This window comes from Gracilinanus agilis, chromosome 2 (genome assembly GCF_016433145.1).
Source record: "Gracilinanus agilis isolate LMUSP501 chromosome 2, AgileGrace, whole genome shotgun sequence".
In the NCBI taxonomy this organism is placed as follows: Eukaryota; Metazoa; Chordata; class Mammalia; order Didelphimorphia; family Didelphidae; genus Gracilinanus; species Gracilinanus agilis.
The window spans coordinates 612,618,326-612,762,504 of record NC_058131.1 but is presented as its reverse complement, the minus strand read 5'-3'; the positions used below and the strand labels follow the sequence as shown (position 1 = coordinate 612,762,504).

Sequence of the window (144,179 nt, the reverse complement as noted above, 5' to 3'; positions counted from 1 at the left end):
AAATCATTTGGCTGCTGTTGGACAAATTACACATTATACCTTTTAACTGGCTATTTAATTTATTTATTTAATAGTGTTAATAGTCTGGTTTTATGTAGGCTTGCAGAAAGGTATAAGCTACTGCTATTGCCTCAGCAACAGCTCAGCTATCACCTGGGACACATACCAAGTGTATAGCTCATCCACACCATTGTCACATAATCAAGTATACGCCATCTATAATGCAGTGAGTATTCTTTTGGGTCATGTGAGTTTGGGAAAAGGAATAAAGGATTAAAGAATAAAAAGGATATGGAAAGGCAATGGAAGACCGACTAGAAATTTGGTTACTTGATTGAACCTTTGTAGACTCTTCAAGGAACATAGCCCAAAATACCAATAATATAATTCTTTGGTGTTTTTATTTCCAATAACTAATTTTAACTCTTTTAACATCTTACAGTCCAAAGACCCAAAAGAAGGCAAAAGGGTCTCCAACTGGTGACATCATCATCTTTTTTTGCCTTAATATTATTTCATTTTTTATATCAACCCTTCATATTCAACTCACACCCTTGCTCTCTGTCTATATATACTCCTTCTAACTGCCCTAATAATGACAAAGTTCTTTGGTGTTACAAGAATCATCTCCCCATATAGAGATGTACACAATGTAACCTTACTGAAGTCTTTTTATTTCTCTTTCCTGTTTGCCTTTTTATAATTCTCTTGAGTTTTGTATTTGAGAGTCAGATTTTCCATTCAGCTCTGATCTTGTCATCAGTAATGTTTGAAAGTCCTCTATTTCAATACCCATTTTCCCCCCAAAAGATAACGCTTAGTTTTGCCGGGTAAGTGATTCCTAGTTGAAGTCCTAGCTCCTTTGCCCTCTGGAATATCATATTCCAGGCCCTCCAGTCCTTTAATGTAGTAACTGCTAAGTCGTGTGTTATCCTGACTGTGGCTCCACAATATTTGAATTATTTCTTCATGGCTGCTTGTAATATTTTCTCCTTGACCTCAGAATTTGGGAATTTGACTATAATATTCCTGGGAGACATCCTTTAGGGCTCTCTTTCAGGAAATGATCAGTGGATTCTTTCAATTTCTATTTTGTCCTCTGATTCTAGAATATCCGAGCAGTTTTCCTTGATGATTTCTTGAAATAATGACTAAGCTTTTTTTAATCATGACTTTCAGGTCGTCCAATAATTCTTAGATTATCTCTCCTGGATTTATTTTCTAGGTCAGTTGTTTTTCCATGAAGTGTTTCAAATTTTCTTCTTTTTTTCATTCTTTTGATTTTGTTTGATTGCTTCTTGATGTTGATAGAATCATTAGCTTCCACTTACCCAATTCTAATTTTTTTTTCTTTTCTTTTTTTTTTTTTTAAACCCTTGTACTTCGGTGTATTGTCTCATAGGTGGAAGATTGGTAAGGGTAGGCAATGGGGGTCAAGTGACTTGCCCAGGGTCACACAGCTGGGAAGTGGCTGAGGCCAGATTTGAACCTAGGACCTCCAGTCTCTAGGCCTGACTCTCACTCCACTGAGCTACCCAGCTGCCCCCCCAATTCTAATTTTTAAAATATGATTTTCATGAGTAACCTTTTATATCTTCTTTTCCTTTTGGCCAATTCTACTTTATAAAGAGTTATTTTCCTTAGTGAATTTTCATATCTCTTTTCCTCTTATGTGACCAGAAAAAAAATAACTTAGAAAAAGGCAAGAAAGAGGATGAATTCAGCCTGTTTTATATCTTCTAGGTCTGTAGCCAATTCTTGGCTCCACTTAAAAGAGGCTGATTTGCAAGTGATTCAGTAAATATGGGCATCAGATGGATACCCAGGTGGGGAATGTGGATTCCCTAAAATCTAGAGGGTCCTATGAGTCTCTGGGCTTCTTTCGTAGATTGTGGAATTAGGGACCTTGTTACACACATTTAAGGAAACCTATACATAAGCCTCAATATATTAAGAAAATTTCCTTGAGTAATTCAGTGCAGACAATGAAAAACAATAAAATAATAATAGCTAACACCTCTATAATACTTACTACATACCAGGCACTGTACTAAAGCTTTACAAATATCTATTTTGTCCTATAGAAATTAAAATTATTTTATATCATTTAATAATTGATTCTATTCTGTAATCTACCCTAATCCTCATTTTGTCAAGCCCCATTTCTCAATTAAACTCAAGAATGTGTTCTCCCCTAAGGCTGAATGAGCTAAAAGGTAGGGTTAAAAGGAAATAACATTGGGGAAAGCTAGATTGCTCAGTGGATTGAGACCCTGGCCTAGAGATGACAGGTCTTGGGTTCAAATTTAGCCTCAGATACTTCCTAGCTGTGTAACCCTGGGCAAGTTACTTATTCCCCATTGCATACTCCTTACTGCTCTTTTGCCTTAGAACTAATACACAGTATTGATTCCAAGAGAGAAAGTAAGAGTTTAAAAAAAGAAAAAGGAAATTATATCATCACACATATAGTTAGTTTGTGGAATATCTGCTTTTTAACCAATTTGTCCTGTGATCATCCAGACCTAAAGGACAACATAACTTTCCAAGCTGTAGTAATGATGACATTCTCCAGTCACCCAGAATTCTTCCTTTCCTGCATCTTAAAAAAAGAGGATTTCCCCTTTCTCATCAAGATTGTTGACCTGACTAAGGGAGCCAGTCTGACCCACTTTATTAACAGTTAAATGCGTCACTGTTATCTTGCTTAGAAACTGTAGAAATAATAAACTATTATCTTGCTTAGAAAAAACATACCTCAGTTTGTTTCATTATACTCTACAATTTTGGAGGTCCCACCAATGTGGAGGAGGGGACCTCATCCTGAGACTCCCTTAGTAGAACTTCTCCCTCTTCTTTTGAGCCCCTGGTCCAACTCAATTCCTTTTGAGTAAATACATGCTTACCATTGTTATATAGCAATGGTTTCACTTTTTACCCAAAGGCAAGGCTTCTTTTAGGAACCTGTGGGTGTAAACTGACTATCTCTTCATACCTGAATCTTCCCTGGCCAAGAAGGTGAGTACCCAGGGGCAGATAATTTTATCTGTCTTATGTTGAAATTGCAACTTTGTCCATCTATACTTGTCTTGAAGTGGATATCTTTGAATTAGATATGTGTTAACCATAATTGGCAATATCCCATAACTCTCACCTGTGGCTCCAAGAATCTATAGCATGCATAGTGGTCACACTTCACTAAAACCTTCTCAGTACTCAGGATAAACCAAGTTGAGGGTAACCAAGAGACCTCAGACTTGTAGATGAGTTAGGGGGATGTTTACTCCAAGCCTGTAAAGAAGACTTCCCCTGGTGGAATGGGCAGATGAGAATAATTTATCCCATTAGCCACAAAGGTAGCTGAGGCAGGTTTCTGTGGAATGCTTAGAGCTTGATCAGATATGAAAGATGCCAAGGTCATCCACTGTATCTTTGACCATCACTAGTTGTCTTGAATTTTGTCTTGCCAGTGGATTTGGATGGCTAGAAGAGAGACTGAGACTGATGGCTTTGTGAAACTCTGCCTAATTTAAATCCAACTCACAGAGAGTCAACATCACTCTGCAATGTCATTAGTCCTCTTCAAAAGGAAGGATGAAGAGCAATTGATAATAAACAAAACAGGTACATTCCCTGAAGACTATACTTTGAAGGAAGTTTCCCCAAAATCAGACTGAAGAGATAATATATAATCCCCTTGAAGGAATTTTATAATTTGGTTCTTTTCCCTCAAGGAAGACTCCCCCCCACAAAAAAAAATCAGGGAGTAATGATGAGCACATACTATTTTTTCAGTGTCCTTCAGAGACTGAGAAATAAAAGGAATCCTATATTTCTAGCCAGAGAAGTGGGCATAATGTGCCACCATTGGTGTTCTTCAGAATCTGGAGAAGTAAAGGGGCCTAGTCTCCCCTTTGTTGGATGGGGAATAACTAAAATATAGAGCAAATTAATTTGTATCTCATATCTGGCTTAAAAGGGAATTTTCTTTTTATGTGTGTGTGCCCCCCACTGGAATTCTGAAGACATCTAGACTAGCCACATGCTTTTTTTTTTTTTTTTTTAAGATGTAAATGGTGTTAGTCTCTTTAATTCATTTAGGGAGACAAGCTTTTGATTTGGCCCTAATACTGTCCCCATTAGTCCATAAACTAGGTTCCCAGAAAAAGGATTGAACCTATTGTCAGCCTCATCTATACTGGGGGAGTATGGCACTGTGAACTCAGTTGTATAATGAAAGCGCCAATGGTAATAAGTATTATAAAAATAAATCCTGACTCTTCTGAATACTGCTACTATGCTCCTAGGGGATATTGGTTTGGGAAGCTGTGCCTTATATTCCCCTAGGTAGCTGGTGACTGAGGACTTTAACTCAGTCACCTTTGCTAGATGATATAAGCCCCTTTCTAAATATAACAGTGCCCAGACAGGACCTTTGTGGTCTGGTGGATGGGTAACCCTTTCAGGTCCTACCTGGGGTTGGATTAATTATTAAAATTGGGCTCTAATTAGCCTTGGATCACGTTTCATCTGACTGCATTGCTCCCTCCCCAAGGATCCTGATATAATGACCATTCAGGAAGGTACTTAATAAAACTTTATCTATTGATGTTAAATAGGGAAAGGAATAATCAGGAATGGATTGGGGATAGGAAACTCTGTCACTAATAGCTATGATCAATAATCCCTCAGGACTATAGGCTGTTGTTTCAATAAGCTAGAGCTAGGGTTTCACATTCCTCTGGTCCAGCTTGGCCACTGCCAAACCAGAGGGCAATCTGTTCAGTTGGTACAGATATCGATGACCTCTCTCAGCTTTCTTAGTATCAATTTGTGATGTCAACCTGCACCGCCTTTAGGAAGTAATCACCCTTCAGGAAATCCACCCTCTTCTTCTTCTACTTCCTTCTTCCCTTCACCTCCCAGGCCAGATACCTAATAGCTAATGATGATTCAAATGCCTAAATATCTAGGGAGATTCAGAGAGGATGGATGACGCACAGAGGCCCACAGATCACTGCTTCAAGATCAAAGATCAAAGAAGATAGCTCAATGGTCAAGCTCAAAGACCAAAAACCCCTCCCAGATGACTGTTAGGGTATTTATATCCTCAGGCCAACTGCCTTTCTTCCTGTCCTCACGGTATCCGGGAACATTCCAATGTCTTCCAACTGTCTCCCTTGTCAATCAAGGTGAGACTCAGAGTTTGAATATAACATACGTGATCTCCCCAGGAGGTTTCACTTGTACCAAAAGCACCAATATTTGCAAATAACCCATGGATTTTTCTATTTCCATTTTTGTAAAGATATTTTATTTTACCAATTACATGTGCTAACAATTTTCCACATAAGTTTTCTGAAGTTATATGATCCAAATTGTCTCCCTTTCTTCCTTCCCAAACCTAGTAAGTAATTTGATCTAGGTTATACACGTATTATCATGCAAACCATTTTTCCATATTGTTCATTTTTGTAAGAGAATAATCATATAAAATCAAAACCTGAAAATAAAACCCCAAATAAACGAAAGTGAAAATTTGTATGTTTGATATGCTTTCCAGCTCCAAAAGTTCTTTCTCTGGAGATGGATAGCATTCTTTGTCACAAATTCCTCAGAATTGTTCTGGATCATTGTATTACTGAAAACAGCTAAGTCTATCACAGTTGATCATCCCACAGTATTGCTGCTATTGAGTACAATATTCTCCTGGTTCTACTTGATTCACTCTGCAGCAATTCATAGTCTTTCCAGATCTTTCTGAAATTATCCTGTTCATCATTTCTTACAGCACAATAATACTCTTTCACCATCATATACCACAATTTGTTCAGTCATTCCCCAATTGAGAGGTATCTCCTTAATTTCTAATTCTTTGCTACCACAAATAGAGGAGATATAAACATTTGTATACAAGTAGGTCCTTTCCCTTTTTAAAAATTTCTTTGGGACATAGACCCAATAGTGGTATTATAGGTATGTTCAATTTATAACTATAAGGGTATGCTCAATTTTTTGGCCCTTTGGGCATACGGTTGTCCCTCACTATATCATGGTTCACTTATCACGGCTTCACTATATCATGCGGTTTTTAAAACTATATAATTCTGTATCGTGTAATTTTCACTATATCACAGGATTTTGAAGATGAATATCATAGTATACACAATGGAAATGTAGTATGCCACTATTGCTTGTTTAAGTTTGCCAAGGTGATATTGTACATGGCACATGACTGGTCAAGGAATGAAAGATGACCAACCTCAGCACTGTGTTCTGTATCCTGGGCGTTGATTGGCTCAGTGTTTATAAGGATGTGGAAAAGGTTTATAGGAGAGTGGGAAGTGTTTATAAAGTCTTAAATATATATATAAATAATAAAGTAAATATAACACCACTACTTCGTGGATTTTCACCTATCACAGGGGTCTCTGGAATGTAACTACCGAGATAGGTGAGGGATCACTATGGTTCCAGTATGGGTGGATTAGTTCACAACTCCACCAGCAATGCACTAGTGTTCCAATTTTTCCACATCACCTCCAACATTTATCACTTTTCTTTACTATTGTATTGGTTAATCTGATAGATATGAGGTGGTACCTCAAAGTTGTTTTAATTTGAGTTTCTCTAATAGAGTTATTTAGAACATTTTTCCATATGATTGTTGATGGATTTGATTTCTTCATCTGAAAACGGCTTATTCATATCCTTTGACCATTTGTCAATTGGGGAATGGCATGTTTTTTATAAATTAGACACAATTCTCTATATGTTTGAGAAATGAAACTTTTATCAGAGAAACTTCTTATAAAATTTTTTTCCCAGTTTGTTGTTTCCCTCCCAATCTTGATTACATTGGTTTTGTTTGTACAACCCCTTTTTAATTTAATGTAGTCAAAATTATTCATTTATATCTTATAATGCTCTCTATCTCTTGTTTGGTCATAAATTCTTTCCTTCTCCATAGATCTGGCAGGTAAACTATTCTATGTCCTCCTAATTTACTTATAATATCACTCTTTATGTATAAATCATATACCCATTTTGATCTTATCTTGGTATAGAGTGTGAGATATTGGCTAATATCTAGTTTCTGCCATGCCGTTTTCCAGTTTCCCAGGGGATTTTTGTCAAATAGTGAGTTCTTTTTTTTTTTTTTAAACCCTTACCTTCCATCTTAGGATCAATACTGTGTATTGGTTCTAAAGCAGAAGAGCAGTAAGGGCTAAGTAATGGGGGTTAAGTGACTTGCCCAGGATCACACAGCTAGGAAGTGTCTAAGGCCAGATTTGAACCTAGTACCTCCCATCTCTAGGCCTGGCTCTCAATCCACTGAGCTACCCAGCTGCCCCCCAAATAGTAAGTTCTTATCCTAAAAGCTGGGATCTTTGGGTTTATCAGACACTAGATTGCTGAGGTCATTTACCTCTAATCTATTCCATTGCCTCCTTCTGAGTCTGTTCCTTGCTCTTCTTTGTTTCCATAATAATTTTCTATGGTTAAATATTTTGTTTTGCTGTTGACTCATTTTCTCAGGCTTTTTTTTTTTTTTTTTAACTTTTATCTTAAAGGTGGGCTCTTTTCTCAGGTTACAGAGTGCCCTCTCTTAAACTTTAGTTTTTCCTTGCTACTATCCTCAGCTCTAGTTCTGGGTTTCTGCAAGTTTCAGTTCTTCCGAAGTGGTATGATAGCCTGTGGGTTGCTGATTCAGTCTCTTCTAGGAACTATTGCTTTTAGGGCTCAGAGCACTGTGAGCTACCTTGTGGAAAGACTCTAGGGATCACCTTAAGCCTAACCAGGGACTTTGGACCTCCTGGGCCTCCATAGGCCAGGTACAGGACAGACTACTTTGTGCTAGGGTAGCTCTGGGGTTCAGGTTTTCCCTACAGGCTTTGGCAGAGGCTCAGAGCTTCACTCTGGGCTTATACCAGCCCAGTACACTGTGGATTGCCTTGTGCTAGGCCTTGGGGCTTCACTATAGGCTTGTGCTAGGGCTTGGGATTTCAAGGTGAGGTGCTCTGCTGTTGGCTTAGGCAGGGTCTCAAGATCTAGAAGTAGGCTTGGGCCCAGGTTCAGAACCTTGAACATTAGGTGGAGGGTGAATGGCTTGTCCCTCTTGGATGTACTCCCCTCTCACCCTCTCTGCCTACCATCCGAGTTGTTTTCTACGGGAAAATTAATTCACTCCACTCCCTTGTAGGTTCTGTCACTCTAGTATTCATTTTTTTTTTAAACCCTTGTACTTCAGTGTATTGGCTCCTAGGTGGAAGAGTGGTAAGGGTGGGCAATGGGGGTCAAGTGACTTGCTCAAGGTCACACAACTGGGAAGTGGCTGAGGCCGGGTTTGAACCTAGGACCTCCCGTCTCTAGGCCTGACTCTCACTCCACTGAGCTACCCAGTTGCCCCTCTAGTATTCATTTTAATTATTTTAATTTATTCATTTGGAATGGATGATAGGAGCATGTGTTAACATCCAGCCCCCCCACCCCAAGTTCCTGCTCAAACTATATAAACTGGCTAGACCCCTCATTCAAACGTTCCATTGTGGGACCCAAGCTTGAGCGTGCAATAAAACAGTACCTCTTGCTTTTACATTATTTGGTGTGCCTCCTAATTTGGGAAATCAGAACCGGGCTGAACAATACTCATTCTCATTTCGAGATAGACATAATTTAGAAAATCCAATTGAGAAATTAAGCATTTCTCTCTTTTCCAAATGAATAAATTACCAATCATTTTATGTTTGTCCTTCATTTCCAGTCTTTTTTAATGTGGCTACCAATGAAAAAAAGAAAAAAGGGGACATGCAGATACTTTTACTTCCATTATTAAATGTTTCCATTTTGGCTGATCAGACCAAAATAGGATAAGACTAATGAATAAGACAAATACAATAAATCAAGCTGTCCAACCACATACACATGCACGAGAGGCATGAAAGAGTTAACATATACATGAAACAGTTATGATGCCAAGTCCTGTTGGGGTCCGAGTCGTAGCCCACCACCAAGGAAGACCAACAGACAACGCAATTAAGCAAGAAGGCTCGTTTATTGATCTGGAGCTCAGCCCAAGAGCTCCACCTGTGGCTGGTGAGTACAGGAGTTTTATGCCCGCCCCTAATCAGCCTACCGGGTTCGCAGGCATCTCTTGCAGTTAGGGCATTGACACATCTATGTACTAGTCAGAGGTCTGCAGTTAGGGCGTTAGCACATCTATGCACTTTGTCAGGGGCCTGCTTGCCATGTCTTGCAATGATATGTTTTGCAAGGGTCAAGCGGCTCCCTGCCTTGGCCTCCCTCAGTCCTACTTGCCTGATTTATTACCTCTTAGAAAAAAAATTCACTGGCTATTCTCACAGACTGAAATGAACTTACACACAGAGACATATTGCAATAAAATCATCTTCAAGTCAGACAGATCTAATTTGTCCTAATGTCTTAAAAGAGTATCCAATGGTGAATCTTTGGGAATAGATGCTTCTTGCCCCATAATCCCCTCCCCTGAGTGCACTCTCCCCACCCCCAACAAAAGTCTGACTGCACCATCCCCCTGCGGTTGGGGAGGGATGCAGCAAAAATCTGACCACCCTTCCCTGGGAAGCACAACAAAAAGTCTGACCCCTCTCCCAGATAATGGCAAAAAAAAGTCTAGCCATACCTCTCCTCGCCATGTAGCAAAGGGGTAGGACCTAAACAGGGCATCCCCCATAAACTTATCCAACTTGTCTGACCCTAGGGCCTTGTCCAGCTCTTAACCATAACCAGCCACTAAGAGTGGACCAGAGGAGTAGGGGTTAACAAGGAGATCATTTTTATTATCTCAGGACCAAGGGGAGCTAAAGCACTATGTTTCCTGGCCAATGCACCAAAATATGTTGTGGGGAAAAACACACCCAAGTTTGTAGCAGGATCTTACCCCAAGAATGGGAGACTCAAACTCTATTCAATCCAGAAGAAAAGAATCATATTTGAAAAAGAAGTTTTTAAGATAGTATAATAGCCTGATAGCTGGTGGAATAGCTTGGGGGCTGATCAGATAGTCTCAGGGTTAATGGGTTAGCCCAGGGGCTTAGCCTCCCCAGAGCTGTTGGAATAGCAGTTCTTTGGGTGATGGAGTAGCCTTGGGGCTGAGAGAATAGCCCCAGAGGTAATGGAGTAGCCACTCTACCTGTAGAGTCAAAATGGAGGCATGGCCCAGGTTTTGCATATTTATTAAAGGTATGGGAACTTCCAGAGAAATCTCCACCTTTTCTCATTGTGTAGCCCCAAAACCCTGGGAAATGGGCATATTCAGGTGGAGGTATAGTTTTGAGTACATGTTATAGGTGAACTTAGGGACACCAGAAAGGGATAAGGAGCACGAGCAGATTTGGGGGATTCTTCTGGAATGCCAGAGCTCTTAGTGCACATGTCCCATGCTCCCCCCATTGTCCACCTTGTCATCATTTGTAAATATGGGAGAGGTCTCCCCACCCTTCTGTAATGTTTTCTTCAATGATGAGAGTGAGGTGGGGGATACAGTAGAGAGGAGGACCACTACAGGTAATTAATAATGCATGACAGTTCAGAACTAAAGTAAATGTACAATAGCATAATTAAAAATAAATTATTAATAAAATTAATTCATAAGACCAAACAGCACAAAGCTGATGCCCAGCATAGAACACTATAGATCCAGTACAGATGATTGATGATACAGAATGGGTAACTGATCAACAATACAGATTCTACAATTCATGCTTGACTCATGCTGAAACTACGGATTTTGCAGTTGATATTTAATGAGTGCTGACAGGTAAGAAATACAAGACTTCAGAGTTTGAGGCTCCTAGTTCTATTACTTCACTACCCACTGCCTGTCTCCATCAGGGACCTTAGGAATTGAACAAGTAAAAGAAAGTTTAGGAAAAAAATATGAAGGAAATTTGAAGGCATATTTTCAAGAAAAGAAGAAAGGCCTACAATTTAGTTGAAAAGAAAGGTTTGAGAAAGGTTTTTGGCTTTGTAGAAATAAGGAGGATATGGGAAACTTAATGGGTTTCTTCTTTTTAATAAGGAAATATAGTAATAAGATTTTCAGCTTGAAATTTCTGGGTTCCAAAGCAGGAGAATTTGAAGCTACTTCCTGAGGTTTCCCCAATAACTATCACCCTTGGGGTAAGTAAGAGGGTGGGAACGAAGGCTTTCTCAGGCTTTCTGAGTAATTTGAAAATAAGTAGAGGAAAGGTCATAAGGAGCTGGGAGAGTCAGTCTTTCAAAATGAACTGAGTGATAAGAATAAATTCTCAATCTTGAAGTGCTGCCAGAAAATCCTGAGATTTTAAATGTTGCCATTAGTGTTTATAAAGACCAGATTTGATTTGCTTGAAATATGTCCTGAAACTAAATCAGAATGTAGCCTAAGTATATTCTTCAGGGCAATTTTGGTAGATTAGAACCTAATACAAACTGTAATTACTACTTGGTATCAATGAAATTATTGGTTGCTTGGTCTCTACTTTATCTCAGTTTCCTAATCTATTAAGTGAATAAAGATAGTGCCTAACATAAATCTAGTAATTCATTGAGGTACAAATATTGTTAGAAAGGTAAATTCTCTTTTAATCTGAATTTTAATCTGGACTAATCTTAGGTTATAGATTCAATTTTAAAAGATGTAAATATGTTTGAAAATTATAATAGATAAAGGTAATATAATGAAGTTCTCTTAGGATGTCCTGAAAGAGGCATGAAAGAAAGATTATGGAATACAGGCAGAGAATACCTAAACTCTCCCAAATTCTTTCAGAAATGAATTCTAGAGTAGCAGAAACAACAAAGGGATGAAGTGAAGAAATTTTCTCTCAAGATGATTTGGAAGGTTGGTAGCAAAGGCCTGATTCCTTAGAATGGGCAGGAAATGCAGTCTAGCACATGTTGTACCTGAACGCCCACAGCAAGACCCCCAAGCCCTGTCACAAGTCAATATTGGGGACCCCTTCCTCCTCCCACCCATTGTCCCCACCCCTCAAGGTCCAGAGCCCAGGCACAAGACAGCAGTGAGGCTTCAATCCCCAGCACAAAGAAGCCCACAAAAGCCTTGTATAGACTAGATAATTATATGAGAGGGTTTAGAAGTAGCTACTATATTATACCTTAAGTATTTCCTTTTAGCATGCAAATTGGAAATCATTATATTAGATCTTTTTAAGTTTCCTGGGCATAGCCATGAACCCTGTGAAAATTCTCATGGACTTTGATCTGAGGAAGGAGGGCCATGCCCAATCAGGGTGAGAACAGACTCCTGAGAATCTTTTGCTTGAGCCAAAAATCCTAATGTCCTACCAGCCTTCTACTCAGAATATGTGGAGTAAGAATTTTAACAATGGCTTACAACATTTGGCTCAGCACACGCTGAGCAGACCTAACAACAACAATTGTAAATTTAAAGTGGTAGGTAGAGACTTATATGAATTTCCAAGTAATATCACATTAAATTCATTTGTGTTATGAATTTCATTTACATTGAGATAACATCTTCCTATTAGAATACTTAATCAGAACTTTACCACTTCCTGTCACTGCTAATTCTTAACCTAGAAGGCAAGTTGCATCTTTAATGAAATGTATTTTACTCTAGCACCTCTCCAAAAGACTGCAAGGTTATGTTTGTTTGTTTATTTTTAAATATTTTCCATGATTACATGATTTGTGTTTTTTTCCCTCCCCTCTCCCAGAACTGACAATTGCACTGGGTTATATATATGTTATCATTTGATACATATTTTCATATTATTCATTTTTGTAATAATCTTTTAAAACCCAAACCCCAAATCATATACCCATATAAATAAGTGATAAATCATATGCTTTTCTTCTGTATTTCTAACCCCACAGTTATTTCTCTCAATGTGGTTAGCATTCTTTCTCATAAGTCCCTCAGGGATATCCTAGATCATTGCATTGCTATTAGTAGCAAAGTTGATTACATTTGATCATTCCACAATGTTTCAGTTTCGGTGTACAATGTTCTCCTGGTTCTGCTCATTTCATTTCATATCAGTTCATGGAGGTCTTTCCAGTTCATATGGAAATCCTCCAGTTTATCATTCCTTATAGCACAATAATATTCCTTCACCATCAGATACCACAATTTGTTCAGCCATTCCCCAAATGACAGGCAGCCCATAATTTCCAATTTTTTGCACCACAAAGAGAATGGCTATGAATATTTTTTGTACAACCCTTGTTTATTATCTCTTTGGAGTGCAACCCTAGTAGTGGTATTGCTGGATCAAAGGACATGCATTCTTTTTTTTTTTCCTCTTTTTATTTAGAATATTTTTTCCATGATTCCATGATTCATGATCCCCCTGCCTTCTGCTCTTTCCTTCCCCTTCCCAAATCTGAAAAGCAGTTCCACTGGGTTTTATATATATATACATATATATATATATCATTGTTCAAAACCTATATCCGTGTTATTTGTATCTGTAGTAGCGCGATCCTTTAACATCAAAACCCCAATAATATCCCTATATATCACATTACATGATTGATCCCATACTTTTCTAATGCATTTCCGTTTCCACAGTTCTTTCTCTGGATGTAGATAGCATTCTTTCTCACAAGTCCCTCAGAATTGTCCTAGGTCATTGCATTGCAGCTAGCAGAGAAGTAATTTATATTCAATTGTACCAGTATATCCATCTCTGTGTATAATGTTTTCCTGGTTCTGCTCCTTTCATTCTTTATCAATTCCCAGATGTTGTTCCAGTTCACATGGAATTCCTCCGGTTCATTATTCCTTTCAGCACAATAGTTTTCTATCACCAACAGATACCACAATTTGTTCAGCCATTCCCCAATCAATGGACATGCCCTCATTCTCCAGCTTTTTGCTACCACAAAGAGCGCAGCTATAAATATTTTTGTACAATTTTTTTTCCTTATTATCTCTTTGGGGTTCAACCCTAGTAGTATTATTGCTGGATCAAAGAGCAGGCATTCTTTTAAAGCCCTTTGGGCATAGTTCCAAATTGCCTTCCAAAATGGTTGGATCAATTCATAACTCCACCAACAATGCATTAGTGTTCCAATTTTGCCACATCCCCTCCAACATTTATCACTTTCATTTGCTGTCACATTAGCCAACCTGTTAGATGTGAGGTGGTACCTCAGAGTTGTTTTGATTTGCATTTCTCTAATTATAAGAGATTTACAACATTTTTTCTTGTGCTTATTGATAATCTCTATTACTTTATCTGGAAACTGTCTATTCATGTACCTTGACCATTTATCAATTGGGGAATGGCTTTATTTCTTGTACATTTGACTTAGTTCCTTATAAATTTGAGAAATTAGACCTTTGTCATAGATTTTTGTTATAAACATTTTCCCTCCAATTTGTTGCTTTCCATCTAATTTTGGTTACTTTGGTTTTGTTTGTACAAAAACCTTTTAAATTTAATATAATCTAAATTATTCATTTTACATCTTATAATGTTCTCTATCTCTTGCTTGGTCTTAAATTTACTTTCCCATAAATCTGAGAAGTATACTAATCTATGTTCATCCAGTTTACTTATAATTTCCCTTTTTATATTTAAGTCATTTACCTGTTTTGAATTTATCTTGGTATAGGGTGTAAGATATTGATCTAAACCTAATTTTTCCCATACTGTTTTAAAAATTTCCTAGCAGTTTTTGTCAAATAGTGGGTTCTTGTCCCAAAAGTTAGGACCTTTAGGTTTATTGAACACTAGCTTGCTGAGGTCATTTACCCCAAGTCTATTCCATTGATTTATCCTTTTATCTCTCTTAGCCAGTACTATGTTGTTTTGATAACCACTGCTTTGTAGAACAGTTTAAGATCTGTTATTGCTAGGCCCCCATCCTTCACATTTTTTTTTCATTAGTTCCCTTGATATTCTTGATCTTTTATTCTTCCAGATGAACTTTGTTGTAACTTTTTCTGATTCCATAAAAAAAGGTTTTTGGTAGTTTCATAGGTATGGCACTGAATAAATAAACTAATTTAGGTAGGATCGTCATTCTTACTATATTAGTTCATCCTATCCATGAGCAATTAATGTTTTTCCAATTATTTTGATCTAGTTTTATTTGTGTGAAAAGTGTTTTGTAGTTGTGTTCATATAATTCCTGAGTTTGTCTTGGCAAATAGGTTCCCAAATATTTTATGTTGTCTAAAGTGATTTTAAATGGAGTTTTACTTTCTGATTCTTGCTACTAAGTTTTGTTGGAAATATAGAGAAATGCTGATGATTTTTGTGGCTTTATTTTGTATCCTGCAATTTTGCTAAAGTTATTCATTATTTCCACTAGCTTTTTAGTTGATTTTCTTGGATTCTCTAAGTATACCATCATATCATCTGCAAAGAGTGATAGTTTAGTTTCCTCACTGCCTATTTTGATCCTTTCAATTTCTTTTTCTTCTCTAATTTATGCTACTACTAGCACTGCTAGTAGAATATTAAATAGTAGTGGTGATAATGGGCATCCTTGCTTCAATCCTGATCTTTTTGGGAAGGATTCTAACTTATCCCCATTGCAGATGATACTTGCTGATTGTTTTATTTTTTTTAAACCCTTACCTTCCATCTTAGAGTCAATACTATGTGTTGGCTCCAAGGCACAAGAGTAGTAAGGGTAGGCAATGGGGGTCAAGTGATTTGCCCAGGGTCACACAGCTAGGAAGTGTCTGAGGCCAGATTTGAATCTAGGACCTCCTGTCTCTAGGCCTGTTTCTCAATCTACTGAGCTATCCAGTTGCCCCCTTGCTGATTGTTTTAAATAAATACTGCTTATTATTTTGAGGAAAGATCCTTTTTTCCTATGCTTCCTAGTGTTTTCAATAGGAATGGGTATTGATTTTGTCAAAGGCTTTTTCTGCATTTATTGAGATAATCATGTAATTTCTATTAGTTTGGTTGTTGATATGGTTATTTATGCAGATGATTTTCCTAATATTGAGCTAGCTTTGCATTACTGGCATAAATCCCATCTGGTCATTACTGTAGTCTTTTAGCTAGTATTTTATTTAATAATTTTGCATCTATGTTGATTAAGAAGATTGGTCTATAGTTTTCTTTCTCTGTTTTTGGTCTTCCTGACTTGGGAATCAGTATCATATTTGTGTCATAAAAAGAATTTGGCAAGATTCCTTCTTTGCTTATTTTGTCAAATAGTTTGCAGAGTATTGGGATTAGTTGTTCTTTAAATGTTTGATAGAATTCACTTGTGAATCCATCTGACTGGGGATTTTTCTTAGGGAGTTCCTTGATGGCTTGTTCAATTTCTTTTTCTGATATAGGATTATTTAAGTAATCTATTTCCTCTTTTATTAAGCTAGGCAATTTATATTTTTGTAAATATTCATCCATTTCACCTAGATTGCCATATTTATTGTCATATAATTGGGCAAAATATCTCTTAATAATTGCCTTAATTTCCTCTTCATTAGAGGTAAGATTGCCCTTTTTATTCATGATACTGTTAATTTGATTCTCTTCTTTTTAAAAAAAAAACCTTATCTTCTGTCTTAGAGTCAATACTGTGTATTGGTTCTAAGGCAGAAGAGTGGTAAGGACTAGGCAATGGGGGTTAAGTGACTTGCCCAGGGTCTCATAGCTGAGAAGTGTCTGAGGCCAGTTTTGAACCTTGGACCTCCCATCTATAGGCCTGGTTTTCAATCCACTGAGCCACCCAGCTGCCCCTTGTCTTTCTTTTTTAAAATTAGGTTAACCAATACTTAATTATTTTGTTGTCGTTTTTTAATACCAGCTCCTATTCTTATTTATTAGTTCTTTTACTTTCAACTTTATTAATTTCTCCTTTAATTTTTAGGATTTCCAATTTGGTCTTTATCTGAAGGTTTTTAATTTCTTCTTTTTCTGGTTTTTTTAGTTGCATGCCCAATTTGTTGGTCTCCTCTTTCTCTTTTTTGTTAATATAGGCTCACCGATATACATTTTCCCTTGCATACCGCTTTGGTTGTATCCCATCAATTTTGATATGTTGTCTCATCATTGTCATCCTCTTCAATGAAATCAGTAATTCTTTCTATGATTTGTTCTTTAACCCACCAGTTTTGGATAATGAGATCATTTTATTTCATTTTTAATTTGCCTCTCCATGAACCCTTGCCAATTATAATGTTTATCACATTATGATTTGAAAAAGTTGCATTTATTTTTTCTGCTTTTCTGCATTTGTTTGAGATGTTTTTATACCTAATACATGGTCAATCTTTGTGTCTTTACATGTACTACTGAAAAAAAAGTGTGTTCCTTTTTATTACTATTCACTTTTCTCTAGATATCTATTAGCTCTAATTTTTCTAAAATTTCATTCATTTCTCTTACTTCTTTCTTATTTATTTTGTGGATCAATTCATCTAGATCTGATAGGGAAAGAATGAGATACCCCACTCATATAGTTTTACTCTTTCCTTCTTAAGCTTCAATAGTTTCTCCTTTAAAAATCTGGATGCTATACCATTTTATACATATAGGACTGCAAGTATAAAAGCCTCCTGTGAAAGAACAATTTTCTATTTGAATTTGAAAATGCTTTTGACTAATTTAATGCCATCTAACTGTTAACAAGTTTGTTCATTTTTTCAGTGTATGCCTATAATATGAGATTTGATAACATCAACACTGTTATGAAAATGACTTCTCTTGTGATTCAGATACTCTTAGGTTATAAATTCAGTTATTGAAAAGTTGTTTAAAAGATGCTAACTATTTTATTGGTTATAGTCTGTTCCATTAGAATTAAAATAATAGTGTCAAAGATCTTTTAAGCTGTTTTATCTGATGAATTGAGATTTGCCATTTGGTTAAGATTACAAGGTCTTATTAGTTCCAGTTGGTAATGTGGTATAATATTCTATAATGCTTAAGCCTGAGAAATAGTAAAGGGACAGGAAGGTTGCCAGGCTTTAGAATTTGAAGAACTAGCTCCACACTCACCTAGAATGGGAAAGTTTACAAGTTAATTACATTAAAAAGCAAGTCCCTCTTAAACTTATTTAGCTGTATTAAAGTTCATTGGGTTGTTTGTTTGTTTAAACTAAGTTAAGTAGCAAAGTAGCAAAAAACCCAATGAACTTTTGGAGTACAATCATTACTGGAATTTTAAAAGTGCCCTGTGGTACCAAGATGTGAGCTGGTTAACTATAGTAAACCTTTCATTTTTAAGAACAAAGGGGTGGGGAGAAGCTAGGTGACTCAGTGGATTGAGAGCTGGGAATGGGTTCAAATCTAGCCTCAGACACTTCCTAGCTGTATGATCCTGGGCAAGTCACTTAACCACATTGCCTAGCCCTTATCATTCTTCTGCCTGGTGTTGTGAGGAAGATTAGATTAGCTAGTGATTAGGAATTAAATTGTACATAGCAGGAAGGAGCTGGAGCTGGGAATTCCAGGACGGAATGAGGGAGCAGGAAGAAGTGACTTGGCTCTGAGAAGGGACTCCATTAGGGGTTAACACAAACTGTGGTGAGCCCTGGGAGAACTCAGAGTAAAAGGACACTTTGCATCCTGATTTCCGCTGGGATCTTGTGTGGTGTGGCATCTAGCAAAGAGGACAAGATCTACAGTGCCAAAGGAAGAAGGAGAAGTTTGAGATCTGGTGGACAGCGTTTCAAGCACTCCCTCACAACCTGGTACCTGAGACCACCTTGACTCCTGGCATCCAGAGATCATCAGTGGATTGCAGTGAGCATCCCAAAGCCACAAAGCCCTTAGCTGCTCAAGCCTGGCAGGTTCCAGGTCTGAGGCAGTCACCCAGTGACTCCATTTATAGCTCCTTGGGCCCAGTTAGTTTAGATAACTAAGTTAGTGTAGTAATAAGTCCTTCCCTTTCCCTGTGGGGTTTTGTCATTTAGGTGTTAAGGTTTTAGAGTAGACATTCCTATTCCCTTTTAATTGTTCATTATTAAACCAGTTATATCTTGTTACCTTGCCTGTGGGACTCAAAGTCTCTGGCTCAGGAAGGCAGTTGGTCAAGGGTCCCTTTTTGACAGTTAGGAGCTGCTTGGCTGTTCAAGTCCTCATGTCCAGGTCTAGTCTCTCATAAATCCCAGTGTGTGTGTTCCCACAAACCACTTAGTTTATTTATAATATCCCTGGTGACCCCATTACCTTACTTATATTTTCCACACTTGGAACCAATACATAATATTAATTCTAAGATGGAAGGTGAGGGCTTTATTTTTTTTAAAGGAACAAAGGGTAATCAGGTATTTTGTCTCAGTCCCTTAGTCCCTCTACCTATTCCTTGGCTTACTATTCAGCCTGGAGTGACTCTGCTGCTACAGGGGGTTCCCCATAAGTTGTGAAACTACAGAATGTGTTTACTGAGAAAGTTAGATCCCCTCATATTGCTGACATTTCTTGACAAAGTTTATAGTATAATAGCAATTTATGGGATGATTTATGATTGTGAAAATTATATGCATATGATATATATGGTATATAATGGTTTATATTAAAGTTACAATCTAATCTTATTTTATTTTATTTTTCCCAATTACATGTAAAACCAGTTTTCAACATTTTAAAAAGAATTTTGAGTCTCAAATTCTCTCCTTCCTTCCCCTCCCTCTGCTGAGATTATAAGCAATCTAAAGATTTTACATGTGCAATCATATAAAAAATTTTTCCAGGGGGCAGCTGGGTAGCTCAGTGGATTGAGAGTCAGGCCTAGAGGCAGGAGATCCTAGGTTCAAATCCGGCCTCAGACACTTCCCAGCTGTGTGACCCTGGGCAAGTCACTTGACCTCCATTGCCCACCCTTACCACTCTTCCACCTATGAGTCAATACACAGAAGTTAAGGGTTTAAATTTTTTTTTCCATATTAATCCATTTATAGAAGGAACCTCATATTTAAAAAAGTGAAAAAAAGTTTGCTTTTATCTAGATTCAGATTCCATTGTTTCCTTTTCTCTGAAAGCAGATGGTATTTTTTATCATGAGCCTTTGGAATTATTTTGAATCATTGTATTACTTAGAATAGCTAAGTTATTCACAGTTGTTCATCACATAGTATTGCTGTCATTATGTACAATATACTTCTGGTTCTACTTACTTCACTCTGCTTCAGTTCATGTAAGTCTTTCCAGGTTTTTCTGAGCTCCTCCTGCTTATCATTTCTTACAGCACAATATATACAAATAGTATAATCATATACTAATAACTTCCTCTTAGCCATTCCCTAATTGATGGATATCCTCTCACTTTCCAAAAAAGAGCTGCTTTAAATATTTTTGTACATCTTAGTCCTTTCCCTTTTTGTTTTTTAATCTCTTTGGGATACAAACCTACTAATGGTATGCATTGTTTTATAACCCTTTGGAGATAGGTCCAAATCGCTCTCCACAATGATTGAATCAGTTCACCAAAAGTGTATTAGTGTCTCAATTTTCCCACATCCCCTCCAACCTTTGTCATTTTCCTTTTCTGTCATAATAGCCAAATTTGATAGGTGTGGGGAGATACCTCAGAGTTGTTTTAAATTGCATTTTCCTAATCGAGTGATTTAGAGTATTTTTTCATTTCAGTTTGCCATCTGCCTAGTAGTAGTTATATATTCATGTGTCAGGTTAGACTCTTGGAATAAACCTATATATAAAGCATGCTCTGAAGTGCAAACAATCAACACAAGAATTGCCTTAAGTATGTCTCCTTGGATTAGAGAATATTTAAGCACAATGGTCTATGTGTATGTGATATCTGTTCCATTTGAACATTTTATTATAGAGACATACTGTTCTCCGTGTGCAGTTTGGAATTAATTACTATATTTATAGGTCCTGTCCCAGATCTTTTTGCAACATTTGGAGTAAAATAAACATCTTAGGAAAATTCAATTGTATAGCCATTGGGTATGGAAGTCTCCTACTTACAAAGAGTGTTATTCATCCCTCTGATGGGGAAATTAACCTGAGAAAGGAATTAATTGGAGTGGAAATTTTTGAGAAAGCAACAAGATCAGATGATTATATATATCAAACATAAATTATTCTAATAATATATAAAAATTATTGAGCATGTTCTAATAACAGATTCTAAAGTTCAGATTCTGAATTTTATACAAATACTTATACTGTTCATCCTCTACACAAACCAGGCAGTTTAAAAGGATTCATTAGGTTCTGATTTCTCAGTTATTTGAATTTCCTAAATATATCAACATAACAATTTGCTGGCATATATCAGGCCATTTATAGGTAGTAAAACTGAAGTTTTTCCTTTGTGGGGCTTGAATCTAAAGTAAAGAATGAAATAAATAAACACCAGTCTTAAGTTAAATGATAATGGAGTAAATGATAATTTTTAAAAGCATTCTTAACCTTAGCTTACAGGTCTAATTTGATAAATATTCATCTTTAACCAGAAGGATAAACTTTACAAGTCAGCTCCTCAGAGAATTTTAAGATTCTTCCTTCAGTCTATTCAGTCTAAATCAAGCAAAAGGTTTAGGTAAAAATAGAAACATCAAGGAATGTGCAAAATCCTAAGTTCTCTAGTGTTTAGAGTGAACTATGAGTTAATAGGACTAGAGTCATACAGTTTCAGCTAGTTTTCACCATATGACCTAGTTATTGGCAAAGTAGAATTTAAGTGGCTTCATTAAATTGTATTGAGGTCTATTTTGCAAAAAGTTTTAACAGAAATATATAAGAATCTTTACAAGTAACCTAATTCAGAGAAGCAGATCTGCTAAAAGAAGTAGATGTCCTAGGAGAAACTGCTCTGGGAACCCACCCATTCCAGAATATGCAAGAGCAGAGGCCTTCAGAAATGAGATGACTGTATCAAAGGAGATGTTTTCAGTTGAATGAGACTTGCCAGCCCTAAGCTATAATGTGCTTATTGTAAAAGTGAGGCACGAGGGATGTTAATTATTATTAAAATATAACCTAAATGGTTTGTGGGTACACACTGGGTTGAAGGAGAGACAGGACCAACCAGTACAGATAAAGGGCAATTGGGGTCTCACAGTAATCCAAGGATGGACACTGGATGCCAAGAGCCAACTCCGCCAAGTGATCCAAGGTACCCAGGCAGGGAGAGTTTGAAATGCTGTCCACCAGATCCCAAACCACTTCCCCACTTGGTGCAGCTCTGCAGGTCATTTGTCCATTTGATGAAAGCCTTCACCTCTCAGGATCCCAGGGAATCTGGATGCAGTTTTTCCCTAACTCTCAGATCTCCTAGGGTTAGCAACAGTTATGTACAACCACAAATGGAGTCTCTCTCAGAGCACAAGCCCACTTCCTGCTCCTTCATTCCATCTTGGAATCCTCTAGCCCTTCCTGCTAGGTCCAACACTATTACTTAATAAATTGCTAAATAAACCCTCACAACATTATGAAATGAATATCAGGAATGGACTACTGAAAAAGAGACTGAATATTCACTCTTCCCTCTCATTCCCACTGTATTACCTAGTTAATCCAACAGTGTCATTGTATAATTTTCATAGGGATTGTATAATTGTCATAAAACTAAAAAATCTTTTAAGAAAGAAACATTTCAGGAAAAGGAGCTCAATAACTCTTTGAATCTAGAAAGTGAATTGTTTGAAGAAGGTACCAAGAAGATGCCCTAAGAAAACCTCCACAGCATCAGAAAATCCAGCATGAACTTAGGAGTATAACTTATTGAACTGTGTGGGGTTGAACACAAGCATTTTGAATGTAAACTTGAATGCCAAAGGGGATTGTCCCCTAATTGGCTTATTGCCAATGCACCTAACAAACATTGGTTTGCGCTCTCTCACACACACTCTCTCTCTCTCTCTCTCTCTCTCTCTCTCTCTCTCTCTCTCTCTTCCTATGTCTTTCATTTCCCTCTTATCTCTAACTATTATAGTTTCTGATTATGTAAAATGATTCATTGAGGAGACTAGTCTCCCAAGATATCACAGGGGGGGATTGTAAAAGGGAATTCTTTGTTCTCTCTGAGTTTACATTTGTGAAAGGGAATCCTTTATTCCCTTTGTCTATTTTGATTTGGCAGTTTGGTTAACAATAACTTAAGTACCCCTACTTAGTACATCACCAGATTGTGAAGACAGGATTAACTCTCCTTTGTCTACTTTTGAATTGAATCAACAAAAGCTTGTACACCCTATTTAGCACTAGGTAGAGGAACTCTCTACCTTTTCAACTCAACCAGGAAATGAGAATTCACACCTCAATCAGCCAGGAATCTGTGAACTCTTTAGATGAATATTCACCTCTCCAGAAGGTGAGAAATGGTTCCCACAAACACTGCCCCCTGGGAAGTGCTGGGCAATTTGGAAGCTGTGATTGGCCCTTATGAAAAGGGGAAGGTCAAGAAGTCAAAATAAAAGGCCCTGAATTTCTGGGGCTGGAAAAAGTCAACTCCAAGAAGGAAGGTGGCTTGAAGAAGGAATTGTACTTCAAGAAGGAAGTCAGCTTCAAAAAGAAGGTTGGCTCAAGGAAGAAAGTTGGCCTCAGGAGTCACCTTCAGCTTGAGTCATTGTCTTGACCTGCCTCTTGGAGGGAACTTGGGTGAGTGGATAGCTGGCTTTCCCTTCCTGTCTTCTGGAGAGAGTTTAATTCTGGCTGAAGGTCAACAAGTCCTGGCTGAGTCGAGCACTAGAGCAATATTTAGTTAGATAGGCTAATGTCTTTTTTACCCTTTCTGTATTTTGCTACTTTCACTCTTTCTACTTCTTTTGTAAATAAAAACTATTAAAAGTAATTTCAACTTTGAGCAATAATATTTCAATTGGTGACTACCATATTATTTATAATTTTCATATATTTTAGTCAAACCATTAAAATTTAATTCCTACATTGTTTCCATTGCACCATTCTACTATTTATTAAAGTACACTTTTTTCAGCACCCAAGTATGAGGTACTAGGGATATAAAAGTAAAATAAGTTTTCCTCTCAGTGAGCTTATATTCTACTCTTGGATTACATTCTACTTTTAACATGTACATGAATAAGTATACTATAAGGAGGGAAGAGGAACTAACAACCAGAGAATACAGGAGAATCTGGAAAGATTTTTCAGAGGAAGTTACACTAGAATTGAATTTTGAAAAACAAAACTTCTGCACAGTAAAAATGGAGATAGATTGTACTATAAGAATGGAGAATTGCTACTCCAAATGCACAGAGATAAAGATGTAGCACTGAATTCAGGTAATAATTATTGGTGAAATCTGGCTAGAATGTTTGTGGAAAAGAATAATGTGAAATAAAGCCAGGAAGCAGGAGCTTTCTCTGGCCATAGTTAAATTTTCAATGTGAGCATTTATCCCTCAGAAATCAGTGAATCTACAAAATCAGGACTTGATTTATTGTTTTGCTGGTTGTTTAAACTTGATAGAAAGTTAATAGTGCAGATTAAATTTTAAAAGTGTTTGTGTCTACATTTTTCCCCCAGAGAACCCAGTTGTCAAACACTGACCAGCATGCCTCTATTTTATTCTATAATAATTGCTTAAGGTCATTTTGTCTGAGGTCAATGACCTGAGACGTAGTCACACATCTCTCTCAGTAAATCTGGGAACATTGTCTTAGGTCCATGATGTGAGACATTCATTGTTCCACATTTCTTTCTTAATAAACATATTCCATTTTTTTTAAATGCTTAAGATCAGTGGAAGTTCAGTGGAAGACAAAGAAAATGAAGTCATCACCAAACTGGAGGCCAAGTGACTCTAGGCTAATAATAATAATATCTGGCATTTATATAATATTTAAAGGTTTACAAAGTGCTTTATATCTATTATCTTGTTTGAGTTTGATAACACCCCTATTAGAAAAGTAGACTGGAACCAGACTGCAAAAAGCCAGTTTAAATGTTATCCTTTACCCATTAGGGAAATCCTTCGAGAAGGAGGCTGACAATGACCTGGTTCCTTTCCCTCCCAAATGTTGCTGTGAGAAATGCATCAACAAGGCCATGAGAAAGGCATATATTTCTTTACATGCTTGAATTTTGAGGATCTCTTCCTATAACCCTTAAAAAGATTTCTAGTCTACCATTCTCTCAGAGAGTAGGAAAGAGGAGAGAGATGATAAGCAGGGAAATTTCTGATTCAGAAAATTTACCCCTTTAAATTCCATGGAATCTAGACCTGCTTGGGAAAAATATGCTGTGATTCTGACAAATTAGTGTCTCTCTTTTTTCTTGCAGGGCCCTCATGGCCCTCACATCTGCATCAATCACTGTGACTATACCTCTGATCCCAGAGTTTGGGCCTAGTTCAAGATAGTTGAGATATTTTTAGACACTAATGTTAGGTCTCTAACATTCTCTTTCAATTCATCAGACCTATCCTCTCAGAGTCATTTCCCATTACCCTTTTAGTGCCTTTTAACCTTCCTTCCTAAGGGACAAGTTAGGTCCACTGCTGCCAATTGAAGGAATTCCATTCTCTACCCATAAGGACCTAGTCAATCTTCTGCCTGACTATCTTATGTCCTGAGAAGTGGCCCCTTCTCCCAAGAGACTGGAAATATAAGACCTAATTTTCAGGGCCTCAACTACTATCATTCTGACACAATTGTCCACAGCTATAATTAAGTCCTTTTTTCTTTGAGTCCTTGTGCCTTGTGATTTTGTCTGTGTGTATGTTTTCAAAATCAAGTGTTCCATTAACCCAATTCTGGATCTCAAAGAAAACAAATATAGTCACACCTACTTTTATGCTAACTACAGGATTTTTTAAAGTAAGAATAAAAAACTTTTAGTCATTTATAGTTAAAGAACAATTTCACCATCTATTTGTCACTTAATCATAAAATTGTAATCTACTTTCCTAAATAGAGGGCACCTATTACCTTTGACAACACAAATCCAAACTATCTCCTCAAATTTCCAATGGTTGCACGTGAATGAATATAGAGAAACAACTCCTTGTTTCCAGTCCCAGCACTCAATTTCTATGGGAGGCCAATTTAGAAATGGCAGCATAGGGATAAATCAAAGTCATAACTGCAGGATTTAATGATAGCATGAAAACTCCACAATGGGAAACTTATTGACACATAGATAACAGATAGCTTTAAATACACCAGTCAGAAGTAGGTCAGATATAGGGATTGGTATATTCTTTTTGCAAAGCATATTTCATACCTTATACCATTTGAGACTCATAACAACCCTTTAAGGCAAGTAGTAGCAATATTATTTTCTTCATTTTACAGATGAGAAAACTGAGACATAGAATTTATGTGGCTTGCCCCTGGTGAAATAGATAACAGGTACCAGAGACTGGATTTGAACCCAAAGTTTCCTGATTATAAATAAAAAACTAATCACTATACTTCATTTCCCATAGTTTTCTAGTCTCTAGTAAGGGGACCAGCCTAACTCACCAGTTTCCATCTTTCTGTCCTTTGACTGATGAAACATACACAAGTGTAATCGTGATGCTCCTTTGAGGGACATTGTGTCATATATTACATAATCTATTCAACCCATAAGCATAAAACAAGAAATCCTAGAAAACTACAAAATGAAGGAATAGACTGGAGACATGTCTTAGAGAAATTCCAACCATAAGCAAGAGATCTATGCTGTTGTTTAGCCCAGTCCTGGCTGTCTGTTTTCATTGGTTATACTCCTCAATTTCTGCCATTGTCTATAGCAACTACCCCAAATTGTCTATAATCAGATGGTGATAGAATCCAGAGAGAGGGGAAACATCCTAAAGGTTACCTTTTCAGAGAATGGCTGATGGTTGTCTAATTACTAGTTTGTTTTTGCATTCTGAATCATGAACACAAATGAAAATCTATCCCATAAAGGGCTAGGGAAGAATCCAAACAGAAGCCAGAAAAGGCACGAATTTAATGGCTGCCTCATTGGTCAGAGATATGAATTATGTTGTTACTCAGATGCCTAAACCTCTTTTTCTCTCCTGGCTCTAGAAGTAGAGGTGTTTCATGGGTTCCTTATTTCTAGGCATGTTTGCCTGAGGTAGCTAAGTAGCAGAATGGATAGAGTACTGGACCTGGAGTCAGGAAGACTTCAGTTCAAATTCAGCCTCAGGAACTTAAGAGCTGTGTGACCCTGGGCAAGTAACAACTTCTATGTGCCTCAATTTCCACATCTATAAAATGGGGTTAAAGGAGAACTTTATACACAGTAACTGAAACATTGTGGGACAATCAAATGTAATAGGCTTTGCTACTAAAAGCAATGCAATGATCCAGGACAATGCTGAGGGACTTATGAGAAAGAATGCTATCCACATCAAGAGAAAGAACTGTGGGAGTAGAAATCCAGAAGAAAACATGATTTATCACTAGTTTATATGGGTATAGGATTTAGGATTTGGGTTTTAAAAGATTACTCTATTACAAAAATGAATAATATGGAAATGGGATTTGAGTGATAATATATGTATAACCAGAGAAATTGTTTGTCAGCTTTGGGGGGGGGGAGGGAAGAGGAGAGGAAGACAACGAGAATCATGTAACCATGGAAAAAAATTAAAAATTAAATATAAAATGGGGTCAATAAAGCACCTACCTCTTAGAGTTGTTGTGAGGAGAAAATGAGATCTTTGTAAAATGTTTTGCAAGTGCTATATAAATGCTAGTTGTTGTCATATAAGAATACAACCCTTTTATAAGAAGCACAATCCATTTATGCTTTTAGAGGCAGTGAATGTCGTATTGGATCTGGAATCAGGAAAACCTAAGTTCAAAAGGTGCCTCAGATTCTTTGCTATGTGATCATGGACAAGTAGAAATATCTATGAAGTTTAATTTCCTCATCTATCAAGTGGAACTGCTTTATAAGGTTGTATAGAGGCTCTAATGAGATAATTATACAAAATACTATGTAAATAACAGTTATTATCATCATAGATAATGGGACCTATGGATAATATTGAGATCATGCAACTTTGTCTATCTTTTCCTTCTGAATCATGTCCCCAAAACTTTAGCCTTCCTATAGGTCATCAACCAATTGATGAACAATTAATAATAGCAGCAGGGTGGCACAGAGGACAGAGTACAAGGTCTAGAGACAGGAAGACCTGCTTTCATATCCAGCCTCAGATATTTATTGCATAGTGCTTGGTAGATAGTAGGCACTTATAGAATAGAATCTACCATATATCAAGTACTAGGCTAGACACTGGGGATACAAAGACAAAAATGAACAGAGAGCAGAAACAATATATATATAAAGTATATACAAAACAAACACAAGGTAATTTGAGGGAGTGGGAAGGTAAAGAAACAAGTATTTATTAAGTGCCTTCTATGTGCCAGACATTGTGCTAAATGCTTTACAAATATTATCTCATTTGATCTTTACAACAATCTATGAGGTAGATTTATTATTTGCATTTTCCAGTTGAGAAAACTAAAGCAGACAAAGATTCAGTGTATTTGCTCACAGTTACCCAGCTAGTCACTAGAAAAGTCTCATGTAATAGATGTCACTTGATTTGAACTTTTGAGGAAATTAGAGATCCTAAAATGCAGGAGGAAGGAAGGATCACATTCCAGGCATGGAGGTATCCCCTGTAAAAGCATGGAAGTGGGAGTGATGTGCGTAATGCTCATTGGGGTCTCATTCAAGGAATTGATTGAAGGTTCAAACTGACTCCATTTTGAGAAAACAAACTTTATTCTAAGAGAATATCATAACAGTAATATAGCTAGTAAAATGAGCAAGGTAAGGTAGGTAAGTAAAGTAAAGGTAGCAAGCAAAGTTAAAAGTGGTAAACAAAGTGGGTAGGGGTTTTCAAGAATACTGTTTATCTTGATTAGTTACTAATGAAGGGGTCATTTGTTTGTTCAGTTGTTGCCCTGTGTTTCCAAGGAACTGATGTCATTATACCCATGCCCTGGCCTTACCCCAAATTTACTCTGTTTGTTCACTGAGGGAAGGGGGGGAGCAAACTACAATGCAAATGGGGTGCTAACGATATGTTAAATAATACCCTGAGGCAAATTTAGGACCAACTTTGCTCTTTTCTGTACAGGCTCTAAGAAGGCAGTTAGTATGGAAAATGAGCATTTTTTAACCTAGTCCTGGAAAACTGGGAAACTGAACTACCTGTACTTGGCTTTCCAGTGTGGGAAGGGAATTTCCCTCCCTATCATGTTGCTTTGTTTGATGTCATCAATCAGTGACCTGGAGGTCATTTACCATTGAGATGTGCAAGCATAGACAAACCCTCAGAGAAAGGAAGTTGAAACCAATGAGATGGGAAACTGAAATTAAGGAATTATGATTGGTTCTTGAGATGTGAAGCGGAAGAGCTAGTGGGCAGAGAAAACTGCTTATAAGCAAGACCAGGAGTCTGGTCTCTTGCTCTTCTGGCTGGAGCCCTGAAGGAACCTCTGTCAGTGGTGAGCTTCAATCCATCAAATGGCAAATAGGATATTAAGCTAAACAACTCTTTACCTCTTTCCTACATTTCCCTCTTTTTACTATCACTCCTTTGATGTAATAAAGCTAGTAAAGCTACTAGCAGCATCATAATTTAATTTTAAATATTACATCAGAGACCCCCTAACCAAGAACCTAGGTTATATCTAAAGACTGATATGAACTGTTTTTCATAATTGCGAATCTAAGCAAATCGTATATCTTATCTGAAAGGTAGCCCCATACTAATCAACTAGTTATTGTTTCCATGTTCTTTTTGAAGGTTTACAGCTACTCGGCAAGTTTTGTGAGAAATTTCAGGAGAACAGAGTATCATGTGTAAGTCACAGCAAGAAGGCCAGTTTGGTTGAATTGATGAGTATATGAAGGGAAATAATATATCACTACTTCTCTCATATATGATTATCATCCAGAGGAGGAGCCATCATTTGGTTTAATATTCTGAATGGAGAGATAGAGCCAAGATAGCAGAGGAGCAAGAAGAAATGCACCAATCTAAGTTCTGATTGAGAAGCCCAAGATAAAAAAAACAAACCACAATGAGTCATTTTCCCAGACCAGGGTAGCATAGGGAGAAAAGACAACTCTATATATAGCCAGGAATGGCTATTCCAAGCATTCTGACATAGAAAGAGGCTATGCATCAATGCAAGAAGAAATACCAGAGTCAGAATAAGAGAAGCCTGACCTTATATCAGATGCAGAGATAGGTAGCAGATGGTAGTTCAGTCACTCACTATCCAAGTTACATTTACAAGGTGAACTGGGGAGGAGACCCTCAGTCAGCCATGGAATTTCAGTGAGGAGCAATCATGGGAAGTAAGGCATGTACTGAAGAAGAAGCAAGTTCAGAAGCAAGCAGCCAGTGTGTGACTGATCCCAGGGATAAGCAGGGTATCATTACTTACCTGCAGTATAGTTTGAAGATTGCAGAGAAAAAAATAGTATAGGAATCCCAAATCAAAGGGAAGTCTGTAGTTCTGTCATTCTGGACCAGCTCTTTCTAAATGGTTGAATATAGCTGAACCCAGCAGCAATCTATTGAAACTCTAACCAGGAGAAGCCCATAGGACTGTTATCTAGGACCAAACCCAGGTCAGGAACTTATAGACCTCAAACCAAGAAATCAGGGACCAGACCTTGGCTTATATCAGATCATTCTGAGAGTATTAAAAGCTTACAAGTCCCTAGCCTGAACTGACCCTGATAGCCTAGAATAGCATAACATTCAGTCCCCCAAGAGAACAAGAACAGGACCAATCTAGGCATCCCTTCCAGAAGAACATAGATCCTGGACCTCACATAAAGTCAGGAAGTGGGCTAGAAGAATGAAAAAGCAAAAAAAAAGAATCCCATTATAAACAACTTTTTTGGTGACAGAAATACTGAAAACATAAATCCAGAAGAAGAGAATGGCTCCAAAAGATCTAGAAATAAAGCCTCCAAAACCTCCTCACCCTTCCCCCCAAAAAAGAGCTAGGGCACAAATTCAGCTAGAATTCCTGGAAGAGATGAAAAAAAATTTTTTTAAAGAGTTGAAAATCTTTTTTATAAATGAAATGAAAGCACCAGAGGAAAAAAATGGGAAAAAAATTTAGATGTATGGTAGAGAAACTTGAAAAGACAATAAATAGCTTAGCAAAAAAGTTATAAAACCTTGCCTGTGCAACACGCTCTCTGAAAATTAGAATGGACCAAATTAAATTAAATTAAAGCTAATGTTTTAATGGGAGCACAAAAAATACTAAAACAAAATCAAGAGAATGAAAAATATATATAGAAAAATCTAAAGTATTTCACAGAATAAACAAGTGACTTAGAAAACAAATCAAGAAGAGAAAATTTAAGCATTAACATACTATCTGAGAGACCTGACCAAAAAAAGAGATTAAATATCATATTTTAAGAAATTGTATAAAAACTGCCCAGATCTTTTAGAATCAAAGAACAAAATGGAAATAGAAAGAATCCATTGATCACCTCCTGAAAGAAAACCCAAAATGAAAACTTCTAGGATTATAGAGAAAATCCATGGCTATCAGGTCAAAGAAAAGCAGTTAGAGTGGAAAGAATGCAAGTACCAAGGAACTATAGTCAGAATCACACAAGATATAATAGTCATCACCTTTAAGAAGCAGAGAGCTTGGAATCTCTTCCAGAAAGCAAAAGTAAAGGCTTGCCACCCAGAATAACTTACTTAGCACCCCTTTCATAAAATAGAGGATTTTCAAGAATAGCTGATGAAAAAATTAGAGCTGGGTAAAAACTTTGAAATACAAACACAATAGGTCAAGCGAAACATAAAAAAAATCATGAGCAATCATAAAGGGAAAAAAGGATATGCTATTAACCTTCTAATGTACTCACAATATATACATGTGTGGCATGAATATATTTGTATATGTATCTCAGTAAATAGATATATAGATATATCCCCTCAGATATATCTCCCCTCAGAACTCTATCATCAAAAGGGTTCCTAGAGAGAGATGGCCTGGGAGTTGTTCTGTTATGCTTTGATTATCTTAAAAGAAAAATATCCAAATGAATATATGACTTACCATAAAGAGTGGTATCATAAACTAATTAGGGAAGAAAAAATTACCTGTCATATATGTGAATTGGGGAAGTGTTCAGGACCAAAAAAGAGATAGAGAGAATCATAAACAGTACAATAGACAATGTTTATTATGGAAAGTTAAAAAGACTTTGCACAAATAAACCAAGATAGCTAAAATTAGGAAAGAAGCAATCAAATAGAAAAAATATTTATAACAACTTTCTCTAACAAAAATGTCATTTCTAAGATATATAGGTAACTAATTCAACTTTAAAAGAGCCATTCCCCAAATAATAAATGGTCAAAAGATATGAACAAGTAGTTTTCTTTTTCTTTCTTTTTTTCTTTTTTTGGTAGTTTTTTCTTTAAATCTTTTTTAAATTGATATTATCAATTCCACGGGAGAAGAGTGGTAAGGGCTAGGCAGTTGGGGTTAAGTGATTTGCCCAGGGTAGGACCTCCTGTCTGCAGGTCTGGCTTTCTGTCTAAAACCACCTAGCTGTCCCTGAACAAGCAGGTATCAAAGAAATAAATCCATGCTATCAGTGGTGATATAAAAATGCCCTAAATTGTTAGTAATTAGAGAAATGCAAACTAAAACAACTCTGAAGTTTTACCTCTGATTAATGTACACTCATCAGACTGGCAAAGATAACAAAAAAGGAAAATGAGAAATGCAGTAGAGACTGTTGGAAAAAAAATATATTGACAGGCTATTGGTAGAGCTGTGAACTGGTCTGGTCATTCTGGAAAGTAATTTGGAATGAAACTGAATATATTTCTTTGATCTGTACTCCAAGAAATCAAAGAAAGCAAAAAAGGGCCCATATGTTTAAAAATATTTCTAGAAGCTCTTTTTGTGAGGCAAAGAATTGGTAACTGAGAGTAATGTTTGAACAAGTTATGTTATGTAAATGTGATGGAATACTATTTTGCTATAAAAAAATGACGAAAGGAATAGTTTCAAAGAAGCATGGGAAGAGAAGGGAACACGCATTTAGTAAATGCCTACTTGTACCAAACATTATGCTAAACACCTTACAAATATTATATCATTTGATCTTCACAACAGCCCTATGAAGTATGTGATATTATCATCACCCCCATTTTACAATTGAGGAAATTGAGGCAGACAGAAGTTAAATGCCTTGCCTAGGATTACACAGGTATTATATGAGATCTGAGATTTAAATGAAGTGATGCTGAGTGAAGAGAGCAGAAACAGGAAAATAATTTATAATACAACAACATTATAAAAATAAACCACTTCCAAAGTCTTAGTAACTGCTCAATGCATTGACTAACTTTAGTTCCAGAGGACTCATGATGAAATGTGCTATCCATTTCTCATAGAGAGGTGATATATTCAGAGTACAGATTGAGCCATACCTTTTTAGTCATAACAGTGTAGAAATTTGTTTTGCTTGGATACACATTTGTTTTTCTTTCTTTCTCACTAGGGGAAAGGAATAAGTGGGAGGGAGAGAAAACAGATTTTTCTTGATTGAACAAAATTAAAATTTTTTAAATTACAAGAACCTCAAAAAACAGACATAGTCAAGTTAGGAAAAGAAGCAGGCTTTGGAGAAAATTTATAATGAAACTATAAAATGTAAAATCCTTGCATGAATTTGGCAAGGTAGCATCTCTTTTCCTCTGATGAGAGTGGGTCTTTCCTTATATGCCCTGGTCACCCCTCAGGTTCTAGTGCCTAATCTATCCAATGTCTGCCTAGTCAGGCTAGTATCTGGTGTTTCTTCTCCTCTATTTTATTCCCTAGGGCCTTGTTTCTAATGTGGGTGGGTGATGTGGGCCCAGCTAGAGGCATACTTGGCTGACCTCTTCAAAAGTTAAGGTGGAAACAGAAAGAATGGAACAGATGGAATCCATGGAGGGAAGAAGAAAAGGGTCAAGGGGGAGTGACAAAACCTGCTCATAGAGAAGGAAAATTAAGAGAAATATTTCCCATCCCTTCCTGACTTACCTGGAGGAGAAGCATTGACCAAAGCAATTCAGCTGGTTTTAGCAATAGTATAAAGTATTAATGTGTGAGAAATTCGTATTTTGTCTGCCTGTTATTTAGTTGTGTTTGACTCTTCCTGACCCCATTTTAGGGTTTTGTTGGCAAAGATGTTGGAATGGGTTGCCATTTCCTTCTCCAGCTCATTTTATAGACAAGGAAACTGAGGCAAATGGGATTAAGTGACTTGCCCAGGGTCACACAGCTAGTAAATATCTGAAACCATATTTGAACTCAGGTCTTCCTGACTCCAGGTCTCGTGTTCTATCTGCTGCACCACCTACCTGCATTTGACTGCCTCCCCCAGTCAAAACACCCTACTCCAACAGCCCTCTCCTAGCAGGATCTTCCCTGAAAGAGGAGGGAAAAAAGGTTCTAATCATTTCACTCACGATGAAAGTTGTGTTAATTAATTTAACACTCACTGCCACCCATGGACTCAGGCCTGAGCTTGAGGTTGAGAGACTTGAGCTAATTTCTTAACCTCCCTTAATCCTAGTTTTCGCATTTGAAAATGAGGACGAAGATAACACCCACATCACAAGGTTGCTGTGAGGATCAAATGGGGAAATAGACCAAGTAAAGACCTTTGCAGACTTTAAAAGTTTTCCGAATACTGTAAGTCTATAAAGACTTACATTTTTACATCCTTTAAAACAGATTCTAAGGAATGTAATATTTGCCCCCAAAAGAACCAATTATGCCCATCCTGAAAAGAACACTGTGCTCTTTGGTCTCTCTTGGTCAAATCTCTTCCCACTTCAATCCATCCTACACACTGCTGGCAAAGTAATTTTCCTTAAGGGCAAATCTAGCCATATAACTCATTAATTTACATTTATGCCATATATAATTTTACACGTACTTCTTGTTTTCCCCATAAAAATGTGAGTTCATCATAAGCAAGAACCATGTTATGCTTTGTACTCCAGCACATAGTAGGTGCTTAATAAATGACTGATCAATCAGACATAAGGTGGGAGAGATTGAGATAGTTAAAATTAGGCTGAGGGATTTGGCCAGTTAACCACTGAGAATTCTTGAACAGAGTGACATAATCAGAACTGTGAGTTAGGAAGTTTACTCTGTTAGTTGATGAGAGTAAAGAGATTAGAGGCTGGGAGACCAACTAGTTAGTCAGAGATTCCCAACCTTTTGGGTTATGGATTCCTTTGCTAGTTTAGTGAAGTCTGTGGAGCTGTTCTCAGAATTATATTTTTAAATGTATAATAAAATATATAAGATTACAAAGGATTACATGGAATTGAAAAATAAAATTTGTAAGATTGCCAAGGAAATGAATTGTTTTTAAATACAATCTATAGACAGGAAAATGATGATAACCATGTGCAATCCAAGTCTAATAGCTACAATCATTTTAAAGTAGTGATAATCATAAATGATATTTTCAGATATCTGCTACAACTATAATATGAAAATAACTATGATTATTATTGGTAACAAAGTCCCAGACTACTAATAGTACTGCAGCTTATTGCCTAAATACATAAGTAATTGAAGGAAATACTAAATTTCAGCTAAAGGTGAATGAAAACTAAAATGTGATTTTTTTTTCTGTCCAATTACACAGATCTCTTGAAATCTATCTGTAGGTAAGAAACCTATAAGTTAGGGAGATGTTTAGAGGTAAGCTCATGAAGCCTGAACAAATATTGTGAAAATAGAAATGGAAAGAAGGGCACATAAGTGAGCAAACTATCAGAGATTTAGAACATGGCAAATAAATGAATGGGGGTGGATAACAGGAGGGTCAAGAATAATAGCAAGTTATTTTTGCTATCTTATCATAAATTTAGAACTAGGAGGGACCTTAGAGGTGATCTAGTCCAACCCTCTCATAAAGATGAGGAACCCAAGACCCAGCTAAGTTAAGTGATTTACCCAGGGTTACACATAAGTTGTGACTAGGATAGCAAAATTGTCAAAAGAAATAGAAAAATGAAGAAGATGAGCTGGTTTGGGGTTAAAATGATTCCCTTCTTTACTCATAGCTGGGGTAGCTTAGCAGCCTCCTCCAAGAGTATTCTCCAAAGCATCCCTTCTCACACTGGATTCCCAGGAAAAACGGCTAGGTTCTCAGCGGGGCAGGCTGAGGAAACCACAGACTTACCCCTGAGAGCAGCAAGACTTGGGACCCCCAGGAGGCTGAGGGATGTAGAGCTTGGGTGCAGTGATAGGACAGAGAGGGGCTACCCACAGCAGACATGGCAGACTGAAAAATAGCCTCGGGGCAAATATCACTCTATAGCTCAATATACAGAGAGCCTGCCCTCCTCACTCAGGCTTCTGGCTGGGAAGGGAAGGAAAATTAACACAGCAATGGCCACCAACACCCAAGAAATACAATCTACAACTACCAAAAAAAAAAATAAGAAAAAGACTCTGACCCTGGATAACTTCCATGGTGAAAAACAGCAGACTACAGAGGAGATAGCAGAGGGCAACAAACAAGCAAACACATCCAAATTTTCCAAAAGAAAAGAAAATTGGTCACAAGTTCTCCAGGAACTCAAATTTGAGTTTAAGAATCAAGTAAGAAAGATAGAAGAAACTTGGCAAGAAAAGTGAGAAATAGTTCCAAAAAAAAATAACAGTTTAAAAGACAGAATCTCCCACTTGGAAAAAGAAGCCCAGAAAGCAAATGAAATGATAAGCAAATTGGGGACCAGACTTAACCTGCTGGAAGCCATGAAAAGCAGGATAGACCAAATTGAAAAGGAAAATCAAAAAATCAGAGCTGAAAACCAGTCTTTAAAGACTAGAATTGGGCAAGTAGAAGCTAATGATCTCACAAGACAGCAAGAATTAATAAAGCAAAGTCAAAAGAATGACAAAATAGAAGGAAACATGAAATATCTCATTGAGAAGACAACTGACCTGGAAAACAGGTCCAGGAGAGACAATTTGAGAATCATAGGTCTACCTGAAAACCTAGAAATAAACAGACACCATACTACAAGAAATTATCAAAGAAAACTACCCTAATATTCTTGAACAAGAGGGCAAAATAGACGTTGAAAGAGTCCATAGATCACCTTCTACATTAAATCCTCAAAAGACAGTTCCCGAGAATGTAATTGCCAAATTCAAGAGTTTCCAAGCTAAGGAGTAAATATCGCAAGAAGCCAGAAAGAGACAATTCAGATATTAAGGAGCACTGATCAGGATTACACAGGATCTGGCAGACTCCCCACTAAAGGACCACAAGGCTTTGAATATGATGTTCAGAAAGGCAAGAGAATTGGATCTACAACCAAGAATCACCTACTCATCAAAACTGACTATATATTTCCAGAGGAAAGTAAAGGCATTTAACAAAATAGAAGATTTCCAAGTATTTGTAAAGAAAAGACCTTAACTAAATGGAAATTTTGGTGTCCAAATAAAAATCAAGAGAAACATGAAAAGGTAAACAAGAAAGAGGGGGGGGGGGAAATGTTTAAGGGTTTCAGTAAAGTCAAATTGTTTATAATCCTATATGGAAAAATGATATTTGTAACTCTCAAAAATTGTATTCACTATCATAGTAGTTAGAAGAATTATTCATAGGTAGAGGTTGGGGTACTAAATGGTTTAAGATGATATGTAAAAAAAAAAAAAATCCAAAGGTTGTTCTAAGGTGCCAAAGAAAGGGCTATGAGCTAATGTTAAATTTCCACAACACCTTGTCACTGTGGGATTCCACAAGATGCAGATGGGCCCAGACATGAAAATGGTCAGTGACCTGGACCATGAGCAGCACTACCCTGAAGCTATGGCACCCTGCATGTGAGAAGACCAGAGACCAGTGCAGTGGCAGAAAAGTCTTATTCCTGGAGCAGAATGCAGAGGTCACAAAGAGGGAAGATCCATGGTTGCTGAGACTGAGCCAGTTATTATGAATTCCATCAGGCAGATATGCCAGGAAGGAATCTGATTTCCCTCATGACTTTCCTTGGTTTCTAATGCCTCACTCTAAAATAGGGTATGGACACCTTTTATTTTATTCCTTTCTCACAAATTACTGGCACACTCAAAGATCTGAGAAGGTGACCAAAAAGGGGTTTAGGAGACAGCCAGCAGTAGTGCCTCTATCTAATTGCTTTTCTTTCAGCTACGTTTTATGAGTTATCTTTCCTCAGTGTTTATTTCTATAAGAAATAGAAGGGCCTTTACAAGCAATTCTCATTCAACAATGGACCACATCTTTATCATTTTGCAATTGCCTTAAAGACGTGAAAAATACAAAACCTCACTGTACTTATTGTTTGTGGATTATGAAATAACATTTGATCCTGTAGAGCAGTGATTCCCAAACTTTTTTGGCCTACCACCCCCTTTCCAGAAAAAAATATTACTTAGTGCCCCCTGTCACATACTATCACTTCCCCCTTACAGTTATTCACCACCCCCAAATGCACCTGTGGCCATCACCGCTCCCCTGGATCACTGCAGCACCCACCAGGGGGTGGTAGCACCCACTTTGGGAATCACTGCTGTAGAGCAAAGCTCTTTTCTAATAAGGTATCTCTTATACATATGTCAAAACCAAGATTACTTAAAAGACATAATAACAGAAATAACCCTGTTGAATTAACCCTTTAGACCTGAGGTCTATCGACAACTTTGTGGGTGACAGATTTCAGGGTGGGGGTCTATAAACTTAGATGGGAAAAAATACTTTTTTAAATGACATTTTTATAACTGCATTTCCATGTAATTGGTTTCCTTTGTGATCCTACATATCTTATTTAATTTGTGAATCTAAAAACATTTTACAAGAGGTCCATAGGCTATACCAGACTACCAAAAGTGTCCATGACACAAAAAAAGTAAGAATTCCTGCTCTGGATCACAAATATCAAGCAAGACATAAAACAAGAAGATGTATGCTTTCCAAAGATGTGTAGCACTGTGATGAGATGATCCAGACAAAGCTTAAAGAGAGATTCTTTTTATCCTTAAAACGTTCCTATTTATAAATGATATTGTGATCAAGCCTTCAAACACTGCAGAGATTATTGGAAGAGATCTATAACCACTCAAAAGAGTTTGACTTGACTATCCATCCAAGAAATACCAAGTGGATAAAGAATATTTAATTACCCAAATTGAGGGAAAACCTATAAATCTGGTCTATTATTATGTGTACTGAGGTAGATCATAAAAATGGGCAAAGAGTTAGATACAAAATTAAACAAGAAGATGAGTGGGATAGATTACATTCACAAAATTACAAAATTATTGACTCTAAACTTTTCTTGGAAACAAAAAGCCATTTTTTAAAACATAATTTTATTTATATCCTATTTTTTCATCATCCACATTTTCCAGTGTCCCTTCTCCATTTCTCCATTAAAGCATCTCTTCTATCAAAGAATAAAATAGAGGAAAAAAGCAATTTAACAAAACTAATCAGCACATAAAGAAAAGCAAAACATATGATATATTCCATACCCATACTCTGCACTTCTACAAAGAAATGTTCTCTCATATCTCTTCTTTCAGGCTAAGCTTGGTCAATATAATTTCAGAGCATTCAGTTTCCATTATTTTGCTATTGTTCTTTCCATTTACATTGTTGTAGTCATAAAGAATATTTTTCAGGGGCAGCTAGGTGGCTCAGTGGATTGAGAGCCAGGCCCAGAGATGAAAGGTCCTGGGTTCAAATCTTCCTAGCTGTATGACCCTGGGCAAGTCACTTAATCCCCATTGCCCAGCCCTTACTACTCTTCTGCCTTGGAATCAATACACAGTGTTGATTCTAAGACAGAAGGTAAGGGTTTGGAAAAAAAAAAAAAAAAGAATATTTTTTTCCTAGCTCTTCTTACTTCACTTTTCATCAGTTCATATATCTTCTCATGCTTCTCTATATTCATTATACTCCCCATTTCTTACAGAGCAATAATATTAGTATGGAACCATGACTTTTTTAACCATTCTACAATAAATAGGCAACAATTTTGTTTTTAGTTCATTGTTATTACAAAAAATGGTGCTATAAATATTTTGGAGTATATGGAATCTTTCTTTTTATCAGTGGTTACTTATATATAAGTAGTAAGATCTCTTGGTCAAAGAGCATGAGCAGTTTAGTCAATTACTTAACATAACTAGGAATTTCTCTCTAATATGGTTGGACCAATTCACAGTTCCATCCACAATGCATGAGTGTACCTTTCTTTCCACAAATTTCCACCTTGATTAATTCCATCTTTTATCATCCTTGACAAATTTCTGCTTGTTTGGGGAAACAGAGTTGTGTTGATTTGCCCTTATTTACACTAACAATTTGGAGCATCCTTTCATAAGACAGTTAATGGTTTATAATTCTTTCGAAAACTGCTTTTTTTTTTTCATATCCTTTGAGCACTTATAAAAGAATGACTTGTTTTTCCAGTTTTAAAAAAAGTAATTTGTTATTCTGAACTTGGCAAACACAAATATGAACGTTTTCATATAGAAAGAATAAAGAGAATTCACTATGAAACTGCAAGTCTCTATTATACACAGCTTTTTTAAAAATTTTAAGTGTAAAACCCAGTGGAATTGCACGTTGGCTATAGGGAGGGCAGGGCGGGGTATTTTGGGGGGAGGGAAAGAACATGATTCAGGTAATCATGGAAAAATATTCCAAAAAATAAAAAAATGTATTCTAAATATAAAAAAAATTTAAGCATATAATTCCACACAGTATTTCCGAAGTTGTCCTTATTGTGTTTCCTTCTGTTCTCATTTATACATTTTTTAAATGATTCATTGATGCTTTAAAATTTTATTTTCATTTTTTCAGCATTGCTATCACTACCCCCTACTCTCTTTAAACAGAGGGGAACAAATCTTAAACTTGCTCTCTGTTGAGGCTCTGTGTTGTGGGGAATGCAAACCCACATGCCATCCAGTCATTCACCCAGGACTTTTTCTGCCTTACCTCTAGAATACTTTACCTCCAGAAATTTAATCTACTTGCCTTTGGAATTCTTGCCCTAGAGTCATGATTTCCTGGCTGGAGACCTATTATATCTATTCTGGTCCAGGACAGAACCGTGCTTCAAATCCCATTCAGCAGCTACTTTTTTTATATACTCCACTGCCTCAACCCTGTCCACTCCATCTCTTGTCCTAGAAACTATAATCTAATGTACTACCCTTGGTTCTGGAAAGGTAAGTCACTCCTGTCTTAATTTCCCTTTAGCATCAAAGTGTAGTGAGGAAAAAACCACACTGTTTTGGCATTAGGAAAACTAGATTCTAGTCTCAGTTCTCCTACTAATTATGTGTGTGACATTGGGCAAGTCTGTTTCCCTTCCTGGGCCTTGATTTTGTTGTTCACAGAATGTAGGTGAACCAGATGATCTTGAAATTCTCTTTTAACTTTCCAGTTCCATGACCTTATTTTCTTCCTTCCTTCATTCACCAACGGAAAAGCCGGGGAAGGGGGTCGCGGCAACAAACCTAGTGTTATGAGGAATTTTTACTGTTATGAGAAATTTTTTATTTCCTTTCATACTCTTTATTGGGTTGGGGTTCCAAGATGCCTTTCCAGATTAGGGCATTATTTGGGTGGCTGAAATTTGTATGGAAAATCAATATTGAATTGAATTTTTTTTTTTTTTTTTAGAAATTATTTCCTTTTTGACCCCCAACAACAGTTTGATTTAAAAACTGCAAAACCATCTCTCCTCTAAACTAGGAAATTCCTTGGGTCCTCTTTTCTTTTGTCTAAATGTAAAAACAAGTAGGGTGGAGGGAGACCTATTCCCTATTTATCTGTAAACGAGGGCTTAATTAGGTGATGAAATCTTCTAGGCTGCCACCAAGTTGGGAAGCTTACCACCACCTGGCAGAGAAGAAGAGGGCCTCCTCTTCCTGTGCTGAAGTTGTAAGAGAGGAGTTGAGGTCTCTGAGGCTAATTCCTGCATGACTGTTCTCAAGGATTGAGTGATTTTCAGAAGGGACAGAAGGAATATATTTTGGCACAGGAAGTCAGGCTTTTTTTTTTTCCTAGCTGCTCCCTAAATTTGTGTGTGTGTGTGTGTGTGTGTGAGAGAGAGAGAGAGAGAGAGAGAGAGAGAGAATCTCTGTCTCTCTGTCTCTGTCTGTCTCTGTCTCTGTCTCTGTCTCTGTCTCTGTCTCTGTCTCTGTTCTTCCTCCCACCCTCCCCGTCCAATTCTCCAATTGGCTGGTTAGGTTTTCTTGATAGATTAACCAGCAGATATTTTTAAACTAAAAATACATCATTTACAGAATTTTATTCATTACATCTCTCTCTTGAGAAGTTAATATTAACTAGCCTAGCTAAAAACTGATTTATTAATGCTAGTACTAAGAGAAGGCTTTTAAACATTCCTGAGATAAGAAGCCAAAAAGAGATGAAGAAAGGAATACAGCATCTCCAAATTTTAGTTTAAACCTTCCCAAAGTGACTTACCTAGCTTTATTTATGGAAGGATCACAAATGTCTTCAACCCTGTATCTTTGTGACATGTAAATATTCCCCTCTCAATCAGTCCATTCTGAGCCTCTAAATGTAGTTTAATCACTAACTTGACTTAGTTTACCCGTAGACTCTAAAACTAGGTCTGTTTTCTCAGAGGAAGATATATAAGATTATGATTCTGTTTGATTAGGTCAAACAACTAAGTAGCACAGTGGAAAAAGTACCAGACCTGGAGTCAGAAAAGATCTCAGTTCAAATCCAATCTCAAACACTTACTACCTGTGTGCTCTGGGTAAGTCACATAACCTTACTTGCCTCAGTTTCCTCATCTGTCAAATGAGCTAGAGAAGGAAATGGCAAACCACTCTACTATCTTTGTCAAGAAAATCCCAGATGGGGTCATGAATGAAGAGTGGAACATGACCGAAAAATGACTCAATATCTGACTTTTATGAACCAAGATGATTATAAGATTGCCATATGATCAAAAATTATTCTGTCTTTCTGGTATAATTGGAAAATATATAAGATTGATTAGAACCCTAATCTGGGGTGAGAGTTAATTTCTCTGAGCTCTAAACATGTGCTTAAGTATAATAAAACCTGGGTTTTAGCTTCTGGATCTGCATTGTGGGAGTGTTATTTAGAAGCAGTTTCCTGTCATATGAACTCAGTGGTAATGTTTTTCCAGTAACATTAAGCAAAAAACTCTTTGTCTTTACTGAAGCAGATCCTATGGAGATTCCCAAATTGCCTTTAGAAATATGCATATTAGAAGCAGTAAATTAAAGGTCAATGAACAAATGTATAACAATAGGGACTGGACTTTCCATCTCCTCTGTATAGAGAGGAAATGCAGGTCTCTATCATCTCATCTTAGACATTTGCCTTGAGCACTGAGAGATAAAATGGTTGTCTAGGGTCAGGGCGAGCTAGTATTTGAATCCAGATTTCTTGCTTCAAGGATTGCTCTCTTCATTATACCATGTCTTTTCTACCAAAAAAAAAAAATTGCAAAGAAGAAATATCAATTGGAAGAGAATATGGAAGCAAATAAGAATTTTTTATTAGGGATTTATGGAAGAGAACGCTACCCACATTCAGAGGAAGAACTGCAGGAGGGGAAACACAGAAGAAAAGCAACCGCTTGAACACACTGGTAGAGGAGGACATGATTGGGGATGTAGACTAGAAACTACCACACCAATGCAACTATCAACAATTTGGAAATAGTTCAATGATACATGTTAAAACCAGGGGAAATGTGATGGGGGGGGGGGTGGAGGGGAAAGTAATAAGAACATGAATCATGTAACCATGATAACTTTTCTAAAAAATAAAAATTATTTAAAAAAAAAACAAAAAAAGAATTTTTTATTATTTAAAAGACTATTTGGTCTAAGATGTTTCCTAGCTGTGTGGTCCTGGACAAGTCACTTAACCCCAGTGGCCTAGCCTTTACCACTCTTCTGCCTTGGAACCAATATTTAGTATTGATTCTAAGATGTAAAGTAAGAGTTTGTTTTTTGCTTTTTATTTATTTTTATAGTTTTCGCTTTTTTAAAAAAAAAAAAGGGAGCGGGGCAGCTGGGTAGCTCAGTGGATTGAGAGTCAGGCCTAGAGATGGGAGGTCCTGGGTTCAAATCTGGCCTCAGACACTTCCCAGCTGTGTGACCCTGGGCAAGTCACTTGACCCCCATTGCCCACCCTTACCACTCTTCCACCAAGGAGCCAATACACAGAAGTTAAGGGTTTAAAAAAATAAATAAATAGAAAAAAAGGGGGGGGGGAATATTTGTGGGTTTATTCTTTGGACATAAAGAAAGAAAAATCGTCACAAAGGCTAAAACGCAATCAAGTCTGGACTCTGGAGTAACTTGAGATACGATACCAAAATTAGTCACCAGGTGGCACTCCATCTGAGCTGTTACCTATCAGAACTCTCAACCTTTCAGCAGATTTCGATATCCCCTGTGGCCGCTAGAGGGCCCTCCGAGTAGCTGAAAGCTCGCTATTCTAATTTGCTTTGAAAAGAGGTTCACTTTTCGCAAAGCGGTGTTTACGTCATGCCTACTACAGCTTCCAGAGGTCTCAAAATACAATTTATTACAGGTATCTTAACTCTGCTCCTACCCCTTGGGATAATTTACTCCCTCAGTTTCTCTCCCTTGGTACTGAAATGATTTCAAAAACATGAATGAGGTAAAAAAAAAATGCATATTATTCTTTTCTTCATTGAAATATCACTATTGGGGACAGCTCAATGGATTAGAGTCAGCTCTGGAGACGAGAGAGCCTGGGTTCAAATATGACCTCGGACACTGGCTAGTCCTGTGAGCCTGGGCAAGTCATTTAACCCCATTGCCTAGCCCTTACCGCTTTTCTGCTTTGAAACCAATACACAGTAAGATGGAAGGGAAGAGGGAAGGAGGAAGGGGGGAGGGGAAGGGGGGAACCTAACTGATCTTGATGTCACATACTATCTCTCTGTGGCATATTAGGTTCATAGGCATCCCTTCCTCCCGTCAAACTGGTAGTATCTTCATTGGATTCCAGTCCCCAGAGGGACATAAATTGCAATCATCTTCCTTTAATGATGTCACTTTTCTCATAAATATAAGCACAACCTACAGGCGGTCCCTTTACCTAGAAAGGTCGCAGATTCTTCAGAGTCTGGTCATTAAACATCTGGGTGATTCAAAGTGGGAGATTCATAAAATGCAGAAACAATTAAGTAGAACTGCCTTGGATTACAGCTTTTTAAAAATCGCAAATAATTAGGAGTTTGTCGTTTTGATGTCTTTTGCTTATTTGAAATGTTTAACTGATGGGTACTAAGTTTAGAATTTATAAAACATAAATATATTCGTCGGCAATGCAATGAGCTTAAAACGTTAAGATTAAACTGGGCATTCTGCAAGATGAAATCTGCTGTGAAATTCACACCTCCTCAGCATCCCCAGACTCTGTGGACCCTCCCCTCCTTCCCTCTGATTGGAGAGGAGGAGACTGGACATTAGAGAGCTCCTCCCTAATCCTCTACCACTGAGAAGGTCACTCAGGGAATTCCACTCATCATTTCCCAGCTGGCTAATCTCCTAGGTTTCATAACTGCCAGAAACACACATCATTCTGCAAGATGAAATCAATTCTGTAACACACCTCCTCGGATCATTTTTCCACTCAGGACTATAAGGCTTCATCATTGCCCCTCAGATGGGGTACTCTCCTTTCTCTCATTTTAGCTTTTTATGGGTTATCTTTTCCCTGTTAGATTGTGAGCTCCTGGAAGCAAGGACTACCTTAAGATTTTCTTTATATCCCCTGATCCTGGTACATAGTAGGCACTTAATAAATATTTACTGACTATTGATATGTTGGGAATAGAGCTGTATTCCTATAATCCCTGCTACTGGAGAAGCTGCAACTGGTAATTGTTTGAGCTCAGGAATTGTGAGCTGCAGTATGCTAAACAGATTAGGTGTCTACACTAAATCTGACACCATTTTAGGCAGCTTCCATGGATCTGGGGGTCACCACACTGCCTAACAGGGAATGAATCTGTCCAGGTCGGAAACAAAACAGAGCAGACTGAAGCTCCTGTGTTGATAAGTAGTGGGACTGGGTTCATGATTGGCCCCTGCACTTCCAGGCTGGGTGAAACAGGGAGACAGAATCTCAAAAAAGTAAGGATTTCTACGGACTGGAAAGGTAAAAGCTCATTTGGAACTTGATAAGCACCAGTGAGAGCTCAAGGGAGGTTACAAAGCATGAATTTGCAGACCAAATGATGATATTTCATGGTTTCCCCTAGTAATACGTCCTAGCCCCAGAAGTGAATAGTGAGAGTGGATGGTGGACAGAGAGCTTGCCCTGGAGTCTGGAGGACATAGGTCCAAATCTGGCCTCAGACATTTCCTAGCTGTGTGATCTTGGGCAAGTCACATAACCCGGTTTGCCTAACCCTTGCCATTCCATCTTAAACTTGTTACTAAGATAAAAAGTAAGGGTTTAAAAAAAGTGAATAACATTTTCCTTTAGGTGGGGACTATTAGGAAAGTCTTGGGAGAAGGTCCAAGGGGCAAAGTAGAAATAAGGACAACTTAGAAATGATAATTTGGGGTCCAGGTTGAACAAGAAGGGAAATGAAGCCAGAAGGAGGGGGTTCATAAATTTGGAGAGGAAAAAAGAATTAAGTGAGAGTACGGTAAGAACAGAGCTGCCTATCTCCCTGCAGCCCCTTCCACACCACTGGTTTCCCTCTTTTATACTCTATACTTATTTTACCGAGTATATGATAAAATTTTAGAGTTGTTTTGACTTGCATTTCTCTTCTTTAAAATTGCATCTTATTTTTTATTGACTTGTTCAGTCATGTCAAATTCTTTATGACCCCATTTGGGATTTTCTTGGTATAGATACTGGACTGTTTTGCCATTTCCTTCTTCAGCTCATTTTATAAATGTAGAAACTGAGGCAGAGGGTTAAGTGACTCACCCAGGGTCACACAGCTTGTCTGAGGCCAGATTTGAACTCAGAAAAATGAGTTTTCCTGACTCCAAGCCCAGCACTCTAGCCACTGCCCAATTTTTATTAATGCCTTTTGTTTTTACATTCTCACATTCATTTCTGAATATAAGCCCCCTGCCTCTTCTCTCTGACAAGTTTTCCCTCATAACAAAGATTTTTAAAAGAGAATAAAGACAGTTCAACAAAATTAACAGTATCTGATAGTGTTCTCTGTACCCATATTTTCCTACCTCTCCAGTATTTCTCTTATTAGAGTTAATAGTTTTATATTCCTTTGAAAACCAATTATTCATGTCCTTTGACCACTTATCCTTTGAGGAATGGCTCTTAGCTGTACATATTTGTGTTGCATTCCTATATGTTTCAGTTGTCAGACTCTTATCAGAGATATTTGATGAGTAGAGCCCCCGTGGGGGTTGTCAATGAGTTAAAATATATGTTGGAGACAGATGCAATCCCATCCCCATCATGACCAAAGTTGCCGAAACAGTGTACGAATAAGAGATGGAGGTAGAGTACTATTGTAATATAGGAAATTATGAAGAAGGGCAGCTAGGTGGCTCAGGGGATAAAGTGGCACTCCTGGAAAGAGAAAGATAGACAGAAACAGAAAGACAGAGAATTTTGCTTTATTTTTTTGCCATTTGTTAAAAAAAAAAAAGTTTTGCTAACATAACAAGGTCATTCACTGCAGTTCTATTTTGTGTTTGCCCTTATATGTTAAATGTAGCTAAGATAGATGAGATGGATAGTAACTACAAAGGAGAGAGGTTTCATTGGTCCTAGGAGGCATTCCCAGGCTATATTGGAAACTTGGAGCAACAAAATAAATTTGGTGGATTTCTATTTTAATAGTTTCCCCCACACACCAAAAAAAGGCCAAATGAATCCAGACCAATATCCAGGCCCAAGGAGCCTAGTGGTTCATTTCTAAGGAGATTTATAAATGAGTTGTGGCAGTTATCTCAAGTCTTTCAGATTTCCCTTTGTTTTCTTCCAGTGGGATTGTAAGATAAACCCATCTCCCAGAGCTAGGGTTGAGGACTTTGATTAAAGAGAAAGAAATACCTGAAAGTAGCTGGAAAGGAGCAGAACTGCTCATCAGAGGGTGGGAAGCAACTAAGGAAGAGTAACCAGCTCTCTTGCTTACCAGCCTTTCACCTTCTGCACCACAGCAAAAGATGCACAACTTGTCTTCCCCGATTGACAGTGTCCTTTATTATCCTAGCTGCATTGATTTTATCATGTAAAACCTTTTTTTAAAATTTTATAACATCAGAATTATCTGGTTTTATTTTTTTCAATTACATGTAAAAACACTTTTTGACAATTCTTTTTTCACATTTTAAATTTTAGATTTTCTCCCTTCCCTAGACCTCCCCTGCTCCGTGAGGCAATGAATGGCTTGCTATAGGTTATACCTGTACTTTCTTGTAATCCATATTTCCATATGGCTCATGTCATGATCAAGAGAAGTATCACACATTCAACAGAAATCTCATGAAAGAAATAGAGTGGAAAAAGGCAAGCTTTGATCTACACTCAAGACTCCAACAGTTCTTTCTTTGGCTGTGGATAACATTTTCAACGTGAGTCTCTTGTGGTTATCTTGGAGACTTGCTGATAATGGTTTAGTCCTTCATAGTAGATTATTATTTCTGTTACTGTATATATTTTTCTCCTGGTTCTGATCACTTCACTTTGCATCAATTCATATAAGTCTATCCAGGTTTTTCTGAACTCATCTTGTTCATCATTCCTTATGGCACAATAATATTCCATTATAACCATATACCACAACTTATTCCATTACAACCATATACCAATCCCCAAGTAATGGACAACCCCTCAGTCTCCAGTTCTTTGCCTTTACAAAAAGAGCTGCCAAAAATATTTTTGTACCTGTTGGTCCTTTTCCCTTATCTCAGATCTCTTTAGGATATAGACCCACTGATGGTATTGCTGGGTTAAAGGGTATGCATGGTTTTGTAGCCCTTTGAGCCTGGTTAGAATGATCTATTTTGCCTTTTTGATCTCTTTTATCTCGTTTGTTTAATAAATTCTTCCCTAGCCTCAGTTTCTTCATCTGTTAAATGGGGATAATTATCAGCATCTACCTCCCAGGACTATTGTGAGGATCAAATGAGATCATACATAGTAGGCACTTAGAATTGCTTCTTTCCCTCTTACCTTCCAAAGCCATGGGACTCACTTCACCCTGCTGATGAGACCTATTTCTATATATGTGAAGACAAGTGGAAGTTGGAGAGGTGGGCTATGTCTCCTTGTTGAACAGATTCTTTGTTAGGACTTAAGTAAATCTCCTTTTGTTAACTGTTCAATGGCCTACAAGTGCCTGATTTCACCTCATTCCATCCCAATATCAAATCCGAACAAGTGTGGCCTGACAGATTACTGATTGAATTCAGTTGTTTCTGATTCTTGTTGTTCTGTCAACTCCACAGAGTTCGTTTTTTTCCTTTAAAATTTATTTTATTCCAGAAACAAATTTATACATAAGTTTTCCATGGTTACATGATTCATGTTGTCCCTCTCCCCTCTTCCTTCCCCACTCCCAGAGTGGACAAGCAATTCTACTGAGTTATACATGTATTATCACACTGAGTCTATTTTGGAAGAGGATTCATGGTAATGGCAGTTTAATTCCCTCCCACTGACTGCCTTCACAAGCAATGTTTCTATATAGCCATGGGAATGAGAGGGAGAACAATCAGAGAACAGGGAGAGATTCAAGATTAGAAGCAGAGAGGACACATTATGGTATATGAATATGATGAAGTACTATTGTAGTATAGGAAATTATGAAGAAGGGCAGCTAGGTGGCTCAGGGGATAAAGAGGCACTCCTGGAGTCAGGATGACCTACCCTTCGACACTTCCTAGCTGTAAGATCCTAGGCAAGTCACTTAATCCCATTTACCTAGCTCTTGCCCATCTGTCTTAAGAGACATTACTAAAGGAAAGTAAGAGATTAAAAAAAATTTTTTTTAATTATGAAGGTTTCAGAGGAACTTGATTATACTTGTCTGAAGTGAAAAGCAAAGAAAGCAGAAATGAAAAATAATTTATACAATCATAGCAATATTGTGAGGACAAAAGGACTTTGAAAGACTTAAGAGCCCTGATCAATGCAATGACCAACTATTAAAAGGGTGGACATAGCTCAAATTCCAGCCCCCTCCCTAATTCAAGTTCAATGTTGGAACAAAAGGAGACATTCGTTGAAATCTAACAAAGGATGTTTACCTTGCCCTAACACAGAAAGAATATATAATAAGTATACAGTGGGACTTAGATTCTCTAAATGTGGTTCCCCCTTGTCTCCATCTGGAAATGAGTCTGGTCGATAAGTCATCAGGATACAGTGACTTGCATGATCTTGGGCACCCAAGGATTCTGAGAGACTCTGTGTGGCTAGGATTTGTTATGCCCCTTGAAGACCAGGAGGTTGTGTCAGGGAAACTGAGGCCAATCAGATCTGGGTCAATTTTCTCTTCTACTAGGTAAAGCCTTCCCAAGTTGGGGGGACAGGGGCAGAAAGAAGTTGCAACAGAGGAAACACTGGTTGACACCAATTATAATTCCAGAGAACCAATGAAACATGCATGTAGCCCACTAATGATAATGACCAACATGTTAGTATGGTTTGCACAGTAATATATGTATAACCCAGATCAAATTACTTACCGTCTTTGAGAGGGGAGGGAAGTGAGGGAAAGAGACTATTTGGATCTTATAATTTCAGAAAACATGTTGAAAATTGTTATTATATGTAATTGGAAAAATGAAATATCTGGATTAGAAAAAAAAAAAAGGAACATGCAACCCACCTTCTAACTAAAGAGGTGATAAACTCAGGGTACAAAATAAAACACACCACACACACACCGATTTTTTTTTTAACATGGCCAATGTGGGAACCTTTTTTTTTTGCTTGACCATACATATTTGTTATAAGAGTTTCCCACTGCACAAACTTCACCTCCAATTAATGTAGGTGGGAAGGAGAGAAAAATAGATTTTTATTCACTAGAAAATAATAAAAATAAATAAATAAAACTACTCTGCCATCTTGACAGTCTTGTGACCCAGAATGTATTATTAAGGAGCCACTTACAATCATTTAGAAGAGAAGCAGTGATCATATAAATCTGTCCAATTCAATTTATTCCAGATTAAACTAACTCAAGAAGTTCAAATTTGGCGTCAGACTATATATATATAGCTATGTGACTCTGGGCAAGCCACTTAACCCCCATTACCTAGCCCATGCTGTTCTTCTGTCTCAGAAGTGATGCTAAAACAGAAGGTGAAAACAACTAACTTGACTAATTTACTAGACTAGCTCTGGGGAATACTTCAGTGAAGTATTTGAAAAAAGTTTGTTGTGAAAGATCCCATAGCCACCAAAATATTCAGAGCAAATTTAGTAATAATGAAAAACTGGATTCGCACACATATCCCCCAAATGGCATGGGCAGCAGGTGCTATTGTTATCCCTATTTGCAGTTGAGGAAACTGAGACCAACAGAGGTTAAACGAATTATACTGGGTCACATGGCCATATAAGTGTATGAGGTTATATTTTAATTTAAGTCTTCCTGACTCCAAACCCAATGCTCTGTCCACTGTGCCACCTACCTGCTAGATGTACTTACTTTAGAGAGGCAGCAACATGTAAATGGATAGAGGGACTGACCCTAGAGTCAGGAACATCCAGATTCAAGTTCTGTCTGACATATAACCCAGATCCCAGGATCGGAAAGGCAGCTAAGTGGCACAATAGATAGAGTGTTGAGTCTAGAGTCAGGAAAACTCCTCTTCCTGAGTTCAAATCTGGCCTCAGATACTTACTAGCTGAGTGGCCCTAGGCAAGTCACCTAATCCTCTCTGCCTCTGTTTCCTCGTCTGTAAAAGGAGCTGGAGAAGGAAATGGCAAACCACTCCAGTATCTTTGTCGAGAAAACCTCAAATGGGTCAGGAAGAGTGGAACACAATTGAACCACATCATAATCTCATATTAATTCTGTTCCCTGGGGGAAACTCACTAACATCTCAGTGCTGAGGCTATTCTCTAAGACTAGGGAACAGAACAAATATTTATTAAATATCTACTAAGGGCCAGACACTGTACTAAGAACTTTCCAAATACTATTTCACATGATACCTACATTCTAATGGGGAAAGATACTACATAAATGGGAAATGAAAAGTGGAGGATGGTAGAAAAAGGCCTGTGGAGATGAGTCAGCCCTGCAGTCTGGAAAAGAATCATGCAAAATGAGGTAAAAAAGAACCAGAACAACATTATACACAATGGCTAAAAAGTTATAAATAGAAAATACAAAAAATGAAATTGAATATTGTGCTGCTACAACAACCAAGTCCAGCCCAAGAAAAGAGTTGAGAAAATCTACCACCCTCTACCCAACTGGGAACTATGGGGGGGATAAATATCGCCTTGTCAGAGTTAGCTGGTTGGTTGGTTTTACGGAACTAGTTTTTTTTCTTTCTTTTTTCTTTGTTATTGTAGAGGCCAGGATAATGGCCAAATGTTGGCACAATGAATAGGGATGAGAAATGGGACATAGTTGTAAATGAAGGTGATGTAAAATCAAAAGATATCCTTTTTATTTTTTATTTTTAAAAACCCTTACCTTCCTTCTTAGAATCAATACTAAATACTGGTTCCAAGGCAGAAGAGCAATAAGGGGTAGGCAATGAGGTTAAGTGACTTGCCCAGGATCACAAAGCTAGGAAGTATTTGGGACCAGAACTGAACCTAGGTCCTCCTGTCTCTGGCTCTCAATCTACTGTGCCACCCAGCTGTTCCCAACATCCATTTTTTAAAAAGAAAAAGGTATTTTATGATATCTTTATGGTTCAGATGGAAAGATATCAGCTAGATAATAGTACTTATATGGATTTGAAATAGGTTGAATGACTTGCCCAGGAGACCAGGGATGGAATGATATCAACGTGCAGAGGAATGTCTACCTAAGTGTGCTAAAAATCTAACTTTGGACTGGGCTAAAAAATTCATTCCTGCTTGCTTGTCAGAAATGGCAAATTTCAAACAGGAGTTGGTATGGATTGGGGACTTGAAACATGCCTAGATCCCATAACATGGAGGCATCAAACTTCTCTATATCCCCCTCCCACAAGGGTTGGAGTATTTACTCTCCTTCCACTGGCTAAAGCCACAACAGACAGCCTCCTGCTAGGGCAGTTTTACCCCCTTTCCAACTGTGTCCAGACAGTAAATATCACACACAGATCATTCACAGTCTGGGTGCCATGAACTGAGAGGGGAAAATCCTATGGCCCAGAGAAATGGGCATGGCAGGTTTTGTTTGTCCTCAGTTTCTAGGCAAAAGTGCTAATCCTCATTTGACCCATAATCAAACCATGGGAATCTTGAAGTCAAAATTCCTATATTATATGTATATAACATACATATATATATATACCCTTACCTTCTGTCAGTATCAATTCTAAAACAGAAGAGCAGTCAGGGCTAGGCAAATGGGTCAAGGGACTAAGGCACACCAGTAGGAAGTGTCTGAGGCCAGATTTGAACCTCGGTCCCAACTCTCTATCCATTTTGCTGCTTATCTGCCCTTTCTAGGTTGGATATAGCATCATGTCAGCCTAGTAGGGAATCCTTGACAAATCAGGGAGCCCAGGACTAGAGCCCTAGAGGGGTTTTGGACATGAAATTGGGGCTGTGCTATGTGGGAATAGAGCTAAACCATGAAACTAATTTCCCTTCCCTTCCCAGATACTGAAGTGATACAAATGGGTAAATTATGCCTCCCACATATTGTAGAATATGTTTATAATTCATTGTTATACCTTTGAAGCAAATACTCCTTTGTAAAAGCTACAAAAAGGAAAAAGGTTCCTTTCTTTCCAGCATTTTATCATGGACTTGGATTAAGACAAAGAATATGTCTAAGGATATATAAAGTGTTCTTGACTACAAAGAAGGGTAATTAGTGCTTTGTGTGTGTGGCTACAATAGTTATGGGATGCAATATTACTACCTACCACCAGAGGAAGCACTAAACTGAAGCTTCTCCACCCAATCAATCCCTCAATAAATATTTATTAAGCACCTCCCAGGTAGGATTTGAGGGTACAAACAAGCCCTGCCTCCAAAGAGCTTACAAATTCTATTGAGTAAGAGACAGTATTTACAGATATAAGTATATATCTGAATCAAGAAGAGATTTTTTTTAATTTTTATTTTGAATATCTTCCCATAGTTACATGTTTCATGTTCTTTCCCTATCCCCCTAACCCCGTTAGCCGACGCACAATTCCACTGGGTTTTACATGTATCATTGATTAAGACCTAATTCCATATTATTGATAGTTGGACTAGAGTTATTGTTTAGTGTCTACATCCCCAATAATAGTCCCATCAGCCCACGTGTTCAAGTAGTTGTTTTTCTTCTGTGTTTCTCCTCCTACAGTTCTTCCTCTGAATGTGGCTAGTTTTCTTTCTCATAAGTCCCTCAGCCTTGCTCTGAATCCTTGCATTGCTGCTAGTAGAGAAGTCTGTTATGTTCAATTGTACCACAGTGTATCAGTCTCTGTGTACAATGTTCTCCTGGATCTGCTCCTTTCACTCTGCATCAGTTCCTGGAGGTCTTTCCAGTTCACATGGAATTCCTCCAGTTCTTTATTCCTTTGAGCACAATAGTATTCCATCATCAAAAGATACCACAATTTGTTCAGCCCTTCCCCAAAGAAGGACATTCTTTCATTTCCCAATTTTTTGCCACCACAAAGAGCATGACTATAAATATTTTCATACAAGTCTGTTTATCTATGATCTCTTTGGGGTACAAACCCAGCATTGCTATGGCTGGATCAAAGGGCAGGCAGTCTTTTAGAGCTCTTTGGGCATAGTTCCAAATTGCCATCCAGAATGGTTGGATCAGTTCACAACTCCACCAGCAATGCATTAANAATTGGGACATTAATGCATTGCTGGTGGAGTTGTGAACTGATCCAACCATTCTGGATGGCAATTTGGAACTATGCCCAAAGAGCTCTAAAAGACTGCCTGCCCTTTGATCCAGCCATAGCAATGCTGGGTTTGTACCCCAAAGAGATCATAGATAAACAGACTTGTATGAAAATATTTATAGTCATGCTCTTTGTGGTGGCAAAAAATTGGGAAATGAAAGAATGTCCTTCTTTGGGGAAGGGCTGAACAAATTGTGGTATCTTTTGATGATGGAATACTATTGTGCTCAAAGGAATAAAGAACTGGAGGAATTCCATGTGAACTGGAATGACCTCCAGGAACTGATGCAGAGTGAAAGGAGCAGATCCAGGAGAACATTGTACACAGAGACTGATACACTGTGGTACAATTGAACATAACAGACTTCTCTACTAGCAGCAATGCAAGGATTCAGAGCAAGGCTGAGGGACTTATGAGAAAGAAAACTAGCCACATTCAGAGGAAGAACTGTAGGAGGAGAAACACAGAAGAAAAACAACTACTTGAACACGTGGGCTGATGGGACTATTATTGGGGATGTAGACACTAAACAATAACTCTAGTCCAACTATCAATAATATGGAATTAGGTCTTAATCAATGATACATGTAAAACCCAGTGGAATTGTGCCTCAGCTACAGTGGGGTGGGAGGGTTGGGGGATAGGGAAAGAACATGAAACATGTAACTATGAGAAAATATTAAAAAAAAAAAAGAGTCACTTTCTCTCTATCTAACCTTTCCTTATATCCAGTGAGAAAGGAAGAAAAATAAAATCCCCAGTATAAACACATTTGGTCAAACAAAACTGATTGCCACATTAGCCTTATCTGGAAAAAAATCTATACTCTGAGCAATCACCTTTCTGTTAGAAGGTGGAGAGCATGTTTTATCAAGAGTCCTCTGGAATCATGGTTGGTTATTTTGTTGATCTGAGTTCCCAAATCTTTTAAGGTTGTTTATTTGTTCAGTATAGTTATTGCATAAATTATTGTCCTGATTCTGCTCACTTTTCTCTATGTCAGTTCATACATGTTTTCCCAGGTTTCCCCTGAAACCATCTACTTCATCATTTTATACAATCCACTAGTATTCCATCACATTCTTCAGCCATTTCCCAATTGATGAGTACTCCTTCAGTTTCCAATTATTTGCTACCACAAAAAGAACTGCTATCAATATGTTGGTAAATATCAGTCCTCTGCCTTTTCCTCTGATCTCTTTGGGGTGTGCCCATGGAGCACGCCTTAATAGCTTTGGGGACACAGTTCCAAATTACTTCCTATGATAGCTGGACTAGGGGCAGCTAAGTGGCTCAGTGGATTGAGAGCCAAGAACTGGAGATGGAAAATCCTGGATTAAAATTTGACCTCAGACACTTCCTAGCTGTGTGAGCATGGGCAAGTCACTTAACTCCAATTGCTTAGCCCTTAACCACTCTTCTGCCTTGGAACTGATACTATTGATTCTAAGGCAAAAGGTAAGGATTTAAATAAATTAATTAAATAACTGGTCCATTTCACAGTCCCACCAACAGTGCATTAATCTGATTTTCAAGAATATCTTTAGTATTTTTCATTTTCCATTTTTGGTCAGCTTTTGCCAATCTGATGAAGTAGAACTTCAGAGTTCTTTTAATTTGCATTTTTTAATATGGCTATTAATAGCTTTCAATAGAACTTTGTTCTCTGAAAACTGCCTATTTATATCTTTGACTATTTATCAACTAGGAAATCGGTTTTAGTCTTATAAGTCAAGGTGGGAAGAGAAGATGTTTTAGGGGGAGGCAATTGTGAACTATTGAAAAGAAGATGAGAGTGCTCTGTGATGCTGCAGAAGTGGAGAAGCTGATCCTCCAAATTTCCTCTGAATTCCAGAACCTGTAACCCTGAGATTGCTTAGAGTTGCATCCTCTGAAAAATTTCTTTGAACAGTTTGGACTTTTTGCCATGGAATTTCTTCAGGAAAGTCTACCCCTGAAGGTCAGACTCCCTCTTCCATCTCAAATTCTTCTGAATTAAGACCTCACTGTGACATGGAAATGACCCTGGGTTCTCAAAGTTTCTGCCAGTGGAACATAAGTTTTGATGGATTTGACCATTCAAATACAGTTTCAGCAATTGATTGGGTCTACTTTCTGAGAACCAGCCCAGCTAAGTGAAGGAGAAAAGTCATAACCAGCAGATTGACTGCCTCGCAATGAATTCTTTGGCCATATCAACCCATGGAACAAAGAAAAAAAGCATAATGTCTCTCATTCCTTTTTACTTCTGCAGTGACAATGGCCTAGGATGCCAAGAACCACACAGTTCCTAAACTGTCCATAAACATTTATTTTGCTGTTGGTATTCTAAATGTGAGATACATCTCTAATAAACAGAATATAGACATGCTTAAAGAAAAAAAATTATATGTTTATCTTGATATAAAGAAACATCAAAAGAAAAAAGCCCATTTTCTTCCTCTTCCTATGAGCTACCCCAAGTAATTATTTTAAATGGTCAAAGTACTTGGGGAGAGATCTCCCTAAAATTGCACAAGTCAAGAAATTCCAACCTCTGGATCCACTCCTGTGAAACTGTTTAGACTATCCAAGGCATGGATATCTTAAAAGGTACAAAGTTTGAAAGATATCACATCAACGAAAGAATGTGTTGCTTTCTGTTGTTTAATGGTGGACTAAAGAGAGGGTTGGACATAAAGCCATTGACTCCAAAAGAGTGCTGAGTCCTCATTGCACATTCTCAAAAAGACAAAGTAATGTAGAACTTAAGGGTCTGAGTAGAGATTCTCTCACCACAAAGAATAGCCAAGTTCACAAGTCTCCTAAAATGGGAAGGCCTAATACTAACAGGGCTTGTGGTCGAATCCATCCATACATGAGTTCCCCTTGTCATCTTGAAATGATACTTCCTGGAAAGAAACAAATTGTTTGCTAAGCCAGAAAAATTGAAATAAATAAACAAAACCAGAAGACAAAAGAAAAGTGAAGCTTGATGGAAATAGGGCTCTTCATCTCTTTGGAGAAAGAAGCTGTTTTTATATGCATACAAAAGCAACAAAAAGTCAAATGTCATTTCTTGGGACCCTTGGTTATACATATTACAGTGCTTGTGAAGAGTCATAGCAAGCACCAAGTCACATCTCAAAGAATGAAATTTGTTTATATTTCAATAGGCAGAAAATAATGCCTCACTGATACAGGAGTAATTCCTGAAATTGCTGTCTGGGTACAATCAGACAACTGACTGTATGAAGCTTACACCAATATTAAAATAAAACTAATAGAAAAAAATAAAAATGAAAGAAGGAGGAGTTCAGTTAAAATGACTTTACCCTGACCTATTTAAACAATTTAGTGAAAATGAATGGGAAATGGATGGAGGGATGGACATAGACTTTATTTATAATGATTTCATAGAAAATTTTAATCAACTGACACCAAGAGAAACCCAAAATAGGATAAAAACTGCTTCAGAAAGTATTTGTCCTCCTTAGCAAATAAAGAGATATAGCAGTCAAGCTATACTATATTAACTCATTTCTAAGACTCTTAGAGATGGAGGGCAGAAAGTTATGAGCAGTGTTGTTTTATAAAACAGTGAATAGCAGATGAAGGAAAAACAAGGATATAGAAAGCTTGCTTGAGAGACCCAAATAAGTCATGCCCAAAGAGATTTAAAGATAATAAAATAATAAAAGAACAACAAACAGAGAAGAATGGAAAAGATCTTTAAAGATTTTTAGCAAACTCTTTGCCCATCAAAATTTAAGAATGGTTACCACATTTGGACTTGAATATCACAGAACCAATTGTTCTTGAAGAGGTAGAAATGGTACCAATGAAAACAAAGATAGGAAAACAACCTGGACTAGGTCAAGTATTTTCTGAAGATGGCTATATTGAACTATACAATTTTAAAGACAATGAGAGATCAGTTTTAATTTATTTCAAGGAGGGAGAAATGTTGGATCTGTTTGTTAACAAAAAAAAGACAACTGAAAGAATGTCAATTACAACTAATCCATATACTTTCCTTCCCATCAACTTAAAATGTTTAAAAAATGTACATATACATCAAGGACATCTTGAAGATTTTCAAAAGTTAAATTCCACAGCAGATCACAACTTTAAAATAGGTACCTACAATTATTTTTCTCCCTCTTTTCTTAACTCTTTATAGTCTGACTTCTGATCTCATCATTCCAAAAACTGTTCTCACCAAAATGACTCATTATCTCTTATTCAGGCAAAATTCTTTTTATCTATTTTTTAATGCAGTTCTTCCCTTCCCACATCACAAAAGGCATCATTCAGCAAAATATATAGGTTATGTCATCCATATTTCTATTTGTTCATTTCTCTGGAAAAGAATATTCACAAATTATTCATCAAATATTGAATCTGGGGGGCAGCTGGGTAGCTCAGTGGATTGAGAGCCAGGCCTAGAGACGGGAGGTCCTAGGTTCAAATCTGGCCTCAGACACTTCCCAGCTGTGTGACCCTGGGCAAGTCACTTGACCCCCATTGCCTATCCTTACCACTCTTCTGCCTTAGAGCCAATACACAGTATTGACTCTAAGACGGAAGGTAAGGGTTTTTAAAAAAAAAAAATTTTGAGTTCCCAATTCTCTCCCTCCTTCACACCTTTCTTCTCTCATTCACTCTCACCCCTTTAATCTTTCCTGAGATAGTAAACAATCTGATATAGATTTTGCACATACAATTATGTAAAAACATTTTTGGATATTGGTCATTTTGTGAAAGAGATTTCAAACAAAAAATAAAAGAAAGTGAAATGAAAAATAAATAAACAAATATGTCAGCTCCCTGTATATCTTAAAAATGAGATCTCAATCTGAAAAACTTGCTCCAAAGATTTTTCCCCCATTTACTTGGTTCTTTGCTAATTTTAGCTGCCTGAGTTTTGCAAAAAAAAAAAAAAAAAAAAAAAAAAAACTTTAAAATTTTTGTTGAATAATAAGTTCTTACTTCAATAGTTGTGTTCTTTGGAACCTCAATGAACTGATGCAGAGTGAAATGAGCAGAAGCAGAAGAACGCTGTACACAGAAAGTGAAACATTGTGGAAATATCCAATGTAATAGATTTTACTACTAGTAGCAATACAAAAATCCAGGATATTCCTGAGAGACATATGAGAAAGAATGCTATCCACATTGAGAGAAAGAACTGTGGAAGTAGAAACACAAAAGAAAAACATGTGACATCACTTGCTTACATGAGTATATGATTTGGGGTTTTGGCTTTAAAAGATTGTTCTATTTCAAAAATGAATAATAAGAAATAGGTATAAGTGATAACATTTGTACAACCCAGGAGAATTGCTTGTTGACTCTGGGAGGGGAGAGGGAAGAGGAGAGGGAAAGAAAAAAATAGTTATTTTCTTTGGGTTTATCAAACATTAAGCAGCTATATCCATTTACTACATTATGTATAATCTGTTCCAGAGATCAATCTATTTCTTAAGCAGTAGCAAAGTGATTTGATTATTATTGCTTTGTAGTATAAGATCTGAGACAACTAGGTGCTTATCCTTGCTATTTTCCCATTAATACCCTTGAGATTTGTGGAGGTGGAAAATTTGCTACACCTGAGCTAAATTCCCAGCACCCTTTTAAGTACGTCCTCATTTGATGTATAGGGGCTTGGGAGATAAATTTGGCTGAGACCCACACTGCAGGGCTCTTTTTTGGGAGTTTGAGCTTTGCTTTGGTTAAAGTGTGGGTCTCTGGCTCTGTGCTCTGCTCACTTAACTGAAGGAATCCCTTTCCTTCTTTTTACTACCTCTCTTTTGCTGTAATAAAGCTACTAAAAATCTACTAATCATAATTAAAATTGTAATTTATTACAATTTTGGCAACCACGAAGGGATCAAATCTCTTCTCTTGCCATGGTCTCTCCTCTCCCTTCTCCCTTCAGGAAACCTTTCAGAGCTTTCCCAGACTCATTACCTACATCTGCCCACCAGGAGAGCCAGGCAGCCAGGTCTCTGCCACACAGAGGCTGTTCCTGCTGTTTGCTGTTGCTGCTGCTACTGGTAAGCTTTAAACTCCCTGTCCCAACCCCAGCCCACAGAAGGGGGATCCCTTTTTTCCTTTTCCGGGCAGCTGGTCCTCCCTTCTAATTAACTCTTTTGGTTTTCACCCACCCTAGCTTGCTTCTGTAAAAAATAATATTAGGCAAGCAATGCAAGGCGCAAGGAATGCTAAAGAAACTCTTGTTTATGAAAAATGAACTATTTATTTAAATATATATAAAAGAAAAAGGATTTTTAATTCTAAAGGATTCTAACTCCACCCAAATAAACTCCCAGGTCCTGCAAGGAACTGCTTCTCCTGTGGTTCACAGGCTACGATAATCCTCCATGATCTAAATAACCAAATTTATACTATTCTAAATAAACCTAAACACTATGACTCTTAACTTCACCTTTAAGTTATAAAGATAACCAAGGCTAGCTGGTTGAGTCTCCACAAGAATCAAGTTAGGACTCTGAGCGTTAACAGACTCGGAGTCCAAACCAAAGACCAGGTTTTGTTTGGTCTTTTCACAGTTTAACCAATCTATAGACAGTAACAGATAAATGAATAGTGTTTCCCAAGTTGGAAAAGAAAACACTCCACTCCTTCAAGTCATTCCCTCAGACCAAGATAGAGAGAGGCAAAGATGTTACCTTCTCCAGCCCTAAGAGAGAAAGCAGCTGCTTATGGCTCTGTCGACTGCCAAAAGCCACTCCTGGAATGCCACACCCAGAGAGTGTAATTGTCATAGAATAACAGTTAATTGCCAACAGCTGAAATTAACACTCTCAACTCTATTTGAAACTCCAATTCTTCCTCAAGCCAGCTTCTCAACTTCTTATCTTTAAACTAATAAAATAATACTTATTTTCTAATAACATCCTTATAGTTTCTATACTTCCTAAAATCTTTTCCCACTCTAGCTAAGAGGTATCTTTGCCCCTAAAAAATCAGCCCAAAAATCCTTGCCAAAAAAAAAAAAAAGCCTCCTCAACCCTGCCTTTGTAGCCAGATTCTCCATACTCCCACCTAGATTCTGGCCCCACCCCCACCCCATTGCATCTTCACCTGTAGAGGCCATTATTAAGCATTCAGTTTTGTCTCTTGATGAACTGCAGTGTCTGCTTTTCTGCCACTGAAGAGCAGCAATAAAAATCATATAACATCATATAAAATATTATAAAATACTATAAAATAAGACCTTTATAAAATACAACACCAAGCATCATGATAGTTCTTTACAAGAAACCTTTTTGACTTTCATTCAATTGGGAACTTTTAAGTTCTCAGAATGACCCCTGCTCTTTTTGTTGGTAGGGGATTTTCTATATCAATTCCTAAATATTAAGGCACAAAAAATTATCACACACAAAAATGCAAGCTAAAATCCAAGCTGACATTCAAAATCAATTGGACAATTTTAAGCACTCCTTAAATGGTCCAACACTAATAAATGATTCCATCAAAGATATATCCAATTTAAACCCTATTCCTGAACTACCCAAAGAAATTAATACTGAAACAGACACAGAAGACCCCTCTCCTATGTCTTGGATAGAAAACTACCTCTCTTGTATTGAGCAACTCCTGGCTAACCTTCTCTCCCCTGCTGCTTCTCCTGATGCCCTGTCCTGCCCTGACTCTTCTCCCACTCCATGACCAACCCCACCCCCAAGAAAACCTCGTCCTCCTACCATACAAGTTTCTACCTGTACTACCTCAGTATCCACACAGACACCTCCTATAAAACCACAAACACTGATGGATTCTAATGGAGACCTTTTCCCCTTAAGGGGAGTGCCCATAGTACTACAAACTGGAGAGGTAGTAAAAGTAAAAGAACATAGACCTTTTACACCCCAGGATATAAAAGAATTTAAATGTGATGTTCCTAGTTATGAAGATGCACCTGTCCTAGTAACAAAAAAGATGGCCGATATATTCTTTCATTTTGATCCATCCTACAAAGATGCTGAACAATTACTCCATGCATTTTTAACAGAATGTGAGAGGAATAAGTTCATCTCTCATGTCAATAAAGCCCAAGAGTGCAATGAAGCACACTGGCCACCTGTAGATCCTCATTGGGACTATAATAGATAACAATGAATACATAGAACTACATTGAGATAGGGAAGCCATTTTAAGAGCAATGAGAGAATGCTCCAAAAGGCCAGATGGATGAACTAAATCTGAATGCCTTAAACGATCTGATGATGAGACACCTTCACAATTTATGGATAGGCTCATTGAGCTGGGAGGTAGATACCTAGACCTTGATATTTCTGTAGAAACAGACATTAGACATAAAAAATGACACTTGGTTAACAATTGTTGCAGAGTAGTCCAAGATTATTTTAAAACACATTGCCCAGTGGCCTGAAATGGATATTGATGAGTTGAGGCAAACTGTTGCATATGTCTTTAAAGGCAATAAAGAAAAATAAGAAACTAATGATTTACTAGAAAAGATGCAGAAAGAATTAAAATATTTAACTAACAGAATTCATAAACAAGAAAAAGATCATGATACTCAACCAATGGCTCTTGCCCCTCTCCAAGAACCTATCGACCCCTTACCTGTCACTTCTGTGGAAAGAAGGGCCACATAATGATGAACTGTAGGAATTTCTTCCAGACGATCAGAAATAATACCTACTGAAACAATAATTTCAAAAACCAAATGAACCCTCAACATTATATTTTAAATGGAGCTCATCCCTGAACTACTCAGGGTGCTAATGCCCCTCCACATGGAGCAGAAGGTGGTGCCCCTTAGACTTTATTGTTTTTGTTGATGTTAACGTTTTGTCTCCCCTCCAAATAGTAGCAAAGAAGAAGAAATGGGTTTGAATACAGTGCCTATTCTCCTACTATCTTTATTTGTACCATCCTACTTGTCACATTGCAAAGTGGTTCATCAACCTGTATGCAACCTTTGGATACTTTAATAAGCTAAATACTAATTGACTTTAAGGGGTTTTCATAGTCCCACTACCTCTGACTGCTTGCTTTTCATTTGCATGTAATAAGATATGTGTTCATTTGGTAACGGAAGTAAAGTCCTGTAGCAATATTAGAAATGTAATGGATGAGACATATAGTCTTGTACTAGCAAAGGTATTACTAGGGGGCATGATACCCCTGGATGGACTCCCAAGAGGGAGCATTTCCCATGAAGTCTACTGGCTTCTGGATGATATTTTGGACCCAAAGAGTATTTTTATAAGCAGTACAGAGGTTTGTGTTTTGGAATTTGTTGAAACCCATATCCTCCAAGGTTGCAAGATTTGCTAAATGTAAAAGAACTTATAGTATGCATTTGTCACACAACAACCCAGGTGACTGATTGTACTTTCTGTTGATGATGAATAATTGCCTATACTGATTGTATCTGACTATTGATTGTATTTGACTAAGACTCCTCTATTGCTAGATCTGTACTATTTTGTTCCATTATATTTTATTGATCCTTCTACTTGAACAAATTGCCCTTGTAAAACAACACATATACTACCTCAAAAAAAAAAAAACACGATATCTATATTAGTGACCTATATTGACCTTATGTTTCTTTTATAACATCTTGTGCATTTTATGAATTTTTTTATTTCTTAGAATATATTATTGCTTGTATATCTCCATTGTTTTATCTACCTCATTTGTACTCACACTATGGATCATGGTAAATTAAAGAGGAAATAAATCTTATTTTTTGGCAAGTAGTCTCTATATTTTACCTCTATGATTGTGAAATATATGCATTTTTTAAATATTTTTCATATTGTTTTTTCTTCCTGTGTGTGCAATAGAGTATTTGAATTTTTTTCTCATTTTTTGTATGTGAAGCACATATCACCAGTAATGAAAAGAAATTTTTTAACTGTTTTGATTTTAGCAATAGAATAAGCTAAGATGTCCATTTGCCTAGCATATAAATGCATACCCAAAAAGCTTTGGACTATGGCAATTTGCCGCTACTTATTTAAATATCATGAGACTTTTGTTCAATTAATATGTCTAAATCAAGGAAAAAACTGACTACAAAGGAGTTGTTAACTTGCAAAGTGCAAAAGAAGCACAAAGGTAAGAGACCAAACCAATCCTATGGGGATTGAAGCCATTCTCCGAAAAGAGCACGAGAACTTGATCATGTGTGAGACTTGAGGTTGCAGCTGTTTAACATGTGTTAAATGCAGGACTTCCTTGTACCACACTCTATCAAATATATAACATCGATTGTTCTGGCTCCATTATCCCAAAAAACAAAGAAAGTATCAGACCAGGGAATGCTATTTCCCATTTCCTTCGAGATTTAGTATCTTTTTCTATTTTTCTGTCATAATGTGGCAACTTAATGTAGTACAGACTGTTAAATTGGGTTGGTAATGATTGTTGTTGCAGGTTTATGGGACATGAATACCTAAAAAAAAACAAAAACACCTCTTTAAACTTTGCTTTCTGTATTAGAATCCATGCCAAGTTAGAAGAGTTGTAAGGGCTTAGGCAATGGGGGTTAAGTGACTTGCCCAGGATGGCACAGCTAAGAAGTGTCTGAGGTCAGAATTGAGCCCAGGATCTTCCAGGCTAGGCTCTCTGTTCCACTGAACCACCTAGCTGCCCCTCTGTAGTTATTTTAAGTGGAATTTTTCTTCCTATTTCTTCCTGCTTTATTTTGTTGGTAATAAACAGAAATATTAATGTTTTATGTGAGTATAGTTTATATCCTGCTACTTTGCTAAAATTCTTAATGGTTTCATCTATTTAGAATCTCTGGGATTCTCTAAGTAAACCATCATGTCATCTTAAAAAGATGAGGTAATTTTGTTTCTTATTAGCTTATATTTATCCTGCCCTCCAATTCCTTTTTCTTATCTTATTACTAGTGCTAGTACTTTTAGCTCTTAAACTAAATGGTAATGGTGACAATGGACATCTTTGTTTTACCTTTGATCATAATGGAAAGAACTCTAGTTCATCTCTATTACAGATAACACTAACTCTTGGTTTTAAATAGATATTGTTTACCATTTTAAGGAAAGATCCATTTATTTCCATGCTTTCTAGAGCTTTTAACAGGAATAGGTGTTATATTTTATCAGATATTTTTTTGCTTCTATTAAAATAATGAAATACTTGTTCTTGCTATTAATATGGCAGATAAGTTATAGTTTTTTAAAGTTTACACTTTTCCTAATATTGAACTAGCTCCGATTTTCTTGTACAAATCCAGGCTGGTTATACTGCATAATATTTATATGTTGCTAACATTTTATTTAATAATTTACTAATATTCTATTTAATATTTTGCATCAATATTAGTTATGGATGCTGGTTTTCTGTTTTCACTCTTCCTGTACTTTCCATACTATAGAACAAATTTAGTAAGACCTCCTTTTCTTGTTTTTTTTTCTCCAGTTTATGTAGTATTGAAATTGTTTGAACATATTTGGTAGAATTCACTTGTAAATCTACCTGATTCTGGGATTTTTTACTTTCCTTTGCTAAGATTGAGCTATTTATATTATGTCTGAGTTGTTAATATGAGTATTTTATATTTTTTACAAATATTCATCCATTTCATTTTTATTGGCATATAATTGGACAAAATATAATTATTTTATTTTTTCATTGGTTGTTAATTTGCCTTTATAATTTTTTTAAATCCTTACCTTCTGTCTTAAAATCAATACTATGTAATCGTTCCAAAGCATAAAAGCAATAAGGGCTAGGCGGTGGGAGTTAAGTGATTTGCCGAGGGTTACACAGCTAGGAAGTATGTGAGGTTACAGTTGAGACCAGGACCTACTGTCTCTAAGCCTAGCTCTCTATTCACTGAGCTACCTGGCTGCCCCCTGTAAACAGTTATGCCCCCACTCTACACCACACCCCTGCCTTCATAATTTTTAATACTGGTAATTTTAGTATTTTTTTCCTTCTTTAAAATAAATTTGTCTTGGAGTTCGAATCCCAGGTGTCTGTGAACAATCAAAGGAACAAAGAAACAATAACCGATGAGTACAGAATTTTCAAATAAGACACATGGGTTGCTAGAGATGTTCAAATGTGAGAAAACTCTTTGCATCATTCTTTGAGTCTGACTGGATTTCTTGCCAGAATAATAGTTAAAGGTCTCTAAACAGCAAGGTAGAGGGGGGTCTAGCTTCCCAACCACACACAAATAGATTCAAGGATTATCAATTGTATGTTTCCCTTCATCCTTTTCTCTTATACTTTTCCTTTATTTCCTGATCCTAATCTAACTAATCCCTTCCTTAATCTTCCCTCCTTCCTTTCTTCTTTTTTCTTCATGCTTCTATGTTGAGTGAAACATATTTCTTTTCCTGTTTGTCTTCTCTCTCCTTTAACCAATTCAGAAGAGAGCGAGGTTCAAATGTCACCTGTTCTTCAACCCTTTCCTTTTTTGTATAGACTTCTACTTGTGTACTCCAAGACAATTTTCTTCGTCAGTCATTACTCTTCCTCCTCCCTGCCATACAATGGTTTTAACTCTTCCCTTCTCTTTCCATTCTTTTAAGATCATCAGAATACAATAGAACCTTCCTGAGGCTCACTGTCTCATTAGGCTGCCTCTACAACCCCTCCAAATGAAAGAATTCTGGATATATGGATTACCTCTACATATTAGAATATAAACAATTTGTGTAGCCTTTCATAATTACTCCCTTATGTTTACTTCTTTATGTTTTTCTTTAACTCCAGTGTTTACATTTCAAAGTTTCTACTCAGCATTAATCTTTTCATCAAGAATTCTTGGAACTCCACTGTTTCATTCAAAATCCATTTATTCCCCGCTAGGATTTTACTCAGTTTGGGGTGGTAAATTGTAAGCCACTATCTTTTGCCTTCTCCAATACTGTATTTCAAACTATCTGACTTTATATAGTGATAGCTGCTAAATCTGGTGTAATCCTGACTAATACTTTGGTGCTTGCATTTTTTTTCCTTTGTTTTTTAAACCTAGAAACTCTAGATTCTGTCTATAATATTCCTGGGAGCTGTCACCTTGAGGTTTCTTTTATTTTTACTTTGCCTTCTGGTTCTAAGAGATTTGGGCATTTCTTGAAATATGGTGTCTAAGCTTTTGTTTTTTGTTTTTTTGCAGGGGAGTGGTGAGGGTGGTACATTGTCTTTGGGGTATTACACTACAGGTTTCAGATCTGACTGAAGGCTGAAGCTTAAGACTTTGCTCTGCTTCTGGGTTCAGAACCACACAGCTATATGATTTTGAACTTGCTCTTTTCTCAGGATGTAGCCTAGGGCCACACAGACTACTCCTCACCCTGAAACACATGTAGGCACACATTCTCTCAACTGCTCATTTTGGATTTGTGAATCAGATCCAAATGAATGGACCCTACCCCAAGTATTCAGACTATCCCTCTATTGATCTGAGCAGAAGGCATGACTATTACTTTTTCTTGATTTCCCAATCAAGACTCTAGTGAATTCTCTAAGTCTTGAAGAGGAGCTGTGGAGGACAGTTCAGCTGTTCCTCCTGCTATTTGCCATCTTGGCTCTGCCCTTAGTATGTCTTTTCTAGAGCATGAATGCAATGCTATCAGAAATGATCCTATAGGTTCTATGCCTCAGTTCTTGGTATCTTCGTGAAAGTTGTGCTTACCTATCAATTCATGCTTGAACATCAAAAAAGAGAGCAGATATAAAGACTCATAAGTAGAAGAGATAAAGAGAAGGGAATAAGTATAAAGCACCTACTAGAAGCCCAGCACCATTTTTTACAAATATTTTGATCCTCAGAACCCTTTGAGACAGGTTGCTATTATTGGCCCCATTTTGCATGTGGAGAAACTAAGGCAAACGAGTTAACTGACCTATGGTCACACAGCTAGTGTCTTGACATGGCATTTGAATTCCTGACTCCAAAGCCCAGCATTCTGTCCACTGTGCCACTAATCCCCACAACCAGTACATTTCTCAATTGAGAAACTGGCCTTACCTATAATCTCAGCTAAGAAAGGTTAAGCTCAATAATAAGTGGTGGTATTAATACTGGAGCTTGATGTCAGCAAGAAGTTATAATTCCTGCTTTGAAATTCTAGTATGTAACTAGACAAGTTGCTAGGTTACAAAATAAACTGAGGATATCCAGGACCCCGAAAAGAATACATTGCAAGCACCTGTTACCCAAAGGTAAAGGGATCAGCCTCCCCTGTGAGGTAGAGGAACAAAACAATGTATATTGAGCCAAATGGACTCCAAGAAGAGCCCATTTATAATAGACTAAGATTCTGTTCAAATAAGACAATGTACAGAGTGAGGATCCAGATTATTATTCTGAGGAAAATAATGGGAATCATGGCTTAGAGAGAACCTCTTTCCAGACAGTGGGAGGGCTGAACCTAAAGGATGCCCTTTTCTTATTGCATACTCTTGCTGTAGGGCTTCTGTGACTTAAAAAGAATGTAGTCCTAGAGGAAAGAAGCTGAATTGTCTCTGCCATTTTCTACCTGTATGCCTATGGCTCTGCTTTCTGGCGACCAGACTACTTATGTAATTTCTCGATGACTTGGTCAGGTCTCTTTCCACCATGCCAGCCTTCTCCCATTGGTGAATTGCTTCTGGGATCTCAGGGTGCCCTCAATCTCTAAATCCTGAAAACTTTGAGGAAGTCATCGTGGAACTGGTTTCTCATGAGTAGATGTTGTGGACAAGAACCACCCCAGACAAAACCAAACCTGACCGGCCCACTTCTGAAACCTCCAAAAAAAGGATATTGGAAAGATGGAGTCTGCCTATCAGTTTCTACAAGAGAGGAGAGGAGAGGGAGAGTCATAGTCTATTCAGAGTAGGAAACCAATTGGAGATGTTAGAGATAATGATCAGAATCACCAGTTAGAAAGCTGTTACAAGAGTCCAGACAAAAGGCTACAAAGGCCTGAACTGGGGTTGATCACTGTGGGAGTGGAATGGAATGGGCAGATAACAGAAATAGCTCAGAAACAGAAGGCATTGGTCTTGGCAATTGATTGGATGGCAGGTGGAATGGGGAAGGAGTGGAGAAAGTCTGGTTGTGGTTGCTAGTAGAACAAATAGGAGGGGCAGTTAAATGACTCAGGTGGATAGAAAGTGAGGCCTAGAGACAAGAGGTCCGGGATTTCAAATCTTTGTGAGCCTGTGTTACACAAATCTGTATAACTTCCTAGCTGTGTGATCCTAAGTAAGTCACTTGACCCCAACTGCCTAGTCCTTACAAATCTTCTACCTTGAAACCAATACTTGCCAATTTTAAGACAGAAAGTAAGAGTTTTTAAAAAAGGACCTATTATGTGCCAGGACCTGTGTAAATGTGGAGAATATAAACACAAATAAAACTCTTCCTCCTTTCAAGGAACTTATGAGGGGAGACATGTCTGTTAAAAATAGTCACTATGTCCACTTTCCCTTCCATAATGTAATTCCATTTCCTGGTTTCCCTATTTGTTCTTTTTTTTTTAAAAAAACCCTTACACTTTCCATCTTAGAATTGACACTAAGTATTGGTTCAAGACAGAAGAGCCATTAAGGCCAGGCAGTTGGAAATTTGGGTCTCACCATGATCCAGCCAATCAATTAGTTCAAAATGACTAGTTTTCCAAGATTAGTTCTTAAGATGACTAGAGGGATGGATATAAAACTGAATTACAGTTTCTCTGCAGAACTTCAGAGCTAGAGAAGAAGAAAGCCCTCTACCTTTGGGTGAAGTAGGAAAGTTTTCTGGGCCATTCAGGAGCTGTCACCAGCCTCTACAAACCATTTCCATTTCCCCATTACCCTGGCAGGCAGCTAAAGCTTCACTAGATTGCCAATAGCAAGAGAGTTCTGGATTAGTTGCCACTGTGACCTCTAGCAAGTCCCCTCACCTGAACTAACTTCTCAAAAGTTTTATGATGTTTATTTGTTCTGCCAACAGCACTTCCAAGGAACAGCACATTAAGCCAAATTAGGGAAATCCAATGAACTTGATATTTGTTAATAACTTCAATAGGGAAGTTTTCAGAACAAGGGTGTATCTAACATAACAAATGGACTCAGTATTTGAGTTTCTGGTATGAATAACCACACTGGTCTTTCATTAACTCTTAAACTTTTTGTACTATCATTACCACCATTAAAAAAAGGGAGGGGGAGGACTGTTATCTTACAAAATCTTGTTTTATTGAGCAGTTAAGAATCATTTGCAATCAACACATTAATTGCAGTTAGGATGAAAGTTCATCATTAGTGATGGGGGGGGAAGGGCTTGCTAGAAAAGAGTAGTTTTTCAAACATACTTTAGCAAATGCTGACTATATATTCATAATTAGTGTGCTAATTACAAATAAGAGGCAGCTAGGTGGCACAGCAGAGAGAGTTCCAGGTCTGGAGTCCAGAAGACCTGAGTTCAAATCCTGCCTCAGCCACCTGCTGTGTGATCCTGGGCAAGTCCCTTAACTCTGCCTCAGTTTCCATATCTATAAAATGAGCTGGGGAAGGAAATGGCTCTTTGCCAAGAAAACCCCAAATGGGGTCATATAGACTCAAGACACAACTGACTAAATGACAGAAATTGTAAATAATTATTATCTACTCAAAGGCAAAGACCAAGTACTAGATTATCACAGACAACTTAAGGAACAACAAAAATAGCATTCTAATGAACTGCTCCCCATTTCCACTGATATCAATTGAACCAACTACAGCAGCATGAACTTCAGTGATTACTTCCTACCCCCATTCTAGTATGTACCTAGTCACTTCACTACAGAGAGCTAAATTCTAGAGGACAAATATAGACTCTTCCACTGAAAATGTTTTCTTTCATCTCCCTCCAATCCTCCAAAAAACACAAAAATTATACATTCTAGGATAGTGATTCCAAGGTCTTATACCTTTCTACTCCTTACTAAATAGTTATTTATAATTTTTTTCTGAATGGTGATTTTTTTGAAGGTTTAGTTATATTTAGAAGACTGTGCAATTCTAAGAATAGTGTGAACAGTCTGAGGATGTCAAGAAATCACTCGTACACACTGAACATTTGATCAATGTGATACTAAAGGGACACTAAGTAAAAGCAAGATTATCATCAGGACAAGATGGAGCCACCAACCTATATATATCCTGACTCTCTTCAGCAATGGTCTAACCACAGGATTCTAGGATGAAAAAAAGTGGCCCTTGAAGTTCACCAGATCATGATCCAAACTATGGTCAAAGGAGTACATTCAGAGGATTCTTGTGGCCAATGAATTTGGCTGAAGACCTGAAGAAATGGGAGGTAGAGTGCTAGAGTAGATTCGAAGTAAGTGGATGTGGGTTCTGTTACTGGCTCTACATTTACTATCTAGGTGACTGTTGCCCAGTCGCTTAGGCTCTAAGAGTCTCCATCCCCTCATCTGGGAAAGGAGGGAAGAGAGGGTAGAACTAGGTGACCTCTGAGCTCCCTCCCAGCTCAAAATGGAAGATCTTGTGAAATAGCATGGATAGTCATAACTCAATGAAGTAAATGAATCTGGGAGTGTTATTTATTGTCAGTTGCTCAGCTGGCTCTCTGTGAAGTTTGTAGGGGATGATGAACACCCAGAATGAGTGAACTGAGAAGCAGCCTCTTGAGATGTATAGTATTTCAAAACTCCAAAGGTGATTTGGATGGTGCAGATGCAGGTCCCTCTTCAGGACTATGTTGACAGTTTCACAATAGTTTTTTGGAGAAAAGCTTCTTCTAAGATAGGTTGTCTTACCTAATTTACCCTACCCTCAAACTGAAACCATCCAAAATATTACGGGTGCTCAATTGTGTCTTTTAACCATGTGTCTTTTAACCAAAGTCTATTGGGTCAAAATGTTGCCTGTGGGAGTGCTTCTCTGGCAAGTTATGTTAATCAATAGGAAAATATGATTCAATATAAAATTACAAATTTTTGCTTCACATACAACCTTTCAGGGACTTCTCAAATGAGGTCAAGCTGTATTTGGATTTCAGAGGATTGAGGGGACAACCAAGCAACACACTTCTGGAAGAACACTTCCCTCAACTTACTTTCCTGTCCCACCACCCACCCATTCCCCAAAGGATCCTCATTGAAAACCTGTCCATGGCCAAGTCTGGACTATGGCTGAGGGAGCAGTCACTAGCTCGAGCCAGCCAATCCAAGAAACAGAACTGGGTGCTGGGCCTTAGGCTCCAGAGTCAAGGTCTCTCCATTCAGTCACTTTCAAACTTAACAGAGTTGACTTGGGTGGAAATGGCACCACCTCGGTAGCTGCCCCTCTTCTTCTTAGTCTTCTCATGTCGAAAAGACTTGCCTTTGGTGAACTTCAGGACCTCGTTTGCTTTCTCTCCCCAATCTCCAGCTGCACCCCTCTGAAAAAAGGAAAGAAGTCATCACAAACCAGAAGGCCAAGAGAAGACTGAGGGGTACACTCCCTCCTAGGCAGTCCCACCATTCCTTTCTTACCTTGGCATCAAAGGAATTGTCAGCCACCCGAGAATCCACTTCGACTTCTTCTGACTTGACTCTCCGAAAAGGTGAGGATGCCCTTTTCTCTCCCTAAGGAAGAGAATTAGAGTATAGAGGAAAGATGCCAAGGGGGTCCCCTACCCTTCTTTTCTAGCACCCACTGGTTACTCACCTTCTTTGTTTTGGGAACCGTATTTGGGGTCTGAGGCTTTTGTTTCTTCACCTTAGGGGGAGTGGCCTCTTGGCCAGGGGCAGCATCCTTTTTCCGCTTCTTTCCAGAGCCTATTGGACATACAAAGTAGGATCACTCATCAAGAAATAGCCTTGAGGGGGCAGCTGGGTAGCTCAGTGGATTGAGAGCCAGGCCTAGAGATGGAGGTCCTAGGTTCAAATCTGACCTCAGACACTTCCCAGCTGTGTGACCCTGGGCAAGTCACTTAACCCCCATTGCCTACCCTTACCACTCTTCTGCCTTGGAGCCAATACACAGTATTGACTCCAAGACAGAAGGTAAGAGTTTTTTAAAAAAAAGAAACAGCCTTGAGAGTTCAATTCTATACCACCCCCCACAAAGCTCTCCAAGACACTAGAGTATTGAAGATATATGGATGACCCACCTCAGAGCCTCCCCATGTTCTGACACAGACCTGGCTTGGCTGCTGTCTCCTCTTCCTTCTCATCCTGAGGTGTGCCAGTCTTCCCATTCTGAGGTGTTGGAGGGCAGGACCCATTAGCCACTAGGCTAGGGCTCTTTTTAAGTTTTGGTTGTTCCTCCTCTTCGCTAGAGCTATCAGAAGAACTACTCTTGGCCTTAGATTTTTTTGCCAAGGAAGGTTTAGGAACAGCTGTGGTCTCCACCTTGGACTTAGTCACATTGCTTGATGGCTCATCTTCTTCACTGCTGGAGCTTTCTGAGTCTGAACTGCTGTCCTGGGGAGCTGCTTTGGCCCCTGGAGATGGAATTCCCTTGACCCCTACCTTGGGTTTGGGGATAGCTGCTGCAGCCTTTGTCACTGGCTTCTTCTCTTCCTCACTGGAACTGCTGTCCTCCTCACTCGAGCTGCTATCAGCTTTCCTGGGCAAAGCCTTTGGACTAGGGGCTAGCTTATTACCAGGGGCTGGCTTGGCTGGTGCCTCATCCTCAGAGCTGTCAGAGTCTGCACAGAAAGAACGCAGTGAACAGATGTCCCCAGACCCTGGCCAAGGAAGTAACAGCCTTCCAATGCCCTGCTCCCAGCTCCCTAATTTCCTCTTCTCTACCTGAGCTATCTGAAGAATCCTCAGCAGCTTTTGTAGTCACAGCCGGCTTGGGAGTGACCTTAACAACAACGGCAGGTTTGGGGGTTGCCTTCTGGGAAGGTTTCTTCTCTTCCTCCTCAGAGCTGGAATCTATAGGGAATCTGTGGGGTTAGGATGGGTCCACAACTCCAACCTAGGGAACAATCTTCACCTCTTCACTCTACGAAGACTAACCTCATTCCTTCCCACTGAACATTTTTTAAAAAGATATTTTATTTCCCCAACTAGTACATAATGACAAAATTCCACATACATTTTCTAAAGTTATAAGATTCAAATTCTCCTCCCTTCCTCCCCACCCCTGGAAACCACACCAAATTTCTTCAACAAGGGATGAAAGACAGAAGAGGAAACAGATATAAACAAGACACCTGAGTCACTGTCTGAACTGGATTCCTCTCCTGTGGCCTTGTTTGTTGTAGTCTTGGCTGGTGTGGCCTTGGCTGGTGTGGCCTTAGGTGTAGCAACTTTGGCCTGTCCTGCTTTAATTGAGAATGGTAAAAGTGTCTCATTTCCTGGCCCGTTCTTATGTTCTCACCCACTGCCTTCCACCCCTCCACCAAAAGCTGTGCCCCTACCACATGTGTACACACCAGTGGCTGCCTCCTCCTCATCACTGCTGTCCTCACTACTATCAGAAGAGTCACTGCTTTCCTCTTTCTTCTTGGGGGGCTGGTCACTTGCTAACTTCTTCTTGGGGGGTTGAGTGACTGTTACCTTCTTGGATGGTTGGTCCCCTCCCACCTTCTTCTTAGGAGGCTGGTCCCCTCCTACCTTCTTTGGCTGGGTGCAAGGGGGTGGAGGGACAGAGCTATATGGACCTGCTTGGAGAGACACAAAAGACCAAGAGGAAGAGATCAGTGGCTGAAATGCCATATTCTCATTCTTTCTCTAGCCAGTGATTATTTTTTTCTTTTAAAAGCCTCCCAATTAAAAAAAGCCTTCTGGGGGACACCTAGGTATTTTACTGGATAGAGCCAGGACTGGAGACAGCCAGTCCTAGATTCAAATCTGAAGTCAGACACTTCTTAGCTGTGTTACCCTGGGCAAGTCACTTAACCCCCACTGCCTAGTCCTTATGGTTTGCTCTTCTGCCTTAATACCAAAATATAGTATTGATTCTAAGATGAAAGATAAAAGTTTGTTAGGTTTTCTTAAATCCTCCTGAAATTCTACCTATTCCAAACTAAGCATAAAGGTAGTAGCACTGGGACATTACTATGCTGGGTTCAAAAAAATCTTGTCCTTGAATCCTACAACCTTTTCTCGTCTCTCTCTAGTCCCTTTTCCTGCACAAGAGTGAGACTTAAAATTGTACAGAAAGATCTGTTTTAAGAAGAGTATGCAATTAGGCAACCTTAGACCCAAAAAGGCAAATACACATGAATTTTCAAATTTCATCCCATCATCTCCTCAAACATTCATCCTTTAAAGTTCTGTCCTGGTTCCTCATTTATTAAGTCTTTTAATTGTTCTCACCTTGAGTCCTACATTGCCTACTTCACCACTAGCATCTTAATTTTAATACATATGAAACAGAAGTCATAATCTTTCCCCCAAACCTTTGCCTGCTCCAAATATCCCAATTTTTGTTTGGGAGCACTAACACCTCGGTAATCCAAGTTTCTCATCTTGGAATCATTCTGAATTCATCCCTCTCCTTTATTTAATCACTTGCCAAGTACAAAGTCAATTTTGCCCTCACTATATCTCTCATCCATTCAGTCAACACAACCACCATGGTAGTTCAGAATCTATCTCAACACATCTCACACCTGGGATTACTGTAATAAGGCTCCATCTCTCCCCAAAGCTCAGTTATCTCTCTAGAGTGGTTTTGGGTTTGTTTTTTTTTTAATTTGTTTAAAATATTTTTCCATGGTTACATGATTTCTCTATATATGTTGATTCCTGGAATTGTATATCCAGACCTGCTTTCTTCATCTATCACCAATTGCCTTTTGATCCAGGTCTTAATCTGAATGTCTCATAAATACTTCCCACTCATTATATACAAAATAAAATCCAAAGATTTCCCATCAAAAAAAAAGCTCTAACTTGTCCCAATTTTTCCATAAATAACCATTATCCTCCAAATCATAGAGGAGCACAATATCCTCCACTCCCCACTTTCACTTACCCCACAGATCCAGTTTGTCAACAAATGTTCTCCTGTCTCCCTTTATAATATCACTCACATATCTCTTTTCTCTTCTTACTTATATAACCCCCAGCTTTAGATAGGTCCTCTATCACCTTTCATTTCACCTATTCCAAGAACCTTCTATTTGGTCTTCCTATATCAAGTCTCCTCAACTCCAATCCATCCTCACAATTGCCTGAGTGACTTTCCTAAAGGACAGGAACATTCACTATCACCCATTTTTCCCTACTCAATAAAATCTGGTGGCTCCCTATTACCTCTAGGATCAAATATATGTTCCTCTTTTTGACATTTAAAGTTCTTCACAACCTGGTCCCTTACTTTTTTTCCAAGTCTTTTCCCACTTCACTCCCTTCTACAAACTACACCGGCCTGCTTGCTGTACCTCACACAAGGCATCTGTGGCTTTGCATTGCTCCAGTGTGTTCTCTCTCCTCTCACCTCCACCTTAGTTTTTTTCCTGGTTTCCTTGTAAAAGCAACTTAAATCCTACACCTTACACAGGACATCTTTTCTTGTTCTCCCACTGCTAATTGTAAGATTTAAATGAAATTCTATCTTCACATAATGAATGCCTTGCCCCCAGAGACTGCCATCCATCTATACTCTGCAGATATCTCCTATATACCTGGTGACTCTAGCTGTCTCTCCTATTAAGAGAAAACTTCTTGTGGCCAAGGCTTTTCTTTATATCCCTAGTACTTAACATATAAATGCTTATTAAGTAATTAGTAATTGGTCTCCTTATTTCCAAGTTTCTCCTTTCTCCAATCCATCTTCCACAAAGCTGCCAAAATTATCATACCTTAAGGCACAGGTTTGACCAAGTCACTCCTATACTAAAAAAAAAAAAAAAAAAAAAAAAAAAAAAAAGCCCATCCTCCAATAAGATGAAACCCAAGTCCTTTATCTTGAAGCCAATCTACCTTTTCAGATTTTTTTCATATGGCCACTCCCCTTTCAGTATGCTAAATCACAGCCAAACCATACTACTAGGTGTCCTTTGAACTTATCATTCTATCTTCCCCTTCCATTTATTTGCATAAACTATGTACCCATGCCTTTAACAAAAGTCCTTGTTTCCAAATCTGTTTACTCAATATTCTGTCCTTCTTCAAACTCCCTAATACATGTTAGTGTTCAACACATAACAGTAGAATGGAATTAAAAATACAGGAATTTACAAGGACTTTCCTCCCAATTTTGTTGGATAAGCAGTCCAAGTTATTGACATCACTGTGCTACAGATGAGAAAACAGGCTCAAGAGGGCCATAATTTAATGTCTCCTAGTTATTATAGCTTTAACTTTCTTTTCACTAAATCAGACTTATAACTGAAACTCCTGGTTATTTAATGTTTATAGGTTAAACAACAAAATACAAATAATAAACCTCAAAACCACTGTACCTCAGTATGTGGTATTCTGACATTCCACCATCCACAACAGAGAAACACTTTTTGTTCTTCTTTAGAGAGGTAAGCAGTCAAAAGAACTGTACTCAAGGATTGGAAAAAGGCATTCGAGATTGATAGTTGGGAAATATATTACTTTATGCCTTTGTATCAAAAGCCCCAACTCTATCTCCAATGAGTTAAGCTAAAAAGGAGAAGCTACTTCCATATGCACCCTCAGGCAGAGACAGAGACAGGATTCAGAGGTTCAGACCCTAAACCCATAATGGAGGGCTAAGGCTACTACAGAGATGTGATAACAGAATGGGGAGACCTGGAGAATGGCCTCTTTCTTCATCTCCCTCACCCTGCTTGGCCCTGACAGATTTTTTCTTCTGTTTCTGATCCTCTTCTTCCTCACTGGAGGAATCTTCACTGCTAGAACTCTCCTGGGCAGGTTTCACAGGGGTCTTGGATGGAGTTGGTTTCTTCAGTACAGCCTTAATGAAAACATACCAATATACCTATTAATACTAACTCTTAGCGATGGGGGTCATTAACCCCCACCCACTCACACACAAGGAAAACAAATATCAACCTTTTTGGTTGGAACTGCTGCCTCATCTGAATCACTACTGCTACTGCTGCTGCTGCTGCTGCTGCTGCTGCTTTCACCAGCTTTGCCATTGGCTAATTTGGAGGTGACTTGGGCAGCTTTGCCTGGAAGGAAAGGGGAATGAATTCAGTTCACCTACTATGTGCAAGGCATCATGCCAGATAATGAATAAATATTTTACCAGGAAAAATTGTTTCTCCATTTAATTCTGCATCCCCAAACACTAAAAACAGAAATGCAATTATCTCTAAGGTTTTAGGTGATCAGGATATAGCAAAAGCCATTCAAGTATCTCCTTAAAAATCATTTTAATTAAAGATCTGTCAAAGTTTGTAGCATATTCTCCTACCCCACACTCCATTTTAGGTATAAGAGAAAAATAATACAAATATTTTTCCCTTTAGTAACTAAATACTACTTTCAAAGGAACCCTCTGGTAACAGCCATAGAAGCCTACCATGACAAAATTGTAAACGTCTATGTTAGGAGCAAAGAGAGACAATTTTTTTTTAAACCCTTAACTTCTGTGTATTGGCTCATAGGTGGAAGAGTGATAAGGGTGGGCAATGGTAGTCAAGTGACTTGCCCAGGGTCACACAGCTGGGAAGTGTCTGAGGCTGGATTTGAACCTAGGACCTCCTGTCTTTAGGCCTGGCTCTCAATCCACTGATCTACCCAGCTGCCCCCAAAGAGGGACAATTCTAAGAGCCCAGAACTCAGAATATCCAAGTCCCTAACCACCTCCTCTTCCTAAAGAAAAAGGTGAGGAAAGAAAAATACCTGGCTTAGCTGGGGTCTTAACTGGAGTCTTAGCTGTGGCTTTGCCTGGGGTCTTAACTGGAGTCTTAACTGGGGTCTTTGGTTTCTGTTTCTTGGTAGCTTCATCCTCTGAGCTGGAGTCAGAGTCAGAGTCAGAGTCGGAGTCGGAGTCTGAGTCGGAGTCAGAGTCAGAGTCAGAACTGGAACTTTCAGCTTTCTTGGGCTGGGCTGCCTTAGGGGAAGGCTTGGCTGCCTTGGCTGGGGGCTTGGCTCCCTTCTGTTAGGAGGCAAAACAAATATTTATGGAGAATTCTCTTCCCATTACCCCGGCACTACCCAGAACAAGTTGGCTGTCAGAAAGATGTCCTTGCTCATAGTATCTCTGTGTCAAATCCTGAAGTAGAAAGAGATACCTACCCCCCAGCTCCTCTCTTTGAACCCATAAACTCTAACCTGGGCAGGCTTCTTCTGGCTTTCTTTGTCTTCTTCCTCACTGGAGTCTTCACTGCTGCTACTACTACTCTCTGCTGCTTTGGCAGGAATAGGTGACTTCCCAGGCTGAGGTGACTTGGTGGCTGGGGAAGAATATGGAATTGGTAAGAATTAGGCTTCTGCACAAGCTAAATATTTACAAATAAGAAGAATCTTCATGTTCTTTAGCTAGAAACCAAACACTTGGATAAAACACAATTTTCCCCATCCCTCCATGGATCATCCTTCACCTAGTTTCTTAGCTGTAGGCTGTTTGGCCTCTCCTTTATGACTGCTGTCACCAGAAGCAACTGTTTTCTTAGCCTTCTTTGCCACTGGTCCGTTAGCCTGCAGCTTCCGCTTTTGAGACTTGGAAGACCTACTGAGTAGGGAAAAGGTAAAATGAATTCTGAGAAGGGCTGGCCTATATGGCCCAATAGGGACGAGAAAGCCAAAGGGAGGAGAGACTTACTTGAGCCAGAAACTATAGATGTCCAAAAGGGAAGTGGCATTGGGGTCTTGTTGGGCCTGCAAGGGCAGAAAGAAAGGTAAAGCTAACATCCCTAGAACACTATAATGTTTGCAGTTATCTCCACAAAATTTTATCTAGTTAAATTAGCCCACTGTTGCAACCTAACATTTCTTTTATCCCAACATATTTTAGCTAGTCTTCACATTTTTATGCATCTGTATGCAAATCTAATAAAGATACCATTATGTTTTCATACAAATAAACTCAAATTATTGGATATTTATTAATCACTTACCATATTTAAGCAGCTAGAGATATAATAAATAGGATACAGATCCTGCCTTGTAAGGAACTTACAATCAATTTTGATACAAGGAATAGTAATAGGTACAAAGGGAAGGTCCAGGCAAAATTATGGTAATTCCATATTAAATGTTTAACTTAATTGACTGAGGAAGAAATCATTTTCAGTTAGGAAAAGAGAACTCAAGGAATGCTTCATTGCAGAGTGGCACCTGAGTTAGGTCTTGAAGAGAGTCACAGAAACAGGAAACAGCAGAATGGGGGATAGATGGAATATTAGTGGGAACATAGATAGTAACTCACATTTATATTGTGCTTTGAACTTAACAAAGCACTTTCCCTACAACCCAGGATGTTAGCAAAGCACAAGTATTGTTATTCCTATTTTACAATAGAAGCAGCTGAAATTCAGAAAATTTGAGTGACTTATCTATGGCCATAGGCCACAGGCAAGACATAAGCTTGGGCCCTGTGACTCAAAAATCAACATTCTTTCTTCCATTCTAAACTTCTAAGCTTGTAAATAAAAAAGTTATTATGAAGCATTAATTTCTACAAATCTTATATAAACCTTAAGTCTGGTCCACTGGAACAACAAATAAATATTCTTTCTTCGTGATGGGGGAGGGACACACAGTAATGGGTATTTAATAAAGTGACATAATCCAAGTTGGTTGAAAAGATAACTCAAACAGAAAGTGGGACACTACAAGAAGAAATAGCATTTAGAATGCTAAAACTGCAATCAGGATGAATAATCGAACCAAAGCATTTGATACTCAATTACCATGTGCCAAAAAGGGCAGGTGCTGGGGGCACAAAGAAAAAAAAAAACGGAACAGTTTATGACTTCAAGGAATTTACACGCTAAAGGATGAAAGCCTTAGATGATTGCAGTGAGAGTGGAAAGGTGCAGGGCACAAAGATACAACTGATAAAAATGTTAACCAGAATTGAGTCAGGGCTATCCAATAGTTTTCCTTCTAGACTCACAAAAACCTAGATATTCTTAACGACTTGGATTTCATTGTTCAATTAATCTCAGATCTAACTTCAAGCACCTCACCACTCCTGACCAACTCCACAAACTGCCTCGATTTACCTGAGAAGGTCTCTATACTCACGAAGGATTGACTTAATCATATTAAACCAAAGCCAGCACCCAGGTATCATACTGTCTAAGCACTCATTTTTCCGGGAGCTCCCTCACCCCTAGGCCCAGGAGAAACCACGTGCTTTCCCCTCAACCCTCCCCGCCCGTGGCATCACCAGCTAGGAGATAAGATCGCCCTTTTCCCCCGCGCGCGTGAGGACTCACAGTTCCCGTAGCCTTAGCGAACTTGCTAGCCGCCTCCGGAAACTGATTGTCGCGCAGGAAACCGAGCACAAGTGGGAATAAGTCGCTGGGCACCACGCGTAACAACTCCGGCTCCGCCATCCTCTAAGTCCGAATGCGTCACTGATGCGACTCAGAGCTGTACGTCGCACATAATGACATCATTCCGAAATGCTGAGGATGAAGGGAACCGGATGTTTCGTAACGGCACAGAGCCGGAAGGGGCAGGGACTCAGATCCGCCCGCCCACTCCAAAGACCTTTCCTTTACCTCCTTCCCCATACCCCTAGCCGTCATTCGGAATTCTTGTTAAAGAAAAAGGCTGGTCGAAGGACTCCGCCCCTCTCATCTCGTTGGTAAAAGCAGGGTGATGACGTCATTGCCCCGACCTCTTCCTGCCGCATTGGCGGGAAAACTCAACTGAGTCTCCGCTCCCCCCTCGCTGGTACTGGGACTGGAAGGGCTTCTTGATTACTTCTCATGCAAACAAATGATTTGTGTGTAACTTCAAGCAGCCGGCTTACGCTCTCCTGGCATCAGTTTCCTCGGCTTCAAAATGAAGGGGTTGGACCTAAGGGCCCTACGGCTCTTCTTGGGGCAGCCTCGCCCCCTTGTATCCTTTAGACCTGACAACTGGTCTCTTACTCAGTGACCCATCTCCAAATTGATGGGTGGAGGGGTGCAAACAAGGGAGGATGAGCAAGCCCACCTACCAGGGCTCATGGGGATCCTGGGAAGAGTAGCAAGTACCCCACACCCACCCACCACACCCATATATGAACAGAGATGATGCTCCTTGACCAGGGGATTGTCTTTCTGCTTGTATTCTCAACTCTAAGCACGGTGCCTGCCGCATAGTAAGGGTTTAATGTTTGTTGAATGACTGGCTGGTCTTGGGTTTCTTTCCAGGTCAGACACTGGGCTTCAAAAAAAATAATTAAATTTTTTTTTTAATTTCCAAATTTACTCCCTCTACTCACTACCCACTGAGGAGGCAAAAAAAAATTAATCACAAATTAAAGAGCAAATATGTATAGTAATGCAAAATGAATTCTCATATTACCTGGTCACCTACCATAGACACACAAAAAGGTGAGAAAAGAAATAGTAATAGCTAACATTTATATATCACTATTTGCCAGGCACTCTGCTAAGTACTTTTCAAGTGATCCTCACAACACTTGGAGGAAGTACTATTATTATCTCCATTTTAAAGATTAGGAAACTAATTCAACTGAATAACTTACCTCCTTAAAACCTAGAGGTGAATAGCCTGTTTCTTCAAAGGACCTTTGAAATTATGGGTTGCTCATTGTGTTGATCAGAATTCCTAAGTCTTCCAAAGATTATTATAATACTGTTATAATTGCATAAATTTTTCCCCTGGTTCTGCTCTCTTCATTTTTCAACAGTTTATGCTGGTCTTCTCAGGTTTCTTTGAAACCATTCCCTTCATCATTTCATTATAGCACAATAATGTTTTATCACATTCATATTTCAGCCAATTGAAATGCATCCCCTCATTTTCCAATTATATTCCATCACAAAAAGAACTGCTACAAATGGCAGTACATATGGATTCTTTTCCTCTTTGATCTTTTGGACTAAGTAATTGGTAACTAAAAGTCAAAAGGTATGAATAATTTAATTGCTTTGATCGTATAGTTCTAAATTGCTTTCCAGAAAGATCGGACCATTTCATAGGTGTCCATCAGTCTAGACCAGTGATGGCAAACCCATGGCACATGTGCCAAAGATGGAACACAGAGCACTCTATGGGCATGCACCAGCCATGGCACCCCCACCCCACACTGCCCAGCCCCATCCCAGAGTTCATTAAAAGAAAGGCAGAGGAACTTGGGTGTTGTTCCCTTCCCTCCCTCCACTGTGCCTGATGACATTTTTTCATATCACCTGCCCATCCCCCAGCAGCCCAGTGGGGTCCCTCCCCTGGGTAAGATAAGGGTTGGGACAGGATGTGCCCAGCACTTAGTTGGGGGAGGGGCACGGCATAACACCCATCTTTGGGGGTGGGGCACCCCATGTGGTATCGAAAAGGTTCACCATCACTGGTATACACAATCTGATCTGTGTGAAGTGGAACACCAAGAGTTCTTTTAATTTGCATTTCTTTAATTATTAGTGATTTAGAATATTTTTTTCATAACTATTAATGGTGATTTCATTCCTTGAAAACTGCCTATTTGTATCCGTTGACTACCAATTGGGGAATGATTATCATTCTTATAAATTTGACTCAGTTCCTTATATATTTTAGAAATGAGACTTTTATCAGAGAAACATGCTGCAAAAATTTCTCAGCTTCTAGCTTCTCTTCTTTTAAAAAAAATTTTTTTTAAACCTTTACCTTCCATCTCCCAATCCACTGAGCCACCTAGCTGCCCCCCCCTTTTTTTTTTTTTGCTGCATTAGTTTAATTTTTGCAAAAAGCTTTCTAATGTAATCAAAGTACACATTTTGCCTCCTGTCAACCACTCTAACCCATTTGGTAATGAAATCTCCAACCAATCAGCCAGTCAATCAATATTAAGCACCTAAAAAGTGCCATGCACTATGCTTAAGTGCTAAGATTACTGAGGCAAAATACATTCCCTGCCCTCAAGGAATTTACAATCTAATGGGAAAGACAACATGCAAACAAATATATACCAAGAAAAACATATACAGGATAAATTTTTTTAAATTAACAGAGGGAAGGCAGTGGAACTAAGGAAGCCTTCCTGTGAGATTTTTCATTAAGATTAAAAGGAAGCCAGTAGTCCAAGCAGAAGAAGGAAAGTGTTCAAGGCATGGAGGATAGCCAGAGAAAATGCTTGGAGTGCAGTGATGGAGGGACTTGTTTGTGGAACAACTAACAGGGAAATGTCACTGGACTGAAGAATATGTGTCAGAGATTAAGGTATAAGAAAACTGGAAAGTTAGGCAGGAACGAAATTATGAAGGGCTCTGAATGCCAGAGATCTCTTGGATTTGTTCCTGGAGGCAATAGGTAGCTACTGAATTGTAGTGAGTAGGAGATAACATGATCATACCTGAGTTAGGAAAACCACTTTAGTGACTGAATAGAGAATGAATGTGGAGAGATTCAAGACAGGTAAATCCACCAGCAGGCTAAAGCAGTAGTCCAAAAGTGAGGTTATGAGGGCTCACATCAGGGTGGTGGCAGTGTTGGAGGAGACAGGGACATTCTGGAGGAATTACAAAGGTGAAATCAACAGGCCTTGGTAACAGATTGGATATGAAGGGATACGAAATAGTGAGAAATCTAGGATGATTCCTAGGTTGTAAGCTTGAGGGACTGGGAGAATAGTGGGAACTCTATTCCAAAAGGAAAGTTGAGGAGGGAGGGTTAGGGGAGAGATAATGAGTTCTGCTTTGGACATGTTGAATTGAAGATATCTACTGACATCCAGTTTGAGATGTTGGAAAGGCAGTTGGAGAGAGGAGATTAGAGATCAGCAGAAAGTTTGGGTCCAGATAGGTATATTTGAGAATCATTAGCATAGAATGGTAATCAAGACCATGGAAGTTGATGAGATCTCCAAGTTCCGATGTAAGAAGGGAGAAAAGGGCCCAGGACAGGACCCTGCAAGACAACTGCTCTTGGAGGGTATGATCTGGAGGATCCAGCAAAGGAGATGGGGAAGGAGCAGATAGGTAGGAAGAAAATTTATTAATAGATGATAGGTAACTTCTAAGCTCTACTAATTTGCTTATGGCATCATTTATGTCTAAACCATGTACCTATTTTGAGCTTTTCTTGGAAAATAGTGTGACATATTAGTCTATACCTGGTATCTGCCAGACTATTTTTCAGTTTTCCCAAAAGTCAGTTATTGCCCTAATAGTTGAGATCTTTGGATTTATCAAATACTTCTGTGCTCATTTTCTTCTATATATTATGTACCTAATCTGTTCCATTGATCAACCTTTTCATTTCTTATTCAGTCATTTCAATTATGTCCAACTCTAGTGTGACCCCTTTTGGAATCTTCTTGACAAAGATAGCTGGAGTAGTTTTCCATTTCCTTTTCCAGCTCATTTGACAGATGAGAAACTGAGACAAATAGGGTTAAATGACATGCCTAGATTCACAATTAAGAGGCAAAGGCTAAATTTGAACTCAGAAAAATGTCTTTCTCACTCTAGGCCCAGCATTCTATCCATTGCACCACCAAATTATTTTGACAATTACAGCTTTGTATTACACTTTGAAATTTGGTACTGATGGTCCTTTCTCCCCTCCCCACCCTTTTCATTAATTCCCTTCAGATCTTCAATTTTTTATTCCTCTATGAATTGTTTTTATTTTCATTCTATAAAGTAAGCCTTGTAGTTTGATTGGTTTGGCACTGAATGAGTTAAGTTGTTTAGGATCTCAACTTAACCATGAGCAATTAATATTTCTCTTATTATTTAAATGTCTTTATTTGTGTGAAGTGTTTTGTAATTGTGTTCATGATGTGTCTTGGCAAGTAGATTCCCAAATATTTTATTGTTATTTCAAATGGAATTTCTCTCTCTTCTTATTGATAATAAAGCAAGGTCCCTGTATCTTCCAGGGATACATTCCAAAACTTACTGTGGATGACTGAAATCGTGGATAATACTGAACCATACAGTTTTTGCTTTAACTTTTAACAACTATGGTGGGGGCAGCTGGGTAGCTCAGTGGATTGAGAGCCAGGCCTAGAGACGGGAGGTCCTAGGTTCAAATCTGGCCTCAGACACTTCCCAGCTGTGTGACCTTGGGCAAGTCACTTGACCCCCATTGCCTACCCTTACCACTCTTCCACCAAGGAACTAATACACAGAAGTTAAGGGTTTAAAAATATTAAAAAAAAAAAAAAAAAAAAAAAAAGAATAACAACTATGGTAACTATACTTTATGTACTGTGTTCTCTCTCTCTGATCCTAACCCCTAACTTGATGCTCCCTGGCTTCCACTCTCACCCCCACAAAAAATGAACCCTCCCAAGTCAAAGCAGTAGAATGAATTTATAGGCTGCATGTGGGGTAGACCACCAACAAAGCGACTTTTGCTCCACTCCACCCACCTTGCCACCCCACATCTGTTTTCTGTCTGTACACACTCGGCACACCATGTACTGGTCCCCTACTAGATACCCCATAGAAGGTGAAACTAAGGATAAAGGAGGACAATTGTATACAGGAATACTGATAATTTGTGCAGGTTTATTTTATAACCTGCTTCTTTGCCAAAGATGTTTCCATTCATTTTTCAGTTGATAGCCCATCAAATCAAGTGAAAAAGTGAGTTTTGTATCATCTTTGCTTGTGCTTATTCCTTCTGTTTAATTATTTTCTTAATGCCATAGCTAATATTTCTGGTACGATACTGAATAATAGTAATAATGGATATCCTTCCTTTGCCTTTGATCTTATTGGAAAGGCTTCTGTCTCATCCTCTTTACAGATAGCACTGGCCCTTGGTTTTAGATACTTATCATTTTAAGAAAGGCTCCATTTAAGACCTTCATGAACTGATACAGAGTGAAATAAGCAGAACCAGGAAAACATTGTACAGTTAACAGGAATATTGTAGAATGATCAAATGTAAAAGACTTAGCTACTACTCTCAGCAATGCAATGATCCAGGACAATTCTGAGGGACTCATAACAAAGAATGCTATCTGCCTTCTGAGGGAGAACTATTGGAATTGAAATGTAGATGAAAGAATATGATTTCTCATTTGTTTATATGGATTTATGTTTTGGAGTTTGGGTTTTAAAAGATTACTCACAAAAATGAACAATATGGAAATGTTTTGCATGATAATACATGTATACACATGAAAATGTAGTTTGCCAAGTTTCTATTGGTGAAAAAAAGTTAATAGAAGAAAAAAATGGAAAAGGGCTCCCTTTATTCCTATACTTTCTAGTTTTTTAACAGTAATAGGTGTTGTATTTTGTCAAGTTTTTTCTAAGGGGGCAGCTATAGATGGCTCAGTGGATTGAGAGCCAGGCCCATAAATGGGAAGTCCTGGGTTCAAATCTAGCCTCAAACACTTCCTAGTTATCTGATCCTGGCCAAGTAACTTAAATCCCATTGTCTATCCTTTGTGATAGACAACAGACAGTTGTGTCTTGGAACCAATACATAAGGCAATACAAAACAGAAGGTAAGAGTTTAATAAAAAAGCTTTTTCTGTATCTCAGGATGACTTTATTTTTGGGATATTTTTCCATGTTTACATGATTAATTTTCTTTCCCTCCTCTCTTCCAGATTCAGGATGATTTTTATTGGTTATTAATATGGTCAATTATATTTAGAGTTTTCCTAATATTGAACCAACCCTGTCTTTCTAGCATCTAGGAAAACCAGGATATAGTTGGAAAATCCTGAACCCCTGGAACTGCGTTGTCCAGGATTCCTTTCATGTGTATTACCCACAATTCCTTTTCCTTTCTATTTACATGCATCTTTTATGAGATTGTATTTAAGTTTTGGGTAACGCCCCGCCCCTCTCCACATGAATTGGGTGGTGACTGGTCTTGGTTGCCCTAGCTCTCTTCCACATGGAGTAGGGAACATTTTCTGTGTTCTCTAGCTCTCTAGTTAAATTTTAATAAATCTCTATAAATATTATATTTTGGAGATATTGAATATTAATTTAAAAATCCACATCAGCCTGACTATAGTGTATGATCTTTTTTTTTTTTTTTAAACCCTTACCTTCTGTCTTGGAGTCAATACTGTGTATTGACTCCAAGGCAGAAGAGTAGTAAGGGTAGGCAATGGGGGTTAAGTGACTTGCCCAGGGTCACACAGCTAGGAAGTGTCTGAGGCCAGATTTGAACCTAGGACCTCCCGTCTCTAGGCCTGACTCTCAATACACTGAGCTACCCAGCTGCCCCCTATAGTGTATGATCTTTATGATATATTGCTCTAACCTCCTTGCTAATATTTTAATTAAAATTTTCCATCAACATTCATTAGGGAAATTGGTCTGTTTTCTTTTAGCTCTTCTTGAATTATATATCAAGATATTTGTGCCACAGAATTGGTAACTTTACCTTTTTTTTTCCATTTTTGTAGTATTGGAATTATATTTGGTGGAATTCATTTCTAAATCAGGTCCTTCCTGGGTTTTTTTCCCCGTTTTGACTTCATTTTGGTCTTGCTCAATTTCTTTTTCTATAACAAGGTTATTTAAATATTTAATTTCCTGTTCTATGAATCTAAACAATTTATTTTTTTCAAATGTTTAGCCATTTCATTTAGATTACCAATTTTATTGGCATATAGTTGGGCAAAATAGCCTCTAATAATTGCTTTTAATTGGTTGTGAATTTGCCCTTCTATTTCATTTTTTGAAGCTGATAATTTTAGTTTTTAAATCAAATTAACTAATGGCATTTTTATTTAAAATAATTTTTATTAATATAATTGTATTAGTTCATTGAGATTCTTACTTCAAATTTTGTTCAACTCTCCTTTAAAGATTTCTATTTAATTTTTTGGCTTTTTTGTTTTGTTTTTAATCTTTGAAAATTTTATTTGATTAATAAATTTGGGATATTTTTCCATGGTTACAAGATTCATGTTCTTTCCACTGGGTTTTAGATTTGATATTGATCAAGATCCATTTCCATAATATTGATATTTGCACTAGGGTGATCATTTAGAGACAATTATCTCCAATCATTTCCCCATCAACCCATGTGATAAAGCAGTTGTTTTTCTTCTGTTTCCATTCCCAGAGTTCTTCCTCTGAATGTGGATAGCATTCTTTCTCATAAGCCCCTCCAAGTCGTCCTGGATCATTGCATTGCTGCTAATACATTGTCCCTTACATTGGATTGTACCACAGTGTATTGGCCTCTGGTTTTCCTGGTTCTGCTCCTTTCACTCTGCATCTGTTCCAGGAGGTCATTCCAGTTCACATGGAATTCCTCCATTTCATTATTCCTTTGAGCACAACAGTATTCCACAATTTGTTCAGCCTTTCCCCAATTGAAGGGCATCCCCTCATTTTCCAATTTTTTGCCACCACAAAGAGTGTAGTTATAAATATTTTTTACACAAATCTTTTTCCCTATTATCTCTTTGGGGTACAAACTCAGCAGAGGTATGACTGGGTCAAAAGGTAAACAGTCTTTTATTAAAGCCCTTTGGGCATAGTTCCAAATTGCCATTCAGAATGGTTGGATCAGTTCACATAACTTTTTTTTTTAAGTTGCATGTTCAACTCATTTATCTGTTCTTTCTTACTGATGATAACATTTAGATATATAAATTTCCCCCCCAAGTACTGCTTTAGCTGTATCCTACAATGTTGTCTCATTGCTGTCCTTATCTTTAATGAAATTAGTGTCTATAATTTTTTATTTTTGACCCATTCTTCCTTTAGAACTATGGTATTTAGTTTCTAATTAATTTTTGCTTCAAAAGATCCTTTGAGTTCACTGGGTCTTACTAGTAGTGAAGTAGGCATACATACCTTTGACCCAGCAATACCACTATTTGGTCTGTATAACAAAAAGATAAGAAACAAAAAAGGATCAAAGAAAAGAACTCATTTTTATAAAAATATTTATAGCAGCTCTCTTCAGAGACAAAGAATTGGAAACTATGGGGATATCCATCAATTGGGGGATGGCTGAACAAGCTGTAATATAAGGCTGAAATAGTGCAATAAGAAATGATGAACAGGGGGGCAGCTGGGTAGCTCAGTGGATTGAGAGTTAGGCCTAGAGACGGGAGGTCCTAGGTTCAAATCTGGCCTCAAGACACTTCCCAGCTGTGTGACCCTGGGCAAGTCACTTGACCCCCATTGCCTACCCTTACCACTCTTCCACCAAGGAGCCAATACACAGAAGTTAAGGGTTAAAAAAAAAAAAAAAGAAAGAAATGATGAACAGGACGAGTTCAGAAAAACCTGGAAAGATTTATATGAACTGATGCAAAGTGAGCAGAACCAAGAGAACATGTATACAGTGATAAAAATACTGTACAAAGACCAACTGTAAAGGACTAAACTATTATCAGCAATTGCAAGGTTCCAAGATAACCCCAAAGGATTCATGATGAAAAATTCGATCCACAGCCCTAGAAGAAACTGATAGAGTTTGAATGCAGATCAAAAAATGTCTGTTTTTTACTTTATTTCTCTTATGAGCATATTCTTGGATGTGCAATTTGTTTTCTCTCATGGCCTGAGGAATGTGGAAATATATATTACATGAAAGCACTAGTATAACCTATATCAGACTATTATTCGATGTCCCAGGGAGGAGGGAAGGAAGAGAATCTAGATAACAAAATGTCAGATAACAACTGATAAAAATTGCTTTCAAGTGTCAAAAAAAGAGTAATGGCAACAACTTAAGATCTATAAAAAGCATTATTTTCATTGTTTTGATTTTCACGTAATTGCCTGCCCTTCCCATCCAACCACCCTTATATTAACAGATATAATTCTCACTTACCAGATGAGAAAATAGACCAAAAGAAGTTAAGTGATTTACCCTGCCCAAGAACCACATTGCTATGATGGTGCCTGAAATGGGATTCAGATCTTTATTCCAAATGCAAGACTTTACAGAATATTGAGCTCAGGGGAAAAACTCAATGACACCACCTCACTCCTCTTTGAAGTATAAAACTACTCCGAAAGAACTAGTGACTTATTTCCTAGTAAAGTTATCTTCAAGCTCCCCCAAGATTCAAAAAAGTTTCCAGAATAACATCTCTTCTCCCCGGTCTCATTCACTAAGTCTGTCCCTCAGCAGCTTATGAATAACCAAAAATTGTTACTCAGAGCTATACCTAGTGATCTGTTTCCACAAGGGCAGGCAGCAGGGGCAATCAATGGACCCAACAAAGCAGGAAAACACATGTGGCCAAAGGTATGCCAGGGATATTCCTTGGGCCCAATGGGAAGAAGAGTCATAGGAGTCAGAAGCATGGGCACACTGGTAAGGTAGGAAGTACCCAGGATCTTTGGAGATAAAAATATATAGCAACACAATAGAGATTTTCCTTTCTTTTGTTTATTGATCCGCATAGTGATTTAGACTTTCCCCAAATGAGGAGCCCATGCAGTAGGCACCACCCACTTCACAAGGAATGCAAATTCTGTTAAATACTTTTTATAAAAACAAAACTTTCTTTTTTTTTTTTTAGAAAAATCTCATTTTACTTTTTTTAATTCCACTTATTTTCCATTTCTTTATAAAACAGCCATCTCACTAGCAGCTCTTCCCTCCTCATCCAGAAGCAAAGGGTGCTCCGAGGGGGGGAGGGGGGCCAAAGGGGAGGGACCTCTGGAGGGACAGGGGCTGGAGGCCCAGGGTTACCTCCGAAGGTTCTTCTGGGCCTGTTTTAGTAATGTGTCAAAGTCGACTGAATCAAATTTGCTCTTCACAGGGGCAGGGTCAAACTCCTCCCAGTTGGAGTCTACAAATGCAGAAGGAAAAACTGATCCTGGGCAAGTTTCAGAAATGACTGACTCCCCCATAAGCATCCAAAGATCCAGACACACCCAAATCCACCCTACTTTTAGCTTCCTCCCTCCAAAGGTGGCAGTAAAAGTCATGGTCAGGAGATATGACAGAAGAGTCTGCCCCCCAATTCTTTAGGTTCCAGTTGCCCTCAAAGGACAAATGGGTTACAATTGGCAGAAGCCTCCAGTCCTGACCCCAACCACCCTAGGTCCTTAGTCCCTAGACCACTAGAATACACTCACCCAAATCTGCATAGTTCCTCTTGCAGAACTGCCTTCGGCCCCCAAAGCAAAGGTCAAAGGGCTGCTCGCCTGCCCTCCGAAGCTTGTGACCGCTTTCAATGGCTGCAAATGCCTCTTCAGCATATCGGTAGGTAACAAAGCCATAGTTGTCACTTAGGATGGAGGAAGAGGGATAAGAAAAGGTGTAAAGGAGATCCTAAGGGAGTGTCTCCCCAACCTCCATCTATTATTCCAAGGATCAAAAATGGGCTGCTTGCTAACTCTTCAAATAGGGAATGGAAAGAATTATTATACAAATGTTGCCACAACCCCTAAAGACACAATGTTAGAAATGCAATAGCTTCCTATTTTGCATGAAAGGTGCTAGACATAGGGGTGGGGAGTCATTACCCTCCTCTCCAGAACCAATATTTACCCCTCAAAGCGAAAGTGAATGGTACATTCTTCAATCTCCCCAAAGACTGAGAACCGGTGTTTCAACTCTGACCGAGTCATGCAGCCTGGAATCTTCCCAATGAAGACCACCCTCCTTTCCTCCTGGATTTGGGTTAAGTGGACACAAGGGAAAGCAAAGGTATGAGCCAGGACCTCTGTTTCCCCCATACCCTTAAATGGAGAGAGTATACTATGCTTAATTACAAGTCAGATATAGATCTTTCTTCCCATTCTAATACCCTTAACTTACTATTGCACGTTCCTTCTGAAGAATTTTCTGCCTTTGGTAGTGGTCCTGGGAATCATAGTAGTCGTACCTGAGCAGGAAAGAAATTGCAGGCTAGGGTAGGCCAGAGACAGCCATACAGCCTAAGTTCTTTTCTCTCCATCCCAAGTCTAAAGATCTCATCACTCTAGCTCTACTACTCCAAAGAATAACTCTACCTCTTCAGCCTATCTATTTTCACTCACCTCCTTCTCCTATTGCTCCTCCTTCGGGGGGATGGAGAACGAGACCGGCTTCGAGAACTGGATGAAGATGAAGAAGAAGAGGAAGAGGAAGAGGAGGAGGAGGAAGACGACGAGGAGGATCGCCGTCTAGAGTGTCCCCAGGAATCACAGCTGGACCTAGAAGAGGATCGGGTGCTACGGGAACAATGGGACCTGTACCTGGGGGAATAGGAAGACTCTACCTTCAGTTCAGCTTTCAAACCTGTCCTATCCCGGAGATATCCCCAACCCTCCACTTTCCATGACAGAAGGGCTTTAAAAACCAGAGACCTGTCTTCTAACCTCGACTCTTGCCTCTACTTTTCCCTGGTCAATTAATTATTCACTAAATGTTCATTGTACCAAGTGCTGAACTAGGAGCTGTGGCTACAAAGACAAAAATGAATTCTCATTCCATTCTACCATGGGATATATTCTCCCCTTCTGTTTTGGTTCCAATTCCCACGTCTATAAAATAGGGATAATAAAACCTAGACTGTTCCTCCCTCAGGATGTCTTGAGGACCAAATGAGAAAGATATAGAAGAGTTTTTGTTTTACCATCAAACTCCAAATTAAAAGGAAAACAGTTTCCTTTAATGCTCAAGGCAAACCAGAAGTTAATAGGGAAACTGGAAAAAGTTGCAGCTTAAAGGCATTTTTACCACTGTCCCACAAAAAGGGGCATTTTCCCATCAGTACAATATCCAGCCCATAAATAAAGTCTAATCAATGCCTCAAGGCCCAAGAGGCATTTCCTAAACTCTGACTGGTAGGACAACCTAACTTCCTACAACCCACTCAGGGCAGAGCATGTACAGGTAGCTTCTCTTCTACCCTGATGTAGGTCTCAATCATTTCCCATCTAAATTATATTAAAATAATCTTCTGGCAGGCATCTCTCTACCTCAAGAATCACCCCAATTCAAGTCTATCCTTCATGAAAGTACCAAAATAATCTTTCTAAAAAAAGCATAGGGCTGACCAAAATCACTCTAGGATCCCATATAAAATGTCTATTTGGCTTTTTTTTTTCCTAAACCCTTATCTTCTGTCATAGAATTGATATTAAGTATTGGTTCCAAGGCAGATGAGCAGTGAGGGCTAGGCAATTAGTTATATGCCTGGGATCACACATCAAGGAGTATCTGAAGCGACATTTGAACCCAGGTCCTCCTGTCTCTAGACCTGGCTCCACTGAGCCATGGAGCTGTCCCTTACTCTAAACTTTACCTGCTTGGCTTTTAAAGCCCTTCACAATCTGGCTCCTTCTACCTTTCCAGTCCTCTTACACTTTTCTCACCTCCATATATTTTACAATCCAGTGACACTGGCCTCTTTGTTCTTCCTTGCATACAATGCTCCATCTCCAGATCGGTCCTCCCTTAGTCTCTAAGTCTTGCCTTCCTTCAAACAGCATAATTCCTACCTTCTGCAAGCTTTTCCTAGCCTCCCCAACCTCCTACACTAACTGCCCTTCTTTCCCTGAGATGAGCTCCATTTTACCCTTTATCCACCTTGTATAGACAGAGTTGTTTGCATGTTGTCTCCCCTACTGGGATGTGAGCCCTTTGAAGGCATGGAAGGTTTCTGCCTCTCTTCCAATCCCCTACTGCATAGGGCCTGACACATAGGAAGCACTTAGGAAATGCCTATTGACTTGACCAATGCTGATGCTACACCCAAGGGTCCTCCAGAAGAACTTAGCCAAGCTCACCTTCGCCACCTCTTGGGTGGTGGGGAAATGGACCGGGACCGAGACCGGGACCGGGAATGAGAATGGGAACGGGACCTGGACCTGGATCTGGAGGAGGAGGAAGAGGAAGAGGAGGAAGATGCCTCACTAGCCCCATTGGAGCATGAGCGGCTGCTGCGGCCCACCCAACCACAGCCAGGGGGGCTGGATGGAGCACAGGCCTTCTGGTAACAGTGCACCGGTTGCTTGGCCAAAGGCCCAGGGTGAGTCCTAGTGTCATCATTCCGGCCAGGTGAAGCCTCTGGGGACAGCAGCACAGAAGGTTGCTGGGCAGGGGTAGAGGTTGGGGCTGGAGGGGTTGCTTCTAGTTCTTCACTAGTCCTATGGTCCAGCTGCTGTTTCTGACACATGGCTGGGCAGACCTGCAAGGCAGCTGAAGGGCCCAGAGAAAGGATAGGTTTAATGGTAATATCTTGATGTCGTTTGACGTTCCAGCGGGATCCCAGCTCTGGCCCTGTGGTCACTGTAGGGCTCAGGATGCAATAGTCATGGTCCCCAGAGCCCACATGTACTGGGCTAGGTCCTGGGACCCGACCTCGGAGACGAACTGCAGCCGGACGTTGGGAATCCACATTTCCCCCTGGCTTCAGTACTCGGTCTTGGGTAGGGGAATCAGGGGAACCTGGCTTGGCCAGTAATGAGACTGCAGCCAAAGGTTTCCAGAGCTGATGAGGTGGAGTGGCAGGAGGGGTCAGGCCTGCCAGAAAGAAGAAACAAAACACAGATTATCCCATTCCCCAAATACCTACATGACATTCAATATTATTGTACCCCCAAACTCATGGATTAGACCCTTCCTCCCACCTCCACTACCCCTATAATCATACCTGCCACATTGGCCAGCTCTGGGGCTTGTAACCGGTCAAGAGGTCGCTTCTCCTGGGAGTTGTCAACTCTGCTGGGAGGAGATGAGAACCCAGCTAAAGCCTCATTCCATTAGTGTCCCTTTTGAACTATCCTAGCTACGAGCTGAGGAAGGATGCAGACAACATGTCTGCTGTTCCCTCTGTCCCCAACTCTTTGTGGAATGAGTTCTTCTTTTCTGGGATCCTTGGGAAATAAAAAGGGGACTGCTTTCTTTAAATGAATGTCCCAAAGACAAGATAAATAAAGCAGAGATGTTCTTGGGGAAAGCTGGAAGAGTTGAGTAGAAGACAGAAGGGAAGCTCAGCTTTGGGAGGAGGGACAAAGAGTTTTAAGTCAAGGACCTTTCTTCCTCCAAATAGAGCTGCCAAAGGAGCTATAAGGTGACCAAGGACTTCAGAATAAAAGTACTCAAGGGTTAAACTACCCATGAAAAAGGAAGAAAAGTTGCTGTGGGGCCTTTTGGGAGTTCAGGTTTCATGCTATCTCATTCCCACACTATTCTCTCAGCCAGCCCAAGCAGGAGTCACATTGGGGGAAGTACTCATCCAGGCAACCAAAGGTGGCAGGGTAACCCCCTCTTCATACTAACCCTGAATTTCCTAGAGCTAAGGTATCAGCAGGTCCCAGAGGAATACACTCCTTTTTAACTGCAAAGAAATCAAACAGTATTAATAGCACAACTGGGTGCGGAAGGTCAGGAATTCCAGATCAGAAAATACTCAGGGAGATTGGGCTTTCCATCAAAACACTTGGTTCATTCCCATATTGCACTGTATCCCTCTCTGGAATACTCTCTCTTAGGGGCAAGACCTAGATCTCCTCCAGGACCATATTACTGAGCACTAGATAAACTGAAATTGCCCTTCAGAAGGGTGCCTGGTTGGTAGAGCTATAAATTTAGACAACCATTCTGGAAAGGAATTTGGAATTATGTGAAAAAATTAAATGAAATGTCCATTCCCTTTGACCAGCAGTATGCTGGTAAATGTTTAACTAGTTCTCCAAAAGAAAAAAATAACTTTACATGTTTTCTCTCCTAAAGAAAAAACTGACTATACACATTTAAGTTTTATCTGTGAACTTTTTCTCCATCACTTTCTTAAGTCCATACAACCAACAAAACAAATCAAATCTTGAATTTTAGAGTTTGCTGGTTTCCAAAGTGTAAATATTTACTCTGAAAATGAGTCATCTAGTCAGTCAGAGCTGGCTCTAGTTTAACACTGTCTTTGACCCAGATATATACCCCAAGGAGGTAAAATTGTTAAAAAGGTACCACATACATGAAAATATTTATAGGAGCATTTTTGCAATGGAAAACAATTAGAAACAAAGTAAACATCCACTGCCTGGGGAATGGTTGAACAAATTAAAGTTAGTGAACATAATAGAAAATCATTAGACAGCAAGAAACCAATGAATTAACAGATCAAGATAAGCACAGGAAAGTTTAATAGGAACCAATGCAAATCAAAAACTAGGAAAACTTATCCACCTTGACTAAAGATGTGAAAATGCACCTCATTTGCAGAGGCTAGATTGTGAGTGGGGATGCCTGCAAATGATAAAATTGGGTGATGTGAGGGCAACTAGATGGATAAATAAGATAGTGTCAGTCCTGGAGGCAAAAGCACTAGTTAAAATCTATCCTTGGATAGAACCTGGCTGTGTAACCCTGGGCAAGTCACTTAACCCCAACTGGCTAGCCCTTACTGCTCTTCTGCCTGGGAAACGATACTTAGTATCAATTATAAGATTGTAAGAAAGTAAGGGTTTAAAAAAAAGTAAAAAATAAATTGAGTAATGTGTTACCTAGATTTGAAACTGTTTTTCCTCTTTATTTTTTTTACTTTTTTAAAGGGAAAAGAGAAATAATAGGAAATATAGATGCTGTAAAGACAAAAACACCTTTTTCTTTTTTTAAACCATCAGAATTAGATTTGAAGGAAAAAATGAATCCTAAGAAGCACAGAAAAGCTTCAATGAACTGATGAAAAGTGAAGGTAAGGGGCAGCTAGGTGGCTCAGTATAGAGAACCAGGTCTGGAGATGGAAGGTCCTGGGGTTTAAATCTGATCCCAGATACTTCCCAGTTACGTGACTCTGGACAAGTCACTTGACCCCAACTGACAAAAGCTCTTACTACTTTTCTATCTTGGAAATGGGATACTTAATATCAATTCTAAGACAAAGGAAAGGATTTAAAAAAAAAAAAGCACAGGTAAGTAGAACCCTGATGACATTATATATAATAGTATCAATTTACATTGTTATATAGCAACAAAAAATTCAGAATGATTTATAATTAGAACAAGTATGCCCCCAAGGAGAGAAGAAATGCACCTCTCCCTCATTTTTTATAAAGGTAAGGAATTATGGGTATAGGAATACTGAATGAGGTTAGTCTAGAGCAGTGATGGGCAAACTTTTTAAAGAGGGGGCCAAAGGAAAGGAAATGCTCCTCTGTCAGTCAGTTTCTAAGGCAACTCATTGTATTGTATCCTACTCATTTGTATTGTCTGATTAGGAATAATGTCTTGCAGGCAGAAAGGCATCTGGACCACTGGCTGTAGTTTGCACATCTAGGATTATGTGGCCAATTTTGCTAAACTGCATTTCCCCATCCAGCTTTTCTGATTGTTTAAGAGGCTGCTCTCTCAGCCCTCTCTCAGTAGGTTAAGTAGAGAGGGGCCCATATTTGGAAATGTATGGTGATATACAAACAAAAGATTAGCAATAAAAAATTTAAAGAAATTAAACTGAAAATGAATGTAGGAAAACCAAAAAATTTACCCCATGCTAATACCCACCATCCCCCAAAAGACAAGAGAATTGCTGTTCACCTTCGGACTTCTCAAATTGCTCCAGAAGACTGGATAGGTCAGATGCTTCAATTCCTACAGCAAAAAAAGGAAAAAAAAAAAAAAAAGTATCCAGTTAGAGCCACTCACTGGGGAAAGGACATGTGTCCATTGCACCACCTCATCCAAGAGGCCATACATAAATACCTTCCTGTTAGAAGCCTTAGTGGCAAACCCACCAAAAAATGAAAAACTAGTAGGGAAAAAAAGCATAAACTGGCTGGATCTCCCCTAATTCGGAGCACAGTAAAAGTAGGCCTCCCCCAAACAAGAACAGTCTACCTGTTTCAAGGGCACTTACCAATCTCACTGATAAAAGCTTGTACCACATCCTCAGAACCCTGGCTGTGTGGGGGAGGAGATAGGAAGCTGAGTCTCCGAAGTCGGGATGGATGGACAGGAGGCATCTTGGTCACTTGGCACTGCTTTGGCATAGACACAGCACTGTCTGCAGGGACTGATGGTGACTCACTCTGCCCACTCTCCTTGGCTTCGGTCTGGGCCTTCTGGGGGGCAAAACCTTCTGGCTGGGGCTGGCCCTTTTGAACCACAGGGTCCTCAACAGGAGCCCCTTTCTTTCTGGAATCTGGACTCCCAGGAGTGGCCAGCTTTGATTTGGGTCTAGGAGACAAGGGCCTCAAGGGCTGCTGAGGTGCTGGCCCTTGCTTGCCCTCTGCTCTCGAGGGTGCTGCCTGAGGGCCTTCCTGGGAAGTTGGCACAAGGCTAGGTGGGGGAATCACAGACACTGCACTGGAGGCAGGTATACTTTCGGGGATCCCAGTGGAGAAACTGTCAGGACCCTGAGAGGGGAGTGGGATACTCTTAGCTAGGCGGGGAGGAGGTGGTGGTGGCGGAGGAGGCAATGGCGTTGGGGGTAAAGCTGGCCAGTAAGGAGGCCGAGGTCCTGGACCCCAGCTCATAGGCCCATAAGAATGATCAGAACCATAAGCCGTCACTGGGGCAGGAGGTAGAGCCCAAGGCACAGCAGGAGTAGTGGGTACTGGATAGGCATTGGGTGTGCCTGGCACTGGGGATGGCAAGCCGGGATAGTTAACAGATGGTGGCACAGAGGGGTAACAGGGCCAGGAAGGCACTGGGGCAAACTGGGCATAGGAATCGGGAGGTCTTGGGAGACAGGGGAGGGGAAGGGGTGGCCGAAGCAAATTGGGCATCGCCTGCCCACTGGAGGGAAGCTGCACCATGGGTGGCACTGCAGGTGGCAGAGCTGGAGGCCTGGGCATTGTCAGGGGAAGAGTCACTGTGGGAGGCATAGCCGGGGACATGGGCACTACAGGAGGCACAGTTGGGGGTATGGGCATGGTGGGGGGCACAGATTGCCTCACTAGAGATTTATGTTTGGCTGGCAAGGGGAGGTCAGTCTCAGAGGAAGCCATGCTACAGGGCTTGAGGCCTGGTGGCTGGGCTGTCCTCTGCCGGGCCACTCCAGGGGCAGTAGGCTGCTCCACTGTCTTGGAGGGGACGATGAGGCATGGAATCTCTGCCAGCTCTGTAGGTGTCACTGGGATGCTGGGCCACTTTCCAGCTGGGGTTTGGGGCTCTGGCACTTGATCACCTGCTTGGCGCTGCTGTCTTCGCTGCCAGTACTCAGACAGGCTCAGGGGTCGGGGCTTGGCTTCCTGGGGCACGGTGTTGGCACTGTGTTCTGCTTTTGGGGGGCTTGAAATTCTCTCACTTTGGGGGCTGGTGACCTCAAAGCTTGGCTCTGGGGTCTGTGAATGGTCACCATTCACCGAGGACAAGGACAAGGACGTCTCACCATTGCTTGGGCACAGAGTCGGTGGCTCCTCTTTGGCCAGACCAGACTGTCCAATGGGGTTCTGTGGGGTAGAGTCAGGCTCTGTGAAGTCTGGGGTTCCTAGACTTGACACTATTTTGGGTTCAGCTATAGTGGTCCGGAGTTTTCTCCGACCACAGGCAGACTGGGCCACCCTGCAGATCCCCTCCAGGGGCTGTTCTGAGGACTGGCTATCAGGTATGGATTGGCTTCGGGAAGAAGACCTGAGCTTTCGAACACAGGTCCTGTCCTCATCCTGGTCTGGCAATAACTGAACTTCACTCTTCTTTCTCCGACTCCTGTGGCCCTTTTGGCCTTTCTGTGCATCTGAGGACACATCTGCAGAGGGTCCTTTGGGGCTGTCAACAGATGCTGGGATCACTTTCGGCTGGGGCCGGGCCGGGCATGTCAGCTCCTTCTCCTTCCCACCTTCAAGGCTGCCTGGGGCTGTTGGCTCTTTCTGAAAGGACTGTTCTCCACAGGTAGGGACCTCAGCTTCCATGTCACATTCTAGCAGTTGCTGAGTAAGGTCAGGGTTCAGATCTTCTATGGGCTGACCTGAGGGAGGGAGATGGCGCAGGACGACTGGAATCTCCAGAGCCTCTCCAGCCATGGAGCCCTGGCCCAGGATCTCCAGAACCATGCCCCCTTCAGCCAGCATTAACTCTTCAGCCTGTTCCGGCTCTCCCCCAGGGGAATCCAAGCAAACAGCAAGACTTGGCAAACAGTATGGATGCATGGCCCTCACCAGCTCACTCAGAGAGGAGATGCTTTCCTCTCCCACTGGGGCAGCCTCTTCTTCCTCTTCCTCCTCAGGGCAGGCCAAGTGCATAGGGAAATCTTCGGTGTTGTCTATGGAGGGGTCCACAGCTGTGACTCTGTCTCTACTGAGTCTGGCATCTTCTTCCTCTTCTCCGTCACTGCGCTGCAGAGGAGAAAGCTGACCCCATCGGGGCCAGGATCTTGGGGTCCTCCACCCTGGGATCTTTGGGGATGATGCTTCCAAGAAGGGAGATGGTGGAAGATCCCAGGAGGAATCAGAGAGACACATCTCAACCTACACAGGGAGAGGAAAAGTGAATGAGTCAGTTGGGAGGGAGGGGATCCCCAGAATTGAGCAGGTTTCCCAGATTGGTGGGAAGGACTCTTTAAGAGGATTCTGGTCACCTACCCTTGGATGGCTTTTGTTATAATAAGGAAGGATGCTAGCTGGGATCCACAACACTTGGGGGTCTATTCCAACTCTGCCACTTAATAATAGGATTGTGATATTGGGCAAATCACTCTTTCTGCCTGAGTCTTAATTTCTTTCTCAGAACAATAAAGGTGTTAGCTCATTTTGAAGGACTCTTTCTAATTGATTCTAAACCAGATGGTAACCTTTCCAGACTTGACCGAACGACTCCCCATCATGCTCTAGGTGCTTTCAAACTCATGTACTCACTCTGCCAATAGCGGGGGTCACACTGTGTGTCTTGGGTCCCCACTGGTCATCCACATCACTTTCCGGGGATGTACGAGAAAAACCCAGCAGTTTGTGCAACTAAAGGGGTACAAAGAAAGTGGATCAGGCCCTTGGGGGGGGGAATTAAGGATAGCAGTCACCAGAGAACCAATCACTCCAAACCAGTGATGGGCAAACTTTTTAAAGAAGGGGCCCAAAGGAAAGGAAATGCTCATCTGTCAGGCTGTTTCTAAGGCAACTCTTTAGAAGTTTCACTGTATTGTATCCTATTCATTGTATTCATCAGATTAGGAATAATGTTGTGGCCAGATAGAACATTTCAGGGGGCTGCTGCATCTGGCCTGTGGGTTTGCCCTTCACTGCTCTAGACCCATTTTCTTCTGCCACTATAGCAGCCACCACTCCCATTTTTTTTTAAATCATTTATTTCTGTCTTAGAAATGATACTAAATATCATTCCAAAGGAAGTATCAATTCTAAGACAGAAAAGTGGTATGGGCTAGGCTATGAGTCATGTGACTTGCCCAAGGTCACACAGCAAACAAGTGTCTGAGGCCAAATGTGAACCCAAGATTTCCTGTCTCTGGGCCTGGCTCTCATCCACTGAACCTCCTAGCCAGCCCCCTCACTCCCACTTCTATTGCCCACCCCAGCCAAGGACAGTTAATGAAGTAATCAACTAATATTACTGGACTCACATTAAAAAACCAGGACCCTCAGGGAACACAGAACTAAGTATGGGACATTGTGAAGATGGGATTAATTCTACCCAGCCCATTTCATGATTTAATCACTAAAAGTGTAAACACCACCACTTAATTCATCAAGATAAGAATGCCAGACTTCCCCCTGGGCAATCCTAAGCAAAGACATTGTTGAGATTGGTACACATAAAATGGGAGGAATGCACAGGAAGTGAAAAAAAAGTGCCTTTAAAAGGGAGTTACAGGGGCGGCTGGGTAACTCCGTGGATTGAGAACCAGGCCCAGAGGCGGGAGGTCCTAGGTTCAAATCAGACCTCGGGACACTTCCCAGCTGTGTGACCCTGGGCAAGTCACTTGACCCCCATTGCCCACCCTTACCACTCTTCCACCTATAAGCCAATACAGAGAAAGTTATGGGCTAAAAAAAAAAAAAAAAAAAAAAAAAAAAAAAAAAAAAAGGGAGTTACACCTTCCTGTGAGTCGGTTCTTCTTCTTGACTCTTTGGCCTTGAACTAGGCCTGGAGAAGCTCTGGCTGGGACCTTGGACTTGATGAGACTGTTCTTAAATCTCTTAGAACTACAGGTGGTGAGTGAAAAGACTGACCCCTGGAGGTACTAGCCTCCTGAGGGGCCCTTGATTGGGAGGAGGCCCCGTGGCTAAAACCCTTGTTAATTGACTTTTTTTTTTTTTTAAACCCTTGTACCTCAGTGTATTGTCTCATAGGTGGAAGACTGGTAAGGGTGGGCAATGGGGGTAAAGTGACCTGCCCAGGGTCACACAGCTAGGAAGTGGCTGAGGCCGGGTTTGAACCCAGGACCTCCTGTCTCTAGGCCTGACTCTCACTCCACTGAGCTACCCAGCTGCCCCCTTGTTAATTGACTTTTAGGCTCTCTCTGGCTGGGCCTCTGGAGCCCTGTCTGAGTAAAGCCAAGACTTGAACACATAATTTAGTTCGTTAAGCTAGATCTCTTACTCTGCCCTCTTCTCATTTCTCTTTTACTCTCTCCTATATTTTATAAATAAATTGCCAAAATAATTTTAGAATTGATATTTATTCTTGACAACCACCTTTTTTAATATTCAGTCCAACCAAACCATAATTTTCCCCCATAACAACAAAATGGTCTATGATGAGATGAGACACATAATCCCAACCATAAATATATGTTCTAATCATGGAGTAACGAATACAAAACCTGAACAGCCCAGCACTGACCGAAGCACTCTCTCGGGGAGATGCGAGCAACTCCGAGTCAGGAATGGTGTCAAAGGGTGATGGATTCTCAGAATCAGCATTGTCAAGTATCTCAGTGAGGGCTGTGAGCAGAGACACTTCATTCTGGTCCTCCAAGGTCACTCTGCTGTTCTGCTCCCAAGGAAGAGAGAGACAGATTGGTTACAACCAGCTAGTTACTGGAAAGATACAGAAGCTGAATACTAATATACTATATATTCCCAAAGTCACTCATGGAATCCAAGCAATTTACCTCCCAAGTCAACCCACCAATGAATGAATAAATGTATGTTATAGGAACAGATGTAGAGGTCTGAGAACCAGGACTCTTGAGTTTTATTCCTGCCATTTCCCCTATGTAAGCACACTCATCCTTCCCCATCACTTGGAACCAACCACTATAGACTCAAGGACTGAGGTTCTCAACTCTTTTTGTATCACTGACCCATTTGGCAAGCTAGAGAAGCTTAGAGACCCTTTCCAGAATGTTTTTAAATAAGTAAAATAGCATACACAGGATTTCAAAGGAAATCAATTATATAGAAAGAGTTAACAAAATATTTTTGACAAGTTCATGGATTCTAGAAGTCAAGAACCCCCCCCTCTAGATCTTTTCCTGTCTCCTTTTATAAACTGGGTCACTTCTTAAAACTCTGAGATTCATCCCTGCCAAAGAGAAATGTGAAATAACCAAATGAACTTGATTGATTCATATTCATAATACTCTATATTCAAGGTACACATATCAAAAGACATTTTGTTCAAGCCTTTTACTTGTCTATACTTCCACATGAGCTGTCTCTTGGACCCAGATGGCCAAGGCACAGAAGAGCTGGGAGGTTAGTGCTTGAAGTTTCAAGCCCAGAATCAAAGAATCCTTGGAAACCTAGCAAGCTCCCTCCTAGTGGTCCCTTTCTATTATAAGCCAATTCTCTCCTCTCTCTGGTCTTCTGGATACGTGGAGCTCTTCCTCTCCCCAGAACTACCCCTTATTGCCCACCTCTCCAACACCACTTAGGTCTTCAATAATGGAGATAATAGAGGCATCCATATAGTTTTGCATGGTCTCCAACAGGACCTCATCCTGTAGGAACATCTCTTCTTCATCATCTCCATCCAGGTCAAATAAATCATGCTGCGACAGGCCAAAGAAACCAGCCTCTTCCTCCTCCTCCTCTTCCAGCAGAACCTGGGAAACAAAAGACGGATAGTTGGCCATTGCCCACCTCTCTTTCACTGTACCCATTGTCTTTTTGTTCTTCTGGGCATGAGGAGAAGGGAATAATGGAGCAATGTAGAAGAAATGTGTCTAGCTCACTGGATAAACACTGTGACCAGTAAGAGTACAAAGGAGAGGGTTAGAGGCTAAAGAAAAGGTGGGCCCAGATCACAGATGGCCTCAGATATTAGGACTTCATTCTGTAGGCAACTCAGGGTCAATGAAGGATCAGAGTAGTATTTAGTCTGACAATGTAGAAAAGAGATTGGAAGGAGGGACTGAAAGCAGGAAGACCAGTGACTGGAGGTCACTTTAGTAATCTAGCCTCTCCCTTTCCTGTGATTTAAACCAAAGCCTGCTATTCCCTCCAGAACTAATTCAAGTCCCACTACCTTTCTGGGTGAACTTAAGTGTTATGTACCTTCTCCAAATAGTTCCAGCATTTATTAATATATGCTCATTGATCATTTCTAAACAATATGTTAGCCTATATCATGCTAACTTTTCACACATTCATGCTGTCTCCTAACACTACCACCACCACTCTCCTACCCTCAAGCCTAAGGCTGGACATACAGCAGCCATCAGTTGTACAATGGGATGAGATGTAAGAGGCTTCTACACTGTCTTTGTAAGCTACTATATCCTCACAAAACCTCAATTTTATCATCTGTACAATGGGGGTACTTTTACTGTCAACTGAGATGGCATCTTTAAATTGCCATTCCTCTCTAATTTAACTTTGCAGGAGCTGATATATGGAATGACCCCTGGATGCCAGGGGTCACAAAAGAACCTGAGAAAGGGAGGAAGATCAGTGTGTAGTTGAGAGGCTTTGGCCTTGACACACCTCAAACTTCTCTGGGAAGGATCAGACATAGTCCCTGTCAGCCTCATTAGGTAGGAGTCACCAGTCTGGGCCTGCAGTGGGCGTGGGTGAGGACCATGATAGGCTACTCCTAAGGGAGCCAGGAGGGGCCAAATAGATGGGCATCTTCTACTACTTCACTTAAGGAATAGATGCTAAGACCAGGGAAAAACTAGAGTAGATTCTCCCTGCTGGGATGTCTGGTGTCTCCTCACCAACTCTATCTCCCACCACCACACGCACAGGTTGTATTATTTCCCCCTTTTTTGACTAGAGAGGACTGTGACCCCAAAATGGGAAGGAAAAAGGAATAAATTCAAGGGATGGGGCCTTACAGGAAGGTACAAAGATAGTGTTCAGAGTATTGGGCATCAGGCATTAAACTCCTCCCAGGCTTCCAGAAACCTGTAATTAGGGCTACCTGTTAGCAGAATCTCAGGTTGGGATCTCAGCTGGTTCAGCAAACACTCCCAGGGTGAGTGATATCTGTACCTTACCCCCACCCAGAAAACTTTTGCCACAGTCGTCCAGCCAGCAGATTCCATTCCCAGCACAAATACTCACTTACCCTTAGGTCACCCTGGACACCCCTATGGGTCACAGCCTATCCCAACAGGGCTCAACTGCTTTCTGGAAACAATTCCTTCAACACCAATAATAGTGCATAAAGTGCTTTAAAATATGCAAAGCAGCTTTCTCAAAACAAAGGGGCAAAGGAAACAGGAAAACTGAGGCTCATATGCTGATTAGTCCACCATGCCAAGGCTAGTATCAGAATGGAAGCTCAAACCCATGTTTTCTGACACTTCTCTTTCTGACAAAGGTTAGTCTAAACAAGGGAGAAGAGAGTTGGTAATCTAAGCCACCACACACACATACACACATACTTCCCATCCAGTGACCCCCATCAGCTTTAATACTGATTAAGTACACAATACCTGCAGAACTGTGCCTGAGGCTGAGGGGAGGAATACAATGATTAAATAAGACATTAGCCTTGCCCTTTGGAAGCTCACAATTTAGTAAACTGCTGTTCATTTGAATTTTTCTTCCCCTTCTCTTCTACTCCCACTAAAGCAAGGAGGCACCTATTCACAAGATTTCAAGAGCCAGCTGCCCCAGAAAAAGATGAAGGCCAGTGTTACATTAAAAACAAATCAGGTACCAAGTTATGTGAGGACCGAATTCAAGTTAACAAACATTAAGCCCCAACCAGCAAGGCCTTGGAGTTATAGGAGTAAAGTTGTCCCTACCCTTAAGGAGTTTAGACCACCCACTTCTCCAGTTTGCTTCAGGGTCTCAAAAACTACAAGTCTACCCTTCCCAGGAAGAAGGGAGAGGAGAGACGCAAGAGCTACCCCTGCTGATAAAGGATTTGAAAGACAAGAACACTCCAGACCTAGAAGGCCCCAGAAGTCCTAGAGTCCCTTAAGGCTGCAGAAGTTTGGGAAGAGGGAGAGAGCAAGCTCAGTGAATTTAGACAGTACAAAAGGAAGCCTACCACCTCAGGAATGAGCCCCCCCCCCCTTTTAGGAGGAAGAAACACCTCTACCTCCCAGGGACCAAAATTGCCTCAGTAGTGATAGAGAGAGAATAAGGAGCCCTAAAGTTCCCTCTGTAACCCCCTAAAACAGACACCCATTGGGTAGGTCACTTTTCCCTTCCAACTAGAATCATGCCCATCCCAAAGCAGACACCGCAGGTGCCTATGACTCACCCTTGCACCACCCCCAACTAGAGAGAAGACTTCAAACCTAAACCCTGCTCCCTCCTCTAGGCCAAGGGCAGTGGGTTCCAGCCCAGAGTAACCCTCCTTCAGCAGGATGGAGCCCAGAATCCTCAGGCACATCTGGAAAATCCTTTCCTCTCCCAGCTGCTCTCTGTAGGAATGCAGCAAGAAAAATTTCAGGAGGATGGGGGAGGACTCTCGGGCTACACTGTTCCTCAACACACACACAAGCGCGCACTCGCACACCCTCCCAGCCCCCCAGCCCGGGAGGGGGGGGGGCTGCAGGGCTGGTGGTGAGGGGAAGGACCTTCCGGCCAGACACACCCAGTTCCAGGCAGCATGGCCTCAGCGCTGGCCCCAGCAGCCGATAAGCCGCCGGGACTGCGGGGGTGGGGGGAGTGGGCCACGTGGACACCCCCTCTCCCCCCGCCCCACGTGGACTGCGGCCACCCCGACGGTGTCCCCGCGCCTGGCCCAATCCACGTGGATGCGGGGACTGCAGTGGGGACAAGAAGGGGGAGGGCTGGGCGGGGATCAAGTTCTCCCGGGAAAATTGTTCACCCCTCCCTCCACACGCAGACCCCCACGTGGCCAGGAAAGAAACCGGGGCTAGGCAAGGGGAAGAGGGTTTCACCTCAAGGGGACCCCGGCCCCCGAGGATTTGGGGTCCCTAAAGGCTGCGGGGGAGGGAGAGCTACATTCGAGCCATGAAGAGGGAGGGCTGCATAGGATGGAAGGGGGAAGAAACGGGGCCGAATCTACCGGGTCCCCCTCTTGTCCCAACACCCCCCCATCCTCTCCATTCTGCTCCTCCCCTGTCCAACCTCAACGACCCCTGCTCAGACACCAGAAATGCGGCGTCCGCAGCTCCTCCAACCTCCCTCCCCCGGCTCCCTCCTTTAAGACAGTGGCTTTTTCGAGATTCAGGAGACAGCCCCCAAATCCTGGGATCTCGGTCGCCCCCTCCTCCCAAATGCCGTTCGCCGGATGCCTCCACCGTCTCTCTTTTCCCCACCCCAGCTCTGGGAGCTTCCACGTGTCACCGCCCGGCATGTGCCGATCTGCCTCCTCCCGGCCGCCCGCCCGGCTCTCACCTGCTGCCGGCCCCTAGGGCTCTCCGAGACTCCTGGGGGCGCCGGGCTCCGGCTGCAGCACCCACGCTTGCCGCCGTGCATCCCGCCGCCCGGGCCTGGTCCGGGGCCCCCTCCTGGGGGCGGCGCGGCACCGTCTTCCAGTCCCCGGCGCGCCGCCATCTTGGCCCCAGAGCGCGGCTCTAAAGCACCAGCGCCGCCTCGCCCTACCGGCTGTGAAGGGTAAGAACTACAATACCCAGAAAGCTCAGCGAGACTACAACTCCCAATGAACCTAGCGGAGAGTCCGCCTCCACCCTGGAGCTGGCGCGCGCGGTATCTTTTGGGATTTGTAGTTCTTGGCTCAGACTAAGTTATGCGTGAGGATCTGGGAAGAGAAGTGTAGTGTCGTGTGCTCTTTGTTGTGAAAAAGATCTGTGAGCCTCGACATCCCATTAGCTCCTGATCGTCCCCATTCCCCACTTTCTGGGTCACAAAATCATGGAATCTCAGAGTTCGAAAAGACAAGAAAAATCAACTTATTCAGTCATATAGGAATAGGAATCACTTCTTACAGCACCTCTAACAGGTGGCCATCTAGCTTCTGCTTGGAGACTTCCAGTGAAGGGGAACTCGCTATCCTGAGACATCCCGGGCCACTTTTGGCCAGTCGCTAGAAATCCCTTATGTGCAGTTGCAATCTGCCTCTCCTCAATTTCTGCTCAGTACTCCTTGTTCAGACCTCTGGAGCCATACAGAATAAATCTAATCACTGTTCCTTGACAGCCTTTCAGAAACTTAAAGACAACTATCAACCCCTACTCTTGACCTCATTTTCTCCAAGTTCAACTTCCCTAGTTCCTTCAAATCTTCTCAATGGTGTCTAGGCTTCTCACTAACATGGTCACTATCCATAGGATTCCGCACAGCCCTTTCTAAAATGTGTCTGACCAGAGTCAATAGAAGTATTGCTTTCCTCCTTCAGAACACTGTGACTCTCAGTGAAGCTCCAAATCCAGTATCTTCCTTGATAATCCCATACATCCCCCCTCAAGCTTCAGACACTTCTCCTCAAATCCAACATCCACCCCTACCTTATGCAACCCCATTAATTTTCCAAAACAAAACTTCATCCAGGTCACTCTCCTGCTCAGAAACCTTTAGTGGCTTCTCATTGCCCACAAGATAAAGAACTGTTCTTACTCTGACCTAAAACTATATGTCTTGTAGACATCTTAAACATGTCTAAAACTGAACTCTAACTTTCCCCTTCAATCCTCTCTTCTTCTTAACATCTCTATTACTGTTGAGACCAGCCACCCTATTTCCATTCAACCAGTCTTGAAACCTAGGTGTCAGTTTTGACTCTTTTCTCTCACCTCCCAAATCCAATCCATTCATTAGTCTTCCTAGTTTTACACCCCTTCTCTCCTCTAAAGTAGCACCACCCTGGTCCAGGCCCTCATGATTAGACTATCAAAGCCTTCTGGTTGGTCTTCTTGACTCAAATCTCTTTCCACTTCAGTCATGTCTCCATTTAGATGTGAAAGTGATTTTCCTAAAGCACAGTTCTGATCAAGCCATTCTCCAACTCAGTAAATTCCAGTGATTTCCTGTTCCCTCTAGGATCAAATATAAAATCTTCTAGTTTTCTAGTCCTTCACAACCTGATTCCTTCTTAGTTTTCTAATCTTCTTACATCTTATTTCTTCCACATATTCTAAAATTCAATGATATTTGACTCCTTGCTGCTCCTTGCACAGGACACTCTATCTCTCAAATCTATGCTTTTTTACTGGCTGTCCTCCTGCCTGGAATTCTTTCTCTACTTGTGTCATCCTCCAGGTTTCCCTTCAAGAATCAACTCAAATCTTACCTTCTGCAAGAAGGTTTTCTGAGTCTACCTCAATACTGGTACCTTCCCTCTGGGATTATCTCCAATTTATTTTGTACATATCTTATTTTTATATAGTACTGTTTCCCCCATTAGATTATGAACTCCTTAAGCAATTTGGCAGAAACAAAGTAATGACCAGTATCTCACAACATATACCAAGATAAAGTCAAAATGGGTATATGATTTAGACTTAAAATGTGATATCATAAGTAAATTAGGGGAGCATGGAAAAATTTTATGTCAGCTCTTTGAATAAGGTAAGAATTTATGACCAAAAAGAGATAGAGAGGACCACAGGAAATAAAATAGAAAATTTTGGTTACATTAAAACTTAAAAGTTTTTGGGGACAGCTGGGTAGCTCAGTGGATTGAGAGCCAGGCCTAGAGATGGGAGGTCCTAGGTTCAAATCCGGCCTCAGACACTTCCCAGCTGTGTGACCCTGGGCAAGTCACTTGACCCCCATTGCCTACCCTTACCATCTTCCACCTAGGAGCCAATACACAGAAGTTAAGGGTTTAATAATAAAAAAATAAAATAAACAACTTAAAAGTTTTTGGGACAACTAGGTGGCATAGTGGATAGAGTATTGGACCTGGAGTCAGGAAGACTTATCTTCATGTCTGGCCTCAGACACATACTAGCTATGTGACTCTGAGTAAGTCACTTAACCCTGTTTGCTCTAGTTCTTCGTCTCTAAAATGAGCTGAAGAAGAAAATGGCAAACCACTCCAGTGTCTTTGCCAAGAAATTTGTGACCCAAATGGGTTCACAAAGAGTGAGATATTATTGAATTATAACAAGAACAAATTTTTTTTTTGCATAAACAAAACTAATGTAGCCAAGATTGGAAAGAAAGCAGGAAACTATGGGGTTACAGCAAGTTTCTCTGATAAAGACAAAATGTACATTAAAACAAGTCTGAGATACTACCTCACCTTATCACATTGACTAACATGACAGAAAAGACAAATATTGGAAGGAATGTGGAAAAATTGGGACAATAATGCACTCTTGGTATAGTTGTGAACTGGTCCAACCATTCTGAAGAAGAACATTTGGAACTAGATCCAAAGGACTATCAAACTGTGCATAGACTTTGATCTAGCAATATTGCTACTAGTTTTTCATCCCAAATAAAGGAAAATGACCTATGTATACTAAAATATTTATATTAGCTCTTTTTATGGTGACAAAGAATTAGAAATTGACAGGATGCCCATTAACTAGGGAAATGGCTGAGCAAGTTGTGGTGGGATTGTGATGGAATACTATTGTGCTATAAGAAATGATGAGCTTGGGCAGGTAGGTGGCTTGGTGAAGAGAGAGTCAAATCTGCAATCAGGAGGACCAGGACTCAAATCTGGCCTTGGATACTTCCCAGCTCTGTGACCCTGAGCAAGTAACTTAACCCCCATTATCCAGCTCTTGACACTCTTCTGACTTAGTATTGATACTGAGACAGAAAGTAAGGCCTTAGGGGGAAAAAAGAATGAACAGAATGGTTTGAGAAAAAACTGGGAAGACTTATATGAACTCATGCAAAATGAAGTGAGCAGAACCAGATGAACTTTGTTATTCTGATCAATACAGTGATGAAAGACAATTCTGAAGGACTTATAGAAAATGCTATTCACCTCTAGAGAGAGAACTGATGGAGTCCAAGTACAGATTGAAGCTTCATTTTTTTCACTTTTTGATTTTTCTTGTTTTTGTTTTTGCAACATGGTTAATATAGAAATATATTTTGCATTATCTCACATAAATAAGTGAAATCACATTACTAGCTTTCTCAATGGGTAAGAGAGAAGAAGAGGGAGGGAGAGAATTCAGAATTCATTTTCTTAAATGTGTAAGATTTAAATTAATATCCAATAATTCAATTATTAAATTTTATAAGATTTATTGATAATCACGAAGTAGGCGAAATAAAAGAAACAAAATTAGAAAGCCTAAGTAAAAAACACACAGGTAAAATTCTCCTGTCTGACTCTCACCCAACCTCCACAGCCGAGTTTCCGGGAGAAGAGAGAAAGGGCAGAGCTACACAAAACTTATACCTTCCCTATGTTAGGTTGTGTAGATATGTAACTGGGGATGCTGGGAGAGAGAGTCCCTGGGGAGCAAAATTCTATCCACACAAATGAATGTTAAAAATGAAAAATATTGTCAGCCCTTTGAGGACAGGCTATTTTTTACTTTATTTCTCCAGGTTTCAACTACAATGCAGAGACATTTGTAAATGCTTGTTGAGTTGGCTTAAAATGAGTGATCCTCTCATTTTGCACAGTCTAGCCCCAATCTATCAACATTATCTCCCATGGATTCCCCACCCCACAATGATGCCACATCTCTCTGCTCCATGACTTTACTCCTAAAACTGAAATTCTCTTCCTCCTCACCTTCACCTCCTTAGTCCCTAAATTCCTTAGAGACAGTTTCAACGGTATCTTCTATAGGAATCTTTTCCCAATCTTCCCCGATGCTAGGGCCAAGCCTCCAAGATCATCTTTCATTTAGACTATATAAATCTTACAAGTACCATTTTTTGTATATTGTTTCCCCATTAGAATGTGAGTTCCTGAAGGCAGGCATCATGTTTTGTTTTTTTCTTAGTATCCTTAGCAATTAGCACTGTGCCTAATAAGCTCTTAATAATAAGCTCTTGATAAATGACATAAAAGCACCCTTCTTGCTTTCTACCCCCCCCCCCCCATCTGACCAGTCTCCCACTGGCTTCCCAAATGGCTTCTGGGTCCAGAACCTTTGCTCTTTTTCTCTCATCTAAAACATCTTCTTACTTCCCCTATTTCTCCAAGTTAAATCCGAGTCTTTCCATGGCTAGCTGAATCCTCTACCCCTTGTTGAGACTATTTTGTTTCCTCAGCTTCTGGTGTGAAAATCTCCAACAGTACTGTAACACTTACAATCTATATGGATCCTATGATAATTGCAACTAGCATTTATAAAGCACCTACTATGTGCCAGAAATTATGTTAAGCACCTCACAAATATTTTCTCATTTAATCTGCACAACCATCCTAGGATGTAGATGCTATTATTATCCTCATTTGAAGAAATTGAAGTGAAGTGACTTGCTCAGGGGCATCTGATATTGGAATCAAACTCAGGTCTTCCTTGCTCCAAGCAGTTTATCTATTATACCTCCGAGCCACCCAATTTAAATCCTGAGAAAAAACTGATTCTGGAAATGCTTTATCCTCTAGCTCCTCCGTCAGTTTTTTAGAGTAAGTGCAAGACAGCCTCTTTTCTTTTTTTTTTTTTAAGAATTTAAGTTTATTTATGTATTTAATTCATTTAGAATATTTTTCCATGGTTACATGAATCATGTTCTTTCCCTCCCCTCCTTCCACCCTCCTCAAATAGCCGTCTTTTACTTCTGACTGAATAAATTTAATTTTAAAATCTGTATATGTTTGAGAGCCATTGTGGAATAATGGAAAGGGCACTGAACTTTTAGTCAGGAGACATTGATTCAAATTCTGGTCTTGACGCTAAATTTCGTCCATAAACAATTCACTTACCTCTCTGAGCCTCAGTTTCCTCAATTATAATCACATATGAACTACTTTCCTTTTCTTTTTATTTTCTTTTTTTCTACTTTCCTTTTCTGACCAAGATTATAAACTTCTTAAGGGCAGAAATTTCACTTGTTTTTGTTTTTCTAGAGCTTGAGTACTGGTTTGTTTACCATAGGTACTTAATCAATGTTTCTCAAATTGAATTGGGCAGACCTAGAGCTGGGACTGAAATTCCATTAGGCATGTGGAGAAATAACTGAGTTTAGAAACCAGTTACCCTCCTAACTGTATTCCCCAACTCCAACCATTATCCCCCACCACATATACACCTAATTCCTGGTATTTTTGTCTTCTCCAAATCCTAGTTCTTCAGCAGACAGGAACCTTGAAGGAGGGTAGTGTTGGTGATGATAGTACTTGGGTAAGGGGAAAAGGGAATTGAGTTCCCCACCTTAAATGGAGGTTTTGAAGTTTATGGCTCCACCCTCCACTAGACAGGGGTGATGAAGTTTCTTCCTGAATAAGGATTTCCCAATAATGAGCTTCCTAAAGTTGAGGTGGGGGATAAATCAATCATCAATCAACAAGCGTTTATTAAGCTTCTAGTCTCAGAATTAGCATATATCCAACTTTTAACACTCACTATGTGTGATCCTACTCCAGAGGGATGTTGTGATGTCAAAGGAGATAATGTTAAGTCAAGTGTTTTGGGTCAATCTAAAGCTCATATAGATAGGAGCGATTATTGTTATTCTTATCAAGCATGTCCTGAACTTCAGTTTTGTACACTGTAAGGGAAAACACTGAGCCAACTGAGGACTGTGGATACAATGCCTGCCCTTGAGGGACTCAGTCTACTTGGAGGCACTGGACATGGCTATCTAAAAATGCCAAATCAACAAATATTGACTATATGCAAGTCCCTTGGAACCTCGGAGGAAACAAGGTACAAAGACATAGATATTTGTCTTTCCTCTTCTTAGGGGAGTTGACAGACTGCTCTAGTCCCATTAGACTTGACCTTGAGAGATTGGACTGTTATTCACATTTCTTTATATCTTCAACACAACACATTGTAGGCCCTAGATTTGACTAGTTGGGAAGGCTAGATGGACCTCCAACTGGAGCAAAATTGTTGCTTTTGGATCCAATGCTAAGTTGTTCTGAGGAATTCTGAAACTGGAAGTGTTAAGAAGAAGCCACAGGAGGGGACAGCTGGGTGGCTCAGTGGATTGAGAGTCAGGCCTAGAGACAGAAGGTCCTAGATTCAAATCTGGCCTTGGACACTTCCCAGCTGTGTGACCCTGGGCAAGTCATTTGACCCCCATTGCCTACCCTTACCATTCTACTGCCTTGGAGCCAATACACAGTATTGACTCCAAGATGGAAGGTAAGGGTTTAAATAAAATAAATAAATAAAAAAGAAGAAGAAGAAGCCATAGGAGTCAGGAGTATGAAGAGAAGAAGCAGAAAGGGAGGATAAAACCAAATCAAGTTCTCAGCACTGGGAGAAAGAGATGGGGCAAGAGCCCCAGGAAGAAGGGAACCATGGGGAGAGGACCTAGAAATATACATCTAGGAGACTATAGAAATAGTAATTGGAATAGGATATATTTTGGGGGAGACACCTTTTCCTGCTTGGAGCACTCCCACAGTGGAAAATCAGATATATACAGATATAGGGTCTTGAGTGCTATACCTAGAGTCAGGAAGAACTGAGTTCAAATGTAGCCTCGGACATTTAACTAGTTGTGGAGGAACTCTGGGCAAGTCATAATGAAGAGAATAGTAGCACCTACCTCCCAGGTGAGGATAAAACAAGGTTTTTGTAAAGTGTTTAGCATGGTACCTGGCATATAGTAGGTGCTTAATAAATACTAGTTCCTTTCATTCTGCCACTAGTCCCTTTTGTAACCCTTCTCCATCGAGCCTTTTTTCCCTGACTAGTTTTTATTCATATTACTGCCCAGTCATCCCTGGGATAGTGACTCTAGGAGACAACTAGTTGAAAAAAAAAAAGATAAAGATCTCAAGTTCATATATAATCAACTCATAATTTCACCTATTGCCACTAAGACAAAATACCATCCCCAAAGGGCTGCAGAGTTGTCTATCGGTCCTTTCTGAATCTATTACCTGAAGTTGGAAAATAAGTCTTTATTAAAACACCTACTATGCACCAAGTGCTTTATAAATATCTCATTTGGTTTTCACAACCCCCTTCTGGGGTAGGTGCTCTTATTATCCCCATTTTACAAATGAGGAAACAGAAGCAGAGAGTTTGTGACCTGCCCAGGATCATGCAACTAATAAGTATCTGAGATAAGAACTCAAATTTTCCTGACTCTGGGCCCAGCACTCTACCTACTGCACCATCTAGAAGAGTTCTAACCAACCCTGGCTGTATCACAAAGGAAGCTGGAGTTCCCAAGTACAAAGAGATGGGATAGAGACAGGGGACCCCAAGATAGAGAGGCACTCATGCAGAGTTGTAGACTCTTCTCCTTTACTCTCACTTCCAATCAGTCATTAAGTTCCATTAAGTCTTTCAAAGCAATATTTGTCTTACTAATACACTGCTCTAATCATATCAAGCCTTCAAAGGATTTCCATTGCCCATCAAGTCCCAAAGAAGAAATCTTCAATGGCTCTTCATTATTTCAAGAACTAATAAATAAATCTAAAGGGACATTTAAGACCCTTCCTGATATGGCTCCAAACTACCATTTCAGAATTACCTTATACTATTCTTTTTATGTTTCTGTGTTCCATTCACACAGGACCACTCTAAGTTAAAGTCTCATCTAGCCCTCTCCTTTCTTATCGGACACTTTTCTCCATGCCTTGACAAAATCTCCCTTCTCCTCATTTTCAGCTGTTGAAAGCTTTCCCTTACACCAGTGATGGGCAAACTTTTTAAAGAGGGGGTCAAAGAAAAGGAAATGTTCATCTGTCAGTCTGTTTCTAAGGCAACTCTTTCAAAGTTTCATTGCATTGTATCCTACTCATTGTATTCGTCAGATTAGGAATAATGTCAGGAAGCTGAATAGAACATTTCAGGGGGCTACATCTGGCCCTCAGGCCATAGTTTGTCCATCACTGCCTTACACTACCAGGAAAAAAAATGATTCTTTCTAAAAATACTCACCTTTTCTATTTGACTTCTCCTAAGCACTTATTCAATAAGTATTTATTAAAATCTACTATATGCAGGGCATTGGACTAAGAACTGGGGATACAGAGACCACAATTACCTAGTCACTATCCTCAATTAACTTATACAGTAATCTGCTATTCTACTATGTCAGGTATACAGAAATGTTAACAAACATAAAGTTAAGAGAATAACTTGAAGGATTAGGAAAGGTACTTAAGCTAGATAGTGAAAGAAAACAAATGTTCCTAAAGGTATAGATGAAGAAATGCTTTAGAATGAATATCAAAGACTTAAGTTTCTCTTCATACCCATAAGAGAGGCAAAAGTTGACAAACTGGTAAATTTGATGGATTGTGGGAAGGGGAAAGACACTGATTCACTGCTGTTGGAGCTGTGGACTGACTCAGCTATTCTAGAAAACAATTTGGAATTATACTAAAAAAATTCTCCACTAAACTGTATATATTCTTTGTCCCAACAATAGTATAACTGGGTATATGTACCCAAGAATGTCATAGACAAAGGGAAGAATATAAAAATATATTAATTGTGGCACTTTTTTGTAGTAGCAAAGAATTGAAAGCACGTGCTCATTGATTAGTTGTCCTTTTTACTCCAAAAAAACCAAAATGATGTCACTGGTGATGTCTTTTGAGTCTAGCATAAAATAGATTTAAGTGGAGCTGAGTTATGCAAAGTCATTGGCCTCACTCTCTCTTCCAGAGTAACAGAAGTCCAATAGCAAGACAAGTCCTGAAAAATGTAAATGGCTCAGTTTGCAAATGGATGATCTTAGCTTCTTAATGATGTCTAACCAACCTCTGAGCGCTCCCCAGTGCCTGCTTTCAAGGCCTTCATAACTATTGAAACAAATTGGTCTCGTCTGGCCATTCTATTAGAGAGAGTCTTCACATACTTATGGCAGATGCCCACCTAATTCGCCAAAGGGTTTGAGGCCTGTCAGTTAATTAGTTTGGTACAGGTGAATGGGGTGTTTAGGGAAGACTAGTATCTCTGGTGGGAAGATTTGCCTAATTCTTTTCAGGGCTGCTTTCCTTCTTTGGTGTTTACCTGCTACCCAGCTCTCACATGTGGCTCCAAGAAGATGTAGCATGTGCAACTACCACACCATAGTAAACTGTCTTGGCAGGCAGGCTAAACCAAGTTGAAGATTGCTCATTGATTAGGGAATAGGGGAATAAATTGCAATGTATTTGAATTAAAAGGTATATTAAGTCATAAGAAATGATGAATAAGGAGAATTCAGAGAACTTGGAAAGACATACATTATACCTATACATTGTACTTATACACCAATACATTGAAAAGTACAGAAAACAGTTTATGTCATGGCCACAATAAGTAATCAATAAATATTAAGTACCATTGAGTCTTCAGAACTCTGATCAGTGAGATGATCAATCATGACTTCTAAGAATAAATAAATGCAAAAGCATTTATTAACCAATTACTATGTATAGAGCACAGATCTAAGCTCTGGGGATACAAATAGAAAAGCTAGTCTGAGGGTAGCTAGGTGCCTCAGTGAATAGAGTGCCAGACCTGGAGATTAAATATGGCCTCAGACACTTCCTAGCTGTGAGACCCTGGGCAAGTCACTTAATCCCAATTGCCTAGCCCTTACCACTCTTCTGCCTTGGATCTGATACTTAATATTGACAGAAGGTAAGAGTTTTTTAAAAAGAAAAGAAAAAGCTAGTTTCTGCTCTCAAGTAGCTCAAGTTCCAATGAGGGAGACCTCTCTATAAGTTCCAGGATAAAGCATACTCCCCACTTCTCCAAAGAGAAGGGTTGAATTAGAACTATGGAAGAAGACGTGCATTTTCAGACTAAGTCAATGTGTTGATTTATTTTGCTCAACTGCACTCACTTATTATGAGGAAGCATTCTCTTGGGGGTTGGGGAGGAGTCATTAGAAAATGACAGTGAAGTCAATAAAACTTTTTTTTTTTTTAAAGGAGTAAGTGCTTTCCAAGCATGGGGAACAGATTATATAAATTCAGCTGGGTTTTCCAATGCAGTTAATAGTTTGTAATCCAATTTGAGTGGAATAAAAAGCACATTAATAGGAGTAATAAGGCTGGAAAGGTAGATTGGAACCTGATTTCTAAGGTCTTTAAATGCCTGGCTAAGAAATTTTTCTTTTATCTTAAAGGCAATAGGGAGCCACTGAAGTTTTGTTTTTGTTTTGTTTTTTTAAATAGGAGAGTGACTTGGTTAGATTGTGACACGGATTTTGCATAATTTGTCCATGATAATTTTTTTTGTCCCTGATTGTTTTTTTTTAAATAAAATTTTGTTTTCAATTCTGAATTCTCTCCCTTCCACCTATCCCTTCCCACAAAAAAGGCAAGGAAAAACAAAACCATTACAAATATGTATAGCCAAACAAAGCAAATTCCCATCTTAGCTGTATCCAAAAAAGAAAGAAAGAAAAGAAAAAGAAAATATACCTTAATCTGAACTTTTAATTTCATCAGCTCTCTGGAGGTAGATAGCACTTTTCAACTAGAGTCCTTTGAAATAGTGGTTCCTCATTTTGTTGATCAAAGTTTTCAGGTCTTTCAAAGTTGTTCATCTTGACAATTTTGTCATTATTGTATAAATTGTTCTCCTAGTTCTTTTGCTTCCTTTACTTGATATCACTTCCTATATTTTGTTGGGTTTTTCTAAAACTAACCACTTCATGATTTCTTATAGTATATTTCATATACCTTCATATGCCATAAATTTTTCAGCCATTTCCCAAACAATTAGTACCCCCTCAGTCTCCAATTCTTTGTCGTGGATGATAAATTTAAGAGGAAAAAGATTGGAGACAGAGAGAACAATTAGGCTACTGCAATAGCCTAGGTAAGATGTACTTGGAGGGGAGAGATTGCTTTAATTTTCATAATATTCCCACCCAACCAGGAGGAGCTCAGTCGGTTCCAATCCAGTTTCTGATACATACTGTGACCTTGGGCAAATCTTAATGTTTTAGGCAATTGAACTATGAATTTCTAAATAGTTACCCAACTACATGGGTAAAGGAGTTTTCCCCACTTGAGAACTTCCTGCACTGGTAAAATTTATTGTTCACTCACTCAGAAATTCCCAATGCCCATGTGCCTCCAAAAGGTGGACTGTAGTTCTGCCCCATCCATCCTTCTCAGAAAAGCAATGGTTAGCACCTAAATCTTCTGACTGGAAGGCTAGTGAATGCTTTTTCCTCTATATGAGACTATCTCATCCCCTTTTTGTCAGGTTCAAGACCCAGACACAGAAATATCTGCGCTTCATAGCCAACTGGAAGCTCTTACCTGGTTTAGGAGATGGGGGGCAATAGTAGTTGTGAGGTGGGGAGGAAATCACCTTGAGATGCTCTCTGTCCCTCCTGGAATCTGACCTGGCTAGTTGGATGAAATGAATAGCCTAAAGGGGAAGATGATCAGGTGACTATGGGAGTGGAGGTGTTAGGGACAATTTCTCTACCACAGTCACTGGGCCTTTCTTCAACCTGACCACTCCTCAATTCTTTATACTAGGTGAGGGGGTCAGGAATCTCTTGGAATCATATTCAGAATTGTTGTCTGTCAGAGCTAGAAGCAGAACCTTAGGAGGTAACAATTTCATTATAAGAGCCTCTGAAATCAAGAAATCACTTTGAGATCACAAAAATCAAATAGAGACTTCTAGTTAAGGCCTGAGCTTTTCGAAATGGCATAGTTCTAGGGGCAGCCAGGTGGCTCAGTGGATTGAGAGCCATGCCTACAGATGGGAGGTCCTGGATTCACATCTGACCTCAAATACTTCCTACCTGTGTGACCCTGGGCAAGTCACTTAACCTCCATTGCCTAGCCCTTACTGCACTTCTGCCTTGAAACCAATACACAATATTAATTCTAAGACAGAAGGTAAAAGTTTTTTTTTTTTTAATGGCATAATTCTCCCCTAATATATTCATGATTCCATGTTCAAAAAAATTGCAGAATTTAGAGTTGGAAATGATCTTGGAGATCAGCAGTATTGGCACAAGTGCAGAGCCTGCACTGGGGGAGCTGCTAGGTTCCCTCCTTCCCAGTGCCTGAGGACATTTTTTGCATGCTCCACCTCTCAGTCCAGCAGCCCCAAGCAAGCACTTTCTCCCTTAGCTCGCTCGGATAAAACGGGACTCACGGACAGATTGAATTTGCCCTCTAGGCACTTGATCTCAGAAAAGATTCTCCAAAGAGGCCTAGGGTCTAGTCCTTTCATTTAACAGAGGGGAAAATGTTACTCTCTAAGATCTTTGAGATGAGTTGGGGAAGGGAGAAATGAGAGATTCTAAGGGAAAGTCCATGGTGAGGGATGAGACTGTGGAGGATGGAGCTAACTTTAATCCAGCCTTCTTGACCTATGAGAGAAGAGTGGTTTGAGGAAAGGTGGTGAAGGACTGATTTGACCAAAGAGGATGTGTGGGAGGGACTGAGTTGGAAGAAATGTGTCTTCCTAGCTTCATTACCGGCTCTGACCCCTCTCTTTGGCTAGAGGGAAGGGCAATCAAGGTAGATCTTATTGTGACAATGCCTAACTCTAGAATTCACCTTGGTGCTGCTCATCTGGTCTCTGTTTGTCCCACAGAAAACTAAAATGGTGGTAAGTGAATCTATGCATCTGTAAACTGTTACACATCAGTAAGAACCCCTTTCCCCCACCAAGGAGGTAGAGTGCCAGGGGAGGAAGTCTCAGGGTCTATGCCCTCCTTAAAGGGGGGGTGGATATCATAAAAGGGAAAGCAACAATTATTCCCCAGAGGGCAAGCAAAAGCCTTCCTCCACCTCACCAGGAAGTCAAGGGAAAGGGCAAGCAGCTAAAGACACCCCAGGAAGGAGGGGGAAGGGTAAGCCAACTCCCCCTTATATACACCTCTGCCCCCTCCCCTCACTCTAATAGGCATTTCCTGTTTATGAAAGTGGGGCAGCAGCTGGGCCCCGGGACTTGGGGGTGGGTGGGGGAGGCCTGCCTTGAAAGCAATCCCCTCCCAAATGCTCAGAATCCCCAAACTATTCCCAGGAGCTAGGCCACAGAATGCAGACCTAATGACCTGATTTATTTGGGAAAGAGTGGCCTTGAGGAGTTGATAGGGAAGCCAAGGCACCCCACACTGAAGGATCCATCATGACTTTTTGCGCCCCCCTCCCCCAACCCCGGAACCTGCAATCTCATCACAGAAGAAGTAGTGTCCTAAGACTGAGAAGGGCCTCTCTTGCTAGTCTCTGAGACCAGATCCTGGTGAAATCTCACACAGGCACACACACTTCTGGCAGGTGAGAGGTAGCATCCAGGCCAGGATTTCCCATCAGCTCTAGCCTATGGAATCTCCCATTCCAACCAGCACCCCCCCCCAAAAAAAAAAAAAAAAAACAACCTAAAACGACGTGGTGCTTTGGGGAAGAAAGGGTAGGGGTTCATTAACTCATTCAGTACCGGCCAGCAAGGATATAGCGGACACCAGGGAGATGCAGGGGGGAAAGGTTTTCCCTTCCTGCTAGGCACCCAGGCGGACACTGGTGATCGTGGGGTGGGGAGGGATCATTGCTGGGCACCGTTCGCTCCTCCTCCCCACCTTCCCTCGGCTCCTAAGCCCCAAAAGCTCCGGGTCGCAGGGGGAACCTTCATCTAGTGGAGCTCTCGGAGCCTATGTTTCCCCCCTCCCCCACCCCCAGTCTAGGTCCCCGTCTCTCCTTTAAAAGCTGCGTCACATGCCCGCTCCCTGAAGCCTCCCCTCCCCAGCTCGGGTCACTTTGACACACACGCACACACACGCACACACGAATACACACGGCTCAGTTCTCCCCTCCCACCCGCGCCTCAATTAGCATATTAATAAAGCCCAACCCAGCGGCGCCGGGAAGGCGGGGGAGCGAGGGAGCGAGCGAGCGAGCGAGCAAGGGAGGGAAGAGGAAGGAGGGAGGGAGCCAGGGACCCGCGAGCGAGCGAGCGAGGCGGAGAGCTGGGCGCCGGCGCGGGGCCGCCTGCGAGCGGCGGCGGCGGCGGCGGCTGGGAGGGAGCGCCCCAGACACGCACCCGCACACGCGCACACACGCACAGCCTTGCGCGCACACTCGCACACACGCGCGCACAGACAGGTCTCCTTCCTGTCTCCTGCCCAGCCTGCAGGCCCCTCGCGCCAGGGGCTGGCGGACCCCGGGGCCGGCGCGAAGGCCGGCGCGGAGGCCGGGGCTCGGGCTTGGGCTACGGGCGGCAGCCAAAGAGGAGGCGGAGGAGGAGGAGGAGGAGGAAGAGGCGGCGGCGGCCCATGCCCAGCCTGTCCCCGCGCGCGGCGGGCACCGTGACTCGGCTGGGCCCCCCGCAGCGGGCGATGTGAAGATGTCAGTGGGCTGCGCCTGCCCTGGTGAGTGGACACCTCGCCCCCACCCACCGCAGCAACCCCCCCACCCCATTTGGTGTAAACTTGCAGGGCTGGGAAGGAGGGGACTGTTGGGTTGTGGATATGAGTGTGTGTGTGTATGTATGTGTATGGATGTTAGGGGGGAGGGGGCTTAGCCTAGCTGTCCTGGGGAGGGACTTCTCCTCCCCCCCTGAAAATGCGCAGCAGCCCAGAGGCGCCTGGGGGTGGGGGGTGCGACGAGGGGAGGGGGTGGAATTCCCAGAATTCCAGTTACGTTGGCCAATCAGAAGTGGCTTGGGACTTTTGACCCCCCCCACCCAGGTCATCAGAGAGTTGTGATTGGCCAGCGCAGGTTGCCCCCCCCCTCCACTCCAGCCCTCCCTGATGTACTATCCCTTCTGCCTGACCCTGCTCTCTTTCCTCTCTTGGGTACCTGGGGGGGGGGGGGGCCGCCGCTGCATTGAAGGAAGGGGGTGCCGTCTGGAGCCCCTCCCCTCTGGGCCTCATTGCCTGTTGCCTGGCACAACTGCCCCCAAGAGGGGGCACCAGTGCCCCCACTGGGGGCACCAGTAATTGGGCCTCTGGGCCTTGTTCCTCTGCTTGTGATTCAGAGTAGGGGGCTTGGAATAACTGGGGAGAAGAACCCAAGAAGTAGTATCTGACCTTTTCCCCCACCAAGTAAACGCTAGGGATAAAGGTGGCTTAGAGGCTATAGAGTTGTCTCAGAACCCATGCCATTTACCATATTCCTTCCGAATATATTCTCCACCTGCCGTGGCCTGTTAAAAGTTTTGGATCTAGGCACCAAGGGGTTGTTTTTTACAGTCTTAGGAAATGGAGAAAGGATGAAGGGAAGACATAAGGGGGATGGGGGAGGGCTGGTAAAGAAGGATCTCCAGGAAAGTTCCCCCTGCTGCCACCCCAAGATGTCTGGCCTCTGGGGCTGGTTCATACCCTTAGGGTCCCATACCTGAGATATGGAGCCACCCTATATCGTGTATAGATAGCTTCATAGAACCTGTGGCTTTTTTTTTTCTTATTTATCAGGATTGAATGTAGACCTCCCAGCTGGTATAGGTGTTGCCTAGAAGAGTGATAGTGGCCTTGTCTTAGGAAGACACCTATTATAAGGAGCCGAGGATTCTATATTCCACATCAGCCTATTCCATCTCCTTAGGCAATCTGTGAGTCATATGACCTCTAGGCTACTCAAACATTTAAAGTGCCTGCTATCTCTAGAGGTGAGACTAGGCAAAAGGCACCACTAGCCTTAATTGAGTTGGTTAGGGTCAGTCTTTGAGCTTCATATATTTAAGGACAGTGAATGCTGAGAAACTTATTTCTCTAGGGGAAAAAGGGAGTCCTTGCCCCAGCAGAATTTGGGTGATTGTGTAATAGAAGGAAAGAGATTTAGCCCCTTTCATATTGGGGAGATTAGTTTCTTTCCTATACTGGAGACTCTACTCCTGACTCTTTCCCCAATCCCAACTTTCCCCTACCTCTGACCTTTCTCTCTACCTACTTCTGGTGACCCCACTGGTATCTTTACTCCCTTTTCATCCGGAAAAACCAGGGCTCAAAGTAAAGGAGGGGGGCTAAGGATAAACTCATGGGTCTTGTTGCTGGAATCTTTCTTCTCTTTCCCTTTCCCCCTCTTCCTCTCCCTTTCTACCTAGCCTAGGGAAAGGGTGAGATGGCTGGATAGATAGATGCCTGAGAGCCATCATTGCAGTTTTGCCACCAGGAGGGGATAGAATTTTGTAGGCCCTATAATGTAGGGTATGCCAATCCTGAGGCCATAGGGCCTGCACCCTACTGTACTTGACACATATAGCTGAGAGAGGTTATTAGAGGACACATTTGTGTTTTCCCCAAGTGTGAGTACGTGGTAGAGAAGACCAGAGAGAAGAGTCAGGCCCTTTCCATTTGTGTCTTGAAGACTATCAAAGAGGATAGTTATAGGTTAGACTTTAGAGAGGGCCTCAATTGACAGGTGGGCAGAAAGATAGAAAGGTCCGAAGGCAGGGGAATAAGGGGGACCTGAGTATTGCATTTTTATGATTCTTCAAACCTAGAGAATCCAGCAGACAAGGGATTTACCTATTTGGGGTATGAGCAGACAGGCTGCTGGAAATATACCCAAAGAAATATTGGCTGAAAAACACAATATACAGACACATGTATAAACATATATCATGTAGAAGGATGCAGGGAAACTCATGCATGGAAACACACAAAGAAATATTTGCTCTTTGCAACCTTGGAAGTACCTGGGCCCTGAAGAGGCCTTCAGCACCCAAGTTCTCAGGCTGGGCAGACCAGGTTTGGTCGCCTTCTGAAGCTTCCTCCTCCTTTGTGTGCATACGTAGGTCTGTGTCTCCGACTCCTCCTCCCTCCCCCAGTACAGCAGAGACAGCACATGCCCCACACATGTGACTGAGAGAGCCTGGGAGACTTACATAGCGAGCACACACACACAGCACACACCAAGGCATAGTCACACAGACATGAGCACACAGGCACAGGCAAAAACAGAAGCATGCACATGAAAAAGGAACTAAACATTGGCTAGAGACCCCTTCCTCCCTGCAGCTTTGCCCCCTGCAGTATCCTGGAGGTGGGGGGTGGGGAACCCCGGGAAGCTTGTCCCCTAGTCAGTGCTAGGGGGTGGTGATATCTGCCCTATAAGGGTTAAGATGGGGAATAAGGGAGGAGGAGGCTGAGGCCAAGGCTGGGAGCCAGGGAGAGGGGATGGCAGAGTGCCAGGCCAGCGGGAGGCTGGGTGAAGACAAAGGAGAGAGGGGGCTGGGGTCAGGGCAGCCTAGGGGCCCAGGTAGGGGGCGGGAGCTGTGGGTACCAGACTCCTGCCTAGTACTTGGGGGGTGAGGGGGGGGTGAGGGGAGGTCTTATCATCCTCCTGCCCTCTACTTTGGCACTTGATGTCCTTTAATCCCCCTTTCCTTTCCTCTGTCTCTAATTTTGTTTTCATTTCTGCCCCCGTCTCTTTGCCTCTCCTGATTCAGTTCGTTAGATTGGGGTGGGGAAACTGGAGGCTGAGTGGGGGGCTAAGTTTTTTGATAATGTGCCAAAGTGCCTCTCTTTTCCCCTTCCTGGTTATTTCTGAGCTCCTGAATGGGCCCCATGGGAGTGGGGGTGGTGGGGGTGGTAGCAGCTGAGGGGGCTGGGCTTGTAGCACAGAGGCTCTGGAGGGATGAGGTTAGGTGGGAAAGAGTGGGCTGTGGGACAAGCTGTACCTTGTGTGGTGGTATCACAGACATACAAGGTAGCTGGCTGGGTGGCATGGGTACATAGAATGTAATGATTAAGGGGATGAGAGGTCTCTGTACTCTGAAGTAAGAGTCAAAGGAACTAATTTCTATTCCCAGCTCTACCACTCTGTGTGTGACATAAGTCAAGTCACTTCTGTGGTCTTTGTTTCACCCACCTGTAAGAGGGGAGTGATAGTACCTGCTTGATGGTTCTGTGAAAGGACCATACAGATAATAAATAGGCAGACCTGCTTTGGCTCTAAAAGTTAAGAATCACGGATGATTCCTTCAGCCTGGGGCCCTGGTGCTGAAACCTGTGTTTATCAGGCCAGTGCCACATTAGGGCATGTAGATTGCAGGACAGGTTGTGGGCATCACTGGGTCAGTAGGTAGGGAGAGCCCTCTCTGGCAGGTTGCCTGGTATAGCTCTGAGGGATGTTGTTGTGATAGGAGAACTCAGGGGAGGGAGAAGTGGGATTGAGTACTTCACTTGGTCTGGGTAGGGAGAGAATTGAAGAGGACACTGTTCTGGATATTGTCCCCCAAATCCCAAGGGATTACAGAATCACAGATTCTTGGCATCTTGGAGATTTAGTTTAAGCCCTTAGTTTGTGCCACCTTAAAGGCCCCATGTGTGTTGAGGCATCCGATTAGATTGTTTGCTGAGGTAGGGGTAGCACATCCCAGGCTGCCTCAGAACAGGCACTCTCCTCTTTGCTGTTCTGCCTCGCCCTCCAAATGGTGACCTGCCCTTCTGGCATCCTGGTACCATTACAAGCTCCTGGTGTGAGGGGTCATGCTTGGGCAGGTCCCTCGGCGGCAGTAGTAACCAAAGGAGGAACCTGTGGGAGCTGGGAGGAGTGAGTCCATGGGGCAGGGAAGAGATGACATGGAGTCTAGAAAGCTGGAACTAGAGACCTCCTTGGGTTAGGTCCTGGAAGCTGGGAGTCCTGAGGAGGAAAGTGTTTTTAGGCCCCAGTCAGAACTTGTATGGGACCCAAAACCAACAAAAAAAGCCCTTTGGGGCTTCCTCTCATTCTGAGTATGGGGGGAGGGGGGGAAACCCCCTCCTCAACCCTAGGACTTGACTTCCGTCTTCCCCCCCAGGCCGGGACAAGGGGAGCTGATCCCCCCTGGGGGGCCTGTTGCCAGCTTCAGCCTTGTTGGACAGTGAGGTTTGTTGCCCTTCTGAGCCCCTCCTCTGCCCTCTTCATAGTCATTTTCATCTCTTCTTCCCTCTAGCCTTGTCTTTTTTTTTTCCTTTTCTGTTTCTCTCATAGTCTCTGTCTCTCTTTTGTTTTTCTCAGCCCAAGCAGTCCCTCCCTCCCTCCTTCTTCCTCTTTCATGGGAGAGGAGAGGAGGCAGAGGGAGCTGGGGGAGGGTGGAGCCAGCAGGGTCCAGCTCCACCCTCCTCCGGCCCTGGGGCCTCTTTCTGAGAGACACTGGGAAGGAGGGAGGGAAGGAGAGGGAGAGAAGGAGAGAGGGGGGGAGAGAGGGAGAGAAGAGGAAAGGAGGGAGGGAGGGAGGAAGGAAGGAAGGAAGGAAGAGGGATAGGGAGAACGAGCGGGCGAGCAAGCGGGCTGGCTGGCTGGCTGGCTGGCTGGCTGGCTGGCTGGAGGCAGGCTGGAGGTGTGTGTGTGTCTATGTGTGGCTGTGTCTGTGTGAGTGTTGGAGCTGAGCTGTGACTCCCCGGAGCCCCTAACAGAGGGGCCCTGCAGGCCTGGTCAGCAGGGAGGGGAAGTCGGTCGGGCCGCTTGCGGCGGGCTGCTTGGAGGCAGAGGCAGAGATCGGCGGCAGCAGGGAGGAGGAGGAGGAGGAGGAGGAGGAGAGAGAGAGAGAGAGGAGTGCAGAGCAGAGCGAAGCGGTGGCCATTGTTGAGGGAAATCTTGCAAACAAAGAGAGCTCCCTGCTCCCCGCGGCCTCCTGGTAGCCCCCTGCCCCCAGGGCCAGCTCCCCAGACCCTTAGCCCAGGGCCCCTTGACCCGAGGAACTTTCTTCCCTGGCCTGGGGCCCATTGTGCCTGGTGCTTGGAGGTGTGGGAGCTTTTGTGTGGCTGGGCTAGCCGGGCCCAGCCGTCCCTTTGCTCCGCCGAGAGTAGAGCAGAGCTGGCCAGAGAGATGAGAAGCTGAGTACCCCCACCCCCACCCTGCTGGCCCCCTCCCTGCTGAGAGCAGCACCCACCACCCCACACTGTCCCCTCACTTCTCCCAGGTAAGTCCTGGCAGGCCCAATTGTGGGGGGATATGGGAGGGAAAGGGGTCTGGTCCTGCTGGGACATAAGATCTTTCCTCCTAGGGCTAGGCCTCATGACCTCTGGCCTCTGGGGGGAGAGGGCTGTCAGGCTAGTTCCCATAGAATTGGCTGTAGCTAGAGTTGCACACCCACCCCACCCCAACCCCCATCTTTGTCCCAGAAAAGTTTTCCAGTTCTGCCTTTTGCTTTCCTAGTACCTACTCCCGTCTAGGAAAGGGTGAAAGGGGATTTAGGCCTGAGATCAGTATCTGAGGCTCCCCAATCTTTTGGTCTGACCAAACCCACTCCTCCATTCCCATTCCCCCCTCCCCCTCCAGACCTTCAAAGCTTGGTTCACCCTTTTCTTTCCTATTCTGGCTAGTGAGAGGGTAGGGAGTAACAGGGACAGATGGTCTCTGTGCTTTACCCCCACCAGGGATTCCCCTCCCTTCCCCCCCTTGGACTGGGATGCTGGGAATTGCTGTGGGCCTGGTAGGTCAGCAAGTCTGAGGCTGTGCCCATTATCCAAAGATGGGGACAAAAGTCCATCCTGAAGGTTCCCTTTAATTCATTTCCCACCATTTTGTGTTTGGGGGCATCTCATCTTGCCCTTTTCTCCTCTTGCCGGCCCCAGATACTAAGTAAGTGGATATTCTTCCCAGTTCACAAGTGGAAAAACTGATCCCTCTTGAGCACTCTTCCAGAGAGCAAGCCCTGGGAATCCTTTCTCCCCTGAAGTCCTCATGGAACTAGGAAGGTAGTTGGGGTGAATTTTGCCTGTATATTCCAAGAGGGCCTGGGGCTGGAGGTCTTCACTACTTGGTTTGTATCCTAGTCCTGGCTCTGGCACTTCATGTTCTGTGACTCTTGGACCTGGATCAGGGCCTTTGCATACCTGTTTCTTCTGAAGTAGAGAGCAGCCTTCAAGGAGGGTGGCAGGAAGAGTTATAAAATGGTGGAATCTGGGTAACTGGTACTCTATCCCCTTCTGGAGCAGCCTACCTTGGCCAGACTAGCTTATGGCAGCGTGTTCACACTCTGGGTTGTATTAGGAGCATGTTGTAGGGGGAGGGGAATGGTGCTTATGCTTCCCATACTCTGCTCCTGCCCAAGGCTGCCCTGTTCCACCTGGTGTTAGGCATGTTGGGGCGAGCTGGGTACAGAGGCAAGGTGTGTGAACATATGTACACAGGCAGACACAGTATCTGACCTGCACGGCGGGGGGGAGGATAGGGGGGTGCCATGGAATGTAGAGATCCCTTATAAGATCTTGGCCCTGGGCTGGGAGAGGGGCTAATAGAATCCTCTCCTTTCCCCATCAGTATACACAAGGTTTGATTTGGGGAATAGTGGAAAGGGACTTGGAGTTATCTTGGGGTACCCCCCTTCCCTTCTCTAGAGACAGATAAAGCTTCCTCACACAGATGAAGAGTAGAATGTAGGGAGTTGAGAGACACTCAGAACTCCTGAGCCAAGCAACCTTAGCTCTAGACCATTTTACTCTTATGGAGGCTGGACCTTTTGGGGAGATGAACATTGCAGCTATGAAAGTGAACCCAGGTGCAGGTGATGTCTTAGAAATGGCCAGACTGTTGGACTGAGAATCCGTGTTTCACCTCTTACCCTGTGGTCAAAATGTATAGTTATCTGGGATACTCGCTCCTCTCTCAGCCCTCTCTTTTACCTAAGGAAGATGCTAACCAGCATTATGGTGGTCTTTGGGAAAATTTCTTCCATATACATACACATCCACACCTAGATCTGTTCTACCCATTGCCAAGACTTCCCTCCCATGACACAAGCCCGACTATTCCTATTTGTAGGATGGAAAGGCTTTCAGTGGAGACAGTCTTAGAAGAGAAGGGGTTAAGGCTGAGTCCCTGGCTTGGGGGCACACCTGCCTTGGGTGTAGTGGTGTAGTGGACGGCTTGGGACTGATAAGAGATAGGCCGTTGAGGGGGAGGGTAACACAACTGTTTATCTGGTGGGTGGAGACAGAAGAGGCTCCCCTTTGCTGCCCAGGGAAGGGATGGGAAGGGCCAAGGACTCTCTGGGCTGCCTCTCCAAGTGTCCTTCTTTAAATAGTGGTGGGGTAAGACTAGGGACAACTCAGACTTGTCTCTTTAGGGCATTGGTGGCATAAGAGTAAGATTCTCTCCCTTTCCCCTACCCTTCTATTCATCAAAATAAACATGTAGGCCCAAGTTGCTCTCTTTATTTCACCACAACCCCTTTGTAATATGAGTATCTGGTGGGTAGGGGGCATAGCCTTCATGTCTGAGCTGGTGTGTGAGCATGAATGTGCTGAGCAGTGGCATGTTCTTGGGAGCTCCTCTCCCCAGGGTGTGGAGGTCAGAGTTGTTATGTGTGACTGCTTTTTTTCTAAACTCAGGTGTCTCTTATTCGCAGAGTAGGGGTCACAGAGAAGGTTCAATAAAGAGGAACTGAGAGCCAGATGGAGACCTGAGCTTCTCACTGTTCAGATTCCCTTCCCCCTGAGTGTAGTCTCCTCTCCCCAGGTTGTTCCTCAAAGTCATTCAAGCTGTACTCACCGAAGGAGCCCCCGAACGGCAACGCCTTTCCTCCCTTCCACCCGGGCACCATGCTGGATCGGGATGTGGGGTGAGTGTCCTATCCACACTGCTATCTTCAGACCCTAACTCACCTGTCTTCCCCCAAGTCCCATTTTCTTTTTTTAGGCTAGTCCTCTTAGCTTTTTCTGCTGAAGGTTTGTTAGGGTAGTAGAGGCTGTGTGGTACACTTCATTCCCCACTTCTGTGTTTTCTTATGGCCCCTTTTTTCCACAGCCCAACTCCCATGTACCCGCCTACATACCTGGAGCCTGGGATTGGGTAAGAGGCTGGTGATGGGAATGATCTGATTTTGGGAAAGGGATGGGGAGACCGCATGAGTAGGGGACCTGGGGGGACAATCCTGACCTTCCCACCCTGTAGGAGGCACACACCATATGGCAACCAGACAGACTACAGGATATTCGAGTTAAACAAGCGGCTGCAAAACTGGACAGAGGTATGTCTAGGGGTAGCGGGTAGGTTGGGGTTATGTCTATGGGAAAAGAAAGATTGAGGACAGAAAGCTGACAGGGTTTGAGGAGAGGAGCGATTAGAAATGGGAACCACTTATGTCAGAAGGCTTTGTTACCTCTGTTAACCTGCTAGCTTCTGAGAGTCCCTACCCATGGCAAACCTGGAAACCTCTGAGATCCTAGCAACCTTTTCCTATCCTCTGCAGGAGTGTGACAATCTCTGGTGGGATGCTTTCACGACTGAGTTCTTTGAGGACGATGCCATGTTAACCATCACCTTCTGTTTAGAGGATGGACCAAAGAGATATAGTGGGTATCAGAACTTTGGTATGGAGTTGGGTTTCCAGGGAATGGTTACAGAAGGGAATTGTATCTTCCCTCAGATTTGCTCCGCTTAGGTGTGAATGAGGGCAGTGTAATGGTGGGTTCCTTTCATCCTGAGGAGTCTTGTTTTATCTCTGCAGCTATTGGCCGGACCCTGATCCCGCGCTACTTCCGTAGCATCTTTGAGGGGGGTGCCACAGAGCTATACTATGTGCTAAAGCACCCTAAGGAAGCCTTCCACAGCAACTTTGTGTCCCTTGACTGTGACCAGGGCAGCATGATCACTCAGCATGGCAAGCCCATGTTCACCCAGGTCTGGGGAATGTGTGGGTGTGGGTGTTTGGGTGTCAGGGTATGGGAGACAGAGACAAGAAAGTAAATGTGAGTTCATAAGGCAGTACAGTGATTCAGATGATGTAGCCTGTTAGGCAGGTGGTGTGTGTATGTGATCTGGTGCTCCTTCTGCTTTCACGATCACCTCCTACACAGTTGAACTAATCAGGTGACCTGGAGAGAGTCTAAAAGGATGAGTTCTTTGAAAGGAGGCAGATAGATCTTTGTGTGTATGGAGGGGAGGAGGTTGGAGGGCAGGTTTGTGACAAGTATGTCCTCAGGTATGTGTGGAAGGCCGACTGTACCTGGAGTTCATGTTTGATGACATGATGAGGATAAAGACATGGCACTTCAGCATCCGGCAGCATCGTGAATTTATCCCTCGAAGCATTCTGGCCATGCATGTAAGTCCTGGAAGGGGATGCCTGCTGGAATGGGAGAACTCGGTGCCATGCTTTGGGATATTTAACTGTTTTCCCCCATCTCCACCTTCTCCAGGCCCAGGACCCCCAGATGCTGGATCAGTTATCCAAGAACATCACTCGGTGTGGATTGTCTAATTCCACTCTCAACTACCTCCGAGTGAGTTAGCATCCATTGCCTTGTTCCCAGCACACCAAGTTCTGTACCCTGACTGATGCTGTACACCATTTCCCTACTCCATCCCATTTCTCAGCCTTTGCAGCTGGTTAAGAACTGACTCCTCTAGTTCTGACTTCCCCTCCAACTCTTGTGCCCCCAGCTCTGTGTGATCCTTGAGCCCATGCAGGAGCTCATGTCCCGCCACAAGACTTACAGCCTCAGCCCTCGTGACTGCCTCAAGACCTGCCTCTTCCAGAAGTGGCAGCGCATGGTTGCACCTCCCGGTAAGTTCCTCCACCCCAGTATATGTGGCTCTTGCTCCCATGCCTCAGAAAATTTGCAGTTTCATCATTGTGGGTGCCCTCTGCTCCCCTGGTAATAGGTGGCCCATTCCTTCTTGTTTTGGACATTCCTGAGTTCCTATGGCCAAAAAAATTCATTCCCTAGTATTCAATCTAGTGATGATCTTCTCCAGACTTAGTTTAAATCAAAGTCTTTCTAGCTTGGGAGCTAGCTCTCCCCTGGCATAGCTTTTAGGAACCCAAGTTCATCTCTTCTCAATGAGGTATCAAAATAGAACCTGGGATTCCTCCCAAGACTTGACTCCCTCAGAAATAGATGGCTCTTGAGCTCTGACCTCCCTGCACTCAGAGAATCCAGGTCTTTCTTGGCTAGAGATAGAGAGGGCTCTCTTTAGGTGCCAGCAATGATAGCTGGGCCTTGACTTGAGATTTTTTATTCCACTGAAGCACAGAATCTCAGAGCTGAAGAGTTTCCCAGGGTTGGCTCATTCAATGACCCTTCTGTCTGGTCTCACCCACTTCTCATTCTGTTTTTGCAGCGGAACCAGCACGGCAGCAACCAAGCAAGAGGCGGAAACGGAAGATGTCGGGTGGCAGCACAATGAGCTCAGGGGGCGGCAACGCCAACAACAGCAACAGCAAGAAGAAGAGCCCCGCCAGCACCTTCGCGCTCTCCAGCCAGGTACCTGTAAGCATCTCGGCTTCTCTTCTCTTCTCTTCTCTCTGGCCCCCTCAGGAAGCTCCACCCTCCCCTCCTGGGGTACAGTGACTCCAATTGTGGACACAGGGACACACAGGCATATGGAAATACGGGATACGGGAATACACACATGCAAGGACACCTAGTCACACACATGGAAGCAGATGCACACTCACTTGGCCACCCCACCTAGGTCTGTGGCCTCTTCCCTTTCCCTAGGACATACAAACTTGTGTTTTGAGGGGCCCCTACATTGAGATTCTCATAGATGTCAGGGAACCTAAGCATATGCTAGAGAAGCATCTGGGATATTAAGGAAGGTCAGAGGTGTTGGGGTTAAGATGAAGGGAGTGAATGTTGGGGAATGGAGATAAGGATATGAGGAAGTAGATCAGGGTTCTTGCAAATGTGGGGAATTTGGGATTAATTGGGGTCCCTACAGATTTGGGGGTGGATTGGGATCATTTGGGTCTGAGGGAAAGTTGGGGTCCTGGGGGGCGGTCAGGATCCCTGTGGGTGAGGGCCTGCTGGGGCCAGGCATGCCGCTGCCCCGATTATGTTTGGGGACCTCCGCCGCTCTCAGGATGTGATGGTGGTGGGGGAGCCCACCCTGATGGGCGGGGAGTTCGGGGACGAGGACGAGCGACTCATCACCCGTCTGGAGAACACACAATTTGATGCGGCCAACGGCATCGACGACGAGGACAGCTTCAACAACTCCCCAGCGCTGGGTGCCAACAGCCCCTGGAACAGCAAACCCCCCTCAAGCCAGGAGAGCAAGTCGGAGAACCCCACATCTCAGGCCTCCCAGTAAGGGCTCCACCTGCCCACCCTGGGAGCAGAGGGAGGACCAGCATCCCAGAGACTGAGCCTACAGCTGTCCATCTACCTGCAGGAGGGACTGGAAAGTCAGGGGAATGGGGAAATGGTCAGCCTCCAAGAAATGTCTGGACATTCCCCCAGAGCTGTGGTACCCCTGATGCTTGGTTTCTGCTCCCCCAACCTCCACCCCTGTAGAGCCCAGGGGCAATGTTCCTATGCCCACTGCCCTTAGGGACTCATTTGGCGGCCGGGATGAACTACCCACCCCCAACTCTGGGGGGGGAAGAGGGGACTGGCCACAAGGCCTTTATCCACCCTCTTCTTTCCCTGCCCTCCTCAGACCCCAGCCTCCTTCCCCTCCAGCCAAGGGGCTAAGCTCTGCTCCCTCCTACCACCTTCTATCCTCAACTTTTTAAAAAACAATAATATTATTAAAAATGTAAGTTTAAAAAAAGTTCTCCCAATCTCTCCCCCTTCTTCCCTCCTCCCTGTGTTAGGTTCAGCACCCCTATCCCTCTGCTCTTATTCAACCTTCAGGCAGGCAGGAGCCTGGGCTGGGCCATTTTATACCTTTTGAGCTTCAGACCAAGGAGACACAGACCATCTCTTCCCTCCCCCTGGAGATGGCTGGAAAGGGAAGGGGTGGACCTCTCTAACCTTTTCCCAACCCCTCAATTGTAAACCATGTACTGTGTCCTGCCTACTCCCTAGGCCTTCATCTTTCCTTCCCTGTACCTAGTGCTTGTGAATGGCCCAGAAATCCTCTCTTCTCCCCACTCCACCCCACCCCTACACACCCTGTTTCCTCTTCTAACTTAAATCCCAGAGCTGTGGTGGTGGGGAGGACCCTGGGGGCTATGGTGCCTACTAGGGTTCCTTCTAAGGGATAGGGATGAGGGGCATGTGTTTGTCTCTGTGTTTTGCATTTTGTCTCCTGTTGGGAGGAAGGGGAAGTATGGGGTTGGGGGAAGATCTTGACACCACACCCACCCACCCTAATCCAACCATCTCCAGCTCCTTCCAGGAGAAGGGAAGGAAGGGATGCCTATAATTAACTGGGGTGGAGCCACTAGGTGGCATCCTGAGTCAACTTTTAGGGGAAAATAGTGTCCATTATCACCTTGAGTTTGGGGGGTACAACTGAGCCCAGTTTGGCAATAGGGTCTCCATCCCTCAGTACCCTGTGCTGCCCTCACATAAACCTACATACAACACACTCTTCACAGGAGGGAAGATGAAGAGATGGGGGTTCTCAACCCTGTTTCCTAGATGGGCAAGTGGAGACTTCTGGGTCCCTTCTGCCTTCAGCCACCTCCTTCCATCTTCAGTGACTCCTCCCCATCCCACACAGCCAGCTCAGAGCAAAATAGAGCAGAGCTGGAGGGAGCAGGGGTGGGAGAGAGGGACCCCCATTCCTAGCTCCCCAGCTGTAATGCCTTTTTTTGTTTTGGCCATTTGAGTCCTGTATGGTACCGATCAATAAAAAAGACTTTTCGGTTTGACTCTGTCCTGACTGGTAACTGACACTGCCAACAGCATCACTCACTGTTCAATCCCTTCCTGACCTCTCCCTGACCCAAGAACTTCCAAGAAAAGCACCACTGGTTCTTCAAATATGTAGCCATATCTCACCCATTCTGACTTCCACAGTTGTATGCACTCATTTTCTCAACTTTCATCTCTTTGAAACCCAATCCTCCCAGCTTACACCCATCTTTGGAGCCCCCAAATCACCATGACCTCTTCCCCCAACCCCCATGTACTCATATTCCATTCTTGGCTTTCTTCATCTCTCATACCTTCTTTGGCTCCTCCTCTGTCTTCCCACTAATCCATCTGTTAACCTGATTGAAGCCCTTCTCTTTCCTTTACTTCAATTCATTGTGACCTTTAATTCTGCCTCACCGGCCTATGAAATTAGGTCCTTACTGACCTTCCCCAGTGGAATTCACACCCAAGACTGTTCCCCCCAACTGTCACTTTTTGGAAGCCAGCAAAGAAGGAAGCCTTTTTCTTCTCTCTCAATTTAACCCAGGCCCCAGGAAACCTGGAGGTGGTCACAGGAGTTAAATTCTAAATTTGATGGGGTAGAGGGCTGCAACATGACTTAGAGCTAGGGTTAGCCTCACAATGGGAGCAGGCAGTGAGGATTTGTTCCTGGGAAGATGGTGGCAAAGTTTGAGGGAAGATTATATTGGCTGGGGAGGAATAAGTCTGGGCCAGCAGTGATTATTACTCTTCCTTTGCCAAAGGAATTATCTCCTCATTGAAAGCTCTAGCAATAAAACTTGGATATAGGAAGTCTAAGCAAGCCTTTCTACCTAGGGGAGAAGACAGGGACACAAAGATATGGTCACTCTAGAACCCCAAAGCATATACAACCACAGGCTATTCAACACTATCCTGAAATGACCAGGAAAGAAGGCATTTGGGAATTTCCTGGAGGGGCTATTGCTAAGAGATTGGAACTTGGGGCCCAGGGGATTTGAATTTAAAAGTACTGTATTGTGTCTCTTATTTCATCGTAGTTTAAGGCTTGGTGGGGAAGATAAATTATAGGAGTCTTAGGGCTGGAAGTGATGTGTTAGGCTAAAACTTAGTTTAATGAATCAAAAGAAAATCCTGGGAGGAAGTACTCAAGTCTATAAAAAGACAACTTTAGATAAAGGGATAGAGCTGTCTCTACCAAGGCTTGGACTTTCACTATAGAGAATTCTATGACTGGAAAGGATTAAAAAAACAGTAGGGGGAGGCCAAGGAGAGTTTAGGCAGACCACTACCCAGTCCTAGACTGTTCTATGAGAAGTGAGATGAGATAAGAGAAGGAAATAAGTGGACAGATTGAGATTGTGAAGATTGAGAGGTGAAGAAATAAGAAAACAATCCAGTAGAATAGAGAAATGTGAGTCTAGCAACAAACTAGGGACCCATAGCAGGTACCAGACCCTCTTTCCAATATTTATATTACGGTTTCTTCCTTCTGGGGTCTCACAAATGGGATTGTGGGATGTTAACCTAAAAATGCTGGTGTGATTCAGGTCTAGAGGAGAAAGGCTATTCCCTCAACCCTCAACCCTGTGTACCACAGACTTGAGTGTCCTAGCTGAGTAGGAAAATGACTGAAAAGGTGAAATGACTGAAAAGGTGAGAGTCCCTGACAACAATTACCAAACAAAAAAACCTGAATACTGTATCTCAAAAAACCAAAACAGAAAACTGCCTGGATCTATTAGAACCAGAAAACAAAGTCAAAACAAAGTTAATCTATTGAGTAGCTCCCAAAAAGGAACCCCAAATTGAAAACACCCAGAAATATCATAGCCAAAGTCCAGAGCTTCCAGGTTTGAAAAAAATACTGATAATAAAAAAATATATATATTGAAATGCCAAGGAACCACAATCAAGTTCTTACAAGATTATACATACTGTATCATAAAGGATGGACATCTTGGAAGGAATATGATATACCAAAAGACAAAAAAAGAAAAAGAAAGAAAGGAAGGAAGGAAGGAAGAAAGGAAAGAAAGAAGAAAGAAAGGAAGGAAGGAAGAAAGAAAGAAAGAAAGAAAGAAAGAAAGGAAGGAAGGAAGGAAGGAAGGAAGGAAGGAAGGAAGGAAGAAAGAAAGAAAGAGTCTTACAATCAAGAATAACTTGAATACAATCTTGAGGAGAAAATAAAAGACTAAATAAAATAGAGGACTTTTAAACGCTGCAGAAAAACACCAGAGCTAGGCAGAATCTGAAACAAACAGACAATAAGAGAAAATTAAGAAGCAAAGAACTGGAAGTAGATGCCCGTCAATTGGGGAATGATTGAATAAATTTAGATGTATAAATGTAACGGAATATTATTGCATTGTAAAAAAAAAATTGAAAAAAGGTATGGATTCAAAGAAACCTGGGAAGACATAAACTGCTAAAGATCTTGAGAATGAAGTGAATATAACTAGGAGAACAATTTAAACAATGTAATCATTTAAAGGAAAGTTGGAGAGGATGTGGAAAAATGGGGACACTAATACACTCTTAGTGGAGCTGCGAACAGATCCAACAATTTTGGAGAACAATTTCAAAGTGTGCCCAGAAAACTATAAAACTGTATATATTCCGTATTCCCAAGGAAATCAGTAAGGAAAAGAACCTATATGTTCTAAAACATTTATAACAGCTCTCTTTATGGTGGCAAAGAACTGGAAATTGAGGGGATGACCATCATTTGTGAATGGTTAAATAAATTGTGGCATATGATTGTGATGGAATACTATTGTGCAATAAAGGACAATAAACAGGCTAGTTTAAGAAAAAAAAAACTTGGAAAGAACTACAAGGGATAATGAACAGCAAAATGAGTAGAACCAAGAGAACATTACATACCACTATAAATTTAATACTCGAAGAATGACTTCTGAATGTCACCTCCAGAGAACTAACTGAAAAGGAGAAACATGAAAGATATTTCAACTTGGAAAAACGCAGAACCCTAAAATAGTCATAAAACCAAATCTTTATCAAGAAAAAGATAGGTCCTTCATAATCAGCCACCACACACAGAGTCCACTAAATACCACGCAGAAGTAAAATTCTGGGGCTCTGGGGATAGTGTCTCTGACAGAATCACTACACTAAATGACTCCCCAATGAACATAGGGATCTTATCTACCTTTTGGGGAATTAAGCACAGCAAACATACACTGACAGGTTGCCAGTAGGCTTGGGAAAGAGGCTGTGGCAGCCAAAGGCTGAGGTATAAGGGAGTGGTCTACTACAAAGGATACAAAAAGGATGGTTCCTGCACAGGTGTTGGTCTTGGGAATTGATCTCTGATACAATGGGAAAACCTTCTAAGACAAAAAGGGTGATTGAGGATTTGAGCATTTCTATCACTCCTATTTAGTACACTTAATAGACACTTGGCTATCCCTGGTTCAGTCTAAGACAAAGTCAGTTTGGGACTTCCCCTAAAGGCAAATTCTCAAGGGAAATGGGCAAACTTGGGGTTTCCAGAATTCAGATTGACAGACATAGTCTGTATATACAAATCTATCTCTCAGATGATGCCTTCTATGATATGGGGAGGGAAAGGAGGAGCTGAGAGAGATATTTGAAAATAAATTCTATTTATAGTAAAAAAAAATAATGTAAAATGAAACAACTTGGAAAGACCTAAGAACTCTAATCTCTGCAATGATCATTCAAGACTTCAGAATACTGATGATTATGTATGTTTCATGCCTCTTGTCAAAAAAGTGATGGGTACAGAATAAAACATACATTTTTGGACACAGTGGTATAAATTTGCTTGACCATAGTTATCTAACACTGGGGAATTTCTGCCTAACCCAGTGGGGTCTGGAGAACTATATTACTCCTTTCACCACCAAGAAACCTCCCTCTAGTCTGGATTTAGACATGTCATTTGAATTTAGTTCAATACTCAAAGGAACCTGGCCTCTAATAAAAGAGAGAGTTAGCCTCCTTTTTGTCATGTCCTTCAGCTCAGTAACCCTTTACTCAGGTGTCTCAGTGATAAATATATGAATAGCTTCAGTTACAGTGTATGGCTAGGGTTTCCTCAAAAAAAAAAAAAAAAAAAAAAAAGTATGGATTGAAAGCCAGACCTAGAGACTTGGGTCCTGGGTTCAAATGTGAACTCAGATATTTCCTAGTTATGTGACTGTGGGCAAGTCACTTAACCCCTATTGCCTAACCCATACTGGTCTTCTGCTTTGGAACCAATATATTGTATTGATTTTATGATGGAGGGTAAGTTTTTTTTGTTCTTTGTTTTTGTTTTTTTAATAAATAAATAACTTGTTTAAAAAGGAGTTTAAAAAAGTATTTGATGTACAGTATGGATCAGATATGGGACAGGTAAAGGAAATGGTAAGCAAAAAAGACTCAGTACTCATTAGCAGAATGATTTAAAACAGCATTCAATAACAATATAACCAGTGTTAGGAGGCTGATACTTAAACCTCATCAAAACAAAGGATCTTCTAGGCCTGCTTAATTGGGCATTTTAAATTTTACTATGCTATCCAAAAAAGCTAGTACATGTCTACTGGTAAAATGGCCAGGCTTATGTCAATTGTCTTGTTGGTGACTTTTTTTTTTTTAAAACCCTTAACTTCTGTGTATTGGCTCATAGGTGGAAGAGTGGTAAGAGTGGGCAACACAGCTGGGAAGTGTCTGAGGCCAGATTTGAACCTAGGACCTCCAGTCTCTAGGCCTGACTCTCAATCCACTGAGCTACCCAGCTGCCCCCTTGGTGACTGTTTTTTGACAAAAAGAGCCAGAGTAGTTGCCAAAGATTCCTCCCTTGTAACCATTCCTAAATGGACTTCTTGAATTTATAAAGAGTGTAAAAGGGGGTTGAATGTCTAAGAACCCAGCTCCAGCTATACCTCCTATACCATGACTGAACCTGCTTTCTGTCACTTCTGGAACTCTCATGGACCCTGCAGCCCCCAAATCCAGGAAGTCCTGATCCAGTTGGGCTTCAGACCCTGAGACTGGCTCAGTGGTTCCCAAACTTTTTTGGCCTACCGCCCCCTTTCCAGAAAAAATATTACTTAGCCCCCTGGAAATTAAGTTGATTAATTTTAATAGCAATTAATAGGAAAGATAAATGCACCTGTGGCCATCACTGCTCTCCTGGATCGCTGCAGCACCCACTAGGGGGGGGTGGTGCCCACTTTGGGAATCATTGCCAGGCTGCTCAGCATCTATATTCTCCTCCATCCTCATACCATGGGGCTTCTGCTTGTGATTGTGCCTCTCCTTGATATGTTGTCAACGTGGAATCTAGAAACCCCCAACTTGTAGCCTAGTAAAATCTGATGAACCCCAGGTTTTAGGACTAGCTTGTAAGTTGGAGACCCCAAAGTTTGTACTTATTTCCTGTTCTCATGAGAATTCACCCTGAAAGGAATCTCAGCCTAGCAGTTTCAGACTGAATATGAACCCTAAGGTAAATGACAATCCTAATTAGGTGGGGCTAAGCAAATGCTAAGTAGTCTTTTTGTCTTAGGTAGCCTTCCCCAGGGTATCAGAGACCTTTCCCAGGGCATCGACCTTTCTTTTTTCCTAGTAAGTAGCTTTTCCTTTACAGCCTAGCCTCTGGCTATGATTCCCTTCCCAAACTTGATTGTATCCTGTCTATATAGTTTGAACACTCCCATTTCCTTGTAGCTATGGTAATGTTTCCCTACCCCTGGATCCCCCAAATGGTATATAGGTCCCCCAAATTCTTTTGTTCCTTCAGAGTTCTCAATGTAGTACTGTTGGCTCTCCCAGGAATCAATGATCAGAGCACCCAGATTCAGAGAAACCAGAATTTTGGGACTCTGCGTGGGTGTGTAGAACACAGGTGTGTGGAGTCCTTGAGGAAAGCACTGAACCCCTTTCCTTAATTAAAGAATGGTTTTTCCAACTATAATAGTTTTGTGTTTTTTCCAAGTTAACAGTGTATAACTACACCTACCTAGGACCTGCTTCTCAGAGTCATCTTAACCCCAGAAGTCTACTTCTCATCCTATTTTTCACAAGCCCCATCTCCCTATGCCTCACCCTCCACATAGTTACCCACCTCTGCCAAGTCTCCATTCATGGGGCTAGGATTATTTATTGCTCCCTTGTTATAGACCTGTGTCCTATGCTTTGATTCATGACTAGTTCTATCAAAGTTTTGGCGGCTCCTCTTTAAAAAAAGAAACTATGCTTTATTTTAAAATTAACAAGCATTTATTCTTTCCTCCTTTCTATCTCCTTCTTCCTCTGCCCAACCCACCCCCTTATTGGGGGAGGCAGGGAGTAAAACAAAACTTTGTAAGAAATTCAATAGTTAGGCAAATCAAATTTGTACATTGGTCTTGTTCTAAGTATATATGTATTTTTTTGTAGTTCACCATCCCTCTGTTGTGAAGATGGAATTATCTCTCCCCTATTTATTCTTTAGACTTTAGCCACCAGGAATGTATATACCGTACCCCACTTGAGAATTAAGTGGCAGGGGGGAGGTCTAT

General features: G+C 41.0%; 3 protein-coding genes across 4 annotated transcripts; 1 reads left to right on the top strand and 2 right to left on the bottom strand.

The window, feature by feature from the left end:
- Positions 1 to 72,558: 72,558 nt before the first annotated feature.
- Positions 72,559 to 82,431, bottom strand: NOLC1 (nucleolar and coiled-body phosphoprotein 1). Its single transcript, XM_044662537.1, has 14 exons — positions 82,312 to 82,431; positions 80,691 to 80,746; positions 80,470 to 80,597; positions 80,201 to 80,322; positions 79,769 to 80,024; positions 78,971 to 79,092; positions 78,740 to 78,872; positions 75,409 to 75,636; positions 75,187 to 75,297; positions 74,777 to 74,905; positions 74,164 to 74,673; positions 73,689 to 73,798; positions 73,514 to 73,606; positions 72,559 to 73,419 (listed from the first exon to the last, which is right to left on the bottom strand). The coding sequence occupies exons 1-14, from the start codon at positions 82,429 to 82,431 to the stop codon at positions 73,261 to 73,263; spliced, it is 2,277 nt and encodes a 758-aa protein (XP_044518472.1). The 3' UTR covers positions 72,559 to 73,260.
- Positions 82,432 to 92,353: 9,922 nt separating this feature from the next.
- Positions 92,354 to 109,740, bottom strand: PPRC1 (PPARG related coactivator 1). The gene is made up of 14 exons (XM_044660167.1): positions 109,582 to 109,740; positions 105,672 to 105,860; positions 104,654 to 104,803; positions 102,712 to 102,810; positions 99,774 to 102,324; positions 99,455 to 99,508; positions 97,202 to 97,259; positions 96,573 to 96,643; positions 95,707 to 96,442; positions 93,973 to 94,128; positions 93,752 to 93,818; positions 93,482 to 93,603; positions 93,067 to 93,218; positions 92,354 to 92,777 (listed from the first exon to the last, which is right to left on the bottom strand). Exons 1-14 carry the CDS (start codon positions 109,738 to 109,740, stop codon positions 92,674 to 92,676), a joined length of 4,668 nt encoding a protein of 1,555 aa, XP_044516102.1. The 3' UTR covers positions 92,354 to 92,673.
- Positions 109,741 to 124,213: 14,473 nt separating this feature from the next.
- LDB1 (LIM domain binding 1) lies at positions 124,214 to 137,654 on the top strand. Of its 2 annotated transcripts, none has more exons than XM_044665519.1 (11): positions 124,214 to 124,548; positions 132,566 to 132,668; positions 132,854 to 132,898; positions 133,001 to 133,076; positions 133,299 to 133,401; positions 133,557 to 133,729; positions 134,031 to 134,153; positions 134,248 to 134,331; positions 134,492 to 134,615; positions 135,173 to 135,315; positions 135,917 to 137,654. In XM_044665519.1, the coding sequence occupies exons 1-11, from the start codon at positions 124,524 to 124,526 to the stop codon at positions 136,145 to 136,147; spliced, it is 1,230 nt and encodes a 409-aa protein (XP_044521454.1). In that variant the 5' UTR covers positions 124,214 to 124,523; the 3' UTR covers positions 136,148 to 137,654. The 2 variants fall into 2 exon arrangements, with proteins under 2 accessions (XP_044521454.1, XP_044521453.1); XM_044665518.1 differs by having other exon boundaries at positions 124,215 to 124,548; positions 135,173 to 135,321.
- The last annotated feature ends 6,525 nt before the right edge of the window (positions 137,655 to 144,179 follow it).

Bases quoted from the DNA above. Each gene is read 5' to 3' on its own strand.
- PPRC1 (XM_044660167.1), bottom strand. From the start codon at position 109,740: ATGGCGGCGCGCCGGGGACTGGAAGACGGTGCCGCGCCGCCCCCAGGA. The intron at 102,325-102,711 runs GTGAGTACATGA...CTCCCTGTGTAG, and splicing joins TGACCCCCGCTATTGGCAGA to GTTGAGATGTGTCTCTCTGA. The intron at 94,129-95,706 runs GTGAGCTTGGCT...ATCCTCTTCTAG, and splicing joins CCACCCAAGAGGTGGCGAAG to GTCCAGCTGTGATTCCTGGG.
- LDB1 (XM_044665518.1), top strand. From the start codon at position 124,524: ATGTCAGTGGGCTGCGCCTGCCCTG. The intron at 133,730-134,030 runs GTCTGGGGAATG...GTATGTCCTCAG, and splicing joins GCAAGCCCATGTTCACCCAG to GTATGTGTGGAAGGCCGACT. The intron at 135,322-135,916 runs GTAAGCATCTCG...CGCCGCTCTCAG, and splicing joins CGCTCTCCAGCCAGGTACCT to GATGTGATGGTGGTGGGGGA.
- NOLC1 (XM_044662537.1), bottom strand. From the start codon at position 82,431: ATGGCGGAGCCGGAGTTGTTACGCGTGGTGCCCAGCGACTTATTCCCA. The intron at 80,598-80,690 runs GTAAGTCTCTCC...CCTACTCAGTAG, and splicing joins ATCTATAGTTTCTGGCTCAA to GTCTTCCAAGTCTCAAAAGC. The intron at 75,298-75,408 runs GTGTGTACACAT...TCTCAATTAAAG, and splicing joins TGAGGAGGAGGCAGCCACTG to CAGGACAGGCCAAAGTTGCT.